The sequence below is a fragment of the Falco peregrinus genome, chromosome 3, assembly GCF_023634155.1.
Source record: "Falco peregrinus isolate bFalPer1 chromosome 3, bFalPer1.pri, whole genome shotgun sequence".
Taxonomy (NCBI): Eukaryota; Metazoa; Chordata; class Aves; order Falconiformes; family Falconidae; genus Falco; species Falco peregrinus.
In genome coordinates this window covers 20,841,231-20,948,066 of record NC_073723.1, presented here as the reverse complement: position 1 = coordinate 20,948,066, position 106,836 = coordinate 20,841,231, and the positions used below count along the sequence as shown (strand labels likewise).

Below are 106,836 nucleotides of genomic sequence, written 5' to 3'. Positions count from 1 at the left end.
AAACCACTGCAAGGTAAATGTGCATCCCAGCCTGCTTCACAGTCACTCGGACCTACAGGCAATCAACCATGAGCATAAGGAATGCTGGAGACCTGGGAACAGACAAACAGTGGTTTAATTTAATTATTCCTGCTCAGGCCTTTTTGGCCCTGAATTTCTTCCTAGCTTGATCTCTGTGGCATCAAGAGGGTTCTTGCAATGATTCAGACCCTTCAAACACTCAGAAAGCTCTAAGGTCTTCTGAAAAACTCAGTTGTAAACCCCAACCGTTTGATAAGAAGGAATTCATTGTTCCCAGAATCAACATTTCCAGTTAACACCAGTGCTCCAGAAGCGACAGCACAGACTTTACCGAAAGCTACGGAAACTGGAACTGAAACAAGACAAGCTTTAGCCAGTAAGATTTTCTGGCTAACAGGTTTTTCTTTTTTGTCTCTACTAATTTGCTTGCTACTCTGTAATTGAAGGTCACTGGTTAAGGAAAATGGTCCTGTTAGCTCATGAGAAGCAGCTGTAATTTCACTGCTTTCAGTCTGACTTCATTGTGTATATTTGGGTGGTATTAACATAGCACCAATTTTCCCTCCTTCTGGTTTTCCATATACACAAGGATGTCAGGCCAGCAATGATGCCGTCCTTGGCGTTCAGTGAATTTTGCATGGACATCTGAGGTATTTTTGCTACGTGCTCTGAATTTAAATCCCTCTGATGCAGGGTTCATTCAACTGTGAACCAGCTATTGGCTTGTGCAGCTTGATGGACAGCCTGTAAAATTTACATCCAAATAGTTTCACCACCTGTGGATTGCTAGGCTCTCCCCTTCCAACCAGGAAAGTAATTAAAGGCAGTTATCATGTATGAGAAGAACCTGGCTGCTCCTAGGCACAGGACCTCAGCTGCTTCTTATGGCAGTGAACCTCTGCAGTACAGCAGGGATTTTGCTGAAGAATCTGAAACAGGTGAGATAAGAGACTGGAACCTCACCTGTAGACTTTAGTGAGGGTGAACAGAAAAATCACTATGAAAGAGTGCAGCCTTTTAAGGAAATCAACCAAAATAGGGATATTGGGTATAAAAGCAGTATTTTCCAGCTGCAAATATCCAGCAATTTGTATGTTAGTCCCATAAGGTATGTAGATAACATTAATTTCAGACACACATAGCACTGCTTTTCCCCTTGTTCATAAAAAGTTTCTGACCTCGCCCTCTGGCATATCAGTACCACCCTCCTTTGAATTTCTACAACAGCCTTTCTTTTTCCCACTGAATTGAGTTAAACCATCTTGCCCACACCTTTGAGAAAGACATGGTCTTTTCGCTTCCTAATTATCTTTGTGTTTCTTTTCATGTGGCTTCTGTTTCCTTCACCATGCCATTGAGGCCAGCCTCAGCTTGCCCATTTTCCCACAACCATCTCCCTGTCTTCATCAGTACTGTCCTCTGTTCATAGGTCACCCTTCTTGAATGAAGTTTGAGGACTCTTACTTTCTAATCCATCCATCCTCTCTGGGAGCAATGCACTGCCTGTGAGAGATGAGCGTCTGAGGGGAAGGCCAGTCTAATATAAAGGAAGATTTTTTTAAAAGTGTTCAATATATGTGTGTATACATATTATAAAAAAATAATATACTTCTCTGCCATCTACTTGCTGTACTTCTAAAAACATTTTAAGGTTTAAGAAATATGCTGCCTTGCTCAGACCTTGTGCAGCACCACCCACAAAAAGCCCCACTTATGACCATACACAGAAACAATAGCAATAAAGTAACAAAACCAATAATGAACACCCAACGTTTCCTCCCCAGCACAGCTATCAGAATTTCTTTGAAATTCCTTGTACAATGTCAGCTCTGCAGCTTCTGGCTTCAAAGGAAGTGCAGTAGTGCAAGCCAAGAAAAAAAGGAGGGACCTTTGCGAAGTAACACAGAAGGAATATGCAATTTGTGGATGATGGCAAAAGTCACTGGGAAAGCTTGCCACGTCCCTGCAGAAATAGCACATGCTCATGTACTAAATGCTCTGAAGCACCTTTTAGGTACTTTTGCTTGTGGCCAAACTTCAGGCATAATAAAGCTTTTGTCCTTTTCTTGGCAGAGAAGGTTGAAAACCAAAAAAAAGGAGGGGGGAGAAGGTGGAAGGAATTTCAGCCTTCTCAGGAGATGCATTCCAGCCATTGTGGACTGTGCTACATCCTCCCTGGATGCTCCAGTGCATTCCTTTGTTCCCTCTGACCAGACATATTCTTTTATTTAGTCCATCAGTGCCTTGTAAAGTATGTTTTACCTCCTCGGCAATGTGGAATGCACTGCACAGTCCTTGCCTCCGAGCTCTGGAGTTTCCCCAGATTTAGCATTTTTATCACACACTGCTCTTTACTCATTGTGTTAAAAGAACTATTAATTATCATTATTAATTTCTCTTATTCAGTGCTGAGAAGTGAGCTAAATTAAGCTTTGGTGGAAGCCCAGCTAACTGTCGACTTCATGCATATTTATTCTCCATCACCATATGCACAGCAGGGTGGCACCCTGAGAGCAGCTGCACAAATTCCAGCTCTTCACCCAGCAGGTACCAGGGCTTTTAAAGAGATTGCCCAGAGACAAGGGACTATTGGCCACAAGGGAATGCTATTGATTTAAAGATTTTACGTCTACCGTACAGTGCCTCAGTTAGCACTGAGTGGGCTTGCTGTATTTCGTGCAATGTGGATTTTAAATATTGGACGTTTGACTTCTCTGTGTGTATGTGTGTGTGCAAGATGCACTTCTTCCCTGAATCCACCTTTATTCGCCCTTCTAAAAAATGCTAAGGTTCCCTCTCAGCTGTCTTCTAAGCTTGTCTGTTCCCAGTGTTTCGGGGATTTTGGTTTTGATACTTTCTCTCAACTTTCTAGCCTTTGCTCTTTTTTCTTCTTTTTTTTTTTTTTTCTTTTCCATGGAGGTTACTACACACTTTCATGTTTCTGGAGACACAAGAATTCTTCTGCCTTCCTTCCAGAGTAGGCAATACAGCTTTGTGCTGTGAGATAAATTTGCATATTACCATGTTCCTTTGGAATAAGGATTCAAGAATATCACTACCAGAACAAACATTAAGGAAGGAGCACTAGAGTCAGTGATGGTGGGCCATGAACCAGGCTTGTCTCAGTGAACAAGAAATTAAAGGCTTCTCCCTCCAAGATATTAGCAAGAAGCTCATTTTTTTTAGCAGGAGCAAACCAGAACTTGCTTGATATAGCCACGTGTTGCAGGTGATTGTGTTCACTTGATCTTTCATGAAATTTTGCAATAAGTGTTCCGGCAGCTATGATTTCAAATTGAGAAGATGGAAGCATGGCTCCTTGTCTAGGTCTGCTCTTGGACTGGCTTAGGACTCAAAAGTCTTGAGAAGCAAAAAGTAAGAAGAGAGGAAGTGAATGTTCACCCTATTAAAAAGGATTAACACAGAAAAGATGAACATACTTTTTCCTATGTAAAAGCAGTAATTGCAAACAAGAAAGGATGATAATAATTTCAAAGTGCCCTTTCCATTAAGGAATTCGGTGCTGCTGCTTTAAATTGTTGATGCTGACTGCAGAAGGAAAGCTAACAGCACTCTGATTTGTTGTGAGAACTTCTCCCTAACGTGTAAAAACCTTTCTTATCAGAGAAAGCCTTTCCCTTCTCTGCTTCTGCCATCTTTTTTCATATTGCTATAAAAAGGCTAACAGTAAATGTCAACGAAAATGAAGGCAATGTGGAAACATTGAAACTGCTGCTCTGTTGTTTTTTTTTTTTCCCTGTGAATTCTTTTAAATAATTTTGATCTGCATCCAGAGCAGTTTACGGAAGCACAAAACAGTGCATGTGGAACAGCAGGCAAGAATGTGGAGTGCATACTAATGCACTCAAACACCCTCCCCCAAGCTCTCTAAGCCTGAAAAATCCTTCTGCAGCATAACTACCAGCTCCTGTAGAGCTTGCTTATATCCTCATGGAGGAAAGTCCTTTAGCATTTAATAGAAAATTATTATATCTTTTCATATACTTTTTGAGCTGTTACAATTTAATGCAAAATTATATCCTTGTCATATAGTTGTTTGGAAAAAAAACCCAAACAAACAACAAAAAACCCTACAGATATCACAAACAAATTCTAAAAGGCTTTTAGGGCAGATTTTGCAGGACAATAATATTTTTTATAAGACCTTCCTTAATACCTCTTGTTGAATACAATAGGATTTCTTCACAATAGCAGAATCTTCAACTAGATTTTTACAGATAATTTTACCAGGACACATTTTGGCCCTTTAGTATGAGAAGAGAACAGAAAGGGCCCATCTGTGAAAAACAGAAGAAAATTAAGAAAATAAAACTTGACCTTTTTTTTTCCTCTAAGTATAATATCAGTTCTGGAAGCCTAAATACTTAAATTATTTAAACTATTCTGCACAAAATGCCACAAAAGACCTTTCTTTTTTAAAGGCCTAGCTGCAGTCTGACACACAACCCAGAGAAGGCAGCTGAAGCCATTGGGGTGTGCAGGACACAGTTTGGGGCCAGACTGGTATCAGAACGTTTCTTTTTTTCACTAAACCATTAATTTTGTGAAAGGGACTGTGTGATGTGTGGCCTGAAATAGCAGAAGCCCATAATCAGTGACATCCCCTTTTCTGCTCCCTCCACATAATATTTCTCATAAATTGGGCATTCATTTTTACTCCCATTCTGCCTGTAAAATGATTTTACATGTTCAGAGTGGAAATACACTTAGGTAGTCACTCAGAAGAACAGATGTAAAATTTCAGCATAAGTGCATGTTGGATTCCTCTCTTCTGTATAGACTCGAACAACTCCGAGGACAAAGCGGCTTCTGTTCCTGCTCACATGTGGAGTTTGAAGTTGAAAAGGGATGAAAAGCATCACAGTTCCATAACTAAACGCAGCAAATTTACTATTCATGAACCTCGCGTGTGGGTGGCATGGGCTGTTTGCAAATGTTTGCTAAATCGAATGTTCTGCCTCGTGCCCACGGGGACTGGGACTGCCTGGGAGTATGGACGTAAAAGGAGAAGGGAGAAATTTCACATTACTTCCCCCAAGGCCATTGCTCCACAAAAGGATGGGTGGCCCAGTGTAAGGCTCTTGAAAAAGCTGACTTTAGTTCTCTGCTGTGGCACCACCTCGCCCACACACTCCCAGCAAGACATCTATGGTGATCTCAAAGTTATTTTGACTCTGCAAGCAGAGATGAGATCTGACTATGGTGCAAGATGGAGCCTGTCATTTATTTTTACTGCGGGTTTTTATTCTGTTTGGGTATAAAGCCGTAAACTGGGATTGCTAACAGATGAATACCTCAAATTGGGATGCAGTTTGATTCTGCAGTGAGAAGAGCTATGTAATTACCTTGGGTAGGTAACTAAGAAGTGGTGCTGACAGGCATTGGCATTTAGTGTGCTGACTGTGACAGTGGAAAGATTTATTCAAAACAACTGCATCAATTAGAGTCCGTATTTTATTTCACTGCAATATGCTTCTTGGTGTTTTGTTTTGTAGCTTATTTAGCAAAATACGGTCTCTGTTGAATTCATCAGGTGACTGTTAAAATGAGTCAAAATCTATGGCCCTCTACAACAGCATTGCACAGAGGAAAACAAACTAAGGCCAGACATGCAGACGAGAAGGGTGGCAAAGGAGATTCATCAGCTACTCTGGCAACAGCAAAAGCCAGACAGAGATGGTTATCTGTCTGTCTCCCCTCTCCCTGCCACGCAGGGTTAGGCAATGGATTCAGTTTAAGTGTGAATCAGCCTAAGAAAAGTGAATCCTTCCATTTGAAGCAGAACCCAGATGAGGATCCTCTGAGCACTCTTGGGTGGCTTTCCATTGCCCCACAGTGAAGAGCTGGGTTTTTTCCACCCCTTATCTCCATCTCCACATCTCTAAGCAGCTTTGCTGCCTTTCCCTCACCTCACCCCTCCCTCCCCAACCTTACCCCATCCTCTGTACAAAAAGGAAGAGGCATAAAGCTATGCCCTTCCTTGCTGCTACTACTTTACTCATTTTCCTTGCATTTTGTGATGTTTCTTCTGGGTCCTGTCTTGTCTATTTGCATTTTATACTTCCCTGTTTTACACTATTCACAATGGGGCTGTGGCCTCTTGCATGTTACCTGAATAAATAAGATGAAGATAAAGCCACGTGTGTGGCAGTGGCATCCCACACACCAAATAAGAGTGGCAGGCACTATCTTAGACATCAAATCAAAACTTAGGTGTGTGGCAGTGTGCTCCCCCCTGCCCCTTTTCTTATTGCTTAAGCAATAGCCACCAGTAGCAGTCCTAATGGCTGCATCTGGTTTAAGCTGGACTCTGGGGAGGCAGGTATCAACACAATAGCTAAGGGCTATAAATGCTGCTCGACAGCTGAGGGGTAGTTGAGCGTGCAGCAACCAAAATACTGCTGGTATGCAAATATGACTGTAAGTCAGTCATCTTACTCCATATATAGTGGGCAGCCCAGGGCCCGTTGAGCTCTCCTGCATGGCGGTGGGCTGCGTGCCAGGATCTCCCCTTGAGGAGGGAACACCTCTCAAGGTTACTCCTCCAGGCTGAGAGGAACCTTACTGCTTCAGATATGTGGTAAGTGAATAGGGAATAAGAGTGCTGAAAATTTGAAATCATAGCTAGGTGATATAAAGGACTGATTGCGCATATACAATCCTTTAGGCATAAACTGTTGACCAGGCATGGGACTAAGTCTGGATCCAGCCATACCTAAACCCCTCTGAGAATGAGTTTAGAACGCAGGGGGGCCTTTCTGAACCTCACAACTCAACAGGAGGGTGTCCCTGACAGTTTTGTCTGATCCTGTCCTCTATGCAGTAAATACTCAAGTGTACCTTGCCATTTAATCTTGTTAAACCACTGTCACATTTACTGTTGAACTTTGTTAACTCACTGTCATACATTAATAAAATATATTATTATGCACACATGCGAGTGAAGTGCATGACTCCATCCGCAACAGCGCAAGACTCAAATCATGTGCGGATCTCACACACACCAGCTAGTTCCGTTGCGTGCCATGCCCTTGTTCCTGAGATGTATAAGCATGTGTCCAGCTGTAAGTGTGTCAGTAGCCCATGGCTTTGAATAGGGTTACTCACACCATGGAGTACCTTCCCGAACTGGAGCTTCAATATTGTGTTGAAGAGAGAAGGAAGCCTTTAAGATCCATTGAAAAAGTGCTAATACAAACCCCATGTAAAATGTGGGCTAGTCTGAGCCAGCTACATTATTTCTTTGAAAAAACATACAGCGGTCTTCCAAAGTTCATTTATTGTTGAATTCATTTTTATACTGCAAGTTACAGGATATTCAATAATACCTCACATTTTTCTTTGTTATGGAAACAATGTGAAAATATTTCCAGTTAGCAAATGCTAACACATGCTGTAATAGTCTTCAAAACATAACTAGAAAATTAACATTTTTCTTTATGATGGTCCTAATTAAAAATCACAGAGAGACACAACTTCTTTCCCCCTAAACAATGGAAAACCTTTTTAAGTAGTGCATATCAATGAAAGAAAATGCAAGTAGATATAGATCGAATAACATTTTTGTTTCTTTTACTGCCAACCACGGTTGCTTGGGTCATGTCACGCTTTCTGAATCGTCTGCATCTGCCTACCATTGCATTTGTCCCAATGACTTTTCTGTGAAACCACGGTTTGTGGTATCTCCTAAGGGTATTCACAGTGAAAACTTTGTGCATCATTTTAGGGGTGTCGAAATGACTGAAATACAGTGAATAAGAGACATACAGGAATTTCCCTCACCAGCAGGAGATGAAGTAAACAAATCAGAAAATACAATTTCATCACAAACCCATGGAGGTCGGAGTTGGGTCATCATGTCAAGCAGCATAGAGAGAATATCTTGGTTTCCGTGTTCATTAAATACTCCTCTCTGCTGAGACTGAAAGCAAGAATGCTAATTAGCACTTGCCACTCTACATTGGACTGACATTGTGAGTTGTCTAAATATTCATCTGGCTTAAAATCTGTAGTCTCTTGTGACCTAAGTTATTTCTGAAGCAATTATTTATAGGTAAACAATTCTGCTTCCCCCATTCAAAACTCTTTCTCCATCTTGTGCTGTTCTAATTTTGCAAAAAATGCACAGTTAGTTCTTCTAAAAACCCCAGTCATTTATTGCTACAACAATATATTTCATGTTACTCAAAGGATCACATGACAGCTGTAAAATTTTGCACTTGGCTAGATTAATCTCATTGGCCAGATTAATGGACTCCAGAGCCAGAGAGTTCATTTTGCTTAGCAAACCTGACTGCTTGTATAATACTGACTTAGAGAAAATCCTGTGGAACTGCATCCCATTTTGATTGTAAAATCACTCCCTGAAACCTTAAGGTGCTCCACTGACTAATTACTAACGGCATAAAAAAATGTGTGGCTTATCTTCCATGTATACATACAGCAACAACTTCTCTTTTTATGCCACGCAGCTCACAGAACACCAGTCCGCTACCTCAGTATTGAACCCAGCAGCTATTGTCCACTTTTTCCAAAGAGACATGTAGTCTGTGTTCAAAGACACAAAGAAGTGGAGAATACACCAGTATTCTTGGTATTTTGTTCCAATGGTTAACCACCACCAAAATTATTTCCTGACTGTTTATTTTCGGTATCTTCTGATTTAAATTATGCAGACAGTTCTTCCTGATGTCATTTTGAACAACTGAAGCCTCAGTCCAACACCTATTTAAATCAAGGGAAACATTCCTATTGATTACAAAGAATATTGAACCAGGCTCTGAATTATATATAACACTTCTCTGTGGTTTATGAGATGAATGTTAAAGAAAGTGTCTCTTAATTTTCCAGCAGAAAGAAAATATGAATGATAGAGAGAATGCTGCCCTCTCATGGTTTTATGGATGAACGTGTTCCCATAATATATTAAAAATACAAAAATTATATTTTTAGGCTGCTACGTGATGATATGTTCTCTTTTATGTATTGCACTGAAAGGCAAACCTGTAACAGGCATCACTCCTGCCATGATAAATTATGTAAAAGCACTGAAAACACAGCCTATTAATGGCAGCCGTGGAGGTAATAAAGCACAAGGAGAAAAGGTGATACAAGAGACCAGTTTAGGATCACTGTTTTTCAACCAGCTTTGTAAGCCGAAGCTGGCTGGGATGCAGTTGGGTACTCATTTTGTTCCTCCTGCCTGAAACTGTGGAACCTTGCACATTCCCACCATGAGGATGCATCCGTTCTCCAGAAGAAATGTTTCACACACCATGCTTTCCCTCCTGGAGAAGTCCAGGGTGCCACTGGGTAGGAGGTACAAGAAAAAACTTTTCTACTTTAAGAGCAAGTCAGTTCAGCAGCGTGCACCCAAATTACTGGAACCTTTTTCCCCTCCAAGTGAGGGATCTCCTGCACATGCATAAAGGAACAGAAAAAGGTACAAAGTGACTGCAAGCAAACCAGGGCTTCCTACATGTCCTTGGTAGCTGTTGAGCAGTATGAAACGTATCCAACATACCCAACATATCCAGTGTATGCAGGGACCAGGGCAGCTACAGAACTAGCCACAAGGTCAGAGCTGCCGCTGGCCTTCTGTGCCCTCCATGCCCACTCTCTGCCCTGTTGATAATTTGACCTTTGTTGTCTTCATGACCAGTTGAAATTTCACAATGGAAAGCATGACATCAAAGAAGAACCCGTGCGGTGATCTCCCTGGAAAAGGATTCCTGCAGTTTATTCAAAGAAGCCTTCTATTTTTTTGTAAGAACCGAATGTCATACCGTATAACCTCAGACCATGAGCTCAGTCATGTCCCACATTCTGCAGAGTCCTTCATGTACAAAACCATGAAAGAAACCACATCAAGATGTGCAGACCATTGACATTTTCACGTAAACATTACCCACATTTATCTATCACTTCCTTACTAGGAATAACCAAATTCTCTCCTGACTAACTGCTAAACTATGTTGAATTGGAAAAAAATGCATAAAATAACTAGTTACATTTAAACAATTCATAGGCTAGAATAGACCATGAGCTCATTTAGCCTTGTCTCCTGCATAACACGAGTCATTTGATTTCACCTAATTACTGCCAATAAGTTATGTTTGACTATAGCATAATCCTCCAGGAAAGCACTGGTGTGAAAATGTCAAGAAAGAAAATTTCTCTCTTCCTTTGGCAGTTTGTGAAGGTTAAATCTCTCTCATTCTTATGTGTCTGGGTATTTCTCCCTCACTTCTCACTAGAAGATACCTGTCAGCCTTTCTGTCATCAATTTATAGCCTCATTGACAAAGCATATCTTAATTTCACAGATAGATCTTCCCAACAGGTGTTACCCAGAGGATTATTTTTTTTAATGGGGACTTTCTAAAAAAAGAAAAGGCTTCATCTCCAGAGCGGTATTTCTTAATAGTTATGGGCGTAGTCATGACAACATAATGTAAAATAAGCTTCTCGTGTTCCCATGTGGGGTGGCAAACTCCTGAAATTATTGCACTGAAAGGGGAACTTCACCCTTAACACACTGTCATGATATGACTTACTCATTTTCTCAAAATACAACTGGGTAGTTTCAGTCTGGCCATACTAAGACTAAAAAAATGTCTTGGATACGTAATGTGAGTATTGAACACATTTCAAAGTACTTTATTTTGGGGCTGGTTATGACACTGAAGTGGGGTGAATGGCAGCGGAGTAATTCTGGTTTCCAGTCAATCTCAGGGAGGAAAACCTATGACTTCTATCACAGTCAACCAGATATACCCCTCTGAGCACTGGGTTTTACTACTCTTGAGTGTCCTAGAGCAAGTGAGATTTCAGGCTTCCCCAGTTACTCGTCTCTCTCCCTGGTGCCAGTGTTGTATATTATGCTATGCAATTTTAAAATGTCAGAATAAAGGTAGAATGCAAATATATTGTAATTTTTTCTCTCCTCCATTTCTCTGTAACAGTTTTCTGAGCTTCAAGAGCCAACTCACACATAAAACCATATTCAAAAAATCGCTTGAACATATCCCTCTGTCCCCTTCCAAAGCAATCGCATCAGAAAAAAACCCCAACAACCAGGATGAGAAAAGCTTACAACTCTTAATATTGCTTAATAATTGCTTAATAATAGACCAAAACAGGGTAAATACCTGCTTGGTACATGTCTACACAAGAAGAAGATTCAGACTGGCTAAGCAAGCTTACCTCTTCAATCCCTCTCAAAAGACTCAAGTGGAATAGGTGTCTGGCAAAGCTACCAGATAAGGCCCACTTTGGGGAAGATCACAGACCTCAGATTTCCATTCCTTGAAGAGGTCTGATGGTGGCAAACAGAAAGAGATGCACATGTAGAAAATCCGCCGATCCAAAGGGAAATCTTCACAGATTTGCATCCTCTGTGATCCGTATGATGGTGCAAGAGGCTTGTGACTCATTCAGACACACAGCTTGCTAACAAGGCTATCTTGTTACCCACGTACTCTGGGTTGAAATTATAAACGTTTCCCTAATAGAGGGTTACACTGAAATATGACCAGTTTGCATTTCTCATACTACATCGAAGATGCATACAAGCAATGATACAAGTTAAATAATGTTTGTCAAAAACTACCCTGGCATTTTGATTCACCCAATCTGCTGGTAAATGTTCTTTCTTCCTCTCCGCAGCTATGCTAAATACAGTATGGCACATTTTACGTATTTGGGCTTGGAAAGCATTTAATTCTTTACATCATGCATCTTGAGAGTCTTAACCAGAAACATACCTTGCCAAATATCTATATTTATGCCAGTGGCTAAACCTAATGTTACAGGGAACAGCTTCAAAGGACCATGCAATCCTAGCAAATGATATGCAAGCTCTGCAGCCTGAAGCTTTAGAGAAGTGGCTTACGCACAATATTACAGACTCTCCAACTTCAGCATTACATGTAGCCAGGCACGACTGCTACTACCAAAACCCAAGCTGATAAGGACAGTAAATGTTGTTGCTCCACAACATATTTTCAGTCAGTACTGTCCCAGGCCAATAAAGCTTTGGGTCTGTTGCTCTAGATGATGTAGAGTTACCCCTGAAGGGGCTGAAGGGTCGATGCTGTAGAGCTATCCCCCACTGTAGATGAATGTAAGCTCTGAGCTAGAAGGAGTGAAGAGTGGGAAATGGCATTTACTTGCAGGTATCTTTGGGTGCGCTGAGCCCCACCTTCCTGCACTCTTGAGCATGGGAAGCTGCCAGAGAGCCCACGGTGGAGACTGTGTGCCAGTTGTACTAGACTCAGGTGCTCTCACTGTATTTCAGACTTGCTGCTCTTCTCTGTGGAAGTCTGTTTACTAAAGTAGCTGTACAGCTAAACCAGCTCCAGAGCTACAAAAGAGAGACTTACCATCTCCTTTACACATGTTTTGTATTATCTGTGCCTTGGGCTTATTTTTTTATTCATACCTCATTCTGCCTTATTAGCATGGATAAAGTAGATGATTACTACAGAGATTAGAAGATTTTTATTCAGAATCCCTCAAGGGTCATTTTGAGCATTTTCATAGCTATTTATCTACTCAAAACAGAAACCAAATGGACAAATGAAAAAGAGAGCAATGAAGCATTATGCAAAGAAAGGACTGAAAGAACTGGGATGACTTAGTCTGGAGGGGACAAGTCTTCTAAAAACATTAAAAGTAACAGCAAAATTAGTCATTCTCTACCCATATTGAGCACAGAGAAGGAAGAAATCAGGTTAAAGGACAGCAAGAGAAATGTGGGATGCACTCTGGAAAAACACTTTCTGCTTGGAAGTCAGTTAAATACTGGAAGAGAGAACTGTGTGGAGAAGCTATGGCTTCAGTGTCATCAGGGTTGTGTAAGGAGAGGTTAGGTAAACCTTTGTCAGCTACAGTTGATTTTATCTGGAGACAGAAGAAGGTCTCCACTGGCTTCTCAGGGTCCTTTCCAGGGCACAGCCACAGTCCTCCCCCAGTGTCTGCTCCCCATCAACTGACGCTGGACTCACAAGAGCTGCAGTAGGTATGAAAGCCTCAGGAAAGAACCAGGCAACATTTCCGAAAGGTTTAGGGAGAGGCTTTCCAACTACACCTGAAGACTTTAGGCCTATTATACCCGCTGCCACCACACTGGCAGAGAGGTTTAGCAGAGGTGGCGGGATGAAGCTGTGTGGTTAGCAGACATTTGCTGTTGGATGTTTACACCAGCAGACAGGAAACCAAATTAACGGACTCCTGGCAGAGTTACCGGGGCAGAGCTTTTTATTTATCATCCATATAGACATATTGCTGTTTTCTCCCACTAAACTCTGCGTGCCTTTTCCTTCAAATACAGCCCCAGCAGTCTCCTGCAAATTCTTGTCCTTGGCAGCAAAGCTGTGTTGTGTACTAGGAGCACATCAGGAGGGGACACCGTCTGCAAGAGAGCTTGAGCTGGGGATGTTGGTTTCAAAAGGAGATCCGCCCAGGAGCTATTTAAACCTGCCTCTTGTTTTTGCCAGTAACACCAGGAAGAAGGCTTACACACAGAAAATCACTTTCTCCTAATACTGGCCAGAGGCCTTTTTCAGGAAACAGAGAAGAAAAATCTCTCCCGGTAGAGCTCCTTTTCCTGTCTCCCTTGACAGTGCTTGCCTACCAGGCCTACGAAGCAACAAGTAGGTGCAGAACATGTTTGAAATGCTTGATTAGATATGGGGGAAGTAGCAAAGCTCAGATTTTCAAGGACCTTAAAGTGCAGGGCTGAGTTTGATGTCTATCCTCTAGAAGAAAGCAGGGGAGGTATTCATGTCAACCAGGTCAGGAAGTGCAGGGGAATCCACCTGTAGACTCTTGTTGCTATAAAATTAATGTGCTTAAATCCTCCAAGCAGCTTTGCGATGGCAGGGGAGCATCTTCTAATAGACCTTTTGTTCAGGGGAGGCCTTGAGAAGCTGAGAGAAACCCAGATGCACATCTGGAACAACAGTCTTCCCCCTGGCTACACCAGTTCCTTCTGGGGAATCAGGAAGCAAGTTCAAGGATGGTTGGGGCTCTTAAATACAGCACAGTGCTTTTATCTAAGCAAGGCACATTCTCTGCCCATCCCACTGGCAGTATCAGGTACTAAATTTCCCATCAGCCATGTAATATCTGTCATTCTTAGCACCCTGTCAATTTTTCTACTGGCCCTTTTCATCCTTTCCGAGCACTTTAAAGTAAGACTCAGCCTTTTGTTGCAGTCAGATGTCCCTTCCAACCATTTCTAGGATTTATCTCATGTGCGCTGCAGATGTGCTGTAGGCTCTGCTTCAAATCGTGCTTCAAGCACCATTTGTTTTAGTCATTTCTGGGTTAGTCTGTACCTCCCAGCACAGCCTAGTCCAGCCACTTGCACTCCCCACACAAAAGCGACCCACTGTGCCAAGACACTGTCTTCTCCACCCCTTCTCTCCTGGGTGAACTCACTGTCCCCAAATCATTTAATCTTTCCACTTGGCTGTGGGATAGCAGCTGCCTCTTCCAATGAAACTAAAGCCACTGGCAACTAAACCTTCATTCCTGGGAGAAACACCAAGAACAGTCCATCCATCTGTTTCTTGATCTTTTGAGGCTGTTTCTACCAAACAGTCAGAGACGGGAGATGGAAGGAAATGTGTTCAGGATTTCAGTCACAGGAAATTCAGGGGGCAGGCTTGAGGGGAGGGGAGCTAACTCAGGGAGGGAAACAATAAAACATAATGAAATGAAATGAAATGAAATGAAATGAAATCAGATGTTCAATGCCAGAATCAGAGTGGCATTTATGAGCGTGCAGGAAAATACTAGCGTCCGTGCGGCCTCAATGTTTTGTGAGTGCTATAAAGCTAGCATGGATTCAGTTGGATCTCTAAAATTCTGCCACAGCATGTTATTGCTAATTCTTGAAGATTAAAGCAGCCTCTGGCTCTCCCTCAGTGGGCCAGTACTTATTGCAGGTTGCCAGAAAATAAACAAGCAGTATTAATTGCCCTCTGTGGTGATGTTTCTTCCAAAAATGGCTGGCACTATCGCTATAGCTATTGCAAGTTCTCGCCAATGGCCACAACTGAGAAGTGGATGGGTAACTGTGGCCTTTCTTTCTGGTTTCCTACATTCACCACAGGTATGTTGCACCACAGTGAATTAAGTTATTAAGACTGCACCATATCAAATGTTTCTCTTCAGGCATTCAATATGCACAAGAAAAGTATTAAACAAGGTGTCCCAAGGTTAAACGTTGCCAGTAACTGGTGATTTAAGTTCATTAAATAGTGGAATTCACACTGGAATCACAACAGCCTTCTTCTCTGGGCAAAGTTTTGACTGATGACAGGAGTTTCCAGTAAAGAAACTCAATGGACCTTCAATCTTTCCAGTTGAAGAGTCTTTTAATTGTGAATCAACTTTAGAGCTATATTCCATGGAACTGGAGCGACAAACAAATACAAACGATGCATTCCACTCCATTTCAAGGGTAGAGTTTTTTCCTTTTTTTTTTTTTTTTTTTTTTAACGAGCAAAGATATCAGCTCACATACAAGTTCTCAGCTTTCCCAGTGTTCTCCATAATACATTCCTTACAGGAAAACCCTGAGTGTGGCCTTGGATTCAGAGTGTTTTATGCTTGTGCTCTTTCCAGTACTCGGGGGGAACAACACATTTCCAAAGCTCCTTCAATATTTAGAGTTAATAACTGGTGCGTGAGATCATTGCACACACCCAGCCTTTTCACTTTGAGGCTGGCTATTTGTGTAAGTTCTAATAAAGACAACATGTCTTGCAAACTGCATTGTTTCCAGGCCCAATGGTTGTAATTGTTCACACTTTGGTTAGTACTTTACATATGTTTTCTCTGATCTTTGGACAAAGTGGCAAGAGGATGCTTCAGGTGGTGTGGAATATTGACGTAATTTTCTGATGACAGAAGAAGGGAGGGTTGCGAATGAGATCTGACAGCTCTGAGAAATGATGTGAGTAGAAGGGTGAATATGAATCAAAGTATTGAATTTCCATTGCATTTTATTTAAAATGTGAGGAAGAAAAAAGAAACTGCTGAGACACGTAAGCTGTTAATCATTGCCAACTACGGCACATGCAAAAATACAAAACCACTGCTTTGCATTAGGTTAAAAAAAAAGGTGCAGAGTTTCTCCAGTGTAACCAGTAAAGTTGAGTAAATAATTCATAGGGCACAGCATACTCAGGAAGCTAGTGTGCAGGAGGTTCTGTGAGAATGAACAGCATTACATTATACTCCACTTACGAGATACCTGTATATTCCAGAAAAAGGTTAATCAGGCCCTGTCCCTGGGAATTTCAGCCTAATGATATTTAATAGCTGCCTGAGGGGGACAACAGGGGACAACAGACATGGCAGATCTGATCAGCTCATTTCCTGGTCCTTAGGCTCTGGTTTTGGCTGTGCTAGTTTCTTGTCATTACTGCTGGAGCTAGGATTTGAGCCGAGGGAACTTCTGGAATTCAGTGTTCATAAGTTACATACACAGACTCTTTGCTTTTTGGTAGAATGTCCTTTTCCTGATTCGTGGCTTGAAACCAGTAGTCTAAGTAGCGAGGGGGGGGAAACGAGGGTGTTATTCCAGCCTCAGCAGGAGCTGCTGCCTCGTACACAGAGAGGCAATGGCTCCCAGCTCTAAACTGTATTCCTCTCACAGCTGAGCACGTTCTGGCTTTGGAGAAGACGATGGAGATCCAGCCCACTGGGCATCACTGGCGGGACTGCGGAGGCACTGCTTTGCTCAGCCGTACCTTGCTTCTGTGCAGAGCAGCCCACCTGGCTGAGGCCACACTGGTGGTCAGAGCGCAGCCTGGAAGCCTCTGATGGACGTGTCATTCATTCAGACAGCGGCAGCATGCCATGCTCCTGTGGACTTGGAGCACTGCTTGGGAGGATTATTCCCTGCTGGAGTGGCATGAGGGTACTTGCAGCAGCAGCTGCTTTAAGCATTTATTTATAATGAGGGCACTGCAGGAGGGCAGCCACAGACTTCTTTGTAGCTGGAGTTTTCTCCAATGGGAGAAACAAATCTCCTAAGTCAGAGGAAATGGTTTTTGGTTTCTGTTTGTTCGATTCTCAAACTCCCTCGAGATGTTAAAAAGAGTTACCTAAAATGATCTGCTGTGAAGAGTCAGGTTTTCATATAGATATTCACCTTTTCCCTTTCCCCACCAATTTTTGTGGCTAAACCTTTGCTCAGAAGAGCAGGCAACCAGAAGGTCTGTTACAAGTCCTCTCTTGCCTACATTGTTTATCATAATGGAGTCAATAGATAGCCAAGACTCTTCTTCTATTAGAACAAATGTCAGGGGGTTTTCCCTTTTCCCCTTCCAGTGATACAGTGGTTATATTGTGGAACTAGGACTCAAAGGTTTGTTGCTGCAACATTTTCTCTATGTGACCTTGGACAATGTAAGGAGTCACCAAATACCTCTTTTACTACTATCGGGGAAAAAAAACCAAAGAGAAATCCAAACCATCCTTCTCCCAGATTTAATGAAATCAGGTAAAGGAGAACTTTATTTGGGTTCTTATCAGGTCAAGAAAGACTTTTCATCGGCCTGGTTTGGGAGTGGGGTTAAAGGAATTAAAGTAGAATGCTGTTGTGGGGAATTTGAAAAGGTTAAAATTGTCATATATTTATTTTAAAATCATAAAGGTATACACAGGCTCACATACACAATGTCTAGCAAGAAATTCTTATGGTTTAAAAAGTAAAGCCTTTGAAATAAACCCAAATCTCTTGCAGCAAAAGTGAGAAGAATTTTTGTATTCAGCAAAGGAAATACTTCATATGTTTTTCTTTAGTGGAAGCAGCACAAAGAACAATTCGTACTGAATTGAAGTTTTGTGGTGTCTCAACTTTGTTTAAAACACTTTGGAGAGTCCAACTTTACACTGTCTGGTAAAAAATCTATTTTTTCAATCATTTAGCTGACACAGCGTGATCTCCTTTGAAGAATGCAGAACAGCCAGAGCAGTCAAAGAGCAATTTCCTTTAAGACAAGAGCAGGCTTGCTTCTTTCTTGAAAGGCCTCATCCCTTGTTTATTGATACAGAACATTCTTATTCACGTAGATGAACTCTGGGCCTCAGAAGTCTTATAAATACTTTTGTGGTTTAATATCTAAACAAAACGAATGAGTACAACAATTCACACATTCAGTGACAAACCTCCTTTGCAATGAAAAAGACTCCTAGAAGACAAATAAATGCACAATTTTGACTCCAAGTGATGCAGAAAAGCTGCATTTAATCCATACATGCACCTGTGGCTGGATGGGTACCTCCAGTTATTACTTCTACTCACAAGAACCACTCCCTTGGCTGAGCTCAGCATTCAGAAGCCGTTTTCCTGCCTAGGGCTGTTTGGGATTTGTACAAAAGGGAACTGCAGCCATAAATTGCTTGATTCATTGGGTACGCTCACAACACAAGCAGAGTGCATTCAGACCTGCAGCCACAGCCACCTTCATTTGAAGACAGTGGGAAGAGGTGAGCTACGTAGTAACCCGGAGGTTATGGTACTTGCTCAAGTAGGAGAGTTGGCTTGTGGACCTTCTAGGATAATAGAGCCCAAGTCCACGGCACTTGCTTCCCAGGAGAGAGCCTAACCAGAGGTCACAGGACACTCTTGAGTAAGGAGTACACTGTCCCTTCTCGTTGAGATCCAGTTACCCTGCAACCTGAATTTTATCATAATTCATGATCCCATCATCATGATCCATGAGCCCAGAGAGACAGCAATGAGGAGACCTACAGTTGGTAACTCAGCAGTGAGGGAGCTCTGCTTCTAAAGCAGGGCTCAGATTGCAGGTGTTCAGTATCAAAACACTAAAACTTTTTTTTTTCTTTGGACCCTTTTACCTCATGAAAGAGCGAATCTTCCAGTAGTACTGCTTCTTTGTAACAGATGAAACTGTGCACTGAGTGGAACTAGATTGAAGTGAAGAGCCATTGCAAAGCTTTGAATAAAATTATTCTTTACTCCCCAAAAGTTTTCTTTTCACCTCCCTCCCCAGAAAGATTTAAATTTCCCTTTACTGTTTTTGGGGGTACTTAACAAAAGTCTTAGCCATGGCTGCCGACCACCTATGTGATTTCCCTGTACTAAGTAATTTATAACTAGCCACAGATCTAAGTCATCATGAAGCATCTAAGAATATAAAAATATAAAATTCGTGGATGCATTGTTCACTTACCATACAACAGTCAAGCATTGCTCCCTGTTATTGCCATCTTATTATTGGGAAAATGCCCAATCCCGCTCATTCTTACAACTCAGCAGGTTCTTTGAAGCCAACAGTGTTTCAATGAGAGATGACTGGCACATTCACTTTTAGGTTTTTGTTAACTAATTTCATGTGACCTTGGCAACAAAATACCTGCTAAATAATTTCACATGACTATGATGATCAACATAGTACCAAAATTTGCAGACAGTGAGCTGGTAGGAATTGCTGGACTAACGGTTGAAACAAAGACGCTCATTCTTTTTCAGGGAAAAAAGGGATACTACTTTGCCATCCCTCTGGTTTTGCAATAAACTTTTCCATTTGTGCTGTGCTGTTTGCGTCTTCTGCGCTGGTGATGAGCTACATTCAACAGACAACAACAACAACATCCTGAACGTTTCAAGCGGTATTTTATTTTGGTTTAAGTCTATTGAAGTAGATAGTATTAAAGGTGAATGGACAGAAACGAGCATAATACACTGAAGAATCAACTCCTTTGAAAGCAGTGAAGAAACAGAAATTGCCATTAGAAGTACTTTAGTAGCAGGCTGGAAGAAGCATTACAGAAACACACAGAACAAATGGAGAGCTCATTAGAGAGGGACTGCAGTGAGCCAAACAGAAAGGCTGGTTGGGTATTTCCAGCTCCAGCTCCTGAACTTTAGTCGTTCAGGGTACCAGAAGAGTGCCTTTTCTGAAGTTCTGTCTATTTTGCTAAAGGATCGTCAAGCTAAGCCTAATTAGCAGATGTTATTAGGAAGGAAGACCACAAGCAAATCCCCATTACATCCGCTCAACCAACAAACCACTTGATACAAACTGACTTCACAAAGAAATGACACCACTTCTGCTATATACCTTCAACCAGAACAATTATGACTACTTAATTTGTCTTTGCATCAGTAATTTCTCATTGTGTTTATGTCCACACATTGCTACTTCCAACAAGACGGTAGCGACAGAGAAGTTCTTCCTAGCCTTGGGGCTGTTTCAAAGACTGGAGTAGTGAGGAACTAATCTCCACTGTCTAGACAGAATTTGGCTTGGAATTTTGGCAATGAGAAATATCATAAACCTGCAATACAGGCTTGGGTGACCTATAAGTAAAAAAATTTGCATTTGGGGATGTAATTTATTCACTTTATTGGTCATTTAGGAAAGGACATAGATTAGAATCACTAACTCATTCCTCAGCTCCTCTTAACAGAAGCTGTTGTTTCTCAGCTTCTGTTTAAAGTAAGCTTTCAGGCTAGAACTTACATGTTTTGTTTCAGTTTCACCCTGTTATGTTTCTCAGAGCTAAGCTAGGGACTGCAGGGAGTACAGCAATAGCTATCCTTCGGTGGTTAAGAATAAGAGAAGCCTTGGCACCAAAACATCCATCAAAACAGCATTCAGTGATGACAAACAAAAAGGGATCCATTATCTGCTTTCCTGCATATATTACAGACCTTGGACCTCCCTGGTTTTCAAGATCAGAGAGACTTAAATATGTGGCAGGATATGAGGCCATAAGCACTACTCAAACTCTCCATGTAGCACTGAAGCAGGGTTGAGGCAGTACCAAATTTTTTACGCCAGCTTCCTGGGCAGGTGTGCTTTTCACCCTGGCTAAAGGACGTAACATTTGCTTAGCTCCTGACAATTGTGGAATGCATTGCTAACCTCACCACAGCCTGCCACAAATGTGAACGGCAACCTACAGCAGCATGACAAACCTTCCTCCGTGTCTAGCTTTAAGCCTTCTTCTCCTTCAAGCCACATGAGCCTGGCAATCATTCAGTCCCTTACTGTCCCTCACCTGCTTTTTGTGAAAACAATGTAATTTCCATTACTGGCATCCAAAACCCAACGTTAAAAATATAAAAATCAGACGGCTATTCCCTCTTTCTTCATGGGATTTTCCAAGATTGTCTTGGATATATTTAGTATTCATGTGTAATGAGTCAGAGTGTCCACCTGTGGTCTCCATAAACCGATTTTGTAAATAGCATTGACTGATGTGACTCAAAAAAAAAAAAAAAAAAAACCAAAAAAAAGGGGAAAAAAAAGAGCCAGTTTCTGTTTTCCAGTTTTAGTCTGAATTCAAACACTGTTTGCAGTTCCAAGAACTCTGTGGGTTTCATGCTCTGGGTCAGTGGGTGGGGAATACTGGAAAAGGCACACTCCATCCTGTCCCCTCGTTCCGGTGGGCTGTAGGTCTGCAGAAAGATGACTGTTTCATAGCACAGCAAACAACCTTTTCATTTAGAAACTGTTTAATATGCAACCTGTAGATGAGGCCCTGGCATACATACTTTCCTGTGTTCATTCCTCACTTAAATTTTGCTATTGAAAAACATTGAATTTTGATCCAGCACAAATGAACGCACAAAATGAGCTGTGGTTTGGTTTTTATAGGTGCTGAAAAGAATGGAAGGATGGAAGTCTCACTGACTTTTCAGTAACACTTTGAAGAATATGGGAGAACAACCTGACTTCAGTTCTATGTTATCTAAGCTCATGCTTATGGAGGTGGCCACACTGTGAAGTGACACCTGAACTGTTTAGTTTGGACTGGAGTCACCTGTGCGTGGTGTGAAGCCCTTTGGGGCGATGGTACTTGTCCTCAGTCTTCAGACAGCCAAACTGTGGGTCTGAAATGCTCCTGCGTGAATTGAGAGGGAACTTTGAGGTTTTTTTGGTGCAAGGGAGAAGTTTTGAGTAGACAGTAAAAGAAGAGGAGGCAGCTACTATCCTGTTAATAACTGAAGAGTTGTGTTAGCTGAAGCTTAGATTGACCCCCCCTTGGCAGATCAATATCTCAAGTTAAAAGCACCATCATGCATAATGTAGGGATATAATATAGATTTGGGTTTAAAGTCAACTAAAAAAGGATAACTGAAATCAGCTCTGCAATGCGGACAAACCCCATCTCCAGAAAATGTATCCCTGAAATGGGAACTCAGGTTCCATTTTAAAATTTGGCATTTCTTAAGACATTCGTAAGGCTCTTCTTAAGTTCTTGCCTTAAGATCTAGTTTCATCCCCATCCTTCATAATCTTTCCATAAAATGAGCAACTAGACAGCTGTCCTATAGCTGCCAAAGGATTGTATAAAACCAGTCTCAATTAAGAGATTAAAGGGACACATAGAAGTGCACAGGTACATGCATTACAAGGCTGTACATGTTCAAAAATAACTAAGGAAATAAAGAAAAAGGATATGCTTGCTGAGTGCTTAAACAGTCTGTGGAGTTTAGTGGAAGTTTTGGCAAAAGCTAAGGGCAGACTGGCCCCTTACTAAACAGAACTGAATGAAATAACTGCTGAGTATGGCAATAGCAGCTGTGTTCCTTTTAGGTTTTACATGAAGTGTGTTGTGTTTGGGGCTTAGAAAAAGACTCCTAACTCACAGCACCTGTATCAAAAGGTCCATTAAGACTCACAGAGCTTTTGAACCTGCTCTGAGTTGCAACCTTAATAACACTGCTTCATTTCCCTTCACCACAATTTTATGAAATTTACAGTTAGCACGTTTTCATTATGGAAGTCAGGAAATGTGATACCTTGAAGGATTTTTACATTAATGTTTCCAAAACATGTGAATCTGGAGCTCAAAGCCAACTTCAAGGCTTGCAAAACCACTTAGGTTGGAATGTATAATATAATAAAAGGCAATAGGCTGCATGACTCTGCCAACCGAAACCATCCAGCACCACACAGATCGATTAGGATGTGATTCTGCCAGGTGCCAACGTGTCTTGTGAGTCACTGTGTACTCTCAGCTCTTTGAAATCTCAACAGAACCAAGTCAAAAGACACCCAGTGCTTACTGAGATCAGGTTTCTAACAAATTGGTAAGAGTGTTTTCTGCTATATGCTTTGAATAGAAGAAGAAACTCAAAACACCCACTCTCAGACATCAAAATTAATAAAATTACCAAGGAACTAGCATTTCTTATATCATAATTGATGCAAAGCAAGCAGCCGAGCTAGCAGATAAGATAAGGCATGTTAATTTGGAATTACAGAAGCATTTGATAGCAAGGTGATGGCTAAAGTTCTATCAGCTTTTCCATTATAAGCCACCATAAAAATTCACTGAACGCAGATATTTGCTGCGTGGTTTCTCAGCCTCGGAGTAATTCTAAAATTTGCATTTGATTAAGTAATTTCCACTGAAAAGAAATCAAATCAGTTATTATTAAGGCATTCCAGATAAAAATTCAGCTGAAGTTTGGGAGGATTAAGTTTATTTGTGCTTTTATTACCTAGCAAACTTTGGTCCTTAACATTAATTGCAATGCTTATTATTCCCTAACTGTAGGACAGACCTTCCTTATTTTAAAAATAAATTGCAAAGGAGTAGAGTAATTGCTTATTCTTTATAAGTACGTGCTAAGTGCTCCTGATGTAGATACATGTGGCTGACAATTTTCTGGTAGTGTTCAAATACGCAGTAGAAATAAAATATAATAACTGACTCAAGCCAAGTATGTCTTCTCTGTGGGAATGGCATCTTCTGCCTATTGTACTTCATACTTTTTGGTGCCTGTGATGCTACGTAAAGATTATTTTTATTTACTGACATAGCACAAATTTCCAGTGTTCCACAGGCTAGCAGTATTCTTGTTTGGATACGATCCCCAGCAGGTTGGGCTCTTTCCAAACAGGAAAGGCACTTCAGCTTTTGTTTCAGCGGCATCCCAGGCTACAAAGGCACAATGCAGAAGCAGCAACTCAGAAATCACTGAAATCCAGCCAGGCCCCCTTGGGCATCAAGCAAAGCCAGTCACCCCTAGAAACACATCAAACACATCAGCTATTGTAACAGTGCCAGCAACCTACACAGACCAAGGGGAAGGAAGTAACGAAGAAAGAACCATAGGCAATTAAAGCAGCCAGAACTTTAAAGTAATTACCCGGTCTGTAATATAGCCAAAAGCCAGGATAGATGCTGCTATCCTTGTGACAAGTGTCATCCAATATTTTACTGAGTGGAGCGGTGAGGACTCAGAGCCTCAGTGCTGGGATTTACCTGCAGGAGAGCCCCCCAGCAGGGCGTGAGTGACTCAGGGTGAAGAATGTCATCTTCTGAATCACAATGCCACTTCCTGTGGCACTTTGTTTTTCCCTCAAAGATTCCCCTGACTGCCTGATACTAGGTAGATTGTAAGATCTTTGGAAAGTTGAATATATATCTAAGATCTCAGACCACGTTTGTGCCCGGTGCAATACAGTCAGCATCCTGGCTTTGCCTCCAGGTTGAAGCTGAACCATTTAATTTCCTCCAGTCCTTATTAAAGGTAGGAATAGTAGGTCTAATTTTAAAATATGCCCTTGTTTTTGTTAAGTGTTGCCTAGCCTTCAGTTTTCTAGTCATTTAAGGAGTAGTCAGTATTTCCATTACAAACTCCTTTTCAGGGATTTATCATTGCCATAAAAACATGGTCTTATGGCAGAAATATACTCTTCACACATATTGTCTGGTGAAGGAAGGTGAGTTTAAGTGTCAAAAATTGCTATACCAGAACAGGATGCAAGGAAAAGGACTAAGGACTTGATTCTGAAAAGAATGTCAAATGCTTGGTTTTAAGCACCTGAGGAATCTCATTGAGTTCCACAGCTTTGTTTACATTTTTAATAAGCAAGCACGGGGACCAGTGTAATTAATTGTTGTTAAAAACAATTAATAAACAAAATAAATACATAACCAGACACCATACATATGCCTAGGATTCATGCAAGTAAAAGCCACATCTGCCAATAGAAGAAAGGACAAAGATCACAATCCTAACACAGAAAATCATGCCATCTCAGTTGCATAATGAATTTCAGGTGTACTTTGTTCAGCTTTGTACTCTCCGCTCTTGTTCAATTAAACTATAAGAAACTCAAGCGGTTAGGAAAAAGGATTGTCTTCTACCCTTTGAAGGAGATAGGTTTGATAACGCAGCAAGTCTTATGCATCTTCCTTCTACCTGCTCCTAATATCTTACATAGATACAACAGGGAAAAAATAATATATATTACAGTTACTGGAAGAAGACTAATGTGCGACAGAAATAAACTGATCAGTGTTTCTGTAGATAACCAGTTCTGCTACTGAGGCTAGAACTCAGAATTTCTGCAGCAGAAATTGTTCCCTCCTCTTATTAACACACTCAAAAAATGGTATCTCTTTTGTCAAAAGTATTTCTCTACACAAATCTAGCAGGACCACATCTGTACAATCCTGCGATGCAGGTAGAGGCAGACTTAAAGCCTGAAACTATTGTCTTTTGATACATACAGCTACTTACTAGCACATATTTTACTGTGTAGATAGTATGTTAAAGGAAGAGCTGAAACTCATACTTATTAAGAAGATACCTAATGGATATAATAAAATAATGATTTCATCTACTGTAGCTACAAAAATTGTATAAGACATACTAAAAAAATGTAAACATAACAGATACGCAGTATTACTTCAAGATGAAACTAAGAGATGGAATACAGAACAGATAGTGGAAAAAATATTTCCTGAATTTTTACATCATAACTATAGATGTTGCAAGAAGTAGAGATCAGGAGAAATTGATAAAAAAGTGAAGGGAAACCAGCAAAGAAAGATCCATTGACAATTTGAACATATTTGCAGAGCTTGTGCCTCTTAATTCTCTACTGCAGTTACCACAAACCCACATCAAATATTCAAAAAAAGTGCCGTACCCAACAGATTTAGTGAGCTGCAGGCCAAAAGCATATGCCTGTGGAAATGAAAGAAGAAGTTTTTTGACGAGCAAGTGTGCCAACATCTTATCATCTCCTCACCTAATGAGTTGAGGTGTAAGCACTGATAAACAATAGCAATCACATCTAAAACAGAAATCCCACTTTCAACAGCATCCATTAAACCACATTTTGACAATAGTTTTCTTTTTTTTTCTGTGCAGTCCATCCTATCTATAGAAATACCAGAATAAGAACACCCCTCATTAAAATACATATTACATATTAAAACACTACAGTGCACTTTAATTACCCATTCAGGTGGTTTTAACATTTACTTCCTGAGTGAAAGGAGGTGCAGCGCCTGCAGACAGACCTGCTCCTCTCAGCCCTCCTCATAATGCTGCATCTGTCAGCTCTTGTGCTTCAGTCTCATTCCATGAATTATTTTTAAAAGTGCTCATTTTTAGTGTAAAATCACTATATAACGTGGGAAAGCTGTTACATAACATGGCATGATGAAACTTACCTTCCTTTTTTTTCTTCCCAAGAGAGATAATCCAGATCTTCATATACTGGAACGGCAGCCTTCTGGGAAAAGTGCAGTTTTCTGCAACTCAGCTCCGGACCAAACTGCTCTACAAGTTCGATTTTAGCAGGCTTTGATCAAGCTTACAGAGAGCTTACTGAAGCAATCTTTCTCATATGTTTGGCCTGCAAGGGTTGAAGTTTGTCGTAGTAGTTACGGGCAAATAATTTTGAATCAACTCATAAAAGACCCATAGTGTTAAAAAAGGGAAAGGAAGAGGGAAGGGGAAAGGGAAGGGGAAGGGGAAGGGAAAGGGGAAGGGAAAGGGAAAGGGGAAGGGGAAGGGGAAGGGGAAGGGGAAGGGAAAGGGAAAGGGAAAGGGAAAGGGAAAGGGAAAGGGAAAGGGAAAGGGAAAGGGAAAGGGAAAGGGAAAGGGAAAGGGAAAGGGAAAGGGAAAGGGAAAGGGAAAAGGAAGGCAAAAAGGCAAAGGCAAAGGCACGGAAAGGAAAGGAAAGGAAAGAAAAGAAAATGCTGCAAATAACAGAGGTAGCCCCACAGGTCAAACTGTTGGGGACAAGGTATGAAGAAGCTGGCCGTGCACACAGACTGTGATGCTGTGTTTTAACCATATCAGGATTGAATCATATTTTTTGTTTAACATAGAAGCTCGAGAGGCTGAAGAATATCAAATTGAAAACAAATTTATCTAAACCTGCTCTTGTTTCCTATTGGACTCCTAGTTCACTGGACAGTCTACTAGAGGTGTTCAGGGGAAGTGAGAATCACCTGAGCAATTTTTATAGGAGCTTTCCAAGATAGAAGGAGACACCTTAATAACTAATCAATTTTTTTCAGCTCCTGAATGTAAGAGCAAAACAGGTAATAAACCTGACAAGGAAGGGTTGTTCAAGGCTGAAGACATCAACATATCCTTGACACTCTGTGAGATCAGCCAGCCGTGTTACTGGACTGATGATTACAAGGTTTTATTTACCTCAATTAAGTAGAATAACGGTGTCACAGGCTTTCCACCTGCACTTCCTGAGGGGATGTAACTTCAGAGCCAACTTCACTTTAAATGATGGTTTAGTAAAAGTCACACAGAGATTTTATGCATGTGGTACCCATTACACGTACTGGAAGCAGTGCTACCTCTCCTGCCATAGTATATGTTTCTCCAAGGAAGGAAACTACCGACTTTAATCTTGTACCAAACATGCCAGCTGAAGGGACTAAAGACACAATTTTTAAGAGTTGCTTTGAAGCATAAGACAAGTGTCTGGGTAAAGCCTCATCCCTTTTACACAGCAAAAATGCAATACCCTGTGTGCTTGGTGTGTATTCTGCACCCAGTCCCAGGAGTGGATGTATCCCCAGAATAACACAGGGGTGCACTCATTTTGCTGAAATAACAAATAAACCAACTGAGGATACTGTGGTGAACAAAAAACCCCTCCTAACAATTTTCCTTATGGAGGTACTAAGCTGAATCTTTAATACTCAAATATATCAAAATGGTGCTTAGGCACATTTAGTCTGAAAATGTCAAGTGCCATGTGCTGCTTCAGACAAAGAAATATTTTACAGTAATATCTTCTCAAAACTCAAGTAATTTTTAAGCAGTAGTTTATAGTTACTCATATGCCTTTGGGCACTTGCATCAAAAAGTTTTTACTGAGAAGGGGTCAACACACTCAGACCCAGCAAAGCACTGCTGATGCAGAAAAATTTGTCATATTTAGTCAGTGTGTTACAATGAACAAGAGCCATTTGGGATCGGCTGTGTCTCAACAATTCAGCTGCATCTGTTCACCTCCACTGGCACTGCAATACACAGAACGTCAGAAAAAGATTACTTGTGGAAAAGGAAAATAAATTAGTGCTGAAAACTTGTAACATATTGGATTAGTCTTAGGAGTAGACGTCCACATGAAGGAAAATTTATAGGAAAGGGACAATCTGCCGTAAAAGCCTACTTGGTAACTAAGCAAAACACTGAATGTCTGGGTCTGCTTGCGTTATGCAGCAGGTCAGGAACAAAACCCAAAACAAGGTGTAGGTTTGCCAAGCCTCAGCTCAGCAGCCTGGTGCAAGACTCAAAATAAAAATAGTGTCTATAATATTTAGCTTCTTTATGGCAGAAGTTGTTTTTTAAAACTTCGTAATTTGGTTTGGGGGCTGGAGGGGTTATCTTCCTATTGATTTTAAAATATCTGCCAGTTTTCTTATAGTTCTGCTCTACTGTTAAGGACAAAGGGTGAATTTCTGCTTACAGCCCACACATTATTTGCTTTACTCCTTCCTATGCCTTGGCATTTATACTAGCTTCTGATTTAAGTACTCAAAAAGTGACAGGTACATATGAATGGATGAAGCGATCCATTGAGTGCAGTAATGCTGTATTGGTAGCCCAAAAGTCATTCACATTGCTGATCCTTTCAGATTTTTGGACTCAATGGGAGTTTTTCTACACTGGTTATTACTTACCAAAGAAAGAGCATTAAGAGATTGCAACACTGGCAAAATCAAACTTGCAGAAGTTAGGCAATAACAGATTTGCATTTGCCCAGATAGCCTAAATTTTGACACTTTGTGCTCAGGCTAGGCATGAAATGGAGAAGGGCAGGCGTGCAGTGTTGCAGAGTGAAGGATGCTTGGGAAACCCCAGGTTTGGTACTTCCTGATTTCGAAGTGTTGATTTTGTAACCAGATCTAATTTCACATGAATCAGGGCCGTGGGGAAGAAAGAGCCCATGATGAAGGCAATGGCAGACCGTAGCAGAACACACCAGCACCGGGCTGAATTTGGGTTGGCCAGACAGACAAATATCTGGCATTTCCCAACTTCAGAGGACTTGATTTTCCACCTAAAAAAAAAAAAAAAAAAAAAAAAAAAAAGTGTGAATTTCAAGTGTGTGTGGCTACTTTACCTTTTAAAGAAAGCCTATCTGTTCACATGCAGCCACCTCTTCATGGGACATCGATGCTGACTCCTTGTGATAGCTACACAGAAGGCAGCTGCTGGAAAAAAACAGATGAATGGTCTCAACTACCAGCCACACACACCTTATTGCCAGTGGAGAGAATTGGTGGGAGAGGGGGTGGAGAGGGCTCCTAGAGTGGGGCAGAGGAGGGAGCCTCCCCCAGCCCCCTTTTCCCAGAGAGCAGCTCCAGCATCCCTGTAACCTTTCCTGCTGTGCTGGCTGCAGTGGAGCTACTGGCATGCCAGCACCAAGTGTGGTGCTGGCAAGCTGCCACAGCATCCCTGAGCTGTGGTAGGGAGAGGTGGGAAACCCCTCTGGAAAAACAATTTTACGAGACAAAAGAAACCTATTTTTTTTCTGCACTAAGAACACCTTCCTTTTTGTCCTGCTGCATACATATCATACGTGCACACTCCTCACATAGCCATATTTCAAAGCCCTGTTGGAAGCACCAAAGATGTTAAAACTTCTCAGGAGATGAAGTAACAAGTGCCTTTTATGCTGAAATGTGTCAGGGCTCTCTGGCATACAGGTAGGCCAGCTGCCACCCCAATGATTAAAGCAATATAAGATACAGCCTCCCACAGAGCATCAGGTTGAAGAAAAATTTCCTCCTGCATTTCCTCCTTTCCTCCAGTGCACACTCACATATGGAGTGCCCAATGCTGCTCCAGGTTACCCCAACAAACGTGCTACCACTGACTTCAAGATGAGAGAAACCCTCAGTAGGTTTCTTATCTGGTCTCCCTGAATAAATCAAAATTTTAAATGTGCAAAGCAAATGCTGAGTGTCTGCCATAGCTATTACAGGAAGAAAAAAAGAATAATGTCACGTAATAGCATGTTTCTCCCGCAAGAAGCTTTGATGTCAGGAAACTACCCAAGTACAACTATTTCTTTAACTTGTTCATCTTTGGGGGTTGCCAGAGGAAGGTCTCTTTTCCCTTCCAGACCACCACAAAGTTGAGACACGGAGAACAAGTGATCGTCCACATGACTCTTCTGTAAGAGTTCTGGATTTTCCAAATGGCCATTTACAGTTAGATGTTTATTCATTTTTCCAGTCAGTAAGCATTACAAAAATAAAGGACAGAAAACCAGAGGTTATGCTAATAGTTCCCAAGTGACTATCAAGAGCGTGCAGTTTCAGTGTCTGATGCAGATGATAGTAGATTTTCTCAGGAAGCTAAGGAAAGACACAGCCCAGCTTTGTGAAATTGCACAGAAGATAAAAATTTGCAAAATTTGTACCTGTAAAGCTGTATCAACAACTGAGTTTTAGGTGATTCTTTGAATTATTGGTAACATTCATCACGTTCTCTGACAGACATCCACAGCAATAGTTGTAGCGAGGTAGTGAGGAATTTCCCATCTCAGCTGAAAAGCTCTTAGGTGAGCAAATACAGCTATGACCTAAAACAATTCTTTCAGCTGAAGAAACAGTACCAGATTTCTGCTCTTCTGACACTCAAGACATATTCTATAGTTGAGATCTGACATTTGTATTGTTTTTCTTTTTTGTTAGATTTCCTGTCTTAACTAAGAATCAACCCAAATTACTGAAATTCTGTGTACTTGACTAAATGCTAAGAATGATGGCCCATTTTACTGCTCCCCAGCATGATTCACTGAAGAATCCAATATGTAGCCTTGCTCCAGCAGTGGTGGAACAAATTACACCTTGCTTCCTCGTTGGGATGTTGATAAATAGATAAGCTGTTCATCAGCATTAAATGTAACAACCCTTCTTTGTGATTTCTCCTTTTTGCAAACCTCAGAAACTTCTGAAGGAAATCTAATACAGATCAATGAGCCATACCAAAATGAAAGCACTCATGGACACAAAATTGTATTGCTGGGCAAAAGCACAGAATTGTCTTCAACAGAAACCTTTCTGCATGTCTTACGATCTTTATTATATTATTTTTCATGTGTATTCACCCTGTATTTTTTCTCCTTTCCAAAGTAAGTGAAAAACAATTGCTTGGAATGGAAGGACCTTTAATATGTCCATTCTTACGTTCTTCTACATATACCTGTTCCCATTGTGAGTTTATGTCATTCTGTTGAAGTGAACCTGGTGAAGAGATGGACTGGGCTCTTATATTTAAACACTCAATTTTCCATGCTATGTAATTCACAAAGGATTTTGTATAAAACTCTGGGAAGTTAATGTGATTTTTTTCTATTTCTCTATCACAGACATTTAACTCTTAGTTGTCTTTCTGAATGTTCACCCACAAAAATGTTTCCTTGGAGTCATGCGTTTTCACTCACTTGCATTCAAAGACCCACTGGAGAAGTTCATTCCAGTTCTGTAGCTTCCTTATATTTTTCTCTTTTCCGTATTTACTCCTTTTCACAGAAAGGTAGCTTGGGATATTCTCTGTTGCTCCCATCTCTTTCCCAATTGCATCATGCGTTCTTCCCAAACTCCTATCACATGCCTTTCTGGTGTAACTAGGTGGGATTAAAAGAGCTACCTGGCTTTCTTATGATCACTCATGGTGGAATTTGTTTCTACCACATATAGGTACAAAGCCAAATGCTTTGCAGAAATCTATTAGAATCAAGTCTCCAGAGTTATGAGATACCACAGCCAAAGGGAAAATACAGCCACAACTTCTTCTGGACCTGAACTGTCCTTGGGAAGAACTGCATAAGTGATTCTGTGGCATCGTGCCTCAACTCCTTAGCTTTGCTAGGCCTAACTGACTCACGCTGGATCATCTCAGCTCTTCTCTGTAACCAGCGCACTGATCAATCTGCAAAACAAATCACTTCCCATGCATAACGGAGGGATGACTCTCTCTCTCTCTGCTTTATCAGGCAAATTGGCTGTCTCATCTAAAAGGTTATTTCTGCAAAATGTTGAAGTTTTGTTGCAAATATCTGAACTCATTTTTTTCTCAAGAAAGATATTAAGTAGCATCAAAAGAGAACAATCCAGGTCACTAAGGACAGTCAGGTAACATCGCAGCCACCTCCCTATATGAAAGACAGTGGTAAGACTTAAAGCCTCCCAACTTAAATAGCTGTGGAGTTTTTCAAGAACACTATATACTGCAACAAGCTAAAACAGTGGACATCAAGATTGTTATCTGATGGAAAGCAAACTAAGTAACATGTATTTCTGTGTGCTGAAAAATGTCACTGGTAAGTACTACACTTCAGGATAAAAGGTGCTCTCTACCATGTCAGCTTTTAGGATATAGGATATAGGATGTAGGACTAGTTGGCATTTGGGCCTCCAGTTCATAGGAAGTTATAAATTCTTCAGATGCAATTGTTCATTTAAACAGGCACACATATTCAATATACTTTACTAAACAAGCACTGCGGAAGGTCCAGCAGGTTACAAGATGAGGGTAACTAGCCACTGGAACAGGGTAGTTGTGTTTTCACTCACTTTAAGTACTTCAACAGTGATGATACATCTTCCCATCACCACCAGCAGCTGTAAGCAGGAACTGTTCAGTGAAATTCCAAGGCTTATGTTACGGAGGAGGCCAGCTGGGATCATCATAATGATCCCTTCTGGTCTTAAAAGCTCTGAATACCGTATGTAATCCCTGTAATTAATCTAGCTCCATAGGCTTCTGTTTACGAGTTAGTTATTTTGGCTGTCTGTATCAGGAGAAATAACTAGTTGCGGCCAGTCAGGGTTTATTGAAAGTAGGGAATTACTATTTGAGGTGAAGTCTGTTTCTAAAAAGCCTGCTGTATAAGCCTATGCTCTTTGGAAACACCAGAGTTGATCTCTATGACACATCTTATTTGCCGAAAGTTTACGGTAGATTGACTCATGCAGTTTTATGTTGTGCTCTGTTTAAAATACTACTTTTTTTTGGTTGAGTGGTAGCTGTTTCAGTGGTTACCTTTTGGTTTGATGGTTTGTTTTTATAGGGCAGAGAAAGTTTACCCAAATTACGAGCAGTTGCCAGTACTGCCTGAAGAAAAATGTCATCCTGACATTGATTTCTTTGGGGAATGAATCATGCAGCTATATAACTTTTAGCAGTGCCGTCTGTCTAGATTTGTGATCTTTTTTCTTTCTTTTAGTACAAAGTTTGTCACTTGAAACAATGCGTGATGTCTCGTCTTAAGCATATTTATAGTTTTCCCCGTGTTTACTAACAGTTCTGTTCTGTGTGTCACTTGTGTCTGGTACTATGCATCATCAGTAGTTCCATTTCAGTATAGAAACCCATAATTTCACTTTATATTTTGTCCATATGCATCATTTTTGTGGCTATGTTTTATCCATGATGGGGCATTACAAGGAGGTCTTCTTAATGATAGAAACCGTAATGTGTCCCAAATATAGCACAGTATGGATAATTGCAGACAGGAGTTCAGGAGTATTTTTGGTTTTGACAATTAATGACTGCCTGCATGAAAGTTTTAATGCATTGCATCACATAAAAAAAAAAAAAAAAACAAACCAAAAAAAACCAGAACACCAACAGAAAACCAATGGCACATTCTTTTGGAGAGTTCCCTTAATCCAAAGAAAATTAAAATGGTCAAATCTTTACATCAGCCCAAGCAGAAAATGTAAGTAATGAATACAGCTTTATGGATTTCTTCAGGTCAGATGCTGCTCATTTGAAATGTTGCACTTAGGAGGAAAGGGCTGAGGAATCCCAGGAGCAGCAGAATCAAAACAGCAGATGTTTCTAGTCTAGTTCTAATCCCATGTAATTAGAATAACAGATAAATCATAAGTTCTTATTTTCTCATCTCTGCTTTCTTTTTAAGTTTGCTTAGTTCTTTTTTTCCCTTGCTCTACTTCTGTGTGCCCCTGTTACTTACTATTTATTAAGTGCTGGCTGATGCAAATCTTTGGAGTTATGAAGCTATCATGTTTGCCATGTTTAGGGCCTCTAGTCAATAAATCTCAGCTCTTGCCCTTTGCTTCCTTGAAAAAGGCAGTTCAGCATTCATTTTGTGCCTCTGTTGCCCTTCCCACCACAACATGGAGAGACACTCACTGAACACGTGCCTGACTGTATGGCAGAGCATGATGGTGGGAATGGTCATCACATCTGAGGGAGCCAGCACAGAGGACACACTGGCATCCACACATAGGAGAAGTTCACAGTTACTGACTCATCCCCCGCCACAGATCCTCCTTAAAGGAAAACACGTGCTGTCTATGAATCTCCTCCTAGTGTTAACAGGCAGCAATTCACTTTCAGATCAATTAAGTCTAGAAACAATATTAAAAAAAAAAAAATCATTGAAAAGAGGCCAGCTTCAGCTGGGGAACTGGCATAGGCAGTATCGAGCAGGACGCCAGTCTAAATCCGCTTCCAGTGCTCATCTGTACCCTTGTGGAATTGGCTTCCCACCTCTGTGAGCAGGCACCGTGCCATCCTACTGCACGGGTACTAGGGTGGGCAGCCAAGCAATCCTGTGCACGCACTGACTGTGGGCACAAAGGGCACAAATCCAAGCCCAGGAATGTGGATGCAACAGTATGGCTGGAGCCTCTGCACAGACTCAACAGTTACGGACTGTGTCAGCAGTGTGAAGCTGGAATCACCTCCAAGATCAGCCAAACAGCCTCCTCCACTGTGTGAAGTCATTTTTGTCACCAAGGGATCAGGACATATATTGCACAAGAAAAGAAGAGGGAGGAAAGGAAGGACAAGAGCAACTGGAGATTTCTTAATGATGGGTTGGCATTCAAGCTCTGCCTGCCCTTTGCGTAGTCCTTATTCTTTTGATTAGGTTGTTGGTCTTTGGAAAGAAAACATCCGATCTGTGATGGAGCTCTGTGGATGCTTTGCATGGCAAATCTCTTCTGTGCTGTAAAGCCAAGGACCAGTTAATATTAGAGATAATCTCTTATCAGCTGCACACAAGTTCAGGTTTATTCTTAACTGCTTCTGGCTGGTCATGGCCCAAGGGGTAAAACCTCTCTACCACAGTGTAGGACAAAAACCTACAAGGATCTGCTGTTTCCTCCCAGCACATGCTGCTCTGACCAAACTGCAAGCATCTAGCAGACTGTAGCAATTTCTTGTCCCTTAAACTGAAAGTGACTGTGAATCCCATAATAAAGTTGGAATCTCCAAAACCCTTGGAGAAATGACAATGCTACATAATGTTTTACTGACAGTGTTGGATATAGTCCGATGCTGTCCTTGGAACTGATTTAATGTTACTTCTAAACTCATAAATTCGTCTGAACACTGCTATAAAAGCCCACACATTAAACAAAACCATGCACCCATTCTTGGTGATGAGACATACTGTGCTGATCTATGAGCCTTTCTTCTATACCTATACGTACATTGCTGCAGCCAGAGAGCAGGTAGATTAAAAAGCAAAGCACCCAAGCAGGTGTCACTTCCTATGCGAGGATGAGACAAACAGAAACTTAAAGTCTGGGGGAGTCCTGCCTTGGGGAAAAATGCAGAAAATTCAGTGGTTCCCATCAATGGCAAAGTAATTACTATTCAGAAATCTTTTTATAAGACCTGTAGCTCAATTTTTTCCTTGCCAGGAGTGGCTCAGCGGTAGTTCCAAGTGATGTGAATTACTCCAAATGCTAGGAGTCACAGCAGTCCTTTTATCCAGTCTGTACTAAGTGCTGTACTTATTATGTTAAACCATTGTTAAACTAAAATCCAGCCATAATGACACCACATTGTATACCTAAGCAAGCACCCACAATTCAGAGCCACGCATATGAAGTCAGGATTGGAATCCAGCCTTCCAGTTTTCAAATCACAGGCCAAAAGCTCTGGAGGTACTAGCAATCAAAATTCAGCAGAAAAATACCATTACCTTTTATCCTTTTTCATTAATCAAAACCTGAAGTTGCAAAAAGTCCAATTCATTAGCAGGTTATAAAAACCCAAAACAAACAACTTTCTGGATATAGACTGAGTGAAGGGGTTTTTTTTTCCTTTGGTTTTGTTAGGCTGTCAAGCAGAAAATACACCACCACCATCACCCTCCCTCCCCTTCACTAGCAAACAGTCTGGCAGACAATAACTAGGAAGGTGGGAGAATGAGGTTCAAAACTTTCTTTTTCTTGCCAAAAGGACACCCACACAGACATGAAACAAATGTTACGATACACATTACACAACACTGTGCGTCCCCAAACACCAGGGAAGCAACTCAGGAGGTAAGACAGAGTTCACTGAGCAGGACAGATGTCTTGGGACACATTTAGTAGCAGGGTTCAGGCCGTGATGGAGGCCAGGAGCTCTGAGAGCAGCAAGTGAGCCCCTTCGAAGTGGTCAGCCGCCAATGTCACCACTGGTGGCGTTCAAGAACACAGAAAAGAAAAAGAAAAAAAAAAAAAGTCTGGAATGCCTGTTATAGATTATGCATATATTGTCACATACCTCTGGGCTAGGAAGGAGGTCTGCAAGCTTTCTCTGTTTTCCTGTGGATCCTTCTTTGTTTATTGTGTTCTCTTCTCTCTCATCTTCCTCATACCCTTGCCTTCCATTTTTGCTGGATTAGCTCATAAACATTCCAGGGCAGGTAGATGCCTCCTGATTCGTTGGGGATTCTTTTGCAAAAAGCGCTGAAGAAAGTGCTAAAAGTTGTTTGGTTCTGGCTCTGTTCAGAAAGTGTGCAGCAGAGTTTGAACTGAAAAAGAAGGAAAAAAAAGAGAGAAACTAAGTAATTATAGATCTATATAATCTATAAATATGCAGTTCAACAAAAAGGTCAAATGGGTAATGCAAAGCACAGCAGCTGAATGCTAGGACCAGGAGAATAAGATCTTGTAGGACTTGTTAGTCTTGTGCTTTGAAGTTTTGTTGTTGCTCTGTACAACAAACAGGTTTCATATAAAATCCACAGGTCAGCACATCACCTGGGTACCACTTACTCATTTGCATGTTTTTTCCTGGGCACAAGCTTAGTGTCTGCCATCTCTTGTGACTATGTCTTCCACATATCACACGGCTTTCTCCAAAGAACCACACACAGTTCACCACTTCATGGAAGGGTTGTGAGCGTGCTGGCAAGCAAAGCTCAGCTTTGCACTAATACAAAGCTTCATACATGGCTCTGTCAGTCTGTACTTCAAGGTCAGTAACTTCTCTGTTCTCTTAAAAAATGTTAAAGAGAGCAAGATCAACCTTTTTTGGTTTGTCATGGTGGGGAGTATACATGTTCTCTTGGGGCAAACTGAGCACAACTTTGCTGCTAATCCTTATTATAAACTTAGAAAGCAAACTCAAAAGACTGCTTGCCAGTTCTATTTCAGCTCACAGCACTGTGTTTAGGTCTGTTTCTAAATAGAAATACTTTCATTAACCATGCAGCCCTCTGTTTAATTTCTTAAATGTTTTATTATTTTTTTTAGAGAGGAGCCTCAAACCAGAATGGGAAAGACATAACTGGGCAGGACAGAAGTGATTCCAGGCAGAAGATTACATTTGGTCCCTATTTCTGCAGCCCAAAATAACAACTCTCCAAAGAGCATTGGGGATATTCAAATTCCAGAGCCAGAACTCTAAGCTCCATGGCTCAAGACATGATGTGATCTCTAGGAGGAGAGCGAAGGAGAGCTCTAAAAGACAGAAATGCCTGAGATAAGAATGTAAAAATCCAGGGCTGGGTACATGCCCATAATCTCTCATGTGTAAACAAACAGTTAAATTTGTGACAGGGAGCAGCGTGTTCAGTTTTCTGAAGAAGACATGTTTCCCAGAAGGAATTACATAAATATTTATGAAAATAAAGCAGGAAATATTTTCCCAGGGTAGGACACTGGTCAGCACTGCATCAGGTCAGCAGAAGCCGGGGTTTATTTTGTCAGTCTTCCCCTGGAACTGAATCATTGCCCTCTTGTTTGCAAAAATCTGTTCTGACACAGGAAGAGGCTGCACTTAGATAAACACAGTTACAAACCACACTGAGTATTTCACTTTCTATCACATCTCTGAATGCATATATGAATGCCTTACTTTTTTTGGACAGCTTCTCTGAGTAGTGATTGCATGGAAAACAATAGCAACAGGTATCTTAGGCCTCTGAGGAAGGCCGATGCTGGATGAGTGAAGACAAAGACATCTTCAGTAGAACCAAAAGCCTGCAGGTTAACTGCCAGGGAAGTATTCTTAATGAAAGTATTTACAACAAAAGTGCTTATACACATTCACTGGGAGCCAGTAAATTCTTGCAAAGTGCAAAAGTTAGAAATGCAAAGTTGCAATGCAGTGCTACCTGAGCGAGCAGAAGTTATACGCAGTTGAGGTCTGTTTAAAAAACGGGGTATGGAGTTTAGCACTGCTCCTCATAAAGCATCCAGCAGCTCTTTCAATCTGCACTCTGCAAACCAAGCTCCTTCCGAGATTTCGGTGCTGACCCGGGCACCAGCTGTCTCCAGATCCCTCCTGCCTTGCAGAACATGCTTCCAGGTGGAATCTGGGTCAGCTTTTCTGTTTAAGCCCTAAAAGCTGAGGGGGACAGGAGTGGGAAAGGAGAGGCAAGAGTATCCCAAGAAGGGGTTGTAAGCTCTAAAGCAGACCTAAGTTTCTGCTAGAGCGTCATCCCTGTGTCAGACCAGGGAACACTCACACCCATCCCTCAAGGTACCCAACTCAACACAGAGTCAAACTCACTAGCAGGAAAGCAGGGAGATAGGGGAAACATATATTTTTACGCTGCTGAGGTTGATAAAGCCCTTCAAATATCCAACAAAAATTACCTAAAATCATTAGAGTCCTACAAGCTGTATTTACTGAACACAGAAGCAAGGAGATTTTGGAGAATTTTGTTCTCAGTTTGGTTCTTGTCAGTAATTTGCAGGCATATCAAGTCTAGTCATTGTTTATATCTTACTCAGAGGAACAACAACTGGTGGAGACTGTGTTTACAGGCTCAAGTATTCACTGCATGGTGTCAAAACCAAAAATGATTCTTTACAAAATAGGCCTAGGATTACTTTCCTCCCTACGCTTAGCAAACTACACGTTACTGCTTTTCCTTTCCATTCTCTCTAAGCTTTGCCACTGCAATTGATGTATCCAATACAATCGGCTGATACCAAGTTGTCATGACCTCTGACACCAGGAGAACAGAAACCATCTAGGATCCCAAAGCAGAGGAATATTGTACAGCTTTTTTCCTTTTACTTCAGATGCCCCCGGATTTATTCAGTACGATACAGTACAGAAAAGGAAAGTTCTCCTTAACACTAAATTTGGGTTAGAAAGGATGCCAGTGGACTGTCAGCACTTCTGGCTGAATCAGACCATGGTTATAAGCAGGATGTATTAAGCTGGAGTCCAACCACAGGATCTGGGGCTCTACAAATTATTAAAATTGGCTCTAGATCTAGCTGTCTTTTGATGAACACTATTTCAGAATGCTGTCCGTAGTCTTTATAGTTACTGACATTTAACTGCTAATGTCTGAAAATAACCAAGTGGACGTAATACACATGACCAAGGAAGTACTTGTACTCCAAGGAGGCAACGCACTACACAAAAGTTACCTGACTATTGCTCTTCTCAAAGGACCAGAATCCTTCAGGATTTTCTTTTGTGTCTTCTCAGGGTTTCCTTGTAAAGCGTTCATGCCCTAGGAAATATTTGTTTTATGCCTTTTATGTCTGGACAACACTGCCTGGTTTGTTTTTCTCTCTTGCCTACAGACATTTCTCTAAGGCCGATTCAATGAGAATTAACATGCACAATAGGCAATGTGCCTCATTAAATCTCTATCAGCAATGAAGCTGCTTGAAGATTTTTCAATGAAACTGGTTTGATAAATACCGATTTGCCAAAACTCAAGCTTTTTGTGCTAGTATATCAGTTTTGATGGATTGCCTGTTAAAGCAGGTTTCCTAGCTTCAGGACAGGATTTATGGTCCAACATACAGGAAGACATAATCGATTAGCAAACAGCCTTGTAATAAGGCAATATAACCTTAAGGCTGTGGTGCAAACATTGGTTTGAATTAGGCAGAGAAAGAATTTGAATCTGGATTTCCTACATTTTTAGTGCCTTCATTACCGAGCTCCTGGATATATTAAACTTCATTTCTCACTGTGTGTTTAGGGGGTTTGTGACTGTCATGGAAGGAAAAAAAAAAAAAGGTATTGACTTCTTTTCTAATGTGGAATAAGAACATTTGTAAATGATCACAGCAATAGTAGCATCAGAAAAATGTTCCCTGCTTAGTCCTGGTCAGTGACTGAAGTGGTTAAACAAATGGTTTCCTCCCTCACTTACACTTACCCCTCTTTATCCCTGATAAATAACAAAGAAGTCACTGTAAGTCTCTCAGTACTGTGGAACAGCTAGCATCATTCACGTCAGTTTGGCAACATTTCCCAAAAAGCCTCCTCCAAAGCTAAGTACACTAGCTTCCCACTCCTACGCTCTCTATTCTTGCTCTTACATTGACCTTCTGCTCACAAAATGGAAAGTGAAGAGAAAAAAAAGATAAATAAAACAGATTTACAGTGTACAAGTCAGAGGCACAGTGCCCAACGCAAATCACAGAGTTTATTGCTGGTACGACTCTATCCATCTATAATCCTGGCTTTCTCTTTCCCCCGCCTCTAGCTGTGGTGTATCCGTTATCAAGGCCACATTTGAGGGTGTTAGTTAGATGACATTCTTTAGGACAAAGACTGCTATTTATTTCTGAAAAGTACTGTATACAGTTTAACAAAAAAGAAAAGTGTTTTGAAAAGTGGGACAGTCTGCGACCAGCCTAGAAAGAAAAAGGGAGAGGAGTGTCTTGACCCCTCTTGGGACTTTGGCCAACATTTCATCCCAGATGAAAGCTTGAAATCAAAGCCTTCCTTCAGCCTTTAAGAAAAGGAATTTGCTTTTACATCAGTGTTGCTACTTATTCTGTCTGCCAAAAGGATGAAACGTTGTACGGCCAGGAACTAATACTATCTTAAATAATGAAGAAAGCATCTCAAAAGCTATGATCATAGGAAATACATTTTTTTGCCTAGAATGGAAAGCAAATGTGCTCTCACATGCTAGCCAGTTCAAAAGCATAGTTCAGCTTTTCAAGTAGCTGTCTCCTTCATTGTGTGAGAAACCAGAAGTTAATGACATTCCTGAAAAGATTACAAAAAGTTATCTCCCCTTTCTTTTCTGCCAGGCTACCTTGAATGGTCTGCTGTCCTTTGTTACTGTGCCCTCCCTAAGAGAAAGCTAGACTTTTTTCTGGGAAGGGATTTCACACGGATGGATAGCTGTCACAACTCCTTCCAAGAGGGTATACAGCAGTTTTGAGTGCTACCTGTTCCTCTGTCCAAGAGGCCTCCTACACCTGGTTTCAGCACCCAACTGAAAACCTGACAGCTACCTCAAGCAGATCTGAACCACCTTCAGCTTCCTGGACAACCCAAGGATGACATTCTTCTGGGACCTATGCTACGCCACTGTCCAGATATATGGCCTCTCCCAACACGGGGGAAAGGTGATATGACAGGAGGTACTGCAGTCAGTCAAGCTCATCCTGCTCTGTGACTTCAATCCTGAAGTCTGTACCGTGTCTACCAACATAATCTGGGCTTGGAGCAATCATTGTGGAGCAATCTGTCAGCACAAAACCATCACTTGTGGGTTTCTGGCTTGAACACCCATTGACAACATCAACTTTTCATTTGCTACTCTGGGGACAATGCATACATGGCACCCAAAAGGAGTGAAATAACATCAGTGACTTCCACCCACAGCAGCCTGGCAGTTTGTCTGTTGTCACTAACAGTCTCCTTGGAGGAAAGTTTTTGTGGAAAAGCCTCTCTACATGTTATATGGAGTCTGCATTACTCTTCCAGCACACAACCAAACACAAGTATCCTATAACTAATAAGTACTCACTTGGATGCGATACTGAGGTCTTTTGTCTCTTGAGTAAGCGAAAATCTGGGCATGAAGAGCCAGTGCAGAAAGGAAAAAAAAAATATTACAAAAGAGATATTCCCATATATTGAAGAAATTTTCCATGCCAAAAGCAGCTAAACATCTCACAGATAAGAGATAAATTGGAATAAACAGCTGTCAGTGTTAAATAAATACCCTGGATAATGTGCAGGACAGAAATAACTACAGCATCGTCAAACTCCTTTCTTCACTTTATTTAGCTGTTCTTGCATGTAGCTCCCAATCTTTGCACTGTTTCAGTTAGTGGAGCATTTATTTTTGAGTCAGCTGCATTTGTTAAGACTGTAACAACGAAAGGCATTTCCTGAGAAGCTGCAAGGATGAGCAGCAAGAAAGAACAACAGCTAAGGAAATACGGGATCCTACTAGTGCTTTTTATCTTCCAAGTTCAGATTTTGGGGTTTGATGTTGACAATCGACCTACAACAGATGTCTGCTCGACACACACAATTTTACCTGGACCAAAAGGTGAGGAGTATCAGGTTGCTAATGCTGAGACCAGTACCGATAAAGGCTGATTTTTAAAAATAGAGACATGGAGGGCTTGTGGCATGGGCTGGGGATGAAAGATGTGAATTATTGCAGACTGTACAAACATCTAGAAAAGCGGAACTGTGATGGGGGAAAGTGATGAAGCAAGACTTAAATTTGCTTTTCTTTAGTTTCAGCAACTATACGCTCATATATGTTAGACATGTCCTTTTGCATCTTTCTCCAGGCACATAAATCTCTTCTTGTATTCATCACACAAACAGTACAGCTAGCAGCCACAAATTGAGTGACTTTGTCTAAAAATAGGCACCTATTGTGAACTGTGAACGGTTCACTTTGCACCTACAGGTAGGGAGAGATATGCTATATTTAAAATGACTGAACTGTCATTATTTCCAAATGTTTACTTGTAAACACAGCTCTGCTGCATTCATCAGACCTGATCCAGCAGCTGTTGTTGAATTAAACAGGACCTTCGCTACAGATTTCAGCAAGAACTAGATCAGCTCTGGCATGTGCAGGTCTTTTATCTTCAAAACAATTTGCAAATATCTGAAACCAAATTTTCTGCATTAACTTACTTTTTGTGTAACACAACTAACGTTAATGGAACTGCCTGGAGGGTATCTTGGCCAAAAATTAGGTCCTTGATGCACAAACCTATCTTGCGGTGACGGACCTAAAATACATATTCCACACCATGGCTATTGCAGTTTGAACTATTGCTTTCTTTTTAGTAATTTATTGTAATTTTTCTATAGGCTACAGACCGAGAGAAAAAAATGCAACTGATTTAAATTTTAAGCAGAAAAAAGATTACCAAGTCAAAAGCACTGCTACAGATTCATTTGTTTTTATGATGGATTATTCAAATGCATGTTGCTTAAAGGACCATTTTTAATCAGCAAGTTAATTCCTTTATGATTACAATCCAAGCTTAAACTTTTGCTGCCACAGCATAAATGCAGAGAGATGTAATGATCCCCAAGGGAGCTAGCGGGAGTTTGTTTAGTTAGTATCTGAATAATGGCAGGCTGGAGAACAAAGTTTGACAGAATTGTGTTTAACAAGTCACAAGGCTAATGAGGTGGTCTGGTGACAACACAAGACTAGCTGAGACTCCAGCTGGTTTCTGTGGTCTAGCTTGTAGAGGGAGCATTTAAAGGTTAAGTATTATGGTTCTTTGCAAGTGTGATCCTGAGAAAGTCAGGATTTAGTCATTACCAGTCAGTCCTGCTGCCTCCTGGCTGACACCAACACACGAGAGGAGCCAAACAGTATATTGGCACGGTCCTCACTACTACTTTAAAATTAGATTACCATGCTCAAGGTCCACAGTTGGTAAAAGGAGTATCAAGAAAATCACCTCCAAATTACTGGCTCACATCCATTGCAGGTCATCAAATACATTTTGCAGTCTATGGTGATACATTTCTATAGACTAATTTCAGTTCCTACCAGCTGAGTTCATCCAGGACAGTTGTTTTGAATGCCAGTCAGCTGGGCAATTAAAGACTTGAGCAGGCTGAGTTAACTACCCTGTTACTCCCCAGGCATCCCTTGCTTTCAAGGATGAGGCATGTTGACCTAATATGGCAGAAGAAAGTCTGCCCTGCTGCCAGTTTTCCTCTATCTATCTTATGTCTGTGGACTCAGAACACATGGTCCCCAGTTTACAATCACACCACAGCCACAGGCAATATTCTGCTGCTCAAACTTTAATATCAATAATGGACAAGCCTCTGACTTTTGTTACTGTAGTTTTATTTTCTGTGCTACATCTGTTGTGGCCCTTTGTCCACCATTCTCCCCAAAATGGCTTTTGATCTGCACAAGTTTCTATGCCTCATCTCCATCCACTCAGCTTCTTCAGCTATGGTAGAGCACAGTGGTGCTCCCACAAGACAGAGGTGCTGAGCTTGCACAGTATGTTGGCCAGCTTCTTAGCACCATAGGTAACAGATTCCTGTTGTGGCAACTTCCTCCTTTCATATGAACATGGAAGTGTCTAATGGGCCAAAGGAACTAGAAGTGCAAGGAATTAAAAGGTATTCAATAGCTGTAAGACTTCCTACACCTCACCTATCCCAGTGCAAGGCACAAGTTGTCCTGTAAGCTAGATCTAATCCGTGGGCTACCAGTGGGATGGTTCCTGGTGCTGTATGGCAGCCATACTGCTGTTTCCATCACACAGTGCAATGGAGAGGAGAAAGCTGAGAGAGAAATGAGGTTGTCTGGAGAGGCTCAGAATTTATAAACTGCACTGTTCCTTGCACTGCTGGAGGTCGGATTTCTCCATTATGTAGGCATTCACAGTTGCTACAGAAGCAAACACTCAACTCTCTGCATGCTGCCCCTGAAACTCACCTGTTCAGAAAGGGTCATTATTGTTGCGGAGAACTGACCGCTTACTTGTACAAGCCACAGGTAATTTGTCCAAGTTAATTTGTGCAAGCCAAATTCTTTTCTCCTTCAAAAATATACTCTTTGTTATGCTCACACCTGAGATGTCACAAGAGAAGTATGATATGAGTGATGGGATGAAAAGAAAGGGTAATTCCAGGCTGCCTATCAGGAAAGTCTTCAAATCAGTTGTGACAGTCCCATCAATTGCCAAAAAAGCATGAGGCAAAACCAGAGGCCGTTCTGTATAACACAAAGAGATAGAAAATACTCTGGAAAGATGTAGTCTCCAAGGAACAGAAGGAATGCAGTAATGGTCCTGTTAGCCTTTTGCACTGTCTGTTGCAATGATAGAAGTCAGTGTGAATTAAACTGCTCGGCGTTAGATATGCATAGGAGTTGGAGTCTGACCTCTGGTGGTTCTGCATGATGCTAGCCAGGTGCCTTGCAATCCCCTGCATCTACCTGCTGTTTTTCTATCACTGGTGCAAGCAAATGAAAGCTGAAGTCTGTTTGTAAAGAATTATGCAAGTAAATTTTCTAAAGGGCACTCCAGAAAAAGGGAAAAAATAGAACAAGAGAAAAGCAAAAGCTGGCACTCCTTTCTGAGCTTCCTTTTCTAGGTGATGCTCAGGTTTCTTCTCAGAAAGTGGGGATTATGTTAATGAATACAGCCCTAGTGCAATAGCTGTCTTGTTCTACCTTCCTAAAAAAGCTTTTGAGGTACACAGTAGTCTGGCTTCAATAGAAGTTAAAAATTGAAATGTGTGAGGAATTTTATAGGACCCTTATTGAAATACCCTAGGAAACAAAAAATTTAAAATTAAAAAAACACACATGTTTTGGACCAAAACAGATTTTCAGTATTCATAAGTAGTGACTCTTTGTGTTTGATCTGAGATGTTTAGGGACAACTTGGTCTTAGCTGGACTGCTATGGCACAGGACCTCTAAAAACTTACATTAGGTAATACTGATCCACAGCTGAGTAACTAAGGCAATAAGGGCCAAGTTCTGTACCCCACTGACTTCTTGGACCCGAAGAGAACCAGATCAAGCATAAAAATACCCAATTAATTTCTCAGAGCAGCCAAGTGCTTGGCATAGCAACATTAGTCATGTCCCTACCACTTACTTTCTACCCTTCCAAGCCTGGAAGCAGGCTGGTCTGTTGCTGCTGCAGAGAGAGGACCTGGGACTATGGGGAGGCAGCAGATAATGCAGTGAGAGCAAAAGCACAAGTTGTTGGTCCATGTCCTGGCAGTGGCAGGAACACCAGGTGCTGCTCCCCTGGGATTTGCCTTCGACTGGTGTTCTGGCTCTGTCCTTTCTTCTAGCCTGCTCTTGCCTGGAGACTGCAAGCTCTGTTTTGTCTAACCTGCAAAGGAAGCTTTAAGTGAGCTGTTGACATAGATGAGATGGGTCTGACCTGCTCTGCATAAATCAATAAGCAACAACATGAGGGCAGAAATACGCAGAGGGCACAAAACTTTGACTCATAAACTCCTATTAAAAGCATGAGCAGGATGAAAAGATGACTGTGGTGGGGGCTGGCTCTGCAGAAGCTGATTTCATGTGGATTCATGGAAGCTCAGTGCTTAAGAAGCCTGGCTCTAGATCTTGCTGTCACAGGTCTCAGCTCATTTCCTTTGAAATCCAGACACAGGAACTTCAAAGGTCTTGAATCAGATCCAGGTTGAGAAACTGGAATGAGATGAAATCTGAAGAATGCCAGGAGTTTCCCATAGCAATTTAGATGTAAAATGTTTCCTTATTATTATTTCTGACAAATGATGCTTATAAACTCTGTGACATTGGCTGGTGCCTCAAAATAGCATTTACTGTGGTCTCCAGTATAGCTGTCCATCTCTCAGCTTTAATTGTGCTTACGCAATTCCACTCCTGGAAAATCTCAAACTCTCTCAGAAACCAGATATGCTGTTATCCGCATTTCCTTCTGAAAATATAAAATGCCTTACCACATCCTATAAGCTGTTCAAACCTATAACTAAACTTCCCTCTTAGCGCCTCATGTTTGATCTGAAGAGCCCTTTAATTTCAACATAAAATTCTATTTTTCATGGCTTTTAGACTTCTTCATTTTAGCAAACATTAAGTTTCTGAAGTTTATCAGCCTGAACTACAAAGCATGTATGTGGGGACTTAAATACACAAATTCAAAGATACTGGGTCAGTACTTCTTACCAGTGTCAGTCTGATTCCTCACTGAAGCCACTGTATTCCACAGGTCTCTGAGATCATGTCAGAATGGCAGGGGAACAGGCTGGGAAAATTAAATCAGGCAGATCAAGTCAAAGGAGACTCAGGAATAATTTAAACTATTTCTGTGTTACTAAAAAGATAACGTATGTCCCAGTCATGCACAAAGGCCCACACTTTCGAACAGTACAAGTCAGCAGAGATTCAGTGAGCCTAGTGAAGGCTTGGGTCTGGCTCACACAATGCGACAGGAGAAGAGGGTGTTTCTACCGAAGTCAATGGATGTTCGTAAGTGGAAAGCAGAAAAGTGAGCAGGGAATCCATTTATTTTTGAAGACCCTTTCTATTTCATCAGGGAAGGGTTCCTGTTGTCTAATTTGAAGCCGGGTGAAGACAGACATTCCAAGAACGGTGCAGTCTGTGGGAGCCCGAGCCCTGCATATTCCTGCAGGACACCTGGGACAGTGACTAGTTGCAGTTGCACACTACAGCTGCATTCATCTGTCAGGTGTACAGATGTACACACGTCATCAACACTTCTGCTAAAAAGGGAGGCCCAGCATCTTCTTCCCTCGCTCTGACCACGCGGTTCTACCTTCACCTTGTGCTGCCTCAGCTGTTTACTCATCAGACTTTTCCCTGAGCCGATTAGCTCACTCACTAAAAATGTGTATTCACTTTATTGATATATTCCTCTGTTTAGTGAGCTGAATTCCTTCAACAGAGAGTCAGAAGAGTGCTCAACATCAGGCAGAGGGGAAGGAGGCACGCAGGCCAGTGCTGAGGGCTGAAGGGGGGAAGGACAGGGAAGAGGACATCATGTCAGAGAGGCAGAAAATGTCAAGAAACGCTGTCCTCCCTAGCCACGTATAGCTTGAAAGCAAGAATCCCCACTGCCACAGGAAATTTCCTAAGGATCTCAAAGACACTGAAAGTGAAATTAGAGGGAATCATAAGGCTTTCCATTGATGTAGCTGTGACGCGCTTGTACACTGGAAAGACAAACTGGGCTGTATTTGCTTATTTCTTGGAGTCCGTGACTCCCTCTGGTGACAAAACCTCTCAACAGAGACTGCATGCGCAAATGCTGCAAAGGTTCCCCGTGCTCAGGGTCACTCAGTGTCTGTAGGCTGCAGAGCTAATTCTCCAGCTGTCTTCCAGGAGGGCAAGGGATTCGGTTGCTCCTGGAGGGTTCTCAAGGCTTCAGAATGGTGCACATCTCCTTATCCCTTTAGTTTAACACCCAGGACAGGCAGAAGTCACCTACACTCTTCACATGCTGTCTGTAGAGGTGGGGAGGGTCCCCACGCCAGTTCAGGTGGAACTATGAGCATGGAACATGGAGCTCAGCAGGACTGTCCCCTGCAAGATCAAGAAGGTAAAACTGCATAACAGATTCCATACAAAGCCTTTGTGGTGGGACATTGGCTAAGCCTAGGAATGCTAAATGCATCCAAGGCAAGCAGTGCAAAGCATCCATGTGCATACTGATCAAAATTCAACATCCTTCCCCCCTCTCACAGCAAGTAAGTCATGCCCCCAGGGCTTCTCAAGGACTTTTTGGCTGCTGGTGGCTTTTTTCAATTCTGAATATGCCCAGCATAAGTGATGTTTCTATTATTTGAAAGCTGGGTATGCCCTAGAGGGTGGAGGAAGGTATACCTGCAAAAGAGAGGCTGAGAGAGCATTAAGATTTCTGTAGTATTTTTGGTCAGGGGACAGGAACTGGAGCTGACATGAGGCCATGACTTGCCAGCACACCTGATGAAGCGCCTCAATAAAACCCTGTGTGGACCCTGGGGAGTCTCTCAGCAGACGTCCGAGTGAAGAACACGTGCATAAACCCAGCTAGAAGTCTTCTCCCAGCTTTAGCCTTTAGGCTACCTGCAGACATGCTCTCACTCTGATGCAGGGCTGTCTCTATAGATAAATGTGGACTACATAATCCCCAGGGATTACACCCTGCTTCTCTAAGAACCAGGGTCAGCCCTTGAACACAAGACTTGGAGAGTCACTAAATATATGTGAAAAATTTAACCTGAAAACTTCCTTAACTGGTGAATACAAACCGGATAAATTGCCTACAAAAGATTCATCAGGGAAAGCTAAGTCACTTGAAGGTCAGTAAATTCTTACTAATTATATCCTTACCAAATGTAACCTCTCAAAAGTGTGTTATTTAGTGAAACTCCTAAAAAGGGAGAACCCCTTTCAACCGCCTAAAAATCCTGCTGATTATTAGACCTTCAGCATTTTCCTGAGCTTGTTTATAGGAGAAGGAAGGAGTGGAGTTCCCTCTCAATTACAATTAGAGTTTTCTAATGGCTGCGAAAGTCATTTACTGCTTATGGCTTCTGCTTTCTTTCTGTCTTGCACAGTCCCAAGCTGGAGAAGTCTAATCATTTATTGTTGCATGTGTTCATTTTAATAGTCTGGTATTTTAAATCTGTAACACAGAAGTGAATCAGCTTGAGGGAATACTAATAAGGTTGAGAAATGGTCTTGCTTCAGCTACTGGGTCCAAGTGCTTCACCCATGCTTCAAATGCCACTGCAGTGCATTATCTGACATCCTTGCAACCACAGTTTTAAGGTGACGATCTGCTAATTAGGTTAAAACTTAACCTGACACTGCCTCAAGTGTGAAGCAGCACAAAGGAGAGGTTAACATCTAGGTATAGACTACAAGCATATGAAGTCAGGGATCAGAAGGGGTTTTTCTGTAAGAAATCTCACGTTGCACAAAGCACAGTACTACAAAATTCAAAAACACATTACAGAGTACTGACAGGATTTAGATTTTTTTTTTTTCTGGTACAGTACAAAAAAAGTGCCTGATACAGTGGATTACCTGTCCACGTGAAGTCACACAGGAAAGGGAGCGATACTTCTAAATTAGAAATGAAGCCAGCTCAACCCCTGCCCAAAACAAAGTCGACCACCCCCTCACAAGCCCTCCACAAGCCCTCCTACCTGGTTGCAAATCATAGCGAGACCACACGGGGGGAGCATAACCCAAGGGTTCACGTGTCCTGCCCAAATTTGAGAGCACTGTAAGCAACACCTAAAGGAGCATTTATAATTCTACCACTGTATTAGCAAGCACTGGGCTTAATCCAGTCTTAAATTAACAATGAGATGGTACCACTAATTAATACTGTATTTCTACCCTTGCTTTGTAATGGCCTACCCATTCTCAGGTGCCGTATGGGGAGAAGGGCAGGATTTCCCTCCCTTACAGACACACAAATTATCATTCTTCCCATTTTCCTATGTAAAGAACCTACGGCAGAGTGTAGCCAAGATGAAACAGGTGGTAGGTCTTACTTCCCTCTCCCTTAGGCTTTTAGAGGGCTTGAGTAAAAACTGGGACTACATGACATGTTAGCTATAAAAGTTGAGACACTCCCTAATCTCTCAACACGTCCAGAACAAACTTTCCCACACCTTTTACCCCTCTCACCTGTCGGTGCTCAGTCTGATGGCCTATACAGGGCAACCCAGCTTCATCTCCAGCAGCCCCGTGTGTGAAAAGCTTGTTCTAAAGTCTCAGAAAAAAGCCACTTCAGTGGCTCGAAATGTTGAAAGTGAGATTGGAGGAAAACATCTTTGGCAAGTAATCACAGCTTCTCCACTTGCATATTGACTTTCTTTCCTGGGATCTATTTCTAAGATTAACTGCCTAAGCAATGCTTCTTGCAAAAAAAACCAAAAAAAAAAAAAACAACCAACCAAACAAAAAAAGCATCTTTCCCACACAGAGATTTTCCTTCTGCAGCAAACAGTTTCTCTAGAGCCTTTAACCCAACAGAGCAGTCTGCAAGCCACAAAGAATGGAACCAGCTGGTTTGAGAAGTGACGAGGACTGCCAGGGTTACAAGCCCTGGTTTGGAAGGTCAGTAGGAATCTGGTTTGCTCTCCTGTGTGACGCAGGCCAGAGAAACTCCCTCAGCGTTTCTACACCAGACACAGAGTTACAGCATATCTTACACAAAGGAATTTATTGCATGAGACAAGGTTGGACGTGAAAAGCCTCCTACGTCCCCCTCCCCTGCCAGAGAGTGCAGTCCAATTGTTAAATATCCCCATGTTGCATTTCTTAGTCAGGACTCATCCAGCTTTTCCAGCCTTTGAATCACACCCTTCTTCCTTTCTGTTATCACAAATTTCCGCCCTGTACAGGTCTGCAGACTGTGATCAGATCAGCTCTTAACCTTCTGCTGGAATTTCATTTCTCAAGCCCTTTGTCAGACTCTGGGAATCTTTTCTGAATTTCTGAACTACTGAGAAATTACTTTTGCACTTTTCTCAAGGGTTTCATAGATGGGTTTGGAAAGGACAATTTCTTGGTTTACCAGTTGTAAATGTTGTTAGCACTAAGGTCAACAGCAAAATTAAACTGCACGTTCCCTGGCTCTGCTGTTTGATGATCTGTAGACAAGAACCCAGTACAAGCAGGCATCCTTCCACCAGCTCCAGGCTCAGCCCTGCAGCTTCAGCTGCATATCTAAGGAGCTTGGCATTTGGAAATATATAGTGATTTTTCCAGTATTTTAAGAACCAGTGAAAAAAGAGATGTTTAAAATTTGTATTGCTGACTGCTTATAGCCTTTTCTCTTCCTACTTTGTCCTGTAGCAGACGGTGTTAAAAACAAACAGGGTGCCTGATGGAGCCAGCATACACACCGTGTCATGCTTCCTCCCGGTCCATCCCTCTAGCAAATGCCTCCTCCCCCAACAGTTCAGCCCTTTATTTTTCTCAGTTTGCAACACTGGCCACTCCGCCGAGAGGGCATCCTGACTAACGGGGCCACTCTGCCTTCCACCACAGAGTCCCAACACTGAAGTTTTTTTCAGGGTACAGGCACAGACTCAGCCCAGTCCATGTAACTGACATGGAAAGGAGCCGAACAGCTAATACTTCATTTTATATGCTGCAATTCATACACATCATTTCTCATCTGTCATCACCCCACAGAAGAGCCCACAATTGATGCACATCACTTCTCATCTGTCATCACCCCACAGAAGAGCCCACAATACGCTACAGCCCTGTGGCTACAGCAGTAGGAGAAGGTACATCAGGAATCAGTGGGCAGTATTTTTCTGAAAATAAGAATGAGACTCAATGAAACTATCAGTCTTCAAGCAACCATGGGAAGCTATTTTCTTCACCAGCACATAATCAAATCATTGACCTCTTTGCCACAGGATATTTATTCAAGGGGCCAAAAATATAAATGGGTTTAAAAGGCACAAGACTCATCTGTGCAGGGAAGAATCACTAGTGGCTGTTCATGAGTGGTCTAGATGCAGTGCTTGGCTCAGGCAAGCCCTTCAGGCCCTTAAACCACTGCATGGGTCATAGTCACCTTCAGCACACCCAGTTCCCTGAACACCTTCTGCCCAGGCTGGAGGCACCATCCTCAGGGAGACAGGTTATTGGTCTTGTCACATAACGTTCAGGCCTCACTTCTCTTTTGCTGACATCCAGGCAGTCTTCCCTCCCTTGGGCCTCCGATACGCTGAACTGCATGCAGCCTTTTCTCCCCTTCTGGGCTGCAGGCACAGACACAACTGGCTGCCACTCACACGTGAGAACCTGGCTTGGCCAAGTGACCGTGGCACTGCTTCCCACTGCACCGCAAGGTTTATTGCAGGCAAGGGCAGGGAATGGGGGGAGAGGGAGCAGGGGACAGAGAGCCCGTGGAAGGCTGCTTGTATTCAGTGATGGTCACTTGGTGCAGAGGGGTGCAAAGGTGGTTGTCCCCCACCCTCAGTATTTGTCTGAAAAAAAAATGAGGAAAGATGTTCTTGGGATTTGACTAAAAATGAAGAAGTACAAGGTAAGAAAATCAACTCCAGTTATGCCTCCAATTTCCTGCAATAATGTGAAGCAAAATTGTATGCTACCAAAGGAAGGAGATAACATTTCTTTCCTACTAATTGCTGTCTTGCTCCTTTGGACTGTAAGTTGTTCAGCAAGACTGTCTCTTACAACAGTAACTATATAGTGCTGTACAGGAACCTGTGATACAGGGTCTTGATCTCATCTGGAGAAATCTCTGTACTACTGTAATAAATGCAATGATTTTACCTCTTACAGATACTCTGTATCTCATTTTCAAAATAAAGCATTGGAGTAATTGCAAAACACGCTGGTTATATCAACATATAAATGTCACTTGTCAAAAACTAAAGGCAAGACTTCTGCCATACTAAGGCCTATGTTAAGAACTATTTCAACATATTTACATTCCTGCATTCCAAAAGCATCTGCATACCTTGAACACAGAGTCACCACGAAGAGAGTTACTAGAAACAATTAATAATTTCCTATTGGTTGCCCTGGCAGTTCGTCTTTGTGCGAACAGGTTTTCCAACAGAGAAAGACTGGCTTATTTATCTGCTTTATAGCTAATATGTCTTAAAAGGTGGGACTAGAAATTTGTGTTGTACAATTCTCATATTGGAATAGCCACTCCAAAAGGAAAGGTTTTAGCTTTCCCTAATGACAGTCAGATTCATCAGCTCTTCTCTGGAAATTTATCCTATGGTTACTGTGCCATCAACGTGAAATACAAAGAAATTATTAGGGAAAAAAAAAAATGTTAAATTTACTTTAAGGATGGATAGTTGCACTTACTACACTGAGAGAAACATACCATGATGCTTTATTCTTTTTTTTTTTGGAAGGTGATGAAGGTGAAAAAGGAGATAGAGGAGAAGTGGGTAAACAAGGCAAGGTTGGACCAAAAGGACCAAAAGGTATTTATAACCATTTGTTGGCTGCTGCTAGTATATGAATGCCTTTATACACAACTGTACTGGTGCACAGGATCAGTTTAATGCTTTTCATTCCTGTTGCACCAGTGGATTTCACAATCTTGTCAAACATTAATCAGTAAACCTAACAATACTTGGAGAGCTTGGTGCAATTCCTACTGATATGGTAATACAGCTATATATGGCAATAAATTCAAAGAGTCATGTAATAAACCAGTACATGCACTGCTGCTCTCTCAAGTGGCTGTCATGAGTGTGACCCAGAATGCCCAGATCGTATGTATAATCATTACCCAAATCATATGTATAATCAGCAAGATTACTGTTCTCTTACTGAAATGATCCTTTAGTTGAAACTGAATTTTGAGGGTTATTTCCTAGTAATAGATCAGGATGCTCAATAAAATTCAGTCTCAGTTGTCCTTGTTTTGCAGAAAAGCAAACAGAGGCATATACTCTGACACAAGGTTTCTCTGATCAAACAGCATCTAAGCTGAGAACAAGGAGTTGTAGATGTCTTGGGACTCAGCTCTATTAAACCTATCCCCTGTCCATAGTGTGAGCTGGGCAGAGCATTTGGAAGCACTAGATGTGATGGTGTCAGCCTTGTTTGCATACTCTAATTCAAAAGCTTGATTTATCATTAGAATTTAACGATCATGCATATCCATGGTCTTTCTTCCCTGATAGTGGTTTCAGGCTAATCAGAAAAGTTTTTTATACTTTTATAGAAACTTTAAAATCATCCTGTTATTATTGTTATAATAATTAAAAAAATATCCATTTTTAAATACATTCCTATGATTTTGCTTCTTACCTTAAAAAGAAGATCAGGTAAGATACAAGGAAATGGGGTAACCAACCATTTATGAATCATCTTAGTGATTTTAAATTCAGTGCAGAAACTAAGATTCCCTAAATTGGGCTGTCATCATTAGCCAACTATTTTAGAACTTAAACTTTGGTGCTCTGAGGACTGGGAAAGCACATACAGCAAAACAAGTAGCTCCCTGTTTGCAGTCCTGCTTTGAGAATGATTTCCAGCAAAGCTGTGAGGACTTTACCTCAAGTCAAAAAGGAAAGGCTTTTGTCTGGGGTGGAGAAAAAACCACCCAAATAAAACCTGCTGTTGGCCTGGTTTGGCTGTGAAGTAAAATCAGTATTTGAATACTCACTAACAGTTTTAGTTTGCATTTTCTGTAAGAAAACATGACGGTTTGGGGCATTTGAACAGGCAGTTCAGTTATGAAGGTGCCTTGCAATGTCCTACTGTTGTATCCTACAGTAGCAGAGACCTGCGCTGTCCTCCAAACGCCCTCGGGGCTCCACTCATTTCAACTTTGCCACACATGCAGACTGGCCACGCTCAGGAAAAATAGCAGCAGTAGAGACCTAAATAGTGCCTTGGGAAAGAAATGACAGAAAGCATCCATACTCTTTTCCTCTTTATTTCTTCTCTTAGGAAACAAAGGACCTGTGGGGGATGTTGGTGACCAGGGAATGCTTGGAAAAATTGGTCCAATTGGTGGAAAGGGTAAGCTCTGGTCTGGGAATTTTCTTGTTTTTTCCCTCAAAGTAAATATGTATTTTGTGAGAGTTCCAGGTATGGAGTAATACCAAATAACAGCTGTGACCAGTGCTCTCCAAATACAGGTATGCCTAAAGATTGGTGACGAGAGCTGAGATATTCTTGTTTTATTTCCCACATGCAATATATCCGACTTACTTGGCTAAAATAATTTGCTTTATGAGTTAAGAAGTCAATCCTCTTTAATGGTAAAAGAGGAAGGAAGAAATCTCACCCTTGTGGAGTAAATCCTCTGAATGATCTAAAAGGGCAAGCCCAATTCAAGTCTCTGCTTTGGATGCTGAAGGCCTAAGTCAATATTCTGCTGCTGCTCAGGATGCTACACCTTGTCTCCTGCCCTGCTGTGCGACACGTGAGCAAGTAACACACAGGACAGCCTAGTAAGGAAAGGATTTTAGGAGTTATAAGAAAGCATTCAACATAACCAGGGATGACAACTACTTGCAAATCAAGGTAGACCCCAAGACTACCTGGACAATAATTTAATGAAATTATGCTCCAGTTGTCTGAGAAGAAGCTCAGGCATTCCTTACCAGTATTCCTAAAGAGTTGCTTAAGAAGAAATACTACTTCTGCCAGAAGGAGACCTGTCTTGAAAGCTGAGCAGGGACTCCACCATCCCCAGGGGAACTCTGTGGTCTCTAACCAGCACATCAATCCAGGTATGAGGGTGAGCAGGTGGAACAATCTGGGGAGCTTCTCAAGCCAATGTTTTTAATAAACCTTTGATGGCCTTTAGCCAGCCTCCGTGTCAGAGAAGAACAAAAGAATTTGGCCTGAGGGACTAATTTTCAGAAGTACCTAGACAAATGAAAACACAGATAGCTATCTCCTAAGATGTCTTCAGTCTCCAAAGGAGACTAGAATTTAAGAATCCCACAAATTTGTTATCTTTACCTGTAAGTAAACCAATGCCCTGAGCCTTCAAATCAAGCTCTCTTTCAACCTGAACGTATACTTTATTGTCTCCTAGTTTTCCTCATTTTCTTTCTTTTTTTCTGCAGAAGCAAAAGTCACTAAGTCACTGCTTAAACCTACCATTAAAATTTAAGTTCTTAATGAAGCAGCCCTGAAATTTCAGCTTGTAAGTGTGCAGTGTCAAGCAATGCCAATTAAAATGTCTTTTAAAACCCACAACCATATAAAGGAAAAAGCACATCAAAAAATAGCCATCAACAAGGCAGAGCAATCATTAGTATTTTTGACCTCTGAAGGTTTTAATTCATAAAAGAACAGCTGACATGAATTTCAGAAAAAGTCCAGCTGTTCCTGACCCAAATTACAGCTGAGATTTTTTAAAAAGCTAGTCACCTCCACTTATCTAGTAGCACAGCTTGGAGCAGTATTTCTACCATTTTTACGATTTACAGAAGAGGAAAGGAGTTGGATGAAAATAAATCGCATTTCCATGAACTATATCTGAAATTAAATGCTGCTCCTTACTGACCTTATTTTGTGCAGGTGCTAAGTGCTGCCCACACGCACAATCTGTTGCTCACATGAATTCAGTGGCTTAGTGCACATCACCCTCATGTGTTGCCTCAGCCCATCACGGAGCTACTGAATGCAGGGAAGGGCTCTGTCCTGCAAGGCAATGAGAGAACCCAGGTCTCACCTTTCAGATTTCTTGAGTGCTTTCGGCCTCTCTGGATCATTTTGCAGTTTATATTTAAAGTAAGTGGTACCAGGAACCAGCAGCACGCAAGATGCCTGTGTTATCAGCGAGTTAGCTATTAAAGGGTTCTCCTTATTTCCGTACAACAGAATTAATCACGGTTTGTTTGACTTGGCACATCTACCAGTACAGTACATGAGGGAAGCACACCGTTAATATATTATTAAACAGTTTTTTCAAATAAGCTCCCCTGACATGTGCACTGTCTGAGATCTGAGAATATATTTTCCTCTTTATTCAGGTGACAAAGGAGCCAAAGGCTTATCGGGGGTTTCTGGAAAAAAGGGAAGAGCAGGTATGCTATGTATCTTTCTCTGCAGAATGCTCAAGTCTGCTGGGTCTTTGATTTCAGGATTGGCTTGTCTTGAGTTTCAGCAGATTTTGAGGCCAATGGAAAAATTTAAGAATAGATGAAATGAACAGGAAGAGACTGAAAAAGTTTTGTTCAGCAAAATGAAGGCTTGGGTAGGGATATGACTGATGCCTATGAATATGCCAACATGCACAAAATATGGAGAAGAGTCACCTAAACTAATAGCAATGTTTAATACCATAAAAACTAACACATACACAGGCCAGCAGTACATTTACACTAGAAACTAGAAAAAAGTGTCTGAATACCAAAGGCATGAAGTCCTTTATGAGTTTCCTAATAGGAGCATGGGGACGAAAAAATAAGTGATTTTAGATAAAGCATAATCTATTGTCAAAGGAATGCAATGCATTTTCTTACAGGAGGAGAATTTGGACCTGATGATCCAGAAAGTTCTTCTCAGTCCTAATAACCTTGAATGTTTTCCCACCTTGAAAATACAGCTGTGTTCATTTTTAAGAGATTTCATATGCAATGCCCATTTGGTTCTTAATGGGAAATCATCCACAACTTATTTTCTTCCTGAGGATAACAGAGGAACAAACAAAACCTATACCAAGCCAAATTTCAGTTTACCAACAAATATATAACTGAGACTTCAGTACTTGAAAGTTATTGATTATTTGAATTGGTATTGACTGTTACCGCTGTACCACAGCTGAGTGCAGCAATTCACTAACATAGCCTTTCTACCAAAGTTTTGCCAATCCCACCTCTATGCATACTCACAAAACTCCTTCACCGAGAAAGCAGCAGTTCCCCATTTCATGGATGCTGTTGTTTCTATTAGAAGGCCAGGGAACCTGTGCTGTTTACAGATACAAAGGTATCCCTTCGGCATTCAGATGTAACACTGTAGTGATCACCATGACAAGTGACACCTCTGCAGCTAGATGGAATCAATAATGATGAAAGGGTCAGAGGATGTGCAAATCCCATACTGATATGGGTGGAAAGAAGATAGCTAACACTTCTATCCATGTTTCTAAAAGCAGGGATTCTTAAGCCAGTTAGCAAGGGAGTGTACAGAGCCAAAATATTAAGGGGGTTAAATGAACAGAAGTATGGCCAGCGGGGCGGGGTGAGACTGGCTCTCCGCAAATGGAGTGGAGGTCTTCAGAAGGTTTGGAAGTGAGCTACAGATGACTCTCCAAGCACAAGCACAAATGCTTCTAAACAGATAAGTCCTCTATCCCTTGTATTGCACCAGGCACGGTCTGTGACTGTGGAAGATACCGCAGAGTTGTTGGACAACTGAATATCAATGTTGCTCGTCTTAACACGTCCATCAAGTTTGTGAAGAACGGTAAGGATCCTTATATATTTGATGTGATTTATTTGGTTCCTATAACATTTATCATTGCTATTCTTCTACCATTGCTGCTCTATGGCCACATCCACAGGTGACCCAAAGAGAGGGTCCCACTGTGTGAGGCACTCTGAATTATTATTATACCTGTAAGGATATCAGCAGCAGATGACTAAAAGCAAAACCAATACAGAAATTACCAACAGCACAACAGAAAGAATCATGAAAAGCACAAGGCACGACTCACTAACTGCCTCTGCACCATCAGCCTGCTCAGGCTCAACAGCCACTCAGGCAGTGAAACAGAGAGGTTTGTGCCAATCTGCTCCAGACAGGCAGGAAAAGCAAGAGTAACCTCTTGATGTTTCTGCTGCACAGGAAGGCTGCAGACACAGTACTCCTAGTGCTCCCCTCAGTGCAAGCATCATTTTGCTGTAACAAGGGACCAACACTCAAAGATGTGGGTTATAAGAAGCCACATTTGCAGGCAGCACTGTCAGGCAGACCATGTAAACTGCCCCCACTTGAAAGGAAGGAAGTATATTTCCTGGCATAGCGGAGATTTTGAGAAGGCTTCACCCCTGCTTCTAAGACTAGGTCTGCATCAGTAAATAAAACGTGTTTGAGACTTTTCTCTGGCACTGTGGGCAACCAGCACAGAACAGCCCGCATCTGTGTTACAAATCCTACAAAACTGAATGCCATAGCACCAGGAGCATCCCTTTACTAACTCCTAAACTATTCCTGAGGTAACTCCTGAATTGTTTGGGAGAGTGTTAATCGCTCCAGGCCAAAGCTCTGCTCAGGACCATCAGCAATCCATCAGCAGGGACAATCAACTTCCAGCTGTCCAGGCTGCTCCCGGGCGCTGCTTGATTCCCTGGGATATACACTGGTTCAGAAGTTTGCCTTTTAAACCTGCTGAGCAGCCACAGTTTTCTTCCTAGTCAATGCCACTTAATGGCTATAGCTGCTCTGAATATCAGAGCTGTATTTAAAATGTCTTATTTTAGCAGTCACATTAACTTTCCTCTATATGGAAAAGGCCTGAAAAACGATCTTTATCCTGCATTTCTATCCCAGGGCACTCTTTCACAATTTGTATTCAAAAACATGCAATGTAGGTGATACAGAGTTAGACATTGCTATTTGACCATTCAGCATGCCTTGATTTGATTAGTACTAGATATCCATGAAGTAAAATTTAAGTGTCACAGTAGACACACGCCAATCAAGACTGAATAGTTCTTGTCCGAACGTGTGCAAGGTGCCTTTCAGTCCCATTCCTATCATCAGTTCCTGATCATGTCCTCATCGTTCATCACAAATTCGAAGGTGGGAATACTTTTCCTCTCTCTCTTTAATTAGTTAGAATGTAGAAATCATCTCATTGTTATATTGGAACAGAAGCACTTTCAATAACCGTTGACATGCCGTTAAGCAAATTTTTTTCCCCTTTAAAGTTATAGCAGGTATCAGGGAGACAGACGAAAAATTCTATTACATCGTGAAAGAAGAGAAGAATTACAGAGAAGCCTTGATCCACTGCAGGGACAGAGGAGGAACACTGGCCATGCCTAAAGATGAGGCAACCAATGCCCTGATCGCTGACTACATTTCCAACAGTGGCCTCTTCCGAGCCTTCATTGGGCTGAACGACATGGAAAAAGAAGGACAGTTTGTGTATGCAGACAACAGCCCGCTGCAGAACTACAGTAACTGGAAGGAAGGGGAGCCTCACGACCCAGCTGGCCGCGAGGACTGTGTGGAAATGCTCAGCACAGGAGAGTGGAATGACTCTGAGTGCCAAGTCACCATCTACTTCGTCTGTGAATTCCTCAAGAAGAGGAAATAAAAATGCCGCAGAATATGCGTGGCACCTGCTGTACATACAATAACCCTCCTCATTCATCCACTGTAGGGAGAGCAGACAACCAGGGACAGGGCTCAATCCAGCCTTCACTTCACTGGGTTAAGCAAGAGTAACTACTGTCAAGATGACAGTGACCATAAAGTCAGCACAGGTCTGCAGAAGGCATCCAGCTGGTTGGGAATTTTTAATTTCTATGTGGAATTTAAGGTGGGCATTTCTATGTGTAATTTAGGGACAAATTTAGAGCATGCAGAGGTGAATATGATTTCATTAATGCCAGAAATAGTAACCACTGGTGTATTAAGTTACTGATGTGCTTTGCAAAATTCACAGATGGGAAGAGTGTGATCTTTACTCATCTCTGACCTGCACAGAAGTCCCAGTATTTCCTTGGTGACTTCAGAACTGGGAGAACAGATCTGCAGTTTCTCTTAAAAATATCCTTCTTTTGCTAGAATCATATAGTAATTTAAGTTGGAAGGAGTCTCTGGAGGTCATCTGGTTGAATTGCCCATGCAAAGCAGGGCCAACTGCAAATTTTTATTAGAATTTTTTATACTCTTCTTAATTTGACTGTGCAATTATGTTGCCTGACATGCAGGGGAGGACTTGCTTATCTCTGCTTCCAACTGTCATCCATCAGGCTGATCTGAGGTGTGAGGAATTAACTTAGCAATCTGCATGCAAGCCTGCACAACTTGTAGGCAACCCAAGAAGAGATGGAACAGTTCTAGTCTCCGATGGCCCCCAAAATCTGTGAAAAAGGTAGAAAACTCTAGCCCAAAGAGAACGATGGAAAGGAAGCAACACCACTGCTGTAGGCTGTAAACAGGCACACATAGTATCAGCTATACCAACGTGCATTGCCGGTTTAACAAGTGATTCTAGGAACATGTTATCCCCCCTAACTCAGTAGCCAGTTGAAACCACACCTGAATCTGGGGGATATTTAGGGGGATAAAGGCTGTTCTATAGCTTCTTCCTATGTTGCAAAGGTGTGGGAGAGCAACTTAGTCATGCACTTTAGTGGGACTCTCCACAAATCATGAGCAGTAAGTGTGAAGGCGTTGCTGTCAGTGCCTGGCTACTCATATCTCCATGTCAGTATGCCCATAATGGATCATATTTTCCTATCTTTGATAATACTGAAGAGGCTCTTTCTTCAAACACAGCAACCATTTTGCCTTCAGAAGCGAGCCTGTTCTTAGTCATGGTTCACCTTTCCTCACAGCAGAGGGTTACACAGTCAAGGGAAACCCCAGGGCCCCTGCAATGAAGGTCTATAGATTTTGTTTCCTACGTGACACTAAAAATGAAGGAATGATATCTGGAGGCTAAGGAGAATGCTAGACACTAGGCACAGTGCAGCGATTTAGCCTGCAGATCACTCTGAGCACCAGTTGCACATAGTCTTCATCTGGGTATACGGAGAGGTGGCCATGCCACCAGCTCGTAATGCAGAGGGTCAGCTCCAAGCCTCCCTTCTACTGCTGTGTACAACACTGCAAAGGGAACTACACATCCGTCATACTTCCTCAGCCTCACCCTCAACAAGAAAATCCTCCAAACCATTTAGCTGGTTGTTAGTTTGACTCCAAGCTAATCTCTGAGCAATGACCAGTGCAGGAGCACCCCAGGACACTCTTGTGACTCAGAACCACTCTTGTAATCCAGTTTCTCTGCCATTTGTTCCTCCAGAAAACCACCTGTTGCTACCAGCAGATTACCTGTGTAGTTACACTCCTTCCTGGAAACTGTTCAGACCCGTGAATGAAGGGGTGGGACCACATTTCTTTTCATTGCTCCCCTGCTATGCTATGAGAGTATTTGGGCAAACAGGTTCACTTAGCACAAATAACTCATCCTGAATTGTTCCCTTCCTGGGAATTGATATTCCCCAAAACTAAGCAGAGTTACACTTTTTAGGATCTATAGTAATAAACTCAATTAAGCTAAACACTTTGGGTTTAGAATCATTAATGGGTTATGATAAAGAATTAATGACTAATTCAAGGCAAGGTTTCTTGAGCAAAAGTAATGCCTTTTAGAAGTTCAAGCCCAGGGCTGCTAGCCTCACTCACAGCAGGTCAAGTCCTTACTAGTCATGCAGAAGTGGCATAGTAACTTCCCTGTGGGTAGGCACAATCACACTGATACATTCTGCACACCTCATCTTTACTTCTAACCCAAAAAGTCACCAAAACATGCTTGCCAGACTGGGGGTTCAAACTTGGGAAACCTTCTGGCCATGCTGAGACCACTGGCTAACAAAATCCAGAGATGTCTTTAAAGCTATAGCCATCACGAACAGGCCATTTTCCTGTTCTTTAGGAGGAATCCAGAGCTGAGAGAAGGCGAAAGAGGAGCAATACATTGCTGCAGGATCAAGCTCTGCCTGAGATTGGATCAGGTTCTCTCCTTCATGTACAAAATAAGGGAATACCTATCTAAACTGAAACTCTGATACTTTTAGGAGACTGTGAGTTATAAGTAATCCTGGAGTATCCTCCATGTATGGGAAAGAGTGACTGTGGCAGCCTCTGGCTGTATGGCTGAGGGAAGCAAGCAAGGAACTTGTGCTGGGTTTCTGCAATAGAAAGGCCAGAACTGCCCAGTTCCTCCATCCTCCTCCTCTCCTACCACACCAGCTTTGTCCTTTTTAAAATAGAAAAAAATTCAATAAAACTAACCCTCATACCCACTACGTATTCACATAACATTGGGCAAGGCTGTACCAGTTGAAGCAAGTAGACCTGGCGTGGCTGTTCCTTTGCTAACTACAGAAGGGGGACAGCAGGGCAGAGGAGCACAGCACAGATGTTCAAGCTAGCCAGGCTGAAGTGTGATCAGCTGCTTGTGCAACCCGTTCCTGCAGCACTGGGTCCCAGTTAATAACTTTTGCCAAGAAGCCTAACTCATAGGCCAAGCCAAACAAAAAAAGGCTGTCCCACACAGGAAACCTGGCAGGTAGGTCCACAGAGCCCTGCACTGCGCCATGCGGACGCAGGCTTGAGCCTGCACTAACTCAAATATTATAGCTGTATTTTGCAGAAAAAAAAATAATGCTTGTTATAATTAAGAATGTGGACTATATCACAGGTTTCGCTGCTAGCCAATGGAAATTCAGTGTGGGGGGTAAAGTACCTTAGGTTTCTACGTGAAGTGGATGGAGCCAGGAGCACAGGAAATGGTGCCTGACTATTCAGGATTTATGGTCTGTTAGAGCTTGACACCTAAATCATTTTACCCAATCCCAATATTATTTTTCCCCACGTTTTTCTTTTCATTATTCACAGGCTGAACCTTTCATGTTTTAATTTATGCCTGCTGTTTCTTGTCCTCCCAGCAATTACCACTGTGAAGAACCTGGCTTTCTCTTCTTCAAGACTCCCTCGTAGGTCCTGGCAGGCAGCTATCAGGTCCACCTAAAGCCACCTCCTCTCCAGGCTGAACAAATCCAGTTCTTTAGCTCCTTCTCACATGGCTCCAACTCCACCCATCTCAGAGGCCCTTAGCTGAGCACGGCTCCAAATTTTCAACACCTTTCCTGTACTGGGCAGGGAGGGGGGCTCAAAAGGACACGGTGTCTAGATGTAGTCTAACAAGTGCTGAGCAGGAGCACAATCCCTTTCCTCAAGCTCCTGGCTGTGCTCCCACTAATGCAGTGAGGATGCTGTTGCCAGGGCACACACCTGATGCATGGGCAGTGTGCTGTCTGACAGGACTCTCCAGAACCTCCTCAGTAAAGCCAGTCAGCCCCAGCATGTACTGGTGCAAGGATTCGGCATTCCTGGATGAGAGAAACTTTGCATTTGTCCTTGTTGAATTTCATAAGGTTCCTGTTGGCCCATTCCTCCAGCTTGCCTAGGTCCCTCTGTGTGGCAGCCCTGCCCACAGCATATCCGCTCCTCCCTCCAATTTGGTGTCATCTGTAAACTGGAGGAAAGTGGACTTCATCAATTCCTCGATGTAATTGGTAAAAGTGTTACAAAGGACAGCCCCAGGATCTGGACCCCTGTAGCACTCTACTTGTTCTCTACCCAGAGGAAAACTCATTAACCATTCTCTGAGCCCAACCATCAACCAATTTTCACCCATCCTAACTTGGATGCAAGAATGTTGCTGGAGACAGTGGCAAAAGCCTTGCTAAATTTGAGGTAAATGACATCTGCTCTTCCCTCATCCACAAATCCAGTCATTCTTTCATAAACACAATCAGGTTGTCAGACATGATTTACCCTTAGTAAATCCATGCTGATTGTTCCCAGTCACCTTCTTCTTCATATGCCCAGAAACATGCTCCAAGAGGACTCACTCCTCTAAGCTCCATGAGCACCAACACAATGCTGATCATTTTTAGTTCCTTAGATTGCCTCTGGCCTTTTTGAAAAAGGGTGTAACATTTACCTGTTTCCAGCCTTTAGGAACATTCCATGATCTCCATAACCTTTCCAATGTGATCGAGTGGGCCTGCAGAGACATCAAACCAGTTTTCTTGGCACCTTGGATGTGGTCTGTTTGGTCCCATGGAGTTTTCTGGTCAAACTCTCTCAAGAAATCTGTGACTGAACATTCACATGCTGCTGGTAGTTCTCTTTGAACCCTTCCCTGAAGCACACAGGAATAGGATAGCTTGTTGGTAAAGATGGCAAAGAAACCTTAGAATACCTCAGCTTTATCTGTGTCTGCTATTACTACGTCACCTGCTCCATTCAGCAATGATTCCATGTTTTCCTTGCTCAGCCTTTTTATACTAACACAGCAGTGGAAGCTCTTCTTGTTGCACTTCCCGTGCAAGGCTCAAGTGCATTTAGGCTTTGGATCTCCTGCAGCTACCCCTACAAACTCAGGCAATGTTTTGAAATTATTTCACTGTAGTCCATCCCTGCTTCCATCTCCTTTATGCTGCCTTTTTGCATCGGAGCTCCACCAAGCTCCCTGTTTAGCCAATGCCACTCTGCTGATACACCTGGCTGTAGATGTACAGTGAACACAAGACAGCTGCCTAAGACCTTGCTACATCACAGCAGGAACACTTCAGCATGCTTCCTGCCTCCTGGACAGCCAGGATTTTATGATCTTCTATATTCTGAAGATTGCCACAGTGCAAGCATTACCATCTTGCTCTCCCCAGGTCTAGAACGTGCATAAGGCACAGACACCTGTGGTAAATCTAATGTTTTAAAAACTAATTCTAATAAAACCAATCACATAATCAATATATCCCGTTAAGAATATATTTTCCTCAAGCATTTCAAACAATTTCACATGGGCATTAAGCAGATACACTTCTTTCACTGCCTTTGGTCTGTTCAATCACTTTGAAAAAATGCATAGTTCAGCACCTAGAGCAATGGAGTGCCACATTCTTGACCACAGCTATAAGAATACACAAGCATGTCTATTTAGTTTCACATAAATCTGAAATGGCACATTGCAGCTGTAGTTCAACTGGCTGAAATGGCTATTAAGAGATGCAATTTGACACTGTTTGATGATAAAAATAGTAAATGTGCCATAGAGAGAGGGATTAATTTGTGGTTATTTGGAAAGCACTGCTCTAGATTGTCTTGCTCTAATCCGTTTGAACGGGTACAAAACACATGAATTGCCATTTCCTTTTTCCCCCTCTCTTATTTATTGAAGTTGTATGTAACCTATTCAACACGTGTAAGAAAGAATGAGCAAGATCAAAGCAGTAGCTTAATCTGGGTTGCTTTTATGCTTGGGTAGTAAGGGAGAACAGCAAATTGTAAAAGCATTCTCTGCCTACCTGCCGGGTGCAGCGCGCCTGACTGCAGCCCCAGGGCCCCACCCGCGCCTGCCCTGGAAAGGTTTCTGCATGCAATGTTTCAACACCGGGAGGAAAAGTTTCACTCGATTTTCATGAGGTGGGTGGGACCAGGAACTCGCATGGCCCTGTTCTGCAGATAGCAGTAGCTGCCTACCGAAGCATAGTCACTAAGTACACAAAACTCTCACTGGCCGGAAAGCGTGTGTGATCAAGTGCATTTCTGAGTTCTGAATCCCCAAGACCCTTAACATCCTCAGTGCTATACCTATGCTTAAATCCCGTGGAAGTCCTGTGCCTAATCAAGTGAAGATCTACAGATGCTGGGGCAGCAGAGGGGCTGTAGGTAACCTCATTGGTGTGATGCAGTACAGCATGGGAGCGTCTGCAGAGCCATGACCTCCTCGTATGATGCAATTTAACTATGGTCTTCCCTTTTGCTGCATTTGTCTTTGCGTATGTGTTTTACGAAACAGAAATAACTTTTCAAAAGTAACCAGATTCCAACTATTACTTTGGTCTCCTTATTGCAGACATAGTTCAAGCCTTAAGAGTACAACAAATAGAAGTAATGTCCTTTTGGAAACAGATTTCAGCCATGAATCCCCGGGTCTTTTTCCCCCCTTACTACATGTTTCAAGCCTTTGCTATCTTATTAACCTCTCAGCAGTGAATTGTCTAGCAAGAGATGCTAATTTTCCCAACTTCATACAATAGGAGTCTTTATATCAGTTGCCTCACAACATTCCCTGAACACGTGGGGCACTCTACCGTGCGGAGGGAGGAAGGCACAACAATGAAGAGCAGTCAGTTAGTAAGAGATTAAGTAAAACTGTGCACAAAAATGTGAATACAGAGTTGGCGGATGCTTAGCATGTGAACTGAGGAATTTATTTCCCACTGTGAGCCAGTTTCTAGGTCTTGAAAATACTTTAAAGCTTGTCAGAGGAAATCTGAAAGGTTGTCAGTAGATGAAAAAAGAAATCTCAATTCCATAACTCAGGAATCCCAGAGCTTCCTGCACGTTCACATATGTAAGACAGAGAACTTTCTCAGGACCCGAGGAAGTAGAAATACATTTTTGACAAAACCAAGGACAATTAGAAGTCTTTCCTTATGAAAGGCACAATTTTTACATCCCTAGTTTCTCATGTGTGAACGTTTTCCAACATAGGCACATACAGGGGACCCACTAAAGTTTAAGCAAGGAATGCTATGACTGCACTGCACTGTTTTCTCCTTGGTCAGGACAGTGTGTGACAAATGGTAGTGACTGTGCATGCCATGCCATGCCATGCCACTAAAAGACACTCATAAAAGAGAAAATAAGATGATAATGATAATAGTAGTAGTAGTAATAATAATAATGATCGAAGAATAACTTTACATCAAAACTATCCAAGTAGCCATGAAACTGGGAAGCAGAGGAGGGAAGGTTATGGAATAAAGACAGGTATCCTTGCTTATCCTATTCAGTTGTTCTAACTACATACTTAGCTTCTGAGGATTCAGGCTTTGGTTCCTCCCAACACACAAGGATCTGATTCATAACTTAGAGCTGTCAAACTGCATATGCTATCATCAGTCCCTATATTCATCCCCTTTTGGTCGCTGCAGACAGGTAATTTTCTCTGTGCATGGAGAAGGGTATTAGCTAGTTCCTATTCCAGTGGAGGTGAGGCTTACTAGAAAAGCGGGAAATGAGGACCAACTGCTTGTATTCTTAGCAAAAAAATGGGAAAGAGAGATTTGGAAAAGGTTGAAGAGAGCCCCTCGGAAGCACAGCCCTGCATTGATCCATCTGGAAGACCATGGGGAAAGGAGCTGGAGAATGTTTTGTAGAAACAAATTTGAAAATAAAGATTTCCTACAGAAAAGCCAGACCGGGACATGCAAAGATGTACCTGGAAGGAAAAAGGTTGTTTAGTTTGAGGTAAAGTGTGCCATTCAGTGTTGGGCACCCAAAACATGGGTAGACATGAATTCCACTGATCACCTGAAGAACTGTTTCTGTGGAGCTGGAAGGATTCTGGGCAGAAGACAATAAGTTCAGCATGGGGGAAGCTGAGGAGAGCTTTCTGCCTGCCATAGATCCAAGAAGGAAGGAAGGTCTTATATTTGCTTTGTGTTTACCTTACCACAGACCACGTGAGAATGTGACTCAGGTTCAGAGATACCACTCGCACTACTGACCAGCACAAGAGGCTGAGAAGCTCAGAAGTCTCTGGAAGGCTAGGGCAGGCTGATACAGCTTCAAGCCTGGATGGGTGTGCCCTAGGAACTTACTCTGCTAGCCTTTGACAGAAAGAAGAATACAGACTTGGAGGGCAAAGAAAAAGAGGTGTAACAACATTTCTCATTCCCTATATCAAACATCTTGGAACCAAGTACGTATGTATATGGCATACACAATTTCTTCAAGTTACGTTGAGCCAGTCCCTTCAATCAACCAGTCTAGGCTTTCATTTGACTCATTTTAAGCACCCTTTATATTTACTTCCAAATCACTGCAGAAAACACTGAATTTTTTTGGTACAGGGCTTTCTCAACCTAACTTTAGTTATCTGCAAGGCAGATGTCCACATCAGGCCCAGCCACCATAAACTTCCTTTGCAGTCAAGAAGCAGATACAAATGATTCATATGATCTATTTTCAGATACCTACTGGAGTACAAAAGAAATCATTCCTCAGATGTGGCTATTTCTTTCCTGCTTGCAGTGGAGGGTCTAGCCAGGTAGCTCAGAGGTACACATAGGCATTTAGTCAGCTGAATCCCATCCTGGTTTCTTTCACCATGCACCAGAAACCCGAAGGACTTCACATGAAGTTAATTATTTCTTTCCAAGTATAGCTAGATGTAGAAGTGTATGAACACAACATTAGCCCTGTACACCAAATTACATCTTCAAAGTACTCTATAAACACTAACTACACAGCAATTAGACTATCCTATTAGTAAAATAACGCACAGGATACTGACCTATTTATTCTTTTGCTATTATGTAAAATTAATGAGCTGCATTTTTTGACCACTGATTCATCCTTCTTCCAAATAGCTGTGGATTAAAATTTAAGCTACTTAAATACCTCCACGAATTACTGGTAGGGAGAAAATGGCAAGACAAGTATTTGAAATGCACTGCTACAGATTGTAAACACTCAGAAGGATATGTGAACATAAGGTACCACTCTGAATCAGATTCAAGAATATAAGAATGATTTTGTTTAAGGGAGGCTGCTATTTTAGGTTTGTTTGGTTTTATTTTTTAATTACTGCCTTGTAAATAAACTAAAAAAATTTCCTGGTAGCTAATTCATTATCCCTTTCCCTCCCTTCATCCAGCATCTCTGAGAACAGTGTGCACATCCACTGGGAGGAGTTATTTACTGTAGAGGGTGACTCACTACGTAAGAGGAGCATGTACAAGAAGTGGAAAGATTTCAGGAAACAAAGCCCAAAGTCAGACACTAATGAACACAAACTGTTAGCATCTGTGAATTAATTAAAATATTCATTAACATTATCTGTGTGAGTAAATTCTGCAGCTGTCACTTGAAAGTAATGAAATGAAAGTGACATATTTGGTCTTTAACTTATTTTTCATAGTCTATAAATGACATCCTAGCAGAGAGCGTCTCAGTGTGAGGACAGCACAAAGCACTTCAGCTTTCTTAATGATTCATAACTTAAAGGATGCTAGTAGAATCAGATTGTTTTCTACCACGAAATTGCATACATACTGTGTGTAATACTTATTTCTTCATGAAGGACGCCAGGCTAACAGGAATGCAGCTTAACTGGTTTAGGATTTATGAAAGAAAGAAAAAAAACCCTCACACCTATTTGCTTTCCTATGAATCAAAACCTACTTGATGCTTAAACTTACCAAAACTTTGTGAAAAAAACTGAGGCTGGGTGCAGTAGGAATTGAGTAGTTGATGATAGGCCTGAAGAAATACATTCATAGTAATCCCCTGATTATAAACACTTGTCAGTTCATCGCATTTGCAGCTGAGATTCCTCCAGCCTCTTCCCCAGAATGAGAATCCCTGATGCAGGTGGGAGTAACCACAAACCTTCCCAAACTCAGGGTCTTTTCAAATAAGATACTGTTCTCATCTGTTACACTAACTTCTGATGTTGCTTCAACACCTGGTAACAGAAGTAACAGAAACAGTTACTATTTGGAATTTGCCACCTGCATCAGGGATGGTTTTCAGAGGATGTAAACACATCAGCAGGCAGCATTCTCAGTCTGACACTGAAACCTGTGCATTAGAAATAGGTTTTGTGCTCTGTAAAGGGCACCCAGCTCCTGCAAATGCCTAACTCCCTATGGGAGTGCCCTATGGGAGTTTTACCATTGCAGAGGACAGGCAAGCTCATATCTAAAGTTCAAGGTTACAGAGCATGCATTTGTGCTCACTCTAAGTAACAAAAAATGAGACAAATGCTGATATATCATGACATATTCATCTTTATTGAGACCCTTGGAGTTCTCCTTGATGTAAAACGCTGTAAACTTAATGCAAGAAAACGCACTCCAGATACTAATTTCCCTAAAATCACCTATACATAAGAACATTTGAACACCTCTTTATGAACAATCTGAATTTCATAATTAAATCAATTTTCTTTCAGTAGGAACAGATAACTGTGATGATCTGATTTTTCCCTTTACTTAATATGGACACAGCAGCATACAGTGTCCAGAGGTGCAGAGGCATGGCTCAGACCACGTGAAGGCTTCTAGAGGCTGCATCAGCATTTCATCTAAGAAAAATCATGATAATGGCTTTCCATCTATCATCTTGAAAGGGAAGCAACGTCCATGTACTGTACATTCCATAAAGAAGATCAAACATGGCAGTGTATCTGGCTCATAAGTTTTGTGTTTATTTTTAAACTGATCTGTTAGTACTGAAAATTAATTAATTTCAGCACAAGCCTAATCAATCAAAGAGAAAAAAGGAACGATTTTGCCTTGGTCTGACCTACCCTGTACCCTCACTTTCACTAGCTTTAATGCAAAGGAGGCAGAGTGAAACCATGGCTGGGGGAATAGGATCATTTCATTTGGCAGCGGCAGCTCAGTTACACTGGCTTATGTGCAGCTTGAACTACCACAAGAAAGTTCATGAACGTCAGAGGCATATGATTCTCGGAGGCTGGGGTCAAAGACAGTTTTGAGATGAAGCACAGTCAGTAAAAGGATTACAGGTTTGCCAGTGATTCAGTTGTTGAAAAGCTCCCGCTCAGACCTATAGATCCAGTAGTTAATGTAAGTAGCAACAGAAGCCAGTAGAGTAAGACCCAGCTATTTTAAACAAACTGAAACTAACTACAAATATAGAGGTTACTTACGAATCCCTCAATGATGCTCATACTTAGTATCAAATAACTCTTTACCATGCTACTAACAGTCATCAGGTAAAGGCCTATTGATGTGTATATATTCTAACACTAAGATAAATCCTTTTTATTTACAGAGGAATAAATTCATAGTGCTTTGAAATCTACAGGCTCACTCCTTTTGCAGCAGTGTTTTTATGCTATTTCAAAACCTTACAGAGCTTTTTTATACAAGCTTATTTTAACATGTCTCTCTGCTGCTCCTTCCTGAATTCATTCATCATAAAATGAAGCCACCATTGTCTTTTGCTTAATTATCCTTTGCCTTCTATTGGATTTTTAGCCAGGAATTTGCTCAATAAAACAAACAGTCCCCCAAAAGCAAACAAACTGCAACTGAGGAAAAAAAAGTGACTCCCAGTCAGCACTGATAGTTCATCAAAGCAATAATTATACACTCCTGACCAACAAGAGGTAAGTTCAGAGGCCAGTGCATTATAATTAAACATTAGTACATCAAGCCTTCACTGATGACAAAGTGAGAAGAGCCCCACGCTGCCAGCAGTATTACTGGCATGGCACTGTGTTGCATCCTGCTTGGCAGCACTTAGGCAGCATATCCTCCTCTCCCACTGCTGAATTCAGGTTCCACTGTAACCAGCTAACCTGTTCCTCTTCTACACCATGGAGCAGGAGGGAGACAGGGAAGAAAAAACATAAAGTACTGCTGCAGTGCTGTTTGTCTACTTGTTTCCCTGGGCAATTCTTAAACGAGCTTTAAACAGCCAGTGCCATTCACTCATCCCTCACCTACAAGAATGTTATGCTCCAGTTTGCACCTCCGACACGTTCCCATTCCCTGCTGAGGACGACCCACGCAACTCATTTTTTCTGCTGGCTCATCTATACCAAGAGCAGCACATTGACTTCTTGAAATATTTTCCCACTTGGTAACTTTGCTCTGCTCTGTCATGCCCCTTTCTACCCACCTAGCCTACTGCACCATGTGAGTTCAGGATCCTCCTCTCTACAATGAGATTTTGCATTTTTACCTTTGCTGCACCCTCACACATATCAAAGGAACTTCTCAGTGTAAATGAAAGGAGAATTGGTCCTTTGACTCCATGTTATACTATACTGCTAGAGAACTGCAGTGCAACAAATTTGTGTCAGCATCCTTAGGAACATGGAAACGATGTTACCGGGCAGGTCAGAGATCTCATTCTGTTCTCAGTAACAGCAGCCTGCTCCACCAAGCAGGGTCTCTGGCTCAATGCCTGCCTCTTGGCTGTGTGGTGCCTGTGTGAAAGGACCCTCAAATTCCCTCACCCAGGCAAGTAAGGATTCCCGGCTTTAAAAGGCTTCCTGAGACCGAGCCTCTCACAGCTCTGGGCACAGAAGACACTTCTGCGAGCAGAGGCCATATCCAGAGTACCACCGCAGCCTTAAAGCCAGACAGAAATCGTTGCTTAGAGCAGCTCGGAGACTGCTTTAAGCTGCTCTGGGAACTGGTTTGGTAACTAGCCATCCCTGGGACCAGTGGACCAAAATGGTGGCACATTTATCTTCATATCTTTCCAGCAGGCATCTTAAGCTCAGTTTAACTCGATCAAATGAGTGATTTCAACAGGGGTTTTTTCCCCTTAGTTTGATGGTGCAAAAAGGGACAGCATGCAATCAAAAGCCTGGCCTTGCCTGTTAAAATAAAAACTGTCATGCTGCCTCCCAAGAAACCTCCCAGCAATGTGGTGGTATTTGCACACTAATTCGTAATATGCACTGGTCCAACTATGACATTAAAGTTCTGTTACCACTGAGTAAATACACTATACAAATGACGCTCAAGGGTTTCCTTATCATTCATCTTATGTAAACCAGTTTTATGCCTACTTAATTTCACTGGCTAAAGGGGAATGACTCCTGAGTTTGCACCAGTATGTGATCAGAATCCTGTGCAATTTCCAGAAGCATGTTAAATCAGTTCATCCATAAAGAGAACAGTCTGCATTTTATACAACCAACTTTGGGCTTTCTATTTTTGATATATAACTAACTAAGGGATAAAAGAGTCTGTTTTCTTTCTTAAGAAAGAGCAGCTTTGCAAATACATTAAAAAAAAAAAAAAAAAAAAAAAAAGCCACAGAGGGCTTTTGAGGGCAAGTTCCTCCAGATCAAGAAAGTAACTGGAAGAAAGCGGCAGATCCTGATACAATCGGAAAAACCTTGCTCAGCTCTGCTCTGGCTTAGGAAGATCTGTTTGTGCAGATCTGCCTGTGGGTAAACAGAGCCACATGGGTAGAGAATAGGGTTACTTTCATTTATTTTTTTAAACTTTCCAGCCCTTTGGCTATTTTGGCAGACCGCCCTTGTGCACACTACAACACAAGACATGAGATCGGCAGAGTTACACATGCTTCCAGAGGTGCTTCTGATAATGCACTTAGATAAGGTGTTAAGGCCATGAATACTTTTATTGGCATTACTTACATCTATTACTCTAGCATCCTTAAAAATCTTCAGCTCTTCCAGAAGTGACACGCCACAGGTCACAAAAGGTAGTCTGAGTCTTGCAATATAGGACTAGCTGTATAAGTAATTTTCATTTCCAGCATGATGTATGTCTATGTTTTTTCAAAGTATCAATTTATTTCTTCTAATCCCTAATCTTATATGTTACGGTTAACAGCTGACTACAGATTTTCATAATCTAATGCGTTTTTCTAATGGTTGGTCAATTGGGGGAGGGGGAGAATTGCAATATTCAAAATTTCTATATATATTAAAGATATGCACATATTACTTCACTACACTTGGAACTTACATTATTTGTAGTTCTGTGACAATGCCAACTTTACATTAGGCTGCCATAAACATAAGAACACGAAGGGGAAGGAGTTTGGACTTTATGTAACTGTTATTTAAGAGAATTTTTTAGTCCTTTTGGTTGTATAGACAGACAGTCTAGTATGTACAGTGAATATACTTCTGTTTACTTGTTGACTCGTGGATTTGAAGCAGCAACATTAGTTTACCCTGTAACATGCCAAGATGCAATTAGTTACACAAAAATGCTATTAAAAAGCAATCCAAAACAAACATGTCCTTTTGCCATGGAAACTGAAAAATGCAGTCCTGATACTAATCTCTTAAAGAATCCAGATTTTTAAAGATTCAAACAGTATATATATCAGTATACAAAGAATCCCACATGGCATTGTAGCACATCCTGCCCGAGCACAGTAAAACCAACTTAAACAGCTACTTTCATTTAAATGACTAGGATTTAGGGAAAAGTACTGCCATAAATTTGTTGTGTCTATGTATATCTAGCAGTGAAATTTATACTTCATTGTGAAAACCTACTAAAATTCAAGAAAATTGGTGTTAAAAGGAATGTGCAGGTTAAAATGAATGGTATTTACAAGCAAGAAAAAAATGACTGCACAAGGTATGCAATTACCAGTAAAATCCAGTGCTGCTGGAGATTAATTGTAGGGCTGGATAATAAAACTGGAAATGTTTATGACAAGTGTTATTTGTACTTCCTCTGTATAAGATAAGGATAATGATATTTCTTGTTCAGACTCATAAACTGATCAACCCGGTTTTCTACCCGCTCAGATTTCTCCCTCTTCAGGGCAGTCTCAACAGATTTAGGGCCAGACAGTGAAATTAGTTGGACATATGGTCTCCAGAATGCAACCCCAAGAACAAACCACCAACACCTAATCACTTAGTCAGAACCCCATTCCCTTCCAAAACACACCCAAATCAGGATCTGTAGGCACGCATCTCCAGACCCGGCAGCCCTTCCCTGAAGATAAATGGACAGGACACAAGGTTCTTTTAAAATAGGTCTAGAGGAGGAATATTATCTCATCTGATAACTGATGGGGTAAAGCTCTCAGAAAAGGGGGGAGGGCTTGGCTCAGTGCTTTCCTAAGCCTAATGAGAATTCAATCCCACATCTCCCACATCTTAAAGACTGCAAGAGGCATCCAGCTACAAGGGGTGTAGGGATGAGAGAGCACAAGAAAGAATGCAAACCGTTGCTTCTTCTTCCTTTAGATGCCATGATTTTGAAGCTAAGCAGCTGCTACTGCATTTTAGAAGCATCCCAAACCTGTTCATGTACTAGGCACGCTGGAAGCATGGATGAGTTGTGTTTAGAGGAGCCAACTGCTCCCCACCTAGACCTTGGATCGGGGTGGGGAAGACAGGCATCTCAGGCTGAGGCATTTCTTGTCACCACAAAAGCACAACTGAGAAACGTCAAACATCTAAAAATAAAGGAATACAATGGTAACACCCAAGCTGGTTCTGCCTCCAGAGCAGCTGCATACACTTGCATGAAACCTTCTTAAAATGTAATCTTTAAAAATTGAGCTGCGTATGTTGAGGACAAACACCCAGCAACACTGCATGGGATAACACTGGGTGAAACTGTGCCTAGTCATCCCTCATCCTGAGCTGCAAAGGGAGAAACTAACCGAACTGCTGGATGATACCACAATCCTTCATCTGGGGAAGATAAATTTTACTCAGAAGTACAAGAAAATGCATGATAAGCGGTCTGACGAACATAGAGCTTTCTGGACCCTCACCTACCCAAAACTTTTACATCAAACAAGCATTTTCCATTACTTTTAAGTAGGTGCGTAGGGTTGAGTTAGACCGAACAAAAAGAAGATCACAAATGAACGTTTTTGGTATTTTGAATAGGCAAACTAGTTACGTTTCTCAAAAAAAAAAAAAGAAGAAAAAAAAAAAAGTGCAACCTCGTAATTTTGAAGCCACAAATATCTGTAACCAGAAAGTAAATAACAACCTTTTGCAAACCGGCGTTAGGAAATAACGCCCAGAGCGCGGCTGGATCTGACTCAGGGCCGGGGAACGCGGGGCACCGCCGCGCTGCCGGGGCAGCCCCGGCCGCACACAGCGCGGCCCCTCCGGCCGCCGGGAGGCCCGGGCCAGGCCTCAGCGTCCCGCAGCCCGCCCCGCCACCGGGCACCGACACCGACCGGGAGAAACCACCCCCGCCCGCCCAGCGCCGCCGCGGCCTCCGTCCTGGGCGGCCCGGGGCCCGGTGAAGCGGCGCAGTCCCGGCCCCGGCACCTCGGCGGTGGCCGCCCAAGCCCGGGCGAGGCGAGGCGGCGGGGCGGGCCCGGCGGCGGGGCGGGCAGGAGGGAGGCGGCCGGGGCGGCGCGCACCTGCTCCCTCCTTCACCCTCCTCCTCCTCCTCGCCCACCTGGCCGCGGCTCGGCCGTCCCCGCCGCGCTCGGCAGCAGCAGCCGCCGCCGCGGCCACAAGCAACATGTTGCCCAGCGGAGCGTCGTCCATGCCACCGCCTCCCAACCCCGCCGCCTACTTCCCGCCTCCTCGGGTCACTTTGCCCTCCGGCCTGGACATCCTGCGCACCTACTCGGGAGCCGTCATCTTCCTGGAGATCGTGAGTGCCGGGGGTGGGGGGCGGCCACCGGCCTGCCCGCGCTTTCGCCTCCCCTCAGCGCCCCGCTGCCCCGCTCCTTCCCGTCCCGCCGCGGCGGCGGTGCCCGGGCCGGGGGCGGCGAGGTGCCTCCGCCCGGGGACGGCCGAGAAACCGCCCCGCGTCGCCCGCGCTCCTCACCTGCCATTTTGAGAGCGAGGAAGGTGCGGGCGGCCGAGGCTGCGGCAGAGGCGAGGGAGCCCCCCGAGCGGCCCCGGCGCCGGTGTCGGTGCGGGCAGGGCAGCGGGACCGGTCCCCGCTCCCCCCGGCCTGCCCCGGCACTGCCCCCGGCGACACCGGGAGGCCCGCAGGGACGGGTCTCACGGGGGGTGTTTAAGCTGTCGAGCATCTGAGCCACATGGAATCCCAGACCCCCAAACCCACACCGTGGAGAGTTACGCAGGTTTTTACCCGTATGCCTGTTACGGGCGCTATGCAAACTCCTACAAGTACGTCTAATGCCGTGTGCGTGTAAGACCTTTGAGCTACGGCTGGGTGTGAGGCGCTGCAGGGCCGTGGTGCAAATGAATAGGAGGAAAAAACCCAACACCTTGACAGAACTCATCTGATTTTATTAATTTAGTTTATTTTTTTTTTCCCTGGGGTCAGAGCAGGATACTGCTTGGGTCCCCAGGCTCTGAGATGGATCCCAACCTGCAAGCTGTAAAACTGCACCTGAGCAAAACACTCAGAACACAAGCCCGGGCACTGAATCAGGCCCTGAGTCAGTAGGGACAAAAGGTTAATTAGGTTGGCCAACCTGTTACACATCTGACAGCCGAGCTGAAATGGACAGGCGTAGTATAAGGGAAATGGCACGACAGTGGGTGCTGAGATCAGAGCAGTCTCTGTGGTAGATTTCTAAATTTAAAGAAGCCTTCAAAGTTGCGCATTCAGAATACTGGAAACAATTCACGTGTCTCTGCTTTTTGTTTAACAGACACTTTCTGCTATCCCTTCTGCTTCCTCACTGCCCATCACTATCTGGTCTCTGAGCAACAGATTTGCACCTGCAGTCTTGTGAAACTAGAGAAAGTTTGGTTCTTCACAACAGCTAAAAAAGGAACCCTAGAGAACAACTTGAAGGCTAATACATAAACCCTTGGGATCTTTGAACTGAGACTAGCAATGCATCTTTACATATATGCTGCTGCAATGTAACACAAGAGAGGAACCAACTAATGTTATAGCAGGCATCTTTTGAAAGGTATCTCTCATCCAACCTTGATTCAAACGAAAGTTCTCTGAATCTGGAAATGTTACCTCTAACTTTGTAGTTGTAAATCTGTAGGATTTAAAGAGGAAAGTTGTAACTTGCCTTGAAATTGATTGTAGCTGTCACTACACAGCAGGTTGGATTATTAAGATAAATCTTTCTGTGAGAAATGAGCATATTTCAGATGGCAATTACAAATTTCTCCAGTTATCCTTTTTTATAAAGAGGCAGGATTCGAAGGGAGAACTAGTACCCTTCCTTAGGTCAAGAGCTGTTTAAAGTAGGCAAGCCTTAGAGTATGTAAATTCTCCATCAGCCCATCATAGAACAACATCCTCACCACTCATTCACTGCAATCAGTATGCTGAAAAGAAAATTGGTGGTGCTGAATTCTTCCCTGGGTTATGAATTCTGGAAAGCTGTGTGTTTTTCTAGACATTACAACATAATTTACAACTCACCTTATTCTGTATTCTAGTTTTCTTTTTTACTTTATTGCTTAATCTCTTCTCTTTCAGCTTTCTATTACAAATGCATTGAAAAAGAGGATGTAGTTTAATCTCTTTTCTGTATCCCATCTGATTAGGACTACAAAACTAAACAGTATGAGATTGAATCCAAATCTGGTGTACATCCTTGTCATGCTAACTTCAGTGTGTCTATATAGAGATTCGTATCTGTGTGTCTGAACAATGTTTTCAGATTTCTTATATTTCCCTCAAAATGAAAGCAAGAGTAAAATTTGCACCAGCAGAATGCAAGTCACCTGGGTTTGTAAATCCCGTTTTCAAGACTATTTTAAGAGCCCTTAATAATTTCAGAGTGGCTTCATCTTACCACCACTTAGTGCCTATCATTTCTGAGAACGGCACTTGGGCTCTCTGAGTACTTTTGAAGTGTTTCCTCTTGGTTCCTAAAAGTAATCTGAGGACATGTTGATGTATATTAGTTCTTAGACAGAAAGGACTGAATAAAAGTAATCTTCCAGTTCATCATCTGTATTCCTTTCTTGCAGCTATTTGGAACGATAGTCTGGATTTTGGTAGCTTCTACTGGAGTTCCGCTGCTGCTGCTGCAGGGATGGGTAATGTTTGTAGCAGTGACCGCGTGGTTCCTGTCCATTGTGTTCCTGTGTGTGTTCCTCTTTGGTTATGCAAATAGAATTGCTGTCAACTGGAACCAAACAGTAAGATTTTTTTTCTTTATTTAAGGATTCCCTTTGTTTTATAAATGGAAGATCATTTCATGAGTACTGATCCTAAGTCTTAATGTCTGGCCTTCTGTTTTAGCAGAAAGTTTTTCAAAACAGAGGAATTCAAAACTGGAAAAAGAGGGAGTAGGACTACAAGGATGACAGAGGAAAATACAGGACCTCTTTTACAATGGAGTCTGAAAGAGCACAGCTTTTTAAACTGTTTGAAGGAGCATACTTGTCCTCTATGAGCCCATAAAATGCATGAGCAGTAGGAAGAGGACTAGTTTAACACGGCATGACAACAAATTGATTTAAATGGCCAGAAGTAATTGTGGACTGGAAAATGGAAAATACTTTCTGACTATTAGACAAGTGGTAGTAACACCCTGAGAATAATGCGGGGTAGAAAGATACATCTAATATTGTAAAGGAGGTGATAACATTCGTGAACCCATTGTGTGATGTGGTTGTCTGAGATAGCATGGACTGGAATAAGTCACCCAGGCAATCTCCTCCAGTTCCTAAGAAAGTCTTCTGCTGACCTTTGGGTCAATTCCTTAAAGCTAGGGCAGCATTGGTGAGTGACTGTTAGACCTTAGGTGGTCAAAGACAACATAACCTGCAGTATGATATCGGTTAGCATTTTTTTTAGGAGACTTAAGATTTATCTTTCTTAGAGGAAAAACTAGAGAAGAGACTACAGGTATCATTATGCACTGCTCAGCATTTCTTCATTGTGGAGACAAGACTTGATTTTTGCTGTAATGGATTGTTATGGCTTGTGCCGATAGTTCTCAGACTATACCTTCCTATTAAAAGAGGGAAGCGGTTGGCTCCAGTTTTTACCGACCACATAGATACCTCAGGTTATTGACTGCTATTATGTATCCCTTTGTTGTTATTAACTGTTTTTTACCTTGAGTTTCTAGCACTCAAGTAGTTACTCTCTTATTAATAAGAGATGCCAAAACTGTGATCAGAATGGGAATTCCCCAAAAAATTCCGAAAGGACTGGAACTTCTAAAATACAAAAGTATGGCTGTTTAGAACTGCTGATCACCTTCGCCTTCCTCCTGTGTGGCTTAGTTTTCCTATTGACACTTCTTGATCATAGCTGGAATTGTGTGTTTCAGTATCAACATCTGCAATTATTTCTCTGTTCACGTTACTCATGGACAGTCCCTTAAAACAAAAGGTCTTTAAAGCAAATCATAGAGCTTCATGAGTCTGGGGCTCTTAACTGGTAACTTCAAAGCCCATCAGTGTTAACAGACTGGATTTTATTAAAACAAACTTTAGTACTTTTGATAGCAAATACACATCCATACAGTGTCAGCTTTTCAGCACAATACAGGCAGTAATTAGGCTAATAACGAATTACAATTACAGAGACCTTTACAGGAATTTATGCTGTGACATCCTCGCAAGTTATGATGCAACAAAGCCCTTGAGCATGTGCATAACTTAAGTAAGTTAATAGTGTCCTGGGTTTCATTGAAACTGCCAATTTACAATCACGCATCTATTTAAGTGTCGCTGGGTGAGGGCATAGCCTTTTATAGATTGAAAATGCTACACAAATGTTCATCTTACAACAAATTTGTGAATGTGTCTTACACATTGGCTACTTGATGCTGGCAGTGATTTGTTGTACTGTTAATTTCGTCCCCTTGTATGTGAGAAATTACTGAAACACTTTATGTCAGGAAGTTGCTACATGACTTGTATAAAAGCTGCATCTGTGGGACTCTGCAACTTAATCTAAATAACTCTCATAACTAAGTCAACATTTTAAATAAATTCAGAGTGAATCATTTGATCTCTAACATGGTAGCTGAAATCCAGCCCCTTCAGCCATCAACAAAGCTAAGATCATTTGACCTATTTTCAGGTACCCAAATGTTCTGTAACCTGTTGGGACTAAACTCTTCAGCTGCACTTCACAAGGATTTTTTACCTTCTGTTGTAAATGAATACTAGAAACACTAGAACTATTTTTATTAGTATAAAATAGTGTACCTGTTTGTTTTAATATGGCATGTATTTAGGTAAATACACTGGTTTTGCTATTTCTTAAACAAAATAGAACTCGGAAGCTACAGGTCATTAGATTGGGTCAAAAATGGGAAGTCATGGTTTAGTTATATTGGAGTACTGTAGCTTCATGTAAAGATTCATGAAGAAGTGTGGTTTAAGACTCCAGGAGTTTAAATGTAAGTTTGCAAAATAGGATTGGGTTCTGACAGTCCTGCATTTAGTAATACCTTATGTCACAAGTAGCTCCATTGATCCTAATACTGATACTTCAAAAGTAAGATGCCACACAGATCGGGGGTGGAAATATGGGCCTTATGGAGGTACATCACTCTGTGCATCACTGTATTAAACCAGACGGTATGACAAATACTGTCCTTTACAGCCTGACTCACAACACACTCATTTACAAATTAGATGTAAACTAACATATCATGCACATCTGGTAGTGTTTTACAGATACTTTGTATGAGATTTCAATGATAATACAAGTGTGGAGGCAAGGGAGAGTCAGGCACCATGCTAGCCATTACTAAAAACCAAAAAAACCTTCCTCATAAGATGTTGGGTTTTTTGGTCGCAGAAACATGAAATCTTACTGATACTACATAGCTTCACTGTAATTACTGCCAGGAGAAAGAAATTAAAGGGTCTGGCAGGAGAATGAAGGAAATGAAAAAGTTTGTCTTCTGAAAATATCTCTCCTGTATGTAGTAAGCACAGTCTTCCTCATGGAGCTATTTTGCTCCTTTGTGAGCTGTGGTGCCAAAAGCATACAGCTGGTAACGCTGGCATAGTTGCATGCTTGGTATTTAGCAGCCCAAGAATAATGGATGTCCTTGATTATTCATGGGTTTGTGCAGACCTTTCAAGTTGCTGGAATCCTGTGTTATGAAATGTCAGGCCATGATATGGGGTCCAGTATTCGTCACACAGCGAACACACACCTGCATGCAGTCTGATGTGGTGTGCGTAGGTGGCAGCATGAAAGCTGTGCGTGTCCATCTGCCAGCTCAAGTGAGCAGGGGTAAGCCACAACAGCTAAGTGTCTGGTGGGGAAGTGCCTCCCCCAGCTGCAGCAGAGCACTGCAGCTTCTGTGATGCTTCAGCACTCTTGTGCTGGAGTAGGTCCCTACTATTTTTTTCTATGACATACAGGCATTACAGCAGAGCTGGAGACTGAGGGAATGTTTCTTACACCCAAAACTTGAGATCTGGCAAGCTTAGCCCATAAAAGCTATCCAGCTAGGCTAGGAAGGTACCCTCTGCCCCCTTCTCAGTTCTGTGGATGTCAGTGGGGCCTCCTGGTGTTACTCCAAGAGGAAGTAACTGTTTTTAAAAAATGGAAAAAACCCCAAACCAACAACCCAGCCAGAAAGGAAAACCAAAAGCTGGGAATTACTGCAGGTGTTTTGCCAAAACTGGCAAAACTGTTTTGCCAAAACTGGATTCCCAGTAATTGGGAGTCATTAAGAAAAGCTGTACACTCTGTGACCTAATCACAAATGATCAAATGATTCTTGATTAAGAGAAAATTGTTTCCTGATCTGAGTGGAATGGGAAACTGTAGTAACAGCATATATCATAACTTATAAAAACTGAACAGGGTGTGATTTAAGTAGCTTTAGCTGCTATCAGATACAGAAAAACAGATGAGTTGGGAAAGAAAATTCTTTAAACAAAAATAAAACCTCGCATTTCCAAAGACACAGTTCTGTAAACAGGGAATGCAACCCATTCTCACTTCCATATCAGACAGTCAATAGCTAGTGCATACGAATGCTGTCTGCTGTTAGGATGGACTCATACGTGGTGTACCCTGGGTTCTCACTCTTGGCATTCTGGTATTCCATTATGTTCAAGTGAATTAAAAGCACATAAATAATTCCTTAGTGCTGGAGGCAGAATATGCAATGTGGATGTCACCAAAAAGCATGCATATACTTCTGTATAATTTTAAAAATTGTGTCTATGGCTTTTGCAGACCTGCATAGGTATAGGCAGAAAGTATATGTTGTATAGACTCAGGAACTGAGTGCAGTGCAAATGTCAGCTTTGCAGACTCAACAACAGAAAGAGATGTTGGAAGAATATTTAAAGTATTTTAAAACTGCACTGGAACATGTCTTGGCTCTTGCTGTGTGGAACACTGGACTCTGAAATACAACCCCCAGTAAGATTTAGGCACCAGAGCTGCTTTTTCATGTGCTCCAGTAATAGAATCCAGAAATAAGAGTTAGATGTTTAAACCTTGTGTTCAGCTAGCATTCACCACAGAGGAGGGAATCGCCTGGAGAAGGCCAGGAGAGAAGCATATTTAAAGTGAATCCTAACTCCTGTCCTCTCAAGTGTCAGGCATTTTATTCCACAGTATCATGAAGTACTTCCAAATTACTGTATTTTGGGCAGAGCCAAGTCAGAGAGAGTTCTCAAGAAATGCCTCAGTTCTTGGATTCTGGTTGTATCATGAAGTAAACTTCAGCTGTGTCAAGGCTGAGGTGTTTCTAGGCATGTACAGAAGCAAAATTTAAACGTGGAGGGGGGACTTCTGGACCTTAGGTTATAGCTGAGAAGGGATTTGGGGGACTGCAAGCTTGTATTATACTGCTTAAATTGTGATAAGATTGGCCTGCATGTCCCTTCTTTTTTATCTAAGCCGCATGAAGGGAGAGCAATGTAAACTCTAATGGCTTTGAAGTGATCTACAGGGTCAGCATATGTGCATATAGGTGAGCACATGCCTCTTAATCTGAAAGACTATAGGGTTTGGGGAGAGTTGCCCTTCATCACTGATTATGTTAGTGAGTTGCTTATAATTGCAAGCAACTGTGAAAACATGTGCAGGTTAAGCTTTGCATGGATTTAACACTGCTTATCTCAAATTACCGTTATCGGTGCTCATTTCATGTTTCAGTGCTTGGTTTCATTTGTACTGAGACTGGAAGAATTAGATACGTATTGCAGCCCAGACTGATTCTGTTGTTTGCTTTTCAGGATTTTCTTTTCCATGGGACAACTTTTGTCTTTTATTTTGGAGCTTTTCTACTGCAAGCAGCAACTACCTCTCTACATTACTTTCCCCGCAAATTCAATTCCACCACACAAGAGAAGCTTCTAGCTGATCATGAATATAACATAAGCATAGCAGCCTCGGTATGTATTTCATACATTTATATCTGAGAAACAGAAGTCTGTTGTAAACTTTTGTAGCCAGCCATTTAACTTGGGAACTTAATAGCAAGCTGGAATAGAAGGAGAAGTTGTGAGAGAAAGGATTGTCTTTGAGTGTGTCTAACAGTGACGTGCAAAAAATACTGGAATAAGCTAATGCTAATGTGATAGGTGCTCAGTTGCCTGTCTTCGCTGCTGTGTTTTAAATATATGATCACTACAGCTTATAATTTTCAGACGAGGTATTTTGTAAAAGCAATGTTGGTTATTAGAATAGAAGGAAAAGATAGTAACTGGGCCTTCATCAAAGCATCAGGTGTGAATTTCATGCTTGTGCTCAAACTTTCAGTTACTTTTTTAATACTATTTAGATAGTCCTGAACATGCCACGGGGAAAAAACACTTGGACTAGCTCCTTGTGAAGTTCCAGATATGTCATTTATTACATCAGGCGTAAATATCTGTAAGGGCCCTGTTGTCTATTATGGCAAGGATTAGAGTGCTTTAATTGATAGCCTAAGCTCAGACTGCATTTTTCTCACTCACTGTAGTTGCATCATCACTAAGTCATTGCATCTGGTGATGTGGGTGTGCATAGCTGTGTAAGAAAGTACACCAGCCTCTAGCTTTCTCCCAGGCTGGACTCCTGAAGGGCAAGTAGAGGTGTGCCAGTAAGCTTCACTTAAAGAACTGAAGCTACTGTTCTTATTTTTTTGTACCATACAGAGGGTCTTGCATACCCCAGGGAACTGTACTTATTTATTAAACTTCTAAAGCCTTCTGAGGGTATCTGTTGTCCTTAAAACTAAATACACCATAAATATTGTGCAGTACAACACATTCAGTTAATCGTAAGATAAAAACAGATGAACATAAGGTGTAAAGTTCACATTCTTTCTGCAAGAGGAGAATAAAAAGGAAAGGTCCTTTCAGTCTCTGAAGGGGTGAGGTGGGCATGGCAGTCTCCAGGCCCAGAGTGCCTCACCGTTACCCTCTTGCCAGTAACACACTTGAGCACATCTGAACCCTGTATGGGCCCATATGGCACAAGGACAGAGGTGGTGTCTCATACCTGTGCCTGAACTAAGGGAGGGCTTTAAACTAAGCAGGTGTCTAAGATTCTACCCTTAAGTGTAGCTCTTCAGTTCTTGTTCAATGTTTTCAGATCCCAGTGAATATATGATCATTTTGTCTGACAGCAGGATGCCGAGGACTCCAAGAGACCTTTCCTCCCTCCATACTGTTTTTCCAAGGGAGCATTCAGTTCTTCAAGCCTCTCAAATCCCTGTCAAGATAGGGGAGGTGGAGACTTTTGTAATTTGCCTCAGTATTTTTCATTAAGAGATGCTGGGAAATGGTGAATCAGATAACTGAGTCTTTAGTGCCTTTGCATTGTTTCCGAAAGTATGTAATTATAAAGTCAGGACATACAGAAAAAAATTGTAATCCTTTGAAACACTTGATTAAAACAGTCCTGTGACCTACATGGAAAAAAATAAAAGGTTTCTAATATTTTGTCTTTTAAAATTACTTTTATATACTGTGATTAAAAATATATATGTTCATTTTATATGGGTGATAGTTCTACAGTGTAGCATCTTTTCAAAGCTTTCATTGTGAAATTAACACTTGTATAGAAAGCCAGGGATAGGTTTTTACGACATGATTGAATTTGTATGTTCTAAGAGACAGAATCCATTGTTAACACTGGACAATATGAGAAACTTTTTTTCAGCAATTCAGTTTCTCATTTCTTCCTTCTGGTTTATGTTATATATTCAAGTTTGCTGTGGCATGACCTTCAATTCAAGTCTATTCAGTTCAGTTCTTGAACAATAGCAACTTCCTGTCATTTCTCTGGAAGTTGTTCTAATGGCTGGTTATCTGGTCAAGGAGGCCAGATTTGAAGCTGTTTCTGTGTTTCTGCAAGTAGAAGAGTTCTGCTGTTTGGAGGGATGTGTTGTCTTAGTTGTTTGCTGGTAAAGGCATTAACTTGGAAACAAATCCAAGATTAATGTTTGATCAGTCTAGATAAGAGGAAACTGAAATACCCAGTGTACATACATATGATTACTTTGTACCGTAACTCATGCAGACATTCTGCTTCATACTGTATTTCAAAACGTCTTCTGAAGCAGGCAAGTAAGTGAAAAGCAGTAACGTGGTGTTATAACAGAGAGGTTCATGAGAAAACTTAAGGGGATCCAAAACCTATCTTTACCTTAAGCATTTTGGCCGGGGGAGGTAGCTTTTGAATCATTTGTGTTCCTGTATTCATTTAGAATAGGAAAAAAAAAGTAGAACAATATAATGTGTGATTCACTTTTTCCTTGTTTCTTCTTTTTATTCCTGCTCCTTTTTTAGATTTTTGCCTTTGCAACAGCTGTTTGTTACGGTTGCAGTACAGCCCTGGCATTAAGAAGATGGAGGCTATAGCAGTTGAAGAGAGGTTAATGCCTGAGTGTTCTACTTCAGGTCAAATTAAGTGCTACATGTCTGTTTTACTGTAATCTAATTCAAAAAAGACTTTTTGTTTTTTGCTTAAACTCTATTTTAAAGTGCTGAAATAACCCCTAACCAGAATTTCCTTAACAGATAACAAGTTTCCATCTCTTCCCTTTCTAATTTTTAATTTTATTTTGTACTCATTAGAAGCATACTCATTGTATGGTGTTACGGAGTTCAGGCATAAACAAATGTGTCATTAGCAGATAACAGAATTCTAGTGCTAAATCAGAAGAGGAAGAAGATGGAAACTAAACCAGCACGTTAACTGCACAGGCAGCTAAAAAGCTCCCCTCCATTAACTCCTGGAATTGGGCCTTAAGTGTTTTGCAGCTTACAGTGCATTCCACACAGGTAGAACCTTGAGGGTACGGAGAAGACTCCTCCTGGTTTTAATGTGTGCTGCTCCTTGCAATGATCAGAGCCCAGGCTGACCAAATTTGTGATACCAACTTAGTATATATATTATTAACTTTGATGTACAGAGAAAATATTTTAAATATCCATCCAGTGAAATCTTTTGATACTCTTTTATAGCCATATCCAGCTATGGTCATCTGATCCTTAAAGCTTACTGTATTCTTTAGTAGGTGGAAACTGTTTGGGACTGTCAGTCAGTAGTTCATTAGTTTTAGGAATTCAGCTTAATCAGATCTATTTATACTGCAAAACAAAACAGTGCATTTGTGTTATGTGTGTATATACATGGTATATTTTTGTTTAACAGGAATATTTGCACTGGTTTAATTTGTAGAAGTACAGCGTTGGTTTTGTTAACTTCAGGTGCTGCATGTTACTTGTTATGTGAGTCAATAGCATTTGAATTGAGTACCAAATGGTGAATAACATCTGACCTCAATTCTTGCGGTATGTTATTTGTGGCATTCTAAACATGCAGTGTTGTAAACGTGTTTTTATTTGGACAGATGCCTATGCAACATATTGCTGAAAGCAGTGGAATGCAAAGCAGTCCACCCACTATGGAGTCTGCTTTTGGCACAAATGAAGTTTAATTGAGCCTCTCCTGAATAACCCTGTTGTATAATGACACGCAATATATATAGAAAATTAATGTAACAAAACTAAATGACAGCATTGCGCTCTGCTCCCTAACACTTGTGCCATTATGCAGATGGTGAAACTTTTTTTTTATAATGCTAGTAAATAGTTTTTCGCTCTTGTGAATAGTGCCAAATTGATAACCTGGGAGAATAAAGGCTCTCTGTCATTTGTAAAACAACTTGCCAGTGCAGCTGCATATTCTGCAGAGACCAGCAGTGGGTTGGGTAAGGGAAGACAGGACTTTCTTCATTCCCAGGCCTACTCATTCTCCTTGAGCCAACGAGGGTGTCTACTATGAAGGTTACTTTATCAAACTTGTCAGGTACAAGGATCTGTGAGAGCCAGCCACCCTCAGCAGTGCCCTGCAGTCCCTGCTGACCCAGGACAGGTTCTTAGGGATGACACAGCAGTGAGTAGCCGCCCTTCTGACTACTGGAACCACTTGGTCATCCTGAATTACTGCAATGGGATGTTTTCTTATATCTTGTTTCCTGAAATTTTTATCTTCCAAAGATTTTGTACTCTGGCTAATTATTTTTTTTCTAATTCTCTATTTGCATTGAAACTCACTTTGTGAACTTTTTATCGGGAGCCATATACTTTTAAAAATACTTCATACTGTATGAAATACATTTACACTGGAGTATATGAATGAAAGTATGTAACAAAGACTTATGCTAAGCAGCATTAAAATTACTTAATATATTTATGGCAGTAGTCTGTTTATTAATTCTGTCTTTGGAAAGTAACTACCTTGCAACTTGGACTGACCTGATGCTAGACATAAAATTAAAGCTAAGATTTCTTGACAAGGCACAAGTACATTGGTGATAGCTTTATAGCCATTTGCCATGTGACACAGCATGAATATTAGTGAGGAGAAGAGTAAGGTTGGCTGGGACAACGTTGCAAGTGGGTGCTAATCTTTGGTGTGTTTTTTCCTTCATCCTGCAACCTGCATATGCACTGCACACCACAGGCTATGCATGCTACAGCTACAGTCTCTGCAGCCAGCTGGGATGGTGGGCGAAAGATCTTAATCTTTTGCCTGTTTAAACCTACAGAGTATGAATCTCACACATGGTGTCAATTAAAAAGCTGTCCAAGTTTAGAGGTGTAAAGATCATGATTGATGGGCGCTGTTCAAGTCTCTTAATCTACTTGTGGAAGTCCAGATAGCAGTGTGGTTAGCACAGCATGGAAACTGTTTGTATAGTGAGGAAAGGCTGAACTTTCCCTCTTCAGTATCAAAGACAAACAAAGGGCAGAGAGGAGATAAAGGTAAAGACTACAGTAATGGAGAACAGCTTTCACAGCTAAAAAGGAGTGAAAGAATGGAAATTTTCTGTTAGTATGCAAGGAGTTTGCAGTACTTGGAGGAAGATCTAAGGAAGGACACACCAGAACAAGCAGTTACATTCTTTCAAAAAAAAAAAAAACCAAGAAAGGAAAGGAAAGGTGGGACTCAGAAATGGTATGTGCAGGCTAGGATGTCCGTATGCAAATACTGATACAGGAATAACACGTAATTCTTGTGATAGGTATTACAGGTGATACATGCAAGCTGGTTCTAATAAATATCACTCTTCCCTGTACAAAAATTCCCCCAAGCCTATGACCTTGAAGAACACAAGCTTGGACCTCTTCAAAGAATGGAAGGGGCAAGGGAAGACATAGGGAGATAATCTATCTCAATGAATTTAAGGTAAAAGGAATGAGACCACAGATGCCAAATAGCGTTTTCATCAAACACCTCTGATATGAAGCTGCAGCACAGGAGTATCTAAGGTACCATGCAGGTCCCTGCTTTTAGGATCAGAGAATATTTCATGGGGTTTTTGGGTACCGTTGTGTAGTAGCTGCTGGTAAATAAGCTCTCTCTAAGGAGACTTTCCTTAAAGGATGCAGAGAGAAGCAACAGTCTGTTGCTTATTGCTAAAGAGAAATGAAAGTGCACATTTTAGAAAGCTAGAACTTTCTCAGAAAATATGCACAGCAAGTGCTTCACTGAAGTCCTGACACTTCTTCTGTCCTACTGAATGCCTGGAAATAACCCAAAGTGACACAGGTCTTGAAGTAATTATTGATATATACAGGATCTGTCCATTCAGGTGGTTGTGATTTCTCTGGCTGTGTACATTGGTTATAGCCCCTGATGTGAGTGAAGTTATGCCACTATAAAATGCTGTCATAAAATGCAGTTGTAAAACACAGCTGTAAAAGGTGAGAGAGGCAGAGCCAGTGATTGCACAAATCTGTGCCCTTCATAGAAAGTTAAAGAAAAAAGTACTGGATAATCACTAGACCGGTGTCGTCTTTCTCTTCGGCTTCCAAAACGAGATGATGACAATGCTGACTCCTGTTGCACTTTCTCTAATCATTGTATTTTTGCATTTGCTTGATAACTTTAAGCAAAGATTGATATTCATCATTTTCCTATCTGAATTTGAAAAAAGAAAGAGAGCTTGAAACTCAGCTAGCTTGTTTGTTCCAGTTTTACATATATACTGTGAAACTACTCTCCCAATGCATCTCACACTCCATTGCCAGGCTGTCCAGTTTGTACAGAAAGGCTTCCTAGGTCTTGTCTGTGGTAACGGTGAACCACAAGTTCTCAAACTGAGGTGCAAATAGCTCATTGCTCTTTTCAGTCTTACAAAAAGAAAAACTTCAAAGGGAGAGCATGTTGTATTTCTTCTTAGCTGTATTTTGTACCATTGGTCGTGATTCATTGGTCTTTGTTGAGACACAAAACCATCAGAAGCCAAAGCAAATCTGATGTATTGAAATCAGTAAACAGCAAAGGAAAGTATTTAATTTTTTTTTAGAAGTTGAGTTCAGCATGACTATTCCTCTTTCTCCCACTGGATTAAGTGTCTTTTCATCCCTTACCGTGTTTATCTAAACTCCCTTCTAACCTGAGCATCTCAGAATCTACTGTATTTATCCTTAAGGTGCTCCTGGAAAGAGTAGTGCTGTTCTCATTTCACAGGTGGGTGACTCAGACATAGACACTAAGCATTGCTTGCTGAAGGCCTTGCACAGGGGATCTGTGGTGGAGCAAGAAAAGGAAACCTGTTTTTTTCAAGTGAGATGTCAGTGCTGTGCTCAGCAGCCTGTACTGCTGGCTGCACTGAGCAGGAAGGGGAGCCGTATAGCGTGGATTGTATGTGACCTGTTCCACTTCTGTCTCTGTCATGGCGGGATTACTCTGGCAATTAGTAACATGGGGTTAAAAGGTAGAATGATGCTTTGTGAACGATTATGAGTCAAAGGGAGGTTTAACATGCCAAATTGTCATTCCTAGATCAAACATTGTAGTTTCTGGGTGTTCTGACCTTGAATTTTGATTATCCGATTGTAAATAGGCTACGCAGAGTTCCTGCTTGAGGTGTTGATCTACTTGCTTCATTTTAATAGAGGAAACAGCTCACCAGGATCTGCAGGTTTCAGCTGCTTCCTCCTATACAATGTGTTTCAGCCCCAAATTCTTGGCGTTAGCAAAGTATTACCTGTCATAAGCCTGCCAGGGCACAGGTTTTTTTTCAGTTCAGAAACTTGAGCTAAGTTTTGGCAACTAACTTGTCAAGCTATCTTTCAAGGGAACACAATGATCAAGTCAGATTATGTCTAGGTGTGGTTTTAACACCTTTCTTGCTGTGGCATTATTGCAAATATCTTTAAGGATTCTGGATTTTGGGGACAAAATATTAATACGCTTATGTCCAGCATATTCAGTATCAGACTTAACTGTGCCTGGCTCCAGAGGGGCTCCTCATGCAAGGACTCAGCCTGTGGGATCCATGCCTGATTGCAGCATTACTAGTAATTTAAAAGAATTACTGAATATTTTAATCTCATCCACAAACCTTTTCCTGGTCATCTCAGCAAGGTGTGGCCTATGTCACTGGACCCAGTGGTGTGGCACAAGAAAAAGCAGACCAGAAAAAGTCCAGAGGGGTTCCTTGCAGCGAAAAGCATCCTTCTGCACTCCTCTCTCTGCAGGGCTGGGACCTCACGCAGACCCCTTGCCCTGTAGAAAAGTGCTGGGGCTTCCCAGTGATGCGATTCCATGCTTGGGTAGTTCTACTCGCAGTGCCCATGAATGATTGCCTTTTAATATTACTTTATTACGGGTGTCATTTTAGGTTCAATAAGATTTATGAGACAAACCGATGAGGCAAGAAGTGTTTTGTTTCTATAAACACTTTGCTGCCTCTTTTTTGTCCCACACAAAGATCATAGCCATTTTTCTTCGTGATTACTTCTCAAGTGGAAAACATACTTCAGCATAAATTAATAGTGTAATTGATGATATCATAGATCTTACTGTTCCCAACTTGCATGACCTGGAAGTATTTCCAGACTCCTGGGTCCAGGTGAACATCGCAGCTAGGTCACAGCCACAGTAAGACCTAAACACACATCTTCTCCCTGCCTTTTCCCTGTATTTGGAAAGAAAGGGAGCTGCAGCATGATCTGGACAGGCTGGACAACCCAGAAAGCAATGTGGTGTATTGGGTATGATTCACTGTTCAGTCGCACTAATGGGCACAGATGGGCTCAAGATGGTTCCACCAAGATAACATACAAAGTTATGGCAAATGGGGAAATGGAGTGGGAAGCCTACTGATTAGAAAAGGAGATTAAGACTATAGTGCTTGGTTGTATTTGTCCCCTGTATAAAATCTGGCATTGAATCTAGCACTTTACTCCTTAATATACCTGTTTTTCAAACTAAATAACTTGGCCTGGGGTCTGAAGCCCTGGGAAACCTGTAGGGCCAGCTCAGAGCCTTGGGCTGTTAGAATAAGAGGCAAGGTGAATCATCAGCAGATGCTTTAACCCAAAACTCTGGAGCAGAGGAGAACGGGAAGTGTTCTCCACTTCCCAGGTCCACTCCCCAACTTGGTACCAGCTCTAAGAGTTGGAAGAAGGCCAGGAGTAGTTCTCTTCCTCTCCATTCCCTGGCTCCAATCACCATGGGCCCTGGATGAGCTGGGGGACAAAAAGGAAGACTCGGACAGAAATGCCATCTGAGTTCTGAGACATGCTCGACCTACCCAAAGCAGTGACAGCTGTTCCTGGGCCAAGTCCAAGGTTCAGTCCTTGACCCACAGTAAAAGGTAAATCTATCCAGTAATTAAGTTGTCAAACAACAAGCCCGAGTTTTAGCTGGAGCAAATGTTCTTAGAAAAAGACAGAGCTACCTTAGAAATTTCATGATGAACGAGAGGCCAAATTTTTCATCTAGTTATATAAATGCAACTTCTTTTGAGGTCCAGTCGCCAATGAGGAATTTCACTAATGGAAGTAGGAACAGAATTTTCCCTTAGAGAGGGAATAGAGCTGACCTTTGAAACACGGTATTACAAATTCCTTGGCCTTGTGTCATTTGCTTTTTCTCCCAAGGATCCTGCTGCTGGGATAAGTTACTGCTGGAATAGCTGCTGCCATTAAGGGAAAAATAGCCTTCGTGGCCATGGCAGACTTAGAAAGTGTGAAGAATCCAAGATAAAAATCCAGCCCTTGTAGAATCTCATTATTCTGGGGGACCTGACTCATGGGTTGTGGATGCTTTAGGGCTGGCAATGCTGGACAGGGTATGTGAGGTGCCACATCACATAGAACTCCCAAGATGAAGAGCTGCTACAATATCACCAAGTCATAGAATCATAGATTCATTTAGGCTGGAAAAGACTTTTAAGATCATCGAGTCCAATAACCCGGGACCACCAAGTCCACCACTACACCAGGTCCCTAAGTGCCACATCTAGGCATTTTTTAAACACCTCCAGGGGTGGTGATTCCACCACCTCCCTGGGCAGCCTGTTCCAATGCTTGACCACCCTTTCAGTGAAGAAATTATTCCCAATATCCAATCTGAACCTCCCTTGGCGCACCTTGAGGCCATTTCCTCTTGCCCCATCACTTGTTACTTGGGAGAACAGACCGACCCCCCCCTGCCTACAGCCCCCTGTCAGGGAGTTGCAGAGAGCGACAAGGCCCCCCCTCAGCCTCCTCCTCTCCAGGCTGAACACCCCCAGCTCCCTCAGCCGCTCCCCATCAGACTTGTGCCCCAGCCCCTTCCCCAGCCCCGTTGCCCGTCTCTGGATACGCTCCAGCCCCTCCGTGTCCCTCCTGCAGTGAGGGGCCCAGAACCGAACACGGGTCTCTCAGAGATGCGGGCACCTCAGCTGGCCGAAGCGATACCAGGAGGGGAGACCCCTGGGGCATTCCCCTCCCTCCCGCTCCCCGCGGCGGTGACGCGGCAGCCCCGCTCCGGAGGGCGCGTTACCCGCCGCCCGTGGCGAGGCCAGCCGGCACCAGCAGATGGCGCCACAACCGCGGGTTGCGCCGCGGCCGGCCCGTGCCTCAGCCCGCCACTCCCCGCAGCTCCCCCGGCTGCCCTGAAGGGACCCGCCGTACCTGCTGTCGTTCCACTGCCAGCAGGCCTGGCACCTCCGGGCGGCCTCCATGCATTACCGATTTCATATCCCTCAGGAACGACCCCAGGACACCACTACAGAGCAAAGTCCCTTTCCTGAGGAGCTGAGGCAGCTGGAGGCGATTGCCTTCCCTCTTCTCCCTGCAGGACACAGTGGGCTTTATTGACCTCTATAAATCATTTGTGACTGAAATCCATGGAGCTCCAATAGGCTGGAGGAGCAGAAAGCAGCCTTTGAGCCTTAAGGGGATTTTGGAGGGACTTCTTTTCCCTAGGGAGTTATAAATGTTAACCAAGTCAACTCATCTAAAATGGCCACCAAACCAGCTCACACCACAGGGTCACTGCAGATCACACCAGGCTGTCTCAGGCGGTCAGATTCTGTGCAGGACTTCACCAAACTGCGTTGGCTCAAAGGTGGCAGATAAACTGCAATATAGATAAAGCCCAGGCAATGAATCTAGGAAAAAATTATCTATATCAGACTTGGAACTGAGAGTTACAACTGAGGAAAGAGATCTCTGAGCCACTGCTGATGGTTCTCTGAAATCATGAGCTCAGTATGCCATGGCAAACAAAGCGCAACAAAATGTTGGAACTTGTAAGAAAGTTATTAAGAACAGGACAGAGGGTGTAATGTTGCTGCTGCATTAAAAATAAAAAAAAAAAACCCAAAAACTGGTGCATTCTTGTAGTAGATTTAAAGGGCAGCAAAAAAGGTTGAGGTGTCGAAGCTGCTGCCTTACGAAGCCTGAAAACACTGGCACTCTGCTCCAGATCGAAGGAGGCGATGGAGTGATGTAATTGTGATTTATAGTACGATGAATGTGCTGGTTAAAACAAGCATACAACTGTTGCTTACAGGAACCTGGTATGGGATCTAGGGGGTGCTTGAGGCAGCTAGAAAAGATTCATTTAAAAGAAATAAAAGATAGTACTTGCTTGCACAGTGGGTAGTGAACCTCTGGAGCTTGCCAACACAGGAGCTTCTGGAGGCAGACGGTATTAGAATGTTCAAAAAGGGATTAGACACATTAATAGGTTTTTATGCTTAAAGGATGAGGCAGGAACATACTGTCTTGTATCCCTAATCCAACAGTTGTAAATTAGGGGAACTAACTGTGACTAGTTAGGGAAACTAGTTGTGACCAGGGGAAAGGGCTGTAATAACAACCAGCCTCACATGTTCTTCCTAAACAGCATATCCTCTTGGCACCGTTTGAAACAGGGCAGCGGGCTGGACGGCTCATTGCTGGGGCCCACAGGCCATCTCTTACATGCAGCTTGTGACTTCTTGCAAACAGCAAAGTTCCCCTGCCTCACCTACACTCTCAGTCCTTGCTGCCTCACTGAAATGCTGAGTTCACCCCGAGGCTGACACCTGAGGCCTGCCGATAGTTTAAAATCAAGCCAGCCAAAATAAGATTTTTTAGGAAAAGGTACAACTTGTATGTCCTAGCATAAACAGAGCTGCTTGATTCAGTACAAATGAATAACAGTGTTGGCTCCTGGTCCTTCACAAGGCAATGGAAGAACAAGAGGTAAAATCAGGTCATGCTTTTATACACCATTTTGGGAACAGTAAATGGATAAATACAAGATGCCAGAGTCAGCTGAGAAAGTCCTACCTTAGCCTTTAGTACTGCTCTTCAGACTTTCCCCAAACACATTTTTTCAGCAGTGACAAGCTGAAAGCCAACTGTCAAAATGAAGTATACGTACAAGGTTATTGAAAAAGAAGATTCACAAAATTTTCTAATTATCTCCTAGATACTTTCTGTCCTGTTTTTTTTCTTCCCCAGTTCATTACATTTTCTCCCACTGTTCTGTGAGGGCTGGGCTGCCAGGATGCACATGCTCATGCATGCAAACACACACACGCACACTACCTCATCTCACTCACAGTTTTCATCATCTAATTCCCTTCCCAGTCTCTCATAGCATCCTGGTTCAACCATTCCCTCTGCTCCATTTTTTTTTTTCAATACCATCCTAGTTTTCTCAGTGTAGTGTTTTCAGTCCCACTGTGCCTTGCTGGTGTTTTATCCCTGCCTCTTCTCACAGTCCTCATGCCATTTTTTATTCTTCCCTGTTGTCAGCCTTAACCAACTCATTGCTTGTGCTAGATGGAAGACAGTGATGTAGTCCTCTGAGTGTCTTGAGCAGGGCTGTGGGACTTCAGGCAAGCGAGGAGTTACACTCCTCTGCTGGGCATGCCACTAGTGCTGAGTGTTGAGCGAGGGGCCCGGAGGTGGTCAGGTGCCTGCCTTTCCCTCACAAAACACACAGCAGCTTAGTAATATGGTTAGTTACAGGATTTTTTTTTTGCTATAGGTGAAGCAGTTTTTCCCAGTTGCTCTATTGGAAAGGATGGAATGACTTCTGATGAAACCTTTCCCAGACAGTTCAGCAGAAAACAAGCAATCAGCATGCAGAATGTCAGCCTCATTGGTTTAAAATCTAGCAAATCATAAGCAACTGAAAAAGCCTTTCAAAGGAAAGTGTTAAGTTTCCTTAATGGCAGGCAAGGCTTCCTGCTCTAGCCATAGCATCTTTAACCCTTCACACCAAACGTGTCCCTGTGACACCAAAGGAAGGCTGCCTTTTTAGGACAAAATTTCAGCTGTATGATCATCGCTGAAAAATGCTTGTATTGTTATGACCAAATTTTCTCAATTACAGTCTAAATGACATTTTCCTGAAGTAAATGAGAATGCGGTTTGCTTTTCAGACTGTCTGAGTGAGAGAAGTATTTGCCACTTTTAAAGTCCCCTCCTTCGCTGAGCATATGTACCGCTTTCCTGGAGGTCTGAAGCTGAGGACCTCTTTTCCTTCTGCTGTAGGGCAGTGCTCTTGGCTTGCCCAGCTGTGCCAGCTCATGTCAGTTGGTCTTTAACAAAGGTTCTTTTGTAACCTTTATGCTTTATTTTTCTTTACCCAGCAGCCTCCGTGATGGTAAGGGAAAACTCTGATGATAACACTCTCTCTGAGAGAGGTACAAGCATATGGGGACAGGTGGAAGGAACAGACTTCCAGCACCTTGTTTCAGACAGGTTCACAATAACACGCTTCCCTCGGAGTATCTTTTACTTGAATATGCATTAAAGGGTAGCAAGCAGCCATATTCCATATAACTCTGGGTATTCAGCACAGAGGCTGCACAGCTTCCTGGATTGCCTTTGACAGGAGTCGAAGCTGACCTGGAAAGCTTTCCATTTTCCAGCCTCTGGCTTTAGCAGTAATGTCACGTAAATCCAAAGGGAGACAAGTGACCTTCTAGCTCATGCTATTGTGCTAGTAACACACATAAACAAAGCCTGTAGCTAGAGGGGGAAGAATTTCACCGAAAACAAGGTCTGCAAAGTCCTTTTCTTTTTACCTTTTTGTATAACACTCCTGTGATAAAAGCTGTCCCCTGAGTGGCTTGTTCTTCTTTCATCTAAGGGGTTTAAACTCCCTTCTCCCGCTGTCAAAAGAGATCCCTAAACACCACACCCTCATCAAGGCTGAAACTCCTCCCAAACACACAGGCTGAAGTTGTTCCGTAATGAATAAAGGGGTGTTACATTCACATGGCAAGAGCCATCAATAAACTTCAGGTGACGACCATTTTCCCATCGTGTCCTTGCCTTCCATTACCAAACAGCTACAGAATACCCCTGACAGGCTACAGGTTAAAATTTTGATAGCTGTAGAACATGATCAAATTTTTGGACTATGATATCATTACAGGCGCCCATAGCTACTATCAGCCTGGATGAATTTCCCACTCTTCTCACAGCAACGTGGTGTGCTGAGATCTGTCCCCAGGTGCGGTCTCAGGTGAGCCTGTTTCCGACAGCAATTTTGGATGTCCCCAGCCTGGCTGCATGCCCCATCCTGGCCCACTGGCCCCACCGAGGGTACCTGTCCTGGAGGGAGCTGGCAGCTCTCTCATGGACGTGGGCAGGGTGTACTGAGCAGCACATCCAACAGAAAGGGGAAAAAAGGATTTAAAGTATTTCCTATCTTTAGCATTTAAAAAATACCGACTGTTCCAGTGTAATAGTGTGCCCCTTGTGGCTTACTTTACAGCTCAGTCCAGCTCTCTCCTTTGATGTTTTGCCCACATTATAATAAACTTCACCAAAGAAAAGGAAAACAGCTTGTCTCTGTGAGAGCCATGAACAAATGAGTTGGAAATGTGAACTGAACTGAAGCTGTACCGTGTTTTTTTCAGCTGTAGATTCTTTTATATAAAGTGGCTTAAAAGGATACTGTAAAATTCAACCAAAGAGAGTGATGGTCAGCCTCTCTGGAATTTGCCTGGGTAGAAAATGTTGTGTTTATGAGCAGTTTTGGTAAATTACTAAATTTTAGTAACTGCAGAAATGGGAAAAATACTTTCTTCAGAGCTAGGTGTCTAAGTTTTTTCTTCTCTCCAGACCCCTGGTTTCAACTAGTTTCAGTATCAAAGAAACCAAACTGAAATATGAAAAATGTGACTTCTGGGAAATAATCAGTTGTGGGAAGAGCAGAACTCAGGTCTGAGAACTGTAATTGGAAAATAATAATTTCTCTAAGACTCACTAAAATGTATGGCTAAATCCCCAGTGCCCTTTAAGTTAAAAGGGAAGTGTTCTGTCTAATCTATCCTGAACAGCAGGAGATTTTTTTCCTCTCACTCTGTTCATTCATTTCTGTTTGTATCATTCCTGGAAAGGGACTTCTTTTTTAGATATCTTCTAATTTTGTGGTGGGGATTGTGGATTTTGGCAAAGTGCCAAAGTTTAAAGACTTTCAAGACTGAAAGTTTCTAAGAAAGAAATTATGTCAGATAGACTCTCTTACCTCATATGACACTTGGCCTGAGATTTACTGCTGCTTTTTTCTAGGATACTGGAAGAAAGCTATGCTGCCACTAGGAGAGCAGACTGTAGTTCATCTTTCAAGTACTCCTTCACAGGTTTTATCCACAAAGGAACAGAAAACTTTACCAAGAAAGTGTAGTGCATCAGCGGTAGCAACATGCCACATGAGTTAAATTTGGGGCATATTTTTTAAACCATGTATGTGATGTGAAAGTCTAAAAATCCCGTTGCTTTTTTAAGTCAGGAAGGGCCAGCTCCCCAGAGGCCTGCATTATGACTACTGTGCACGTTGCCATACCTAAATATGGGTGCTCAGCACTCAAACTGGAGTTTCCTGACTTGATTCTGAACGAGAGGGCAGGTAAGGTGTCTCAGTGCATGGCAAGGAGACACTGCCGTACTTATAGCTAATTTGCATTTCATTTTCAAGGTGCCATGTGACAAAATACACTGGAAAAGGGTCCAGGAGACGAGGAAGCATGTTATCAAATGACTTAAAAGGCAATTGCTGCTAATTATGCTTCCCTTTCAATTCCTATGTTGAACAGCCCTGTGCAGTATTTCACTTTAATCTCAAGGGGAGTTCCTATAGCACAAGGCACTGTGCTCGCCATAGTGCTTTACTCTCATCACAGCCCTGGTTGCAAGCAAGGACAGTGCATATATTGCTATGCCCGGGGCAACGGTCCCCACGCCCTCACTGACATCCATCAGTGATGCTGAGGTGCAGCTTAGTAGGCAATACCCTGGTTTGCTCTCCCTGTTGGCATCTGGTCTAGCTTTTGAATTTCATGTGGTTTTGAGCAGTACTGGAAGACCTGGAGTGGAGAACCATGCTAAATGAGGCAAGCTCTTCCCTCAAGCTCTTGCAGAACGCACCAGCAGAGAATTACATTGTAATGTGCAACAATGTGTGGGATATACTCGCAGCCATCCCTTATGGGGAACAATTCTTTCAAGACAAGACCCCAACTCGGAGGCTACCTGCAGTGAGTTGTAAGACCTGCTGTGAGTAGTTTGACACTACCAAGCAAGGCACAAGCTATTTATTCACCTTCTTCACTTAATAAGGACATGCTGTTGTATATACTGAACTCATGCCTGCCCCGTTGCTCTGTGGATGGACTCTATTTGTTGACTCACTAGGAAGAAGACCATGAAATACGGAAGGACTATCTTGGAGGATGTCTGCGTGCTCTCTGACCTCATGGGGATGAGAAGAAGCTCCTTCCATAGAGTGTGCTGCATTCTATCCCTGACACCACATTGCTCTTTTGCAGAGTATTCAGTGATGATCCCAGTAGTGATCCTTTCGTGATTTTCAGTTGAGCAAAATTCCCATTGTACAGTCAGCCTTTAGACATTTCAGGGGAAAATCTTTTATTATTAGGGACAGAAATTGGGTATGCAAATCCATTCATTAATATACTCTGGCTTTTCCAAAGCATCTCCCCATCTAGTTTAATCAGAAGCCACGTGAGGGAAAGAGGGCTAGAAAAGTGCATTTCCGTAAGGGTTTTATGATTTTTTTGCTCTAAGGCTCAGCACTTATATGATGTAAATCTCTGCAATATCACATCACTCTGGAATGCCAAAAAGGTGTCATTCATGGTCACTTTGACTCTCTGATGCTCCAGGACACTGAGTGTCCCAGAATGAAAAGCAGAACTGAGATGCCAATGGCAAAGGCTCCAGCACAGGTGTCTCAGGAAGGCTACAGTCGTGCCTCTGCAAGAAGTCTTCCTGCTGAAGCTAAGTACAAGTCGGTTTGGCTAGCAGGTGTGAAATTTCACCACAGAAATATATGCAGGAATAAAATGCAAGCCTCTGGCAAGTCATTTTTGTATAATTTCCTTGCCAAGTGCTCACACTGGCACTTACACCAACAACTCTGCATGCAAGTCGGTACAAAACTGACTCCCAGTTCCAATATCATTCCGTCCCCACATGGCTTTTGCTGAAATCACCTTACACTTCACGGTTCCTTAGTATTAAGCACAGTAGTTACAGCTGACAAAACCTAAGATTTGTAGAGGCCCTAAGCTAACACACCAGACCAGATCTACACAAACTGAACCAACGCTGCCCAGGAGCGGTGACTCTCCCAGCACATCATCACAGCACGCGTGGGTGTTCCCCTTGCAGGGTGGGTCTGAGCTGGGACTGGAAGAGGGTCAGGATTTGCTATTTGGTCAAAAGCAATGTTCCAGAGGGCTGCTGAGAAAGGTACCAGATGTGTCCTACATGGATAGCGTAGCTAAGGACTTCAAAACCAAGAGACAGCAGGACACAGTGTCCAATAGCCTCACACGAAGTCCTTGGCATTTGCTAATGTCTTTAGAGGGTACTGTGAAGAAAATCATCTAGGGAAGTAGATTGATGGCAAGAGGCTATCACTTACAGTTTATTTTTCAGTAAGGTTTCATCCTCCATCCTATTCCTGTTCCTAAAGAGTTTAATTTTATTTTTTTTTAATTTGAGTGCTTAGCCAGTATTTGGAGCCACAAAGGGTCATTCCCTTAGAATAAGAAATCGTTAATAAGATTCAAGTATGCACTTAGAAAAATAAAGTGTATTTATAAGAAAGCTTTTAAAAACGTATTTTCACTAAACTCACAAATGAACCACAGCAGCCAACTACCCTCACCAAAATCTGCCCCACAGCAAGCTCTGCACTCAAAAGCCTGCACCTCTGCCTCTTTCCTCCTCTCCTGCCCTTTACTACTCGTGGCCCAGTGACTAGCTGCCTGTCTCAAATGTGCCAGTTACACTTCTACTGCCTTCAAAATGCAACATCTCAAAGAGCCTGTCTGACACGTGCAAGGTGCAGTTCTCAGTCTCCTCCCCTGCTAGTTATCGCCATGGGCCCCTGGGGTCTTGCTTGGGTCCACTCTGCCTTACCATTTGCAGTGTCACTCAAGGTGGACCCCGCACTGTGGGGGGCCACTTTGAGGGGGACACCGCTCCTACTGTCAGCCCTAAGCATACTAGGGGGAGAAAAGGCTATTGGTCCCCCTGCAAGAGTCTGGAGACTTCTGTCAAGGAGCCTGTGAAGTGTTATTTGATCCCTAGAGTCACAGAGTATGGATGCATGTCCTAAGTGTCTTGCCTCCAGGCTGATCATTTTGGAAAACAATCACAGCTTGGCTGGATTTTTAACACCTTTGTTAACAACTTAGTAGGATGATGGGACAGAGTGTACCCTCAGCAAGTTTGCACATGATACAAAACTGGGAGGACTGGCTGATGTCCCAGAGGATCACGTTACCATCTAGAGGGACCTGGACAGGCTGGACAGTTGGTCTGACAAGAGCCTCATGTGGTTCAACAAAGGGAAATGAAAAGTCCTGTCCCCAGGGAGGAATAATCCCAAGCACCTGTACACTCTGGTGGCCAACTGGCTGGAAAGCAAGCTATGCAGAAAAGACTCTGGGGGTCTTGGTGGACACCAAGGCATGCCCCATCATTGGAAGTGTTCAAGGTCTGGTTGGATGGGGCTTTGAGCAACCTGATCTAGTAAAGGATGTCCCTGCCCATGTCAGGGAGTGCTGGACTGCATGGTCTTAAAAGGTCCCTCCCAACCCAAAGTGTTCTATGGGTTTACGATTCTATGAGCCAACAATGATGTGCTCTTGCAGCAAAGAAGGTCAACAGCCTCCTGGACTGCACTGGGCAGAGCATTGCCAACAGGTTCAGGGAGGTGATCCTTCCCCTTTGGTCAGCCTCGGTGAGGCAGATCTTGGTAGTGTTTCCAGTGCTGGGCTCTCCAGTACAAGAAAGACACGAACATATTGAAGTGAGTCCCAGTAAGGGGACATGAAGATGATTAAGGGCTTGGAGCATTTGGCACCCGGGGAGACAACAAGAGCTAGGACTGTTCAGCCAGGAGAAGAGAAGGTGCAAGGGGATTTCATCAATACCTGATGGGGAAAGTAAAAAACACAGAGCCATGCTCTTCTCAGCAGTGCCCAGTAACAGCACAAGAGGCAATGGACACAAACTGAAATACAATAATTCCATTATACAATAATTCCATTTAAAGTAAAACCCCTACTTTTTCCTACTGTGAAAGTAGTCAAACACTGGAACAGATCACCCAGAGAAGCTCCATCCTTGGAGATATCCAAAACCCAGCTAGATACAGCCCTGAGCATCCTGCTCCAGCTGACCCTGCTTTAAGCAGGGTGGTTAGACCATGGATCCATAGTTCCCTACCAAGCTCAACTATTCCACGATTCTGTGACTTCGGCAGCATAGGCAAAGCAAACCTTGACAGCAGAAAGGCCTAAATGAGACTTGACTTACACTTAGATGGACTTCCTTCAGGCATCTAAGGAGCAGAGCAAGTTGCTTTGTCAGCTCAGTTGATTCTCCAGCAGCAAATCATCTTAACAGCAGTACTTGTGTAGCAGTGTCTCAAGGTAGGCACAACAGAATGAGAAGCCACTGCTCAGCACTTCAAGGCAAAAATTTTAAACTTGCTGAAGGTGCTATGAATCACAGAAATACAGAATGGTTGAGGTGGGAGGGGACCTCCTGAGATTGTCTAGAGAATTCCTTTTCTCTGCACACTTGCAGCCAGTTCAACATGTTAGATGCACTGTATATGCACTGTCACAGGCAATGAGACTTGTCTCATCACAGCAAGATCCTCTCTGCAAAGCCCATGGACTGCTGGATGCAGCTTTGCGTCTGGACGCTAACAGAGATCTCCCAGCAATGTGTCCTACTGTTGCCCTCAGGCCGCTTTGCAAGTCATATTGATTTCAACTGATTCATCTTTCTTTGAGTATTTTTGGGGAGTTATTTCTCTTAGTTTTTCCAAATCTCTACCATGGAGGGGGTTTCCTCCCTTTTTTTGTCAAGTTGGGATTGTATCACTGATAATAATGTATCTCTCCTGGTCTTTGATCAGATGGCTTTTCTTTATGTGTAAGCATTTAATCTTTTGCAGTAACTACAAAGTAAGTACTCAGAGGATTTGTGTTGATGTCAAATAAAGAAGTGGTGTTTAATGAAAGGAAAACACTGAACCACATTTTCTATATTCTGACTTCCAGGGAGTTAGGGCAACAGGAATGTTTAACCTTTTTCTTTAGTCATACGGAGTCTGATCCAGTTCTCCCTGAGGAACATCGTAGTCTTTCCACTGACTTTCATATGTCTGGAGCACATACACAGCGTACGCAGTGCATCTCCACCACATCAATAACTCATGGAATGCTCTTCTGACCTTTAAAGAGTATATGGTACATTTTATAGATATATATACCCACACGTATATAAAAGGAGTACAATTTTACTGCCATGGCTAGGCATAAAAGTAATCATTAGGAAGTCTTACCTTGTACCTTGTGCTTACTCCAATACTGAAGTCTACAGCAAAATATGAATGTGGAGGAATGAAGGGAAGCCATTATTACTTTTTCTATGAAAATGCTATTTTTATTAAAAGCAGAAGGTGAGCTGAAGGCACCAGTCCTCTTTAAAATAACTTGGGGTTTAGCATCAATAATGGAAATATATACACTGTGGCTGGGATATGTCTAGCACCTCTCCCATCTTTTCTGACTGTCCATAAATAAAAATTTTAAGGCCAATGAATATAATCAATGAATGATCTTAATATTCTGCTCTCAAATTGTTTCCATTTCACAGGAAGTTCAAGTTTCCTTCAGTAAATGGTTCATACTTTCCCATGCATTCTTACATTCTAGTAAAATCTATTTTATATGGATTAAGGCTTAGTTTATTTATTGGGGAAGAACAGGAATGCCACAGAATAATCAAGAATGTTATATTTTTAAGGTTACATTTCATAAAAATAAGTTAGCAACTTTTTTTTGCCTGCTGTTTTGCAGTGCATCACTGCTTTCAGTTTCTTGGGTAGATAGTGCTAATTTCCTAAACACAGGTTTAGACTAGCTGAAATGCAAGTCTGAGATCAGAAGTGATGACAAACCTTTGCAACCGCCAAGTCCCCCACCATTTTCCATGGAGCTCTGGAAGGGGCAGCAAGTCCCTGTGCAAGGATCAGACCCCAGTACTGGATCCTCGATTGCTCCAGGCAGGCAGAATTTACCAGCTGGTATCCCAAACAGTGGAAGTCTGGCACATTTTCCGGCTCTTTCATAGTGTCACAACCTGGAACCTCAAGAACTGAAAAACAGTGGGAAAACCAGGACATGTCAACTGCTCCTAATGAATCTGGTTTACTAGGTGTAAAGAAAAACATCACCTTTTTTTATAAAACCACGTAGTTATTTTTCTGAGAACAAATGTTCTCAACAAATTAAACACCTTCTACTTTACAAGGAACACAAACCTCTGTTCATTGTAAATACAGTATGTCCTGCTAAAATACTGAAAGAGTTAAAACCCTAAGTGTTCCTGCAGGAGTTAACTCTAAATATTAAAGAGCTGGAATTTTCCATGATCGTTTTATAAAAACTTCACCAGTATCTGTAATGAGCCCTTTATCACTAATTTACTTCAAATGCTTGCTGGCTTTTGGGTACTGGCTCTAGGAAAATCCTCCACTCACTCTTGCCATTTTCTTTCCACTAGTCTAGAGGAATGTTTGTTAACAGTCCTTCCTCACCTACTTTGAT

At 42.1% G+C, this 106,836-nt stretch overlaps 2 protein-coding genes and 1 long non-coding RNA gene across 9 annotated transcripts; 2 read left to right on the top strand and 1 right to left on the bottom strand.

Moving 5' to 3' along the window:
- Positions 1 to 16,039: 16,039 nt before the first annotated feature.
- LOC114013154 (uncharacterized) lies at positions 16,040 to 75,764 on the bottom strand. 6 transcript variants are annotated; one of them, XR_008746266.1, is made up of 5 exons: positions 65,522 to 75,764; positions 47,497 to 47,575; positions 36,868 to 37,117; positions 26,517 to 29,383; positions 16,040 to 24,071 (listed from the first exon to the last, which is right to left on the bottom strand). It is a non-coding gene; the product is annotated as an uncharacterized LOC114013154 (long non-coding RNA). The 6 variants fall into 6 exon arrangements; XR_003556027.2 differs by having other exon boundaries at positions 16,040 to 26,701; positions 29,004 to 29,383; XR_008746267.1 differs by having other exon boundaries at positions 16,040 to 29,383; positions 65,522 to 65,584; positions 66,888 to 75,764.
- Positions 41,406 to 63,071, top strand: COLEC10 (collectin subfamily member 10). Its single transcript, XM_005241200.3, has 6 exons — positions 41,406 to 42,865; positions 54,207 to 54,278; positions 55,759 to 55,830; positions 57,801 to 57,854; positions 59,143 to 59,238; positions 60,705 to 63,071. The coding sequence occupies exons 1-6, from the start codon at positions 42,718 to 42,720 to the stop codon at positions 61,094 to 61,096; spliced, it is 834 nt and encodes a 277-aa protein (XP_005241257.1). The 5' UTR covers positions 41,406 to 42,717; the 3' UTR covers positions 61,097 to 63,071.
- A 1,431-nt stretch (positions 75,765 to 77,195) lies between the features above and the next one.
- On the top strand, positions 77,196 to 89,636 carry MAL2 (mal, T cell differentiation protein 2). 2 transcript variants are annotated; one of them, XM_055798511.1, is made up of 4 exons: positions 77,196 to 77,708; positions 79,976 to 80,044; positions 85,184 to 85,342; positions 87,725 to 89,636. In XM_055798511.1, exons 1-4 carry the CDS (start codon positions 77,574 to 77,576, stop codon positions 87,794 to 87,796), a joined length of 435 nt encoding a protein of 144 aa, XP_055654486.1. In that variant the 5' UTR covers positions 77,196 to 77,573; the 3' UTR covers positions 87,797 to 89,636. The 2 variants fall into 2 exon arrangements, with proteins under 2 accessions (XP_055654486.1, XP_005241256.1); XM_005241199.3 differs by having other exon boundaries at positions 77,214 to 77,708; positions 79,976 to 80,146.
- Positions 89,637 to 106,836: the final 17,200 nt, after the last annotated feature.

Coding starts and splice junctions, on each gene's coding strand:
- COLEC10 (XM_005241200.3), top strand. CDS start 42,718: ATGAGCAGCAAGAAAGAACAACAGCTAAGGAAATACGGGATCCTACTA. Junction 42,866..54,206: donor AATTTTACCTGGACCAAAAG/GTGAGGAGTATC, acceptor TTTTTTTGGAAG/GTGATGAAGGTGAAAAAGGA. Junction 59,239..60,704: donor CATCAAGTTTGTGAAGAACG/GTAAGGATCCTT, acceptor TCCCCTTTAAAG/TTATAGCAGGTATCAGGGAG.
- MAL2 (XM_005241199.3), top strand. CDS start 77,574: ATGTTGCCCAGCGGAGCGTCGTCCATGCCACCGCCTCCCAACCCCGCC. Junction 80,147..85,183: donor CTGTCAACTGGAACCAAACA/GTAAGATTTTTT, acceptor TTTGCTTTTCAG/GATTTTCTTTTCCATGGGAC. Junction 85,343..87,724: donor ACATAAGCATAGCAGCCTCG/GTATGTATTTCA, acceptor CTCCTTTTTTAG/ATTTTTGCCTTTGCAACAGC.